Source organism: Dipodomys merriami, unplaced genomic scaffold (assembly GCF_024711535.1).
Source record: "Dipodomys merriami isolate MVZ:Mamm:240054 unplaced genomic scaffold, mDipMer1.0.p SCAF_1325, whole genome shotgun sequence".
Classification (NCBI taxonomy): Eukaryota; Metazoa; Chordata; class Mammalia; order Rodentia; family Heteromyidae; genus Dipodomys; species Dipodomys merriami.
In genome coordinates, this window is record NW_027202633.1 from 63,758 (window position 1) to 186,366 (window position 122,609).

A 122,609-nucleotide genomic window follows, 5' to 3' on the forward strand; every position below is an offset into this window, starting at 1 on the left:
AAATTACTCAAGCTGATTCAAAACTTTGGCAAAGTAGCAAGGTATAAAATTAACCCTCAAAAATCAATGGCTTTTCTGCATGCCAACAATGAGAAAAGCATGGGTGAAATCAGGAAAGCAACTCCATTTGTAATAACCCCACAAAAAATACCTAGGAATTAACTTAACCAAAGAAGTGAAGGACTTCTATGATGAAAACTTTAAAAACCTGAAAAAGGAAATCAAAAGAGAATTTAAAATGTGAAAAACCTCCCATGCTCCTGGATTGGAAGGATCAACATCATCATCGTGAAAATGGCAATACTTCCAAGGCTATTTTCAAATTCAATATGATACCTATCAATATTCCAACCTCATTCTTCAAAGAAATAGAAGAGGCAATCCAACAATTCATATGGAACAATGAAAGACCCCGAATAGTCAAAATGATCCTTAACAGAAAGAACAATGGTGGAGGAATATCAATACCAAATTTCATTCTATACTACAAAGCCATAGTAATCAAAACAGCTTTGTACTGGCACAATAACAGACGGCAGGCCAAATGGAATAGAATTGAAAACCCAGAAATGCACCTACAGACCTATAGCCTTCTAATCTTCCATAAGGGAACTAAATAAATAGAATAAAGACAGCCTCTTTAGTAAATGGTGCTGGCAAAATTGGTTACTCACTTATGGAAAACTAAAACTAGCTCCTTATATATCACCCTGCTCTACAATCAACTCCAAATGGATCAAAGACCTCAAAGTCAAAGCAGACACTCCTAAAACATTACAGGTTGGAATAGGAGAAACCCTAGGTCTCCTTAGCACAGGCCAAAATTTTCTTAGTAGACACCCAGAAATACAACAAATTAAAGAAATGTTGGACAAATGGGATTGCATGAAATGCCAGAGCTTCCGCATGGCAAAGGACATAGCTAGTAAGATCAATAGAAAGCACACAGATTTGGAGAAGATCTTCACTAGCCATACAACGGACAAGGTCTCATATCTAAAATATACCTGGAACTCAAAAAATTAAATCTCCCAACAACAAATCCTTAAAGAACGACTGCACAATATATAAATGGGCTAAAGACTTACAGAGAAACTTCTCTGAAGAGGAAAGAAGGATGGCCAATAGACACATGAAGAAATGTTCAACCTCCATAGCCATAAAAGAAATGCAAATCAAAACAACATTGAGATACAACCTCACTCCAGTTAGAATGGCTAAAATCAAGAACTCTAATAAAAACAGATGCTGGAGGGGATGTACACAGAAGGGAACCTTACTGCATTGTTGGTGGGAGTGTAAACTTGTTCAACCACTTTGGAAAGCAGTATGGAGGTTCCTCAAAAGGCACCACATAGAGCTTCCCTATGACCCAGCAATCCCACTTTTGGACATTTACCCAAATGTTCCCAAACAAGACCAAGCTAAAGCTACCAGCACGACTATGTTTATTGCAGCATTATTTACTATAGCTATGATATGGAGCCAACCCAGATGCCCCTCAGTAGATGAATGGACAAGAAAATGTGGTATATATACACAATGGAATTCTATGCCTCTATCAGAAAGAATGACATTGCCCCATTTGTTAAGAAATGGAAAGGCTTGGAAAAAATTATATTAAGTGAAGTAAGCCGGGCCCAAGGAAGCATATGTCCCATAGTTTCCTTTATTTGCAATATCTAATATATGTCTGAGTCAAGCAGAAAAGGTCAGATAAGTTGATGTTAGGGAAATGAATCTTAAGATATGTATTCACATGTTTTTTTTCTTTCATTCGATTGTTTCTAACACATTTATAAGATTATTTCTTTGTAGCTTTGTATGTCCCTTCCCCACAGTATAACCCCTGCTTTCACTCTATTTGATGTCGGTATAATTTAAATAGGGATACAGGCGGAACCATTGCAACAATGAGTGTACAAGTCATTATGTCGAAAACAAACTTTACAACTTTGGTGCGGGGAGGGGGAGGGGAGGATTGGGGGGAGGATGGGAAGGGATGGGAAGGGGGAAAAAAAAGAACTAACCAGCACTATGGTTTGGTTGTGTGCTCACTGTGTGGAGGGGGTGGCCTGGCCTTGTGCTCACACTCACTGCCTCTCCAGCGCGGGTGAAGCCTGGATTCTACTCCAACAAAGTGAGAAGGAACCTAGGAAGGAGACAGTTCACATCCTGACAGCTTCCTAAGCCAACCCACCCCCTGATGGGCCAGGTCAGTGATGAGAAGGAACGGCTGTCCACTGCCTAGCAAGGCAGTGGAAGTGGCTCTTCCCCGATCTCAGCGCCATGGCCAGCATATCATGGGTAGCTAAACCCAAAGGTGAAAAATTCCCCTCATTTGCAGGGAGTAGTTTTTGAGACAAGGAAAGATGGCCAGATGCAAAGTAATGAAGAAAAGATTTCTGCATTTCAATAACTCCCTTTCCATCTTCTCCTGCCCCTCCCCGAAAGGACTGAAACATTTCCAACTGGAATGGGGACCTGTCTCTACTCTGAGCCAAGGCAGAATTAAATAAGCCATTGTGCCATGTGCTCATGGGTAATTAGGCATGCAATTAGACATTTCCTGTCTGGGCTGGTGTTGAACCATGGTCTTCAGATCTCAGCCTCTCTGAGTGGTTAGGATAACAGGCAATAGCCAACATACCCAGCAGAAATATGTTATTTAAAACACTGTGGACAGCCGTTCCTTCTCATCACTGACCTGGCCCATCAGGGGGTGGGCCTCTGATTGCAGCCAGTGATCCCTGATTCAAGCTGTAGCCTAAAGTCTAACCTGAACTGAAGACTTACAGACACTCCCTCACTTACCAAAGCTACTTACCACTGTCCTCTCAGGTGATTCTCATATATAGTAAAGTTAGAGACCTCCTGCCTTGAATAGCAAATGGATGGATGTGGTATTGATTGTGAAAACTGCTCTGAAAACCTTACAGCCCCTATGTTCTCAGTTTTAGCTACACAGTCAAGTTACCTACTGGGGAGATTTTAAAAGCTTCCCACTGCCAAGACCCAATCCCAGGCTGTGTCATCAGAAGCCCTTGGGCTAGGCCGAAGGTAGCTATGTTATTTGAGGGCTGTCTGGTGGATTCCAGCATTTAGCCAGGTTGGGGAGGTTTGGTTTTATACTTGGGTATAATGTGGTTGCAGAAATTGTGTGTGTGTGTGTGTATGTGTGTGTGTGTGTGTGTGTGTGTGTGTGTGTGTGTGTGTGTGTGTGTGTGTGTGTGTGTTTCTGTTTGTCTGTGTCTCTGTGTTGGTCCCGGGTGCTATCACTGAGCCTCTTTGAGCTCAAGGCCAATGCTCTACCACTTGAGCCATAGTGCCACTTCTGGTTTTTGAGTGGTTAATTGGAGATAAGAGTCTTACAGGGAATTTTCTGTCCAGGCTGACTTTCAGACTTCAGTCTCCTGAGTAGCTACAGGCAGGAGCCAGTGGTGCTGGCTGGCTGTAGAATTTTAGGAAGGAGGTAAGTAGCTTTGGTAAGAACTAATAGTTCTTTGTGTTCCTTGCAGGTCAGTCTACTGCAAATATTTTTTTCTCCTTGTTGAACAAAGGGCAATCTCTGTTCCTTTGCCTCTTGTTGTTGTGGTTGTTGTTGTTGTTGTGTGTGTTGATCCCAGTGCTTGAACTCAGGGCCTGGGAGCTGTCCCTTTTGCTCAAGGCTAACACTCTACTTCTTGAGCTCCACTTCAGGGGGGTTTTGTTTTGTTTTGTTGTGGGATGGGTTTTTATTTTGGCAATGAACTATAGATAAATGTTTCATGGACTTTTCTAACTTTGAACTCGTATATTCAGATCTCAGCCTCTTGATTAGCAAGGATTATAGATGTGAATCATTGGTGCCTGGGTCTATAAAAACATAGATGATCCTCAATGGATAATGTGATTTTCTTGTCAGCCAGAGAATTCTCCTGTTCTATCAAGGTGGGCCTCTGATTGCAGCCAGTGATCCCTGATTCAAGCTGTAGCCTAAAGTCTAACCTGAACTGAAGACTTACAGACTCTCCCTCACTCCGACCCAGGCTCACTGAGGCCTCTGTCAACTGGAGGGAACTTTCTGGAACTTTCTAGAACATTCTGACATCATCGAGTCTGTGTGACCTGAAGCAAGCAATCTTGAAGCTCCCTTTTCTTTGAGATATGGAGAGCTCTAAACCAGACCAAGGCAGTTTGCTAAGAATGGACTTGCTTTTCAATACTGTAGTCTACAACCAGGCCCCAAATGAACATCCAGCAAATACTTGATGAAAGAACTAATAGAGTAATGCAAATATGAATATCATGCCATCATTTCCCCTGGTTCATCTTTTCCCTAAATGATTTACACATTAAATCTTGTGACCCAAGATTTGCTTGCAGTGAAAATTTTTGGATAATCTTATCCATTTCCAGCTTTAGTCAATGATGGAGATACTTGACATTTATTTTCCATAGCCGGGTTTTTTGTTTGTTTTCTGTTTTGTTTGTTTTTGTTTGTTTTTTGTTTGTTTGAACTCAGAGCATAGGCACTGTTCCTAAGCCTTTTTGCTCAAAACTAGTGCTCTACCACTTGAGCCACATCTCCACTTCTGTCTTTTTGCTGATTAATTGGAGGTAAGATTCTCACAGACTTTCCCTCCCAGGCTGACTTTGATGAACCATGCTCCTCAGATTTAAGCCTCCTGAGTCACCAGCAGCCAGCTTATACCTTCATTTTCTCTCACAAACATGTGCAGGACTATGATTAGCATAAGCAGGACAGTGGAGGAGCAATCCATTTTCAGTGGACCAAACGTGTCACCTCTGTGAACAGACAAACATGGGATTGTGCCTGGGATATCAAATAGGAGAGAGATGTTGTTCACACTGTCTAATTTCTCTCAAATTCACTTCTCTCAAAAGTCAGCTAGTAACAAAGGAGGCTTCTGAGGTGTGAATGGTTAGTGAGTAGAAAGTAGGGCTGGACTCATTATTTGCTATGAGCTTGATGCAAAGCATCTGGAAACTGTAAAGCAATAATAATAATAATTATAACGATAATAATTCAATATTTTTGTGTTTAATTCTAGGTTTTATCCCAAAGGAAACTCCTGCAAAGTCCCAGAAGGTACTAGAAGGGAGGCAGGGACTTTTCCTGCCAGCTGTGGTATGCACCCAGGGGCTCTGCTGACATCTCCTTGTCCATATAGACACTAGCTTGCTGTTGGCTGGCAGTGTGGCAGAGAGCCAATCGCTGCACTTACATAGAATCTTCTTTAAAAATTGACAGAGCAATGAAATTACCACCCGGCTAGATTTCTCTTTCCAAATACAAGACTGACTTTTAAGTACATTATACTGATGTAATTGAAAATCAGAAGCATGGGAAAAGAGGTGCTCTAATTTCTTCTTGACTGTTGGGTGGGGCCTAGATGATCTACTGACAGAGCAGGGAGGCATGGGAGATAGAAGGATGCTGGGGAGAATGGAAGGCCAACAACAAATCGGTATACCACATCCTTAAATGGAGCAGAATTCCTAAAGGAATAGTAGTTTACCACTCTGGAAATCTAAAGTCTGTGGGTTTTCTCCAGTGATGTGCATAGAACAATGTGGGTTTCAATTAATTCTGCTATTCCTGTTTCTGTCCCTGTGATAAGAAATTTTCTTTCTCTCCTTCCTTCTTTCCTTCTTTCCTTGCTTCCTTCATTCCTTGCTTCCTTCCTTCTTTCTTTCCTTCCTTCCTTCTTTTCTTTTCTTTGCTTTTTTTCTTTCTTTCTTTTTTTCCCCCATCCCAGGGCTTGAACTTTGGGCCTGAGTGCTGTCCCTGAGTTTTTGTGCTCAAGGTTAGCCCTCCACCATTTAAGCCAGAGCTCACTTCCAGCTTTCACTGTAATTAATTGGAGATAAGAGTCTCAGAGCATAGAGACCCGGAAGCACAACAAATCAAAGAAAGGTTGGACAAATGGGATTGCATAAGATTGCAGAGCTTCTGCAGGGCAAATGACATAGCTGGCAAGATCAATAGAAAACCCACCGATTGGGAGAAGATCTTTACTAGCCATACAACGGACAAGAGTCTCATATCTAAAATATACTTGGAACTCAAAAAATTAAACCACCCAACAACAAATCCTCAAAGAAACAACTGCCCAATAAATAAGTGGGCGAAAGACTTAAAGAGAAGCTTCTCTGAAGAAGAAAGAAGGATGGCCAATAGACACATGAAGAAATGTTCAACATCCCTAGCCATAAAAGAAATGCAAATCAAAACAACATTGAGATATCACCTCACTCCAGTTAGAACAGCAAAAATCAAGAACTCTAACAACAACAGATGCTGGAGGGGATGTGGACAGAAAGGAACCTTACTTCATTGTTGGTGGGAATGTAAACTTGTTCAACCACTTTGGAAAGCAGTATGGAGGTTCCTCAAAAGTCTTCACATAGATCACCCCTATGATCCAGCAATCCCACTTTTGGGCATTTACCCAAATGTTTACAAACAAGACCACACTAAAGCTACCAGCACAACTATGTTTATTGCAGCATTATTTACCATAGCTAAGATATGGAACCAACCCAGATGCCCCTCAGTTGATGAATGGATCAAGAAAATGTGGTATATATACACAATGGAATTCTATGCCTCCATCAGAAAGAATGACATTTCCCCATTTGTTAGGAAATGGAAAGGTTTGGAAAAAATTATATTAAGTGAAGTAAGCCAGGCCCAAAGAAGCATAGGTCCCATGGTTTCCCTTATTTGCAATATCTAGTATAGGTATGAGTCAAGCGGAAAAGGTCAGATAATGTGATGTTAGGAAAATGAACCCTTAAATATGTATTTTAATGTTTTCGTTTCTTTCATGCATGTATTTCTAATGCATTTATAAGATTATTTCTTTGTTGCTTTGTATGTCCCTCCCCCACAGTGTAACCCCCGTTTTCACTATATTTGATGTCAATATAACATGTGGAGTAGATGGGGACAAACAAGTCGTTTAAGGATTCAGGTGGACCTGTTGCAACAATGAGAAGTACAAAATGTCATGTCAAAACCAGCTTTACAATGTCGGTGTGGGGGGGGAGGGGGGTATAATTGGGTGGGGGGAGGGGGGAGGCGGGGAAGGGAAGTGAAGGGTAAACAAAGGAGGAGGCTGCAATGCTTGGTAAGAAATGTATGCATTATCCTGCCCATGTAATTGTAGCCCCTTTGTACAGTATGTTCTCAAATAAAATAAAATACAATTAAAAAAAAAAAAGAGTCTCAGAGCTTAGATTATAAAAAAGAACACAGTAAAAGACAGATTGCCCATGCAAGCCAATCCAAGATGGTACCCAATATTAGCACTTGTTCTTTGTTCATTTAACAGTGTCCTGTGGCAAACCTGGCAGCAGGGGGTGCTGTGCCCCTATGATTGATCTCTCCCTTTTTTAGGGCCTGATGTGAGGATGGACAGAAGAGATCAATCATAGTGATAGATGGTTGGTGATTCTAAGTGGTTCTGAAAGAATGTTAATTTTAGGTGCTGGATCTTGGTAAATGGAGTATTACAGAATGTGATCAAGTGACACTTGAGGGCTTTTGTGATATCATGTTCGAGATTTCCTCTGCCTGGCGTTTGCAGTGTAGAATTTTCTCTTGAGAGATTTCTTTAGTCTGATATCATTCCTGCAGATACCAACCAATGCTGCTTCAGATGAGTTTGGACTTCCTTGACATGTCTATCTTGAGTTGAAGAGTATCAACCTTGGTGCCCTGGTTTAATGAGTCAGATGACACTGGAATTCAAATGTGTGTGTTTTGATCAGGGAGCACATTATACCCATACAGTAACCATGACAGGATATAGCACTTCACTGCCAAATGCCTGTGCTTTAGAAGAACCATCCAGGCACAGATGAAGAATCTCCTCCTTACTGTCGGGGATTGAGGCTGGCATTCCAACCCCTCTAAGAAACTCCGAACCTGTCTTCTTCACATTAGGAAAAAAGCACTGGGGACAAATGCTGGCTTTGGTCCTTGCTCTGAGAAGTTCTGACAGGAGTGACTATGTGTCTTAATTTATTCCTCTGTAAATAAGATTCAGAGCTAGGCACTAGTGGCTCATATCTGTCATCCTACTTACTCAAGAGGCTTAGATCTGAGGATGCATGTTCAAAGCCAACCCTGGGCAAGAAAGTCTGCGAGACTCATCTCCAATGAACCACCAGAAAACCAGAAGTGGTGCTGTGGTTCAAAATAGTAGACCACTAGCCTTGAGCAAAAGAGCTCAGGGACAGCACCCAGGCCCTGAGTTCAAGCCCCTGACAAAAATATATTAAATATATAATAATAATTATTATAAATAAATATATAAATAATAAATACATAAGAACAAAATAAGTAAGGTTCCAGTACAGTAGCATAAGATTTAGGGTTGAAATCTACCTTTAACTTGGATTGGGTAAAACCTGCCTCTTCTTGGAACTCAGCTTCCTAATCAGAGGCAAATGTTGTATGTGTGCCTGTACTGGATCTTGAACTCAGGGCCTGCGCATTGCACTCTACCAATTGAGCCACAGTTCCACTTCCTGTTTCCTGGTGACTCATTGGGGATAAGAGTCTCATGGACTTTCCTGAACAGGCTGGCTTCAAACTACAGTCCTCAGATCTCAGGGTCTTCATTAGGAATCTGCAGCTAGGATTATCAGTGTGAGCCATCCCGGTGCCTAGCTTTGCCAGGTTCTGAGGTATCTTTTAGACAAATCAGAAGGGCCGTTAGCCACCTCGGATCATCTGAGGTAACAGCAAAAAGCCAGGAGAGCGAGGTGGAGCTACCCAAGTTTGGCAAGGGGGAAACCCCCAAATGGCTTCTTTACTCTGGAAGTTCTCAATATTCCACCATAAATGTTTCATAATTGTCTCATGGATTATTCAGTTGCAACTTAATAACCTTCAATTTTATGAGATTGTAGGGTTTTTTTTCCCATATGGGAGTAAAACGTTGCCAACCTGGGAGCCAGCTGGGAGGAGAAAATGCTGACATTGTCCATTTATTTTCATGATGCAATGGAATCCACAATAAACAACAAATAAAAAAACAAAAATAAGAGGAGTAAAAATAATCCTGATGTTGCTCTTTCTAAAATATTTCATTTCATAAAACTCTCCCTCTTTGCAGATGACATGATCTTGTATTTAAAGAATCCCATAGACTCCACTCCCAAATTACTCAAGCTGATTCAAAACTTTGGCAAAGTAGCAGGGTATAAAATGAACCCCCCAAAATCAATGGCTTTTCTGTATGCCAACAATGAGAAAAGTGTGGCTGAAATTAGGAAAGCAACTTCATTTGTAATAGCCCCACAAAAAATAAAATACCTAGGAATTAACTAAAGAAGTGAAGGACCTCTATGATGAAAACTTGAAAATCTTAAAAAAGGAAATCAACACAGAACTTAAAAAATGGCAAAACCTCCCATGCTCCTGGATTGGAAAGATTAACATCGTGAAAATGGCAATACTTCCCAAGGCTATCTACAAATTCAATGCAATACCAATCAAAATTCCAACCTCATTCTTCAAGGAAATAGAAGAGGCAATCCAAAAATTCATATGGAACAATAAACGACCCCAAATAGCAAAAACGCTCCTCAATGGAAAGAACACTGCTGGAGGAATATCAATACCAAACTTCAAACTCTACTATAAAGCCATAGTAATCAAAACAGCTTGGTATTGGCATAAGAACAGACCTCAGGACCAATGGAATAGAATTGAAAACCCAGAAATGAACCTACAGACATATAGCCATCTAATCTTCGATAAGGGAGCTAAACCAATAGAATGGAAGAAAGACAACCTCTTCAGTAAATGGTGCTGGCAAAATTGGTTAACTACATGTAGAAAACTAAGGCTAGATCCTTATATATCACCCTGCACCAGAATCAACTCCAAATGGATCAAAGACCTTGAACTCAAAGTAGACACTCTGAAAACATTACAGGATGGAATAGGAGAAACCCTAGGTCTCCTTGGCTCAGGCCGAAATTTTCTGAATAGAGACCCGGAAACACAACGAATCAAAGAAAGGTTGGACAAATGGGATTGCATGAAGTTGCAGAGCTTCTGCAGGGCAAACGACATAGCTAGCAAGATCAATAGAAAGCCCATGGATTGGGAGAAGATCTTTACTAGCCATACAACGGACAAGGGTCTCATATCTAAAATATACTTGAACTCAAAAAATTAAACCCCCCAACAACAAATCCTCAAAGAAACAACTGCCCAATAAATAAGTGGGCGAAAGACTTAAAGAGAAACTTCTCTGAAGAAGAAGGATGGCCAAAAACACATGAAGAAAATGTTCAACATTCCTAGCCATAAAAGAAATGCAACTCAAAACAACATTGAGATATCACCTCACTCCAGTTAGAACAGCAAAAAATCAAGAACTCTAACAACAACAGATGCTGGAGGGGATGTGGACAGAAAGGAACCCTACTTCATTGTTGGTGGGAATGTAAACTTGTTCAACCACTTTGGAAAGCAGTATGGAGGTTCCTCAAAAGACTTCACATAGAACTCCCCTATGACCCAGCAATCCCACTTTTGGACATTTACCCAAATGTTTACAAACAGGACCACACTAAAGCTACCAGCACAACTATGTTTATTGCAGCATTATTTACCATAGCTAAGATATGGAACCAACCCAGATGCCCCTCAGTAGATGAATGGATCAAGAAAATGTGGTATATATACACAATGGAATTCTATGCCTCCATCAGAAAGAATGACATTGCTCCATTTGTTAGGAAATGGAAAAACTTGGAAGAAATTATATTAAGTGAAGTAAGCCAGGCCCAAAGAAGCATAGGTCCCATGGTTTCCCTTATTTGTAATATCTAGTATATGTATGAGTCAAGCGGAAAAGGTCAGATAATGTGATGTCAGGAAAATGAACCCTTACATGTGTATTTTAAAGGTTTTTTCTTTCATGCATGTGTTTCTAACACATTTATAAGATTATCTCTTTGTTGCTCTGTATGTCCCTCCCCCACATTATAACCCCTGCTTTCACTATATTTGATGTCAGTATAACTTGTGGAGGAGATGGGGAAAAACCAGTTGTTTAAGGATTCAGGCGGACCAGTTGCAACAATGAGAAGTACAAGTTGTCATGTCCAAAACGAGCTTTACAACGTCGGTTTGGGGGGGGGAATGGGGGGGAAGGAGAAGGATTAGGATTGGGGGGAGGTGGGAGTCTGGGAAGGGATGTGAACGGTAAACAAAGGAGGAGGCTGCAATGCTTGGTAAGAAATGTACACATTATCCTGCCCATGTAATTGTAACTCCTCTGTACAGTATGTTCACAAATAAAATAAAATTAAATTAAAAAATATTTCATTTCAAACCTGTGTTTGCAATATTTATTTTCCCCTATCACTAAGGAGCTGAGCTAGCTTTTTGGTAGGTAACAGGATTCATTTCTCTTTTTATTCTGTATCCATTAATGAGTTACACAGAGTATTCATTTTGGAATGAAGGCTTCTGTGGTACCTGAGGAGTATTTTAATGTCATGAAAGAGTGACACTTGAATACTGGAGTCTGACTCGAGGCTGTCATTTAATTTATGCACATACTTCACAATCCCAATTAAGTGTTCTCAGCCTTGGATTCCTTATTATGAATGAAGCAACTTGGTAAGACATTACACAAAACATGCAACCAGCACAGCAACCCAGGTAAAGAAAGATCACCTCTCATCCTAGCTACTCAGGAGGCTGAGATTTAAGGATTGAAGTTCAAAGCCAGCCCGGGGAAGGAAAGTCTGTGAGATTCTTATCTCCAATAAACCACTAAAATAAAGTCAGAAATGGAGCTGTGTGGCTCAAGTAGCAGAATGCTAGCCTTGAGTAAAAAAACTCAGAGACGGTTGCCTAGGCCTTGAGTTCAAGCCCTAAGACTGGCACAGATAAAATAAAAAATAAAAAGCTGATCTCTGTGAAAGGATGAACAGAAAAATCCAAAGGAAAAGCTGGACATTTCAGACAGCTGCCCGTAATGTCTGCTCCTTTCCGTGAGTTTAAATGTTTTCTAGAAGCTAGAGAGAACAAAGCAAGACCACCCTTTCCTCTGGTGCTTGGTAATGTCATTTTATGAGCTGCTACTAAAGCCCTTTTATTGAACCATGAATCATGAGTGGAGGTGTGGTTCAAGTGGTAGAGTGTCAACCTTGATCAAAAAAAAAACAGCTAAGCAAGAGCACAAGGCCCTCAATTCAAGTCTTTGTACCATCACACAAACACACACACAAACACATAGTACATGATTTCTGTGTGGGTGGGGTGGGGTGGGCAGGAGCTTGAACTCAGGGCCTGAATGCTGCCCTGAGATATATTTGGCTCAAGGCCAGCTCTCTAGCACTTGAGTCACAGCTCTTCTTCCGGTTTTCTGGTGGTTAATTGGAGATCAGAGTGTCACAGACTTTCCTGCCCAGGCTGGCTTTGAACTGTGATCTTCGAATCTCAGCCTCCTGAGTACTTAGGATGACAGGAATAAGGCACCAGAACCCAGAAATGGGCTCTCTCTTGTGTTTTTTTTTTTTTTTGTAGAATCAAAGAAGAGTAGGAAGATGATAATAGAGACTGTGGCAGATGTATTCCAATACACCCATTTTCCTGATGCAAAACTGAGACCTGGTGAAGATGGTAGATGTGACCAAGATTTCCTAGTAGGATATGACAGGACCTGAGACTCAAGGCGAAGTTCTTTGGTTCCTGATCAGAAAGTACCAGAAATGTGCAACCAGTTTGGTGCACATCTGGTCTGAAGGGAACTAGTCTGCACAGGTGCAGGGCAGGCAGGGCTGGATAAGGCAGAACTGAAACTCGTGGGTTTGCTATATATAGGCAAAGGACCATGACTGTGGCAAACCGGGGCGGGGGATTGAGTGGAGGAAAGATGATGGGGGTGCTGAGTTGGGTGCTCCTCAGATGGACGGACCTGAATCATCCAATTAAAACTGAAGCTGATGCCCCACAGGCTGCACGCAACCCAACATTTGCATTGACTTGCAATAACATTTTATTAAAGAAAGAAAGACAGAAAGGAAGAGAGAAAGGAAGGGAGAAAGGAAGGAAAAGAAGGAAGGAAGGAAGAAAGAAAGAAAGAGAGAAAGAAAGAAAGAAGGGAAGAAAGAAAGAAAGAAAGAAAGAAGGGAAGAAAGAAAGAAAGAAAGAAAGAAAGAAGGAAAGAAAGAAAGAAAGAAAGAAAGAAAGAAAGAAAGAAAGAAAGAAAGAAAGAAAGAAAGAAAGAAAGAAAGAAAGAAAGAAAGAAAGTTTCAAATATAACAACCTTGTTACAGGCATCCTGACAGCTGTCTGTGGCTCTCCACTGCCCCCTAGTGGCCAGTGCTTTCAAGTGTCTAGAGCCTTGGTTTCTTCAGGGCTCTTTCACAAGCAGCCCAGCGGTTTCTTGTTAATGTCTTTAACAGTATTCAGGGGGACTAAAAAAAAAGTGATAGAGTCTACAACTTTGACCAGGGAGACACCACATATATTTCAAGGGCATGCTGCCACTAAGGACTATGAGATTGCTAATAAATACTGCTGAGCTGTAAGCTTAGCTTTTGTCCATGGCCTTATGGAACCCAAAGTATTTCTGAATCCATCTCACCCACTATCAGAGAAACATGCTCTCCCCAAGATATGTGCCTATGAGGATATCTCTAAGAACTGTACACATGTGTTCCAAAATTCTTCCAAATAGACACTTCCTTTGATCCAGAAGTGATATTGCCTCTAATTATTTAACTCAGGAAATCCGTGGAGAAAGAGTATAGCTCAAGAACATCCATCGTGGTGTTTTTGTTTTAAATAGGATAACAGACATGGAGGAATTCTTTCCCTTTCCAATAAAAGGAAACTCTCATTGTGTTATGATATTTCAGTCTGAGTGACTCAAATCCACCAAATAATGAAGTACTTAATCACATGAGAAAATATCCCAGTTATGCAGTGATTAGAAAAAAAAGTGATTTGCCTAACAACATTGTATATAATAGTACATGGGTTTCTGAACAAAGTTAGTGATTGGGGATTGGAAGGCTGTAGAAAGGGCAGGAGATGAGAGGCATGGAGGCTCATGTCTACTATGATCACTCAGGGTGGGTAGACGGATTCATCTGTCTTTGCCTGAGAGAGGATGGGCGCCATGTGTTTGAATGGTCTATGCTCTGCCTTGTCCCAGGTGAGCACATTCTCTGCACTCCTGAGCATGGTAGCTCCTTGGATCCATATGGAAGCTGAGAATTCCTCACTTAATCAGATCATTCAGCACAGGCTGGCTTCGCCAAGATCAAATTACACAATGTCTATGGGTGAATTGAACATGCAAATTAATTCTGTCTTGTGTTCAGGGGGAAATTAAAAAGAAGATCATCTGAGCTGAGAGGACACAAATGGAATCATCACTTCGGTTTACAGGGAAACAAGATGCCATCTCTGGAGAGCCCTAACTTCACCATTTGCTTTCAGTCTACTGATGCTTGATACTTCCCATCCCAGGATGAGGCTTTTGATCACAGGCCAAGCAGGTCATCTGATCACACCTCCTTTAAGAGTAAGTTCTCCCTAGAGGTTCCCAGGCCCTTCCCCACCAGTGTACAACCAGTGTGTGTATGTGTGTGTGTCTGTGTGTGTCTGTGTGTATGTGAGAGAGAGAGAGAGAAAGACAGAGAGAGAGACAGAGACAGAGAGAGAGACAGAGAGAGAGACAGAGAAAGAAAGAAAGAATATGCAAGTGTCCCTCTCTATCCTCACCCCCTCAAGTCTGTAGTCAGTGCACTGGTCCGGGTATATGCCAGACCTGAGGCACAGAAGAGCCTTGTTCCTATCCTGGCTTATAGGTTGCTGAGGTCCATGCTCCAGCGGAAGCAGGTGGTCCGGGGGAGGAGCATGTGTCTGGGGGAGGCTTGCTGCTTCTGTTCAGTCTGTGCTTTTACCTGATTGGACGAGGCTTATCCTGCCTAGGGAGCAAAGTCTGCTTTGGAGAGTCTACAGAGTGTTAATCTCATCAAGAAACCTGGATGACAGAATGCTTGAACAAGTATTTGCATTCTCCAGGGCCTGGTCAAGTTAACCTAGCATTAGTCACCACACATGGATTATAGAATTTCTCCAGTGATATTGTGTAAGGTCCTTCCTTCCTTCCTTCCTTCCTTCCTTCCTTCCTTCCTTCCTTCCTTCCTTCCTTCCTTCCTTCCTTCCTTGCTTCCTTGCTTCCTTCCTTCCTTCCTTCCTTCCTCCCTCCTTCCCTCCCTTCCTTCCATTCCTCCTTCCATCATTCCTTCCTTCCTTGCCACTTCTGGGGTTTGAACTCAGAGTTTAGGTGTTATCCCTGTGCTTTTTTGCTTAGCACTTTACCACTTGAGCAACAGCACCGCTTCCAGCTTTTTGTTTGGTCTTGTGGCTTGAACTTTAGACCTGGGCACTGTCCCTGAGCTCTTTTGCTCATGGCTAGTGATCTACAACTTGAGCCACAACTCCACTTCCAGCTATTTTGGTGATTCATTAGACTTTCCTGTGCAGGCTGACTTTGAACACCAATACTCAGATCTCAGCCTCCTGAGTAGCTAGGGTTACAGACATGAGCCACCAGCCCCAGATTTCCACATTTGATTCTTCCCTGAGAATATTTGTTTTGCTTTGGTTTTTGTTTTTCTTAAGGCTAATGTTCCATCACTTCAGCTACAGCTCCACACCCAGTTTTTTTTTTAATGATTCCATGGAAATAAGAGTCTCACAGCCTTTCTTGCCAAGGCTAGCTTCAAAGTCCAGCCTACTGGATGTAAAGAGTATCTCTCAGAACAAAATCAGTGAACCTGGTAGAGACGTTCTGAAAACGTGTCTTGGGCCATACAAGAGGCACCTGAGGAAAAAGAATCAGTTCAAAAAGTGTAGAGAGAAGAAAGATTCTCAGCCCCAAGATTCTGTGTGGTGGGATAAGGAGGCCAGCATAGCCAGAGCACGGGGAGATGAGGCTCTCAGGAGGAAGAGCACAGTGAAATCATGTCCTAAGGTTTGTCTTGAGGGTGTTGGAATGAGGTTCAAGTCATGTGATCAGACTTCATGGCCTGACCATCAGTAGTGACTTGTCTTAGAAATAAGACTCACATGTATCAACACTGCTTTTCAATTGCCTTCAATTCTCCAGGAGATCCTGTATACCATATTTCCCCTCCCCTTTACTCAGTTTCTTTTCTGGGTAGATCTTTCTAAAATAAATTCCTATCTGTAGAGGAAGTCTGAGTGCTAGTCATATGAAAAGCAAATAGACGCTCACGATTGACCACTGAAATATTTTTTTTCAGTTATAAGTGAATTCCTTAGAAATTTTATTATAAATAAATTCCTCATTCAGGGCACATCTGGCTATAGAAGAAATCCCAGGATAACAGCTCCATTAGGATGATGGTCTGCCTCTTAGCAGACCATCACTCAACTATTTAATGATCAGCCAAATAGATATTAGATAGTTGATTTAATTCTTTTTTCCAAAAGAGGCAATAAAGCTATTTCATTTTTTGCCATTTATTTTCCATTTAAATCTACAGGATGGAGGAGGTGGTAAAGATGAGAAAGTAAGTTTGCTGAAGATTCTTATAATTTGGATTGACTCAGCTGAGTGGAATGTAGAGATTTTTATTATTGTTAATTTGCTTTATTATTCTTTTAGAGGTGATGTACAGAGGGGTTACAATTACCTGAATCAGGTAATGAGAACATTGCCTATCTTTTTTTCTTTCTTTTTTTTTTAGGGGGTCCGGTTGTGGGGCTTGAACTCTGGGCCTGGGCACTGTCCTTCAGCTCTTCAGCTCAAGGCTAGCGCTCTACCACTTGAGCCACAGGGCAACTTCTGGCTTCTTTCTTTTTGCTTATGTGTTGCTGAGGAATCAAACCCAGGTCTTCATGCATACAATGCAAGCACTCTACCACTGAGCCACCTTCCCAGCCCCAGAACATTGCCTTTCATAGAGTGTCTTCTGTTCCCTTTTTCTCTCCCAGGCCCTCCCTCTCATCTCCATCTGTGAATTGTATAGTTCACTTTCATCCGTGTCCAGTGAGTTCTATGGCTGCACTTTTCACCCCTTTTCTCTTGAATTTTGTACCCTCCCCCAACACTTACGAAGTTGTACACTTGAATCCACCATACATAAGATAAAGAATATAGAATCATCCATAATTAAAAACAAAAAATCCTTTTTTTCCAAGTCTTAGAGTTTGTTTTATTATGTATATTATTTTATATAAATATGGAAAGGCACTTATGCATTGTGCCTTTGAGTTTCTCTCCTAAGAGTAGCGTCTTTTGTTCTCCCTGTATGTGCGTCTCTAGAATCCTGTATAATTTGTCATATTCCAGTACATTTTAGGTCTAACTTCAGCATATCAGAGAGAACATGCAACTGTGTGTTGACTTACCTTACTTAACATGATTTGCTCTAGATCCAAAAGACACCTGCACACCTATGTTCATTGCAGAGCTATTCACAGTGGCCAAAATATGGAAACAGCCCAGCTTCCCCACATTAAATGAGTAGATCAAAAAAAAAAACCCAATTGTACTTACACACAATGAAATTTTAAACAGGCCTTAGGAATTTCGAGATTTTTCTGTATGGCCCAGCCCTGGTAAAGAACCATCTGGATCTTGTGATAATGAACCTGTCCTCCATCTGTGGTAGCTTTTAGGCTAAAAAAGGACCAATGTTTACCATTTATAATCCATTGTAGTCAAATATTTTTGTTTGTTTTCTTGATCTCAAATTGAAAAGCCAAGTACTGATTATTTGGTGGTCCCATAAACAGATGGCCTTCCTTGTACTAGTGAATCTTTGGTGTTTGTTTGCTGTGATTTACCATGGCTCACAGGCCAAGACATCTCTCTCTGGCTTTGCTCCTTTAATAGGGACTATGCGTTGCTCTGAGCAGGACTTCTATAACTCTATATGAATCTGTTTCGAAGAGAAAGATCAAACATTTGCTTGTATATATTTGACACTCTGTAATATTTTATTATATAACTATATATACATATGTATGCATATAATTTATACATAGTAGATTAAATATGTCTGTATACATATATATGTATATATATGTGTGTGTATGTATGGTGTATGTGTGCTCGTAATAGGACTTAAACTCAAGGGCTATGTGCTTTCTTTTTTCTTTTTTGTTCAAGGCTGGCACTATTCCAATTGAGCCACAGCTCCACTTTTAGCTTTTTGGTTCTTAGTTGGAGATAAGAGCCTCATGGTCTATTCTACTTGGTCTAGCTTGGAACTATGATCCTCATCTTTCAGGCTCTTAAATAGCTAGGTTTAAAGGCATGAACAACTAGCAGCAGTCCTATTATATTTGAATTGAAATACAAATGTAAAGAACAAACACTTGTAGTATTTTCAAATCAGTATTTTTTCTTTTCTTTTTTTAAAATTTTATTTTTTATTGTGAAAATATCGTACCCACGGTATAACCCCTGCTTTCACTGTATTTGATGTTGGTATAATTGGTGGAAGGGAAGGGCAAAAACAAATCGTTTAACTAGGGATACAGGTGGACCCATTGCAACAATGAGATGTACAAGTATCTTTTCATTTACACTAAAACACACTGCTTTTCAAATTGATTTGTTCTGTTATTCCAACTCACTTACCAAGGAAGGAAAGGAAATGGAAAAGGAAACATTGAATACCAATGAACCTCTGAATATACCAAGGCTCAGGCCTGCTAGCTATTATTTCTTTGCTAGGAAATATAACAGGATATAGTCTACAGGTAAAGCAGGAGAACAAGCTCTCCACTGAGGCTGCAGAAAGGCTGATGAGGATGGGGCAAACAACTTTATCTAGGAAGTTTCACAAAGTGTTTGATGTGGTAGGCTGACTCTGGTGGATGTGTAGCCAATGTTAGAGGACATCCATTGTAAAAGGCCATATAGAGATGAGGAGGATAACTGAAGGTGAATATGTGGTTAGAGAGGCTTGCTTTCTTGAATATAGATGTTTATAGAGTAGGTTTTATACTGTTGAAAATGAGACAGTTAAGGAAGGGATGCTTATTTAATGTTTTAGTTCCAGGAATTGGAAATATTTAACATTATCTTTGAAAATTGATAGTGAGATAAGTGTATTTACAATTTCAATTCCAACATATAGTCTTTCCCAAAAAGTGGTTGTTCATTCTGAATCAGTTTAGAAATGAACCACCATAATATATTTGAACACACAAAAATAATGACCTAACAACTTGCCATGCATGGAATTAAAAAATATGTAACAAGGCTCATGTCTGAAATCCCAGCTGCTCAGGAGGCTGAGATCTGAGGATAGCTGTTTGAAGCCAGCCCAGACAGAAAAAAAATTGTGAAACTCATATTACCAATTAGCCTCCAAAAAAAAAGTAGGAGATTGATGTGTGGATCAAGTGGTAGAGTACAAGCCCTGAGTAATATGGTTCAGGGACAGCACCTGGGTCCTATTTCAACCCTCCATATTCATGCAAAACCATAAATTATGTGAGTAAAGCATGTGGTGTATATTAGAGTTCTCATTTCTTATGCCATTCATAGTATATATATCACAAAATTCAGTTTTGTACAGGTATTAATTATAGTTACTATAGTAGTATCAATTATTATAAACATATTATACATATATTACTTATAGATTACATAACATTAATGATATTATAATATATTATTCCTACATTATTAATAGTAATTATAGTAATATCAGTAAAATAGATATATGTTTTAGAAAAGGGAGTAAGTTTTCTTTGGTATAATGAGGAAGTAACAGTCACAAAAATTTTTCCTTTTAGATTATATTTGTAAATTATTTCTTTTGCATTCAAGATGCTGAATGTTAAAAGCATGTTTTCTTCATATGCACTGGTGTCATTGGCATGGAGTTGTTCTCCTAAAGCATTTACTCCAGGCAGCATAAACAGTGGAAGCTTGAATGATGGTCATTCAGGAATTTCTTTAGAAAATTAACCAATCTTGATTTGATTACTAACAAATTTGTACCCAATACCTTTTTCATTTATAAATTATTTTCCTTCTATAGCAATTTCATAGCCATTAGAGCTATAATTAGAAAAATAATGTAGATTCTTCTGTTCCTTATCTCTTAAAAGGTAATGTGACATTCACAGAACATCCTCAGATAAGCATGATGGAAAACTGGATTTGAATTCTAGGTCTGCAACTGGTCAGTCTCAAGTATTTGGGAAATTTGGTTGGCTTTGCCTGCCTAGTTCTTTAGATAGAAAAATAGATTAGATAGATAGATAGATAGATAGATAGATAGATAGATAGATAGATAGATAGATAGAGCTATAGATATAATGAAGTATTTAATAAAAAGCACAGAATCTTTTCTCAAGTATGTATATTTACATTTTGAAAAAGTAATATAAAAAGGGTAGACATTATTAAATGTATTTCTTTAAAAAAACGAGTGCATGTCAGGAATAACTTCCCTTCAGCTCATATAAGAAGATGAGTAATTGTATCTTTTGTATGTTTGCCATATGGTATTGCATGAATTTTCAAAAATTCATGTGCATTTTAAATAATGGTATTTATTTCATAGTCACAAACCAAATAATTGGAGTGGATGACCCAAATGTCTTATTTCAGTTGCCTGAATCAGATTCACAAGAGTCTAAATTTCCTAGTTATGAACATTTCTCCATGCAAACTTAACAACATAGAATGGAGTGTGAAGGTAGAGCCTTTATATATATTAGAGTAACATGCACCTACACTAGTCTGCACTCATGAAACACTGATATATTACAATTGTGTTCATATCAGAAATATACTTTAGCTTAAAGTAAAATGAGATGGGATGTATACTCTCAACCAAAGAGCAATGATCACCCACTGCAATTTTTCTCAGTGGGAAAACCCTCCCATGCATTTTACTGACTTAACTTGTATTTTGTGCTTTACAATTATTGGAGAGGTCACCTTATGTCTACATACAATGCTGTAGCAGCCTTAGCTGACTTTCAGTTGTACCTCCATTCTTACGATCATGGTCAGCTCTGTAGCTGTAATCACATATTTAGTGGACATTTGATCTTGTCAAACCCTGATTTAAAATCCAGCTTTCACGTCTCATTGTCACAGTGTTAAAGATATCCCTCCTGTAGATTTATTTTATCTCCTTGTATTCCAGACACTGCCTTAGATGTTAGATTTTAAAGTAGAATTTTTGTACATTTTTTTGTAAAAATACTGTACAGAGAGGTCACAGTTAAATGACCAGGGTAATGAGTACATTTCCTATGGAGCATTGTTGCCTCGTCTTTTGTTTTTTTCCCTACGATCCCTTCCCTCCCACCTCCACAGCTACTCCCTCCCTCCCCCTCACCAGTTTTAAAGTTCATTTTCAATGGAGTGTCTTATACATCTCATTGTTACAAAAGGTCAACCTATATCCCTATTTAAGCATACTTAATATCATCTTATATGGTCATATATCCATAGATTTTGACCTTTTCTGCTTCTCCTAGAAAGAAGTAGAAATTTGACTTTGCATTTGATCTGTTGAGGTATAGTGATGCCTGATGAACTGCATATATATATATATATATATATATATATATATATATATACATATATATACATATACATATATATAAATAATGTTAATAATGTGATATTTTGACATATATTTGTTTAATTTTACAATTGAGGAAGTAAATACATATCACTTACAAAACTTTTCATGCTGGAAGTGGCACAGTAGCTCAAGTGGTAGAGTGCTCGCCTTGAGCAGAAGAGGTGAGGGACAGCGCCCAGGCCCAGAGTTCAAGCCCCACGACCGACAAAAAAAAAAAAAAAAAGAAAAAAAAAACTTTTCATGCACTTTCGTATTGTTTTATTTTACAATTGAGGAAGCAAATGTACATCATTTACAAAATTGCTTTCATGTACTTTGGTATTGCTTTGTTGTGAACTTCCTAAATGCCAGGCATGGCAGCACATATTCAAACTCCCATCACTTCTGTGGCTGAGACAAGGCTGGAAAGTTCTAGGCCATCTGGGACTACAGAGCAAAAAGAGAAAAAGAACCTTCCAAAGGTTTTATTACATACTTTTTACACTTAGCCATTATGACCACCATAATGGAACTCCACTTCTTCAATAAGGACTCACAGGATGACTGCTGATGATTGGTATCTTGCCAGGTGCTCATATATGTTTGTGTATCTTCTTTGATAAAGTGTGTTTCCACAGTTTGTATTGAGGAGCTCAGAATATCAGTTCTGTCCACAACTCTGGAACAGCAGAGATGAAGGGATACCTGGCCAATGAACTGAGAAATTACAGAGAGGGAAAGGAAAGAGGGACACCAGGGGACCCAAAGGCTCACCACCAGTTTTTGGTGGTCCTGCTTAACAAACTTTTTATCCAACTTAATATAGGGGTGTGGCTAAAGTTATTTGCACAAATTAGGTCATCAATCTATCTTGTGTTACAACCACTAACATGAGGTATACTTTGTATAAATAGTGACAATTAACTCTCTTACTGTTAGGGAGCAGAAGGGAGGAATACATATTTTAGCCATAAAATATCTTGTCTTATCTCCAAGATCTTACTATTTTAGTGTCCTAACAGCTGTATCTTAAACACACTTAAGGTAGTAACTTATAGCACTATCTTGCCTTGATGATTTGACTTTTCCAGGGTACATATCTCAGCCTTCTGAGTCTTGTTTAAGATGGCTTTCTAATCTTTTATCTCTTTCCAGATCTCACTGCTCAGCTCTAGAATCCCTCACAAGTAATCTTACAGTTGTATATTTTTGGAAAGGATTTTTTTTTCTAGGATAGGCTTCACTTTTTAAACTCTTAAGATTCCCTTTCTCTCCCTGTTCCTGTATCTTCCCCTTTGTGTGTGTGTTTGTGTGTAGGTTGTGACTGTGTGTGTGGGGTGTAGTAATGAGATTTGACTCGAGCCTTGAAGTTTTGGTGTTTACACTCATGCCTGATGCTATACCATGTGAGCCAATGTTCCACTAGGCCTTTGACTGATCAATGGAACATCAATGTCTCATGGATTTGGCTACCCCAGCAACCTGTGAGCCATGATCCTCCAATCTCAGCCTCCTGGGCATTTAAGAATAGGGATGAGCCACTGGTATCCAGATGTATTGCCAAGTGGTTTTTGGTTTTGTATTGTTGTTGTTGTGTTCATCCAAAATCTGTAAGGAAAACAAATCATTTATCATCAGGACTATTCACATAAAATATGCAGTGTTGAAAGATTAATTATGTTTGTCATCCTGTATGATTTTTATCAGTTTACAGATACAGTATGTAATTTGAATTTTTGAATTCTATTGTTGGAAACAGTTGAGTCACATATATAATTTCATTGTTCTTGATTTGGTTTTATAATGTGTTGTTTCAGAACAGAGTGTATTAAAGCTTAATTTTGCACTACTGAAACAAGACTTTTATGATTATTCAATGTCTTGTAAATTATAAGTTAATCATTTCTTGGCATCATGTGTGTGCCCGGTAGTTTCCTGTAGTCTTTCCAAGTGTTTTAGGACACAATGCCAGACACTTTTCTGAAAACATTTGAATTTACTGTTCTGAAAAATATGTAAGATTGTACTTTATAATTCTCCTGGGATTTTCACTGTACTTCTCTGTACTCTCCAGTGATAAATTCATGTGACAGTTATGTTGATTTTCTCCCATGTTACATTCATCATTGCATCTTGGGAATTACTAGTATGCACTCCTGTTCTTCAGTCCATTCACGCCTTGGCCTGTATCCCTCTCACAGCAGAGAGCCATAGATTGGGAATATTTCCTTCGCTGTTTATCTTGGACATCTGTCTTTATTTTCTAGCAATATATTAATTGAATTCACTCTCTAAAGTCTAATAATGCCTTGAAAATACTGTATTTCCATGTTTTTTTCTTGTTATTTGGCTTCAGGGAAGAATTTAGGTCAAGCAGATTGCAAACAAGTCTCAATAAATGTTATTCATTAGATAATGTTAACTTGATGGTCTGACTGCCTGCTTCCTTTTCATTGTTTATTTTTCAATGTAGCCGTTTATTGTAGAAAATATTTCTGTGCCTATTTAATATTAATTCCTACTGTATGCAGTAATTAATTTTATTTCAACATCAACTCACAGTACCCTGTGAATTTCTTCAGGGTATTTTTTTAGGGTACTTCACATTCTTGGATATCTTTTAACCATCAATGCCTCCAATGATAAAGGCATATTGCTTAAATCACCATTTTGATCACAAAAGGAAACCATACTGCAATCTCACTATATGGCAAGCAATTTTCTGGTTTTAAATTATTTTAGATTAAAATTGATGTTGCAAGAATGAACATTCTGTGTATAATTTTATTATATTTTCCTAATTATTTAGTGTTAGTATATGTTCCAATATAGAAGTATAAAGTTAAAGAATTACTATTACTTTGTTTAGATTAAAATTTCTAAAATGTTCAGAGGAAAATTTCTATTTATTCACAATTTTAAGTCAATAGAGTGTCCATTATGACTAATGGAGAGAGTTTAAAATTTTTGTGTTCCTTAAAGGAGTTGCTGGGTAATCAAATCCAGTGATTCATGTGTCAGTCTACTGTGTGCCTATGAGCCTGACGTGGCCTGTTGTTTTATTCTCACTCAATTAGAATAAAGAAAAATTTCAGTAGGAAGAAATTACTTGGTTAGTTTATCCAATATCTCTCATACATACAGAAATAGAATTAACTCTACACTGGCTGAAAATGGTGTTCTTGCATTATTTTTATTAGTAGTTGCTGTTTTTTTATAGCCTCTCCCTTCCCCCTTGAACTCCTGCCTCTATCCTATCCCCTCTCACAAGCTCAACTTGACCCACTTCCATTCAGCCCCTCTTTTGCAACCCTGTCCTGCTACACCTGAAATCCCACCCTCAATTAACCTACACCGTAGTAGCCCTGCTATAAACTTTCAAAGCTCTGTTTGCAACCAGCCTCCTTCCTCAAATCCCTGGTCTGCTACTTGGAAATCCCTCTTCCACTCCATCTACTCTTTTCTCTGCCCCAAAGAAACATATCTCCTCACTCAATACCCAACTTGTTCTACCCAGAACTTCACTTCCATCCGGCTCCTCCCTTGAATCCCCACCCTTATTCTCTGGATGCCCTGCCCCTACCTAACCTAGTCCCTCCAAACCCACCCTTCCCTTTAAGCCTACCCTCAACCAGCCTTCTCCCTCAAGCTCCTTAGAGGCTCCAGGGAACATTTCTCCCCTTTGCCCTTCCCCCACACCATAACTAGCCTACTCCTACAGCCCAGACAACCCTTTCAAAGCCCTTCCCTGAACTACACTCCTCCCATGAAGCCCTGTCCTGCTACATCAAAATCCATCCGCCACCCTATATTTGCCCTTGAAGCCCTGCTTTGTTTTACTAGAAGCTACTGGCACAGACCACCTCATCCTTGGAAAGCCCGAGTACTTCACCAGATACCTCCCTACCTTTCCATCTATTCTCTGTAAGTCCTGCCATTCTCCCCCAATAATCCAACCCTCAGCTGAGCTCCTCATCCAACCCCTAGTTGGGGTTCTCTGTGGAATCCACACTCCACTCCACAGGATACCCTGCATATAATTATCCTAAACCCTTGTAGCCTTACCACCTTCTGAAAGCCCCACCTCCAACTAGCCTCATGGCTCCAAGCCCTGCCCTTCTCCACCAGAAAATCCCACCATCCTTGCTCATTCTGGAAGGCCACATTGTTCCACTGGAAACCATTCCACCAGTTGGCCTCCTTCTGGAAGGCTTACCAGGCTTGACTGGAAGCACCTGTCCATCCCTATCCCCTTCTTTGAAGGTTTGTCTTGCCCTACTGGAAACCCTGCCCACAATAGGCTTACTCCTTAGATATCCTGCCTCCTAACACTGAAGTCCCCACTCAATCTTACTCCATCTCTCCAAGTCTTGGCTGGCCTCACCGAAATCCCCACCCTAACTAGTCCTTTGGATCCTCAACGCCCTGTCCTGACAAGGCTCATTCGTCCATTGCTGCCCCCTCCTGCTCTGCCAGAAATCCTTCCATCTTACCACATGCCAGAAAGTATGGGGTTTTCCACCAGAAATGCTGTCCTTTACTAGCCCAGTCCTTCATAACACTTCTTCCCTCTCAGAGCCACGCCCCTCAATAAGCCTCTCCCCGTCAGCCCAGCCTTCCTCCACCAGAAAGCCTGCATTCCATCAGCCTCTTCCCTCAAATTTCCCACCCTGCTCTACGGGAAATCCCATTTTACATATCCCATGCAGGCCCACAGCGTTCCACCAGTAACCCCTCCTCTAAGTAAACTCTGTGAGAGCTTGAGGGTCCGGGAAGTCCTGCCCCATGCTGATTCCATCTTCATGCACGCCAGGCCACTTGGGGGAGAGGGGTCAAAGGGTGGCTTGGGGGACAGGCCACCAGATGTAGCAACAGCGGTTTCTGGGGAGGGGATGGAAAGAAGGAGATGCCACAAGAGACACATGAGAAGAGACATGGCTCCTGGACCAGAGCTGTGCCCAGCTCTCCTCAGGCTTGAGGAGAATCTGGGATGGCCCGAGGAGGCTGGATCAAGGAGATATCTGGGAAATCCCAGGCTGTCAGAGAAGGCTGGAGGAAGTCCGGTCAGGCAGGGAGACCTGGGGAAGCCCTAGACGGCTGAGAGGACTGCACAGAGTTGAGAGGCCTGTGAGGAGCAGGGAGGCCTGCAGAGAGCTGAGAGGCCTGTGAAATGCGGAGAGGACTACAGAGAGCCCAGAGGTTTGTGAAGAGGTGGAGAGGCCTGTGGAGAGGCAGAGAGGCTTGCAAAGTGGCCAATGGAGAGTGGAGAGGCAAGGCTTGCAAGGAGGAGGAAAAAGGAAAACAACTTGCCCCCTGGAGGTTGCAGTTGCTCCTAATTCTAGTAACCTAGGGCAGGGTTGCAGACACATTAGTAAAACACCTTTGACATCTTTAACTGTGCTTATGTGTATTTTCTCGCTCACAGGTCATTACATCTCCTCGCTTGCAGCCCCATTCTTCTCTTAGCTGGGAATGAAAACAACATCTTCCCTGGTAATCCTGCCGTTTTCCTCTGAACATGGCTATCTCTGAGCCTCCTTCCTAAAGCCTTGTCCTGTTCCACTGGAAACCCCGCCCTACAAACCCAATACTTCCTACCTCCTTCCAAATGTCTCAAAGCCCTACCCAGACTGGCCTCCACTCTCAAAACCCTGCCCTGCTCTACCACAGAGGCTGTGGCAAAGCAAGCTCCTTCCTGGAAAACTCAAGAGGGGTTGACTGGAAACCCCACACCACCTCAACCACGAAGGTCTTACCTAGTAACTGTTTTATTTCAAATGTGATTTTAAGTTGGTATACAATTCATATTACTCAACACGATAAAACAGTTTTACAAAAAGGGAACATCCAACTGTGATAGCTATTAGATGCCTTAGTCTAGTTTGGGGTTATGGTACTAGACAGATACATATTGTGTGAAGGAATTATCTTATATTGTAAAGATTTCTTTGCAGGTATTATTAATGTTTCATAAGTGATCATTTTATTTCTAGAAAATTTATGCACATTTGTGCCCATTAACTTTAAGAATATTAGTTATTTTGGTTGAGGAAAGAGTATTAGAGTGCAAAATCTGACTTTCACCTCATCTGTTTAATGAATAATTTCAGAGTTCCATTCCATACTATGTACTGGAGTTTTAATAACAGAAGTTCTCTAAATTCCAGAATGAACTTTCAGATTCTTCCTTCCACTAAGGTTCCCTTTGGGAAAAAATGAATTGGGATTATACAGCTAAAATGTTAGAAATAAAAAAGTATAATTATATAATTATATAGTTATATAATTATAACAGGTGAAGAACCACCCAATGTGTCTTTCATTTTCTAACAAAAGGAACTTAAGGATATTTAACTATAGACCTTCTGAAGGTTAAAATACAAAAATATAAGATATGCCCTGTGTATTTCTGAAAACAAAACCAAAACAAGGAAAGACAATAATGAAGCAGAAGGGAATTAGGAACGTTGTATGTGTGATATATAACTGGAGACTGTAAGAAATACAATGAATCAGGTAAAAATACCTTTGGTCAGAATGTCTGTTTCATTGTAAATCTTACTTTTGTTAACCTCTGACTGAATATTTGTTTCAGCAGTGATATGCCCAGGAGCTGTGTGGTTAGGCAGTTTCATCATTGCAAGATCATCAGAATGATGTTCTCCCACACACTTTACCATACCTCCTAGATATGCAATACTGTTGGTCCAACACTTTAAGCCAGTCCTGTGTTTTATCAAAGTATGTATGTTATTGGTTTATTTAGGCTTTATTTTTGTTTATTTAGATGTCCTCTGGTCCAGGAGGAGGCATCAATAACAGTTTGTTAGTGGTGAACACATGTATGTATCCTTGGCTGAAATCTGCTCTTGTTTTATCTAGGCTGCTCCTAGAAATAAATAATGACAATTATATCTAACATGGTATAGTGTCACTATTAACATCTATCACATGCTGACTATATGTTTTTTATATTTCTTTTTACCACTCTCTCTCTCTTTCTCCCTTCTTACTTCTTTCTTCCTTCCTTCCTTATCTCCTTTACTTCCTTCCTTCTTTTTTCTTTCTTTCTTTCTTCCTTCCTTCTTTCCTTCCTTATCTCCTTCACTTCTTTCCTTCTTTTTTCTTTCTTTTTTTCTTTCTTTCTTTCTTTCTTTCTTTCTTTCTTTCTTTCTTTCTTTCTTTCTTTCTTTCTCTCTCTCTCTCTTTCTTTCTTTCTTTCTTTCTTTCTTTCTTTCTTTCTTTCTTTCTTTCTTTCTTTCTTTCTTTCTTTCTTTCTTTCTTTCTTTCTTCCTTTCTCTTTTAATTTTAATTTAGATATGTTGTTTGTTAGACAGATATTCTACAAATAAGGACACATCAACAATCTTTTTTATTTACTGACTTTGCTCATACATTATCAGTTTTGTTGATGGCAAAACAGAGACTAGGCTAAGCTCATTCTTACCTTGGTCTGCCAATTAGCTGGGATCACAGAATGCATTTCAACCTGCCTGGCTTTAGGGAGATATGGAAATCTTATTACCTCCCTTCCCAGACTGATTCTGAATTGTGATCCTCTCAAATTTTACTTCTTCAGTTAACTATGTGACCTTCAATAGCCTGCCCTCTCTATAGGTGATCCAAATGAATGGTTAAAGGTAATAATAGTCTCTTTGTGCCAGTCTTGGGGGTTGAACTCTGGGTCTAGTCAATGTCTCTATGATCTTTTGGCTTGACACTTGATCCACAGTGACACTTCAGGTGTTTTTCTGTGATTAATTTTGGAGATAAGAGTCACACAGTCTTTCCTGCCCTTGCAGGCTTTGAACCATGATCCTGGGGTCTCTGCACCCTAAGTAACTCGGATAACAGGGGCAAACCACAGTTGCATGCCTGCAATTTGAGTTTAATCACTGGCATAAATATTAAATGTAGGGTAAGATTGAAAATATAATTACAATAGTCAAATATTTTAGAAAGTAATTTTGTTTCTCATTAGTAGCTCATCTTTACCAGAACTAAGGGATTATTTTTCTGTTTGTCATCTTGTATGTCATTTGGAAAATTAAACTTCATGTCTTCAAAGTGGGATAAAGGATTATGAATGGCCTTATGTACCAGCTCACATCTATGATCACTATCAGAAATCAGAGATCAAGAGTATCACACTTTGGACATAATCTGGACAAAAGCTTACAAGTCCCAATCTGCACAAATAAGTAAAGCATGGTGACTCATGCCATTAATCTCAGCAACACAAGAGACATAGGTAGGAGTATCATGGTCCATGCATTGTCCACACAACAAAGAGATTTTAAGATAACCTAAAAGCACAAAAGGCAAGAGGTACCAAAAGATTAGAGTTATAAACAATAAATACATGTAAAATTAAATGCATATTTAAAATCATTAATTTTAATTGGAAATTTGATTTCATACCTATTTCTCCACCATTTTTGTTATTTATGGGCCTGAATTCTAGGCCTAGGTGCTGTCCCTCAGCCCTTCAGCTCAAAGCACCTGCTCTACCACTCGAGCCACAGCGCCATTTTCTTTTTTTTTTTCTGCTAATGTGCTGCTAAGGAATCGAACCCAGGGCTTCATGAATGCAAGGCAAGTGCTCCACCACTGAACCACCTTACCAGACCCTATTTCTACACCTTTTATGTCTTCATTAGTTTGCCTTTCTGCTCTTGATTTCACTTCCACATATGATTACTCGATTCCTGGTGTTTATTTTATTGGACTATAAGTTAGTTTTCCTAATAAATTATATAATTTAATTTCTAATATGAATCTATCATATTTCACTCCTTACAATTATGTGCCCCAAGTTTACCCAATTGTCTATTGTATATTTATAGATTAATTCTGTCTTCCTCAGGTGAGAGAAAACACACATTCTTAGTTTCTTTTGGCTTAACTTAATCTAGTTTTCACCAGGTCTTACCATTTCTTAAAATGATGCAATATCATCCTTTCTAATAGATAAGTAAAATTCCATTTTGTATATATTCCACCTTATCCTGGTTTATTTTTCAACTGAGTGAAAATGTCTAAATGTCATTTCTTGTATTTGGTGTGATCCATCTCTCAATGTAGCATTTAAATTTGCATAACTTTTGTCTTTTTGTGTTTCCATGTGTTTAATGTTTTGCTTTTTATTCTTTATGCCATTTCTGGCATTTGCATTAAGGGACTTGCACTCTCCTTTGACATTTTGCACTCAAAGCTGGCATTCTACTACTTGAGCCAAAGTTCCGTTTCTGGATTATTGCTGGTAAATTGGAGATGAGAGTCTTATGAACTTTCTGTCCAGCCTTGCTTCACACATCAGTTCTCAGATATGCATTCAGAATATCTAGGATTATACACAAATGTCAGCCTCACCAGGGAGATTCTCTGTGTTTTACGTTATTCCTGTTATCTTACTGATATTAAGTAAATGGCAGCAACTTGTTATTATTTCCTTAATATTGTGCATGCAATCTATTCTATAACAAAAACTGCCTTTATTCATTCCTTGGCCTGATGGCTTACATTTTTATATATGTCATTATATAAACCATTAGTTCAATATGATACATAAATCTGCTTTTTTTCTGTCTGTTGTGGGTCTCTCTCATGGACTTTCCTGCTTGGACTGGCTTTGAATTGCGGTCCTCAAATCACAGCCTCCAATATTATAGGTGTAAGCCACCAGTGCCTGGCTTAGAAGGACTTCTTTTTTTTTTTTTTTTTTTTTTTTTACTCTCATTTTGCTTTCTTTTTTTTTTTTTAATTTAATTTTATTTTATTTGAGAACATACTGTACAGAGGGGTTACAATTACATGGGCAGGATAATGCATACATTTCTTACCAAGCATTGCATCCTCCTCCTTTGTTTACCCTTCACCTCCCTTCCCAGCCTCCCCCCTCCCCCCCACCCAATCATACCCCCCTCCCCCCCCACACCGACATTTTAAAGCTTGCTTTGACATGACATTTTATAGTTCTCCTTGTTGCAACAGGTCCACCTGAATCCTTAAACGACTTGTTTGTCCGCCTCTCCTCCACATGTGATACTGACATCAAATAAAGTGAAAGCGGGGGTTACACTGTGGGGGAGGGACATACAAAGCAACAAAGAAATAATCTTATAAATGCGTTAGAAACACATGCATGAAAGAAACGAAAACATTAAAATACATATTTAAGGGTTCATTTTCCTAACATCACATTATCTGACCTTTTCCGCTTGACTCATACCTATACTAGATATTGCAAATAAGGGAAACCATGGGACCTATGCTTCTTTGGGCCTGGCTTACTTCACTTAATATAATTTTTTCCAAACCTTTCCATTTCCTAACAAATGGGGAAATGTCATTCTTTCTGATGGAGGCATAGAATTCCATTGTGTATATATACCACATTTTCGTGATCCATTTATCTACTGAGGGGCTTCTGGGTTGGTTCCATATCTTAGCTATGGTAAATAATGCTGCAATAAACATAGTTGTGCTGGTAGCGTTAGTGTGGTCTTGTTTGTATACATTTGGGTAAATGCCCAAAAGTGGGATTGCTGGATCATAGGGGAGATCTATGTGAAGTCTTTTGAGGAACCTCCATACTGCTTTCCAAAGTGGTTGAACAAGATTACATTCCCACCAACAATGAAGTAAGGTTCCTTTCTATCCACATCCCCTCCAGCATCTGTTGTTGTTAGAGTTCTTGATTTTTGCTGTTCTAACTGGAGTGAGGTGATATCTCAATGTTTTGATTTGTATTTCTTTTATGGCTAGGGATGTTGAACATTTCTTCATGTGTCTATTGGCCATCCTTCCTTCTTCTTCAGAGAAGCTTCTCTTTAAGTCTTTCGCCCACTTATTTATTGGGCAGTTGTTTCTTTGAGGATTTGTTGTTGGGTGGTTTAATTTTTTGAGTTCCAAGTATATTTTAGATATGAGACCCTTGTCTGTTGTATGGCTAGTAAAGATCTTCTCCCAATCGGTGGGCTTTCTATTGATCTTGCTAGCTATGTCATTTGCCCTGCAGAAGCTCTGCAACCTTATGCAATCCCATTTGTCCAACCTTTCTTTGATTTGTTGTGTTTCCGGGTCTCTATTCAGAAAATTTCGGCCTGAGCCAAGTAGACCTAGGGTTTCTCCTATTCCATCCTGTAATGTTTTCAGAGTGTCTGCTTTGAGTTCAAGGTCTTTGATCCATTTGGAGTTGATTCTGGTGCAGGGTGATATATAAGGATCTAGCCTTAGTTTTCTGCATGTAGTTAACCAATTTTGCCAGCACCATTTACTGAAGAGGCTGTCTTTCTTCCATTCTATTGTTTTAGCTTCAGAAGGACTTCTTAAGAACTAAAAAGAACATGAAGGCCTATGAAGAGTGATTTTCTTTATTGAAATTCCAGGGTCTGAATGTCCCCAGACTTTTGCGTTCAGCTGTTTGTGAGTGTCCAGACCCCACACTGGTCACACATTAGTCAGACAGATGTGTGGAAAATGAGCCAAAGAAACTGGGCCTCCCTTTCCATAGCTCTTTTGAGATATAGTGGTCATTTTGCCTCTGTCATGAGAGTCTCATTAAGTCTGGTTCTTCAGATAAGCTGTATGTATATTTCATTTTCAACATGGTTTCTACTGAGTACCACTGCTGCATTGGTTCACTCCATGTCTCTCCATATTCTTTCCCAATCGACAGATCTCTTGGAACCATCTCTTCACTGTGATGGTAATTATGTACTGAAAGTGTGGATTCTTTCGCTGAAGTTGATTACGATGAGATTTGTTACTTTTTATTTGTTCTGAATATTTCAATTTGAGTTTCCCAAATGTTTGTTGATAGATTTCTAAAACCTTTGTTCAAAATAGCTTTCTTTTTTTAAAATTTTATTTTATTTTATTTGAGAACATACTGTACAGAGGGGTTAGAATTACATGGGCAGGATAATGCATACATTTCTTACCAAGCATTGCAGCCTCCTCCTTTGTTTACCCTTCACCTCCCTTCCCAGCCACCCCCCTCCCCCCCACACAATCATTCCCCCCTCCCTCCCCCACACCGACATTGTAAAGCTGGTTTTGACATGACATTTTGTACTTCTCATTGTTGCAACAGGTCCACCTGAATCCTTAAACGACTTGTTTGTCCCCATCTCCTCCACATGTTATACTGACATCAAATAAAGTGAAAGCGGGGGTTACATTGTGGGGGAGGGACATACAAAGCAACAAAGAAATAATCTTATAAATGCGATAGAAACACATGCATGAAAGAAACTAAAACATTAAAATACATATTTAAGGGTTCATTTTCCTAACATCACATTATCTGACCTTTTCCGCTTGACTCATACCCTATACTAGATATTGAAAATAAGGGAAACCATGGGACCTATGTTTCTTTGGGCCTGACTTAGTTCACTTAATATAATTTTTTCCAAACCCTTCCATTACCTAACAAATGGGGAAATGTCATTCTTTCTGATGGAGGCATAGAATTCCATTGTGTATATATACCACATTTTCGTGATCCATTCATCTACTGAGGGGCATCTGGGTTGGTTCCATATCTTAGCTATGGTAAATAATGCTGCAATAAACATAGTTGTGCTGGTAGCATTTTTCGCAGCCCCCAAGAAGGTGGATAACATGGCAGGAACTCCCAAATACCTCTCAGTCCTATCTCTTAAGGTTAACGGACTGAACTCTCCAATTAAGCGACATAGACTGTCTAGTTGGATTAAAAAACAAGACCCTTCTATCTGCTGCCTGCAGGAGTCACATCTTGCCCATAAAAACAAACACATTTTCAATGTTAAAGGCTGGAACAAATCTACCAAGCAAACGGCCTTCATAAACAGGCGGGAGTTGCAATCCTAATATCAGATAAAATAGACTTCAAATTAAAATTCGTGAGAAGAGATAAAGAAGGTCAAAATAGCTTCAAAGGACATGACCCTGTGCTCATTTCCAATCTGTATTGTATAAACTTTTTTGTCACAAGTCACAGTTTAATCTCCAGCTTTATGACTTGCTTACAAACAAATTATGAGAAAATTTTAAACAAATGCATAAGTAAAGTTGGCCAGGAACTAGTGGCTCACTCCTGTAATCCTAGCTACTGAGGAGGTGGAGATCTGAGGACCGCGGTTCAAAGCCAGCCCAGGCAGGAAAGGCCATGAGACATATATCTCCAATAAACCACCAGAAAATTGGAAGTGGCACAGTGGCTCAAGTGGTAGAGCACTAGCCTTTAGATGAAGAGTGGAGGGACAGTGCCCAGGCCCAGAGTTCAAGCCTCATGACAGACAAAAAAGAAAGAGGAGGAGGGCTGGGAAGGTAGCTCAGTGGTAGAGTGGTATCCTTGCATGCATGAGGCCCTGGTTTCAATTTCTCTGCACCACATAAGCAGAAAAAGCCAGAAGTGGCACTGTGCCTCAAGTGGTAGGGTGCTAGCCTTGAGTTGAAGAGCTGAGGGACAGCACCCAGGCCCAGAGTTCAGGCCCCATGAGCGCCAAAAAAAAAAAGTAGATAGTTGTCTCACCCCCAAGTTAAATCATTACTTACCTTCAATGATAATAAGCTTATCTTGTTTCATTTATAATATACCTCACCTACTCTTCTCCCTCCTTCCCAGTATTATTTTAGAGAAAGTATATGACCATTTTATTCATTAATACTTCAAAATATAGATGTAAAACAATATTACCAAGTGTTGTTTCTCCAGTTTTTTTTATTGCTCAGTTTTTAGATACTGTCATGTTACTCAGACTAAGTAGTGGAGTAGAAGGGTGCTTTAAGTATTTACAAGTACTCTGTTAGCAAATGGAATATTGTCCCAATTCTTTGCATTCACCAGGTAGCTGATTGACTAATTTTTACTTCATCCTACACAAAAAAGTAGAGGGCATATGGCTTCTTGAATAACACTAGTGACTATTAATAGATCAACGCTGTGTCATTTGTTTTTATCATCCCTTCAGAAAGCTATGGTGAAGGTTTTTGTTTTCCTTCTTATTCTAATGAATTGAACTTCACTAATATTTTACCTGACTAAGCCATTCTTTGTCCAGCATCCTTATGTTCATGTGACCCACGTCCCTGTCTCCCTTACTGTCTTTGTCATGTTGGGTCTTCTTTTTTTTTTTTGTCTTTGGTTGGTCGAGGGTCCTGAACTCTGGGCCTGCGCACTGTCCCTCAGCTCTTCAGCTCAAGGCTAGTGCTCTACCACTTGAGCCACACCCATTTCTGGCTTTTTCTCTGTATTGGTGATGAGGAATTGAACCCATGGCCTCATGCATACAAGGGAAGCACTCTACTACCACTTAGCCACCTTCCCAGCCTTCCTGTTGGGTCTTCTTGAACCCTCCAACAAATGCCTTGCACAGCATTAACTATTTGGTACATTTATTTTAAAACAGTAAGTTTCTTCAAAATTAACTCCATAACCCTGTCTGGAGGCCTGAATCCTATGTTTGAAAGCATAGTCTGTAAATCTACATTATAAAGGGAAATCTTTAACATTGTTTAAGCAACAGAAAGCTCACAAAAAATTCTCTATCCCTGCCTTTGTCTCTTCATCTGATAGTGCATATCTTTTAGAAGTCAGCTTCTTCAACTGTTGGGTCAAACCTTCCAGAAGGAAAACTTGCAGATATTACTTTTGGGCATAATCTAAACTTATCTGCCAGTTTTGTTTAAGTAGTAGGTTCTTCCCTCTCCTGATACTGGACAAGGGTTTAGTTCACTGCCACAAAGTGGTCTGCTGAATCTGCTCTTCTCATACTTGGGACAAGTATGTGATGTTATTTCATGGTACCATATGTCTGTGGAGTGTCATGAAGTAAATTTTCTAAATGTCCTTTTCCTGGCTTTCTAGAAGAATATCACTGAGAAAGATCATAAGCAGTCCCTGCAGCTCACATTCCATTCACTGTGCACATATTTTAGGTAAGTTTGATTCTCCTCGATTATTGAATAATTCTAACCTCTGTAGTTATTTTTCTTTAATTAGTCCTTCCTTCTGTGCTTTTGGAGTAGTGCTTCTTCTACCCAGAATTTAGAGAGTTTCTCGAGTTCCTACTAGGCATGAGAATGACTAAAATAGTGATAGACTGATACTCTTCTCAAGACCTAATCCAAGGCCCTTATAAGACAAGGTAGTATTGAACCCAGTGAAAACTTCTTCAGACCTTCAGTCTCTAATTAAATATCAAAGACAAAAACTAAAACCAAAAGAGTTTGGGGTCCTCAGTCTTCCATTACAACAACTGAAAATGCAGAGTAGTAATGTGTAGAAAGAAACATTCCAGGAAGAGAGTATATGGAGACTTACAGTCCCATCAGAAAAGCAGATGGGACTGCAGAGTTCCTTAATTGAGGCACAGACTCTTGAAAGAGGGAGGGAACTGAGCATCTGCTTACAAGTTGGACTATCTGGTCTGGATGACAGATTTAGGGCTATTTGTATAAAATGCTTTCAGAATCAGTTAACGAAGATGATGATAGGTCCTGGAGGTGTTGCATGAAGAACATTTGAAGATACAGGGATTGTTAGCCTGGATTGTTGAGTTACCAGTCATGATATCAGATATATTGAACACTGATATCAATGTAATTTATGTGCCTGTGCTTTTGGAAGGATATATGGACAGACAGTGGCATATTCCTAGTTGTAACTACCATTTGTCTTCCTGACCCAGACCCCTCTATTTCATAGAACTGATGCTGACACCTCTCTGTGTTCTTTATTTGAACCTGACCAGGAAAAGCCTCTTCCTACAAACAGGTGTGAGTTTGTGTCCTTTCAGTGATAAAGATCCAGGTGGCTTTATACTTATACCTGAGAAAAGTGACCTTGCTGGCATGAACATTGGTGAAGTCCTAGCTGTCATGAATACCCTCCTTTGTGTGGCTGCTCGAGAGGTACATCCTGTTTTCTTCTCCATTCTTTACCTCATGCTTCTTTAAGAGTATTTGATAAGACATTTATTGTAGGGGTTTTTTGGAGGGTGGGTGGGATTGATGGTACTGAGTTTGAAATCACTGCCTCATTCCTGCTAAGCAAGTGCTCTACCACCTGAGCTGTGCCTCCTAGCCCTTTTTACTCCTGTCATTTTGAGGATAGTGTCTCAGTTTTTGCATGGTCTGGACTGAGATCCTCCTGGTGCTGGTCTCCAAAGTAACTATAGTGGCAAGAGGTACACCCAAAGCTATCCTTTAAGGTAAGATGTAGTGAACTTTTTTCTGAGTGTTCCTTGAACTACAGCTGCGATTATAGCATGATCTACCATACCTGGCTACAGTCTTAACTTTTTTAGTATTGTTTTTGCCATCACATCAGTTTTCTCTCATATGTCTAGACTATTCTGCCCATCTCTGTGTCCTCCTTAAAATTCTCACTACAAGATCATTGATATGTGCTGTCTTTCCAGTTCACCACGGATCATTCTGATCTCCATTTTTATTTCTGCCATTTTCTATAATTTCTCTTTCTCTTGTAGCACATCTAAATCCTGCATATTCTTCAATCTCTAAAAACTTCTTCAAGCTCTTACCATTCTCAGTCAAAGCCACTGGGCGAACACTTCAGGGTTCTCACAAGTTGATAGAGACAGGAGCTCAACATGCTGGAACAAAACTGAAACCTGGCTCTTCAACTGGGCCATTCAACTCTGAAATCTCACTGACTGTCCAAGAGAGTTTCCCATAATCCCTTACCACTGGGACATCAAGTACTTGACCTTTCTTCCCTTTCTCTCATCTGTGATACAGAGGAAATTGCATATACAATTAAACTTTCTAGGCCAGAGATTATTGCAGCCACTGAATTATCTTCTTGTAAAAGCAAGCATTTATGGTTATAGGGAGGGAGATAGAGTTACATTAGGAGAAAAAAAAGTAAAAATGGTCTAAATTACAGCAAGTCTGAGCTTTTTGCTCATGTCTGTTAGTTCAACAATGCCTACCCAATGCCTGTTGTGTTGGAGGCCCCATGTTAGATACAGAGGATACAATGATAGAGGAACCCAAACAAATGTGTGATTACATAGTTTTGTACATAATTCAGGCTGTCAAAGGATGAGCACAGGTCTAGGGACAGGGAATGCAACTAGGGAAAAGCATTTTGGAAAAGAATTGCTGAGCTCAGGGAAGGACTTTGAATAGGCTTAAACAAGCAAAGAGGAAGTTAGAGACATTTCAAATGGAGGGAGGTACACCTACAATGGGCCTGTGATAAATGGGAAGGAACAGGTTACTAAAAAGGGGATGATAATGGGTAGATTCTGAACACGAGGTATTCATGGTTTTATTGGCCTTAAGGTGGTAAGACCTAGTTGCTCTCTCAATATAGAAATTGTGGCTAAATTGAGCTGCAGAGTTGAGGGATAGCGCCCAGGCCTAGAGTTCAAGCCCCACAACCAGACCCAAAAAAAAGAAAGAAAGAAATTGTGGCTAAAGATTTGTAACCAGTAACGAACAGGAAGTCATGATTGGGGACTGCCTCACATCAGTCATGGGCATCTTGAGCAAATCTACAAGGAAGGTAACCAGTACAGTAGGAAGGAGTATCAGGAAGAAATTCTGGCAGAGAAAGGGAAAGAACTAAAAAAAAAAAAAAAAGAAAGGGAAAGAACTTAAAGAGGGCCAGAGTTTGCAGAGCCTGAGTTTCAGTGGAGGGGCTTTGCTCTCCAAGTGGTAACTGGGGAGTGATCCAATAGAGACAGTAGAATGGGACTGAAGGAAAAGCAAAGCCACAGCATGAAGGGACCATTTCAAAATGTGGTTCACATACAAAAGAATAGATATGGAGGGACAATAAGTGAAAACAACTCTCTGTAGTATCATTCTTAAGTGTGTGTTCACAGGTTCCTTGTTTTCCCTTCTAGTTATCCCTGTACAATGTGTTGGTTATTGCTTGGTTTTTTTTTTTTCACCTTGATAGCATACAATCTTCTGTGAAATATTTGATTTGTTTAACAATGTTTTGGAGTTTCATTCATGTGTTGTCACTTGTATTCACTGGTGTACCACAATAGTCTCTTTATGGCATACCATAATTATCTGCTTAACTTGGCGAGGCATATGGGTTGATTCTAGTTTAGAGGAATTAATTACAGACAGTGCTAATATTAGCATATTTCATAGTTTTTTGTTTTGTTTTGTTTTATTGGTTGTGGGGCTTGAACTCTGGGCTTGGGTGCTGTCCCTCAGCTCTTCAACTCAAGGCTAGCACTCTAACATGTGAGCCACAGTGCCACTTCTGGTTTTCTGGTGGTTTATTGGAGATAAGAGTCTCACAGCCTTTCCTGCCTGGCCTGGCTTTGAACCACAATTCTCAGATCTCAGCCTCCTGAGTAGGTAGGGTAATAGGTGTAAGCCACCAGCATTTGGCACTTCATAGTTCTTCTTCTTCTTCTTTTTCTTTTTTTGGTGGTCGTGGGGCTTGAACTCTGGGCTTGGGCACTGTCCCTGTGATCTTCAGCTCAAGGGGAGCACTACCACTTGAGCCACAGTGCCACTTCTGGTTTTCTGATGATTTATTGGAGATAAGAGTCTAACGACTTTTCTGCCCAGGCTGGCTTTGAATTGCGATCTTCAGATCTCATCCTCCTCAGTATCTAGGATTATAGGCCTGAGCCACTGATGCCCGGCTACTTATAATTCTTCTTCTTCTTCTTCTTTATTTTTTTTGTATGTCGTTCATAGGGCCTGAACTCTGGGTCTGGGTGCTGACACTCAGCTCTTCAGCTGTAGACTAGCACTCTACCACTTGAGTCTCAGCCCTACTTCCAGATTTTTCTGCTTATGTGGTGCTGAGGAATCGAACTGAGGGCCTCAAGCATGCAAGGCAAGCACTCTACCACTGAGCCACCTTCCCAGTTCCAACTTCATAATTCTTATGTGACAGACCCTCTGGAGGTTAGATGCCCCTTCAGAGAAAGTCCAAAGAACAAAGATGACAAAGAGTTACAAAAAGATCATGAATTATTTTCAAGTAGGTTTTTAAAATAAAATAAAAAAGTGAGAAAATCCCATCTTCCCTTCCAATATATAGGCACAATTTTTTTTTCAGGTACACAAAAAATCAGACACAAATTGAATGGACATTTCTAAAGTTTGGGCTCATTAGTATACAGGTTCATCTTCAACAGACATCTCTAAGCATTTTCAATGGTAGGAAGATTACAAGCTACTTGGCTACTTCTTTCATTTAGAAATTCTAAATTCTGTAGTCATTTAGTCAATTCTCCTAACTTAAAATATTATGTTTTCTAAAAACATCCTTCTTATAGAGAGATTCCACACAGTGGTCCAATTTCAATCCTTTGTAAATTACGCTTTTAAAAATTAAAGGTTGGGCTGGGAATGTGGCTTTGTGCTAGAGTGCTTGCCTAGCATCCAGGAAGCCTGCGATTTGATTCCTCATTACCACATATATAGAAAAAGCCAGAAATGGTGGTGTGGCTCAAGTGGTAGAGTGCTAGCCATGAGCAAAAGAAGCTGTGGGACAGTGCCCAGGTCCTGAGTTCAAGCCCCAAGACTGGCAAAAGTAAAAATTTTTAAAAAAATTAAAGGTTTCACCAGGTGCTAGATTACAGCTAATCAGATAGCTGAGATCCAAGCCAGTATGGGCAGGAAAGAATATAATAATTTTTTTTTTTGGATCCGGTCATGGGGCCTGAACTCTGGGCCTGGGTGCTGTCCCTCAGCTCTTCAACTGAAGACTAGCGCTCTACCACTTGAGCCACAGTGCCACTCCCGGCTTTTTTCTTTTTGCTTATGTGGTGCTGAGGAATCGAACTCAGGGACTCATGCATGCAAGGCAAACGCTCTACCACTGAGCCACCTTCCCAGCCCAGAATATAATAATTTTTTTTATCTCCAATTAACCACATCTTTTCCCCCCACTCCCCAGAAACGCCAGAAGTGGAGATGTGGTTCAAGTAGTAGCCTCAAGCAAAAAAGCTGAGGGACAGCACTCAGGTCTTTAGCTCATGCTCCAGAACTGCCATCAAAAGAACAAATAAATGCTTCTGTTCTTTTTAGTGATATATATTTACCATTTAAAAACAATATGTAGCTCCTAGTTCTTCAAGTACCTTGACACTGGTCTTTAGCCTGAAATTAGACATACTTTTCCAAAAATGAAGAGCTAACATTTAGTGAGATCACTGCCCCCAGTCACACAATATCAGTGATATCACAAGCAATACTGTTTTTGTTGTTGTTATTGTTGTTTAAACCTAATAAAGAGGTCACATGACTATAGCATAACAATTTTTGATGTTCGAATTTATATTTTCATTTTCAAATGAATTGCTCGAAAATGTGATTTTCCTATTGTCCTTTAATGTTGGATTATCTTTATTTTTTCCATATTTTATTATCAATTTATGGTACATGGTAGATTTATTTTGACATGTCCATATACTCATACAATGTGGGGGCTGGGAAGGTGGCTCAGTGGTAGATTGCTTGCGTTGCATGCATGAGGCCCTGGATTTGATTCCTCAGCACCACATAAGCAGAAAAAGCCAGATGTGGCGTTGTGGCACAAGAAGTAGAGAGCTAGCCTTGAGCTGAAGAGCTGAGGAACAGCGCCCAGGCCCAGAGTGCAGGCCCTATGACTGACAAAAACAAAACAAAATAAAACTCATGCAATGTACCTTGATCAAACTCACACCTTCTTTTCAACTCTCCCTCAACTCTGCTAGCGAGAGATTTGATTGAAGACTCAGGAGAAGGGCCCAGAGACAGAAGATTCATTACGAGAAAGAGATGAACAATAGGGTGGGCGTCTTGGGGTGCAGAAGATGTCTTGTGGAGCAAAAAGAGTATTTATAGGTTCCACAAAACTGCAGAGCAATAGGGAAGTTTTCCTAACACCATTTTTCTTGGTTCAATTCTGGATTGAAAGCTCTTTCATAACTTTGCCCCATACACATAGTATTTTTTTGTTTTTGCTTTGCCAGTGACCACTGCTTCTATAGAGATATTTCCTGCCCAAGTTCGGGGAACACCTTATTTGGACATTTCCTGTTTGTCTGTTTCTTTGTAGTGTGAGCTGATGATGCTCAGTGAGGCACCAGGGGAAGTTGTCTCTGTGCTTTTTTCTGTTCTGATCTGTGCAAAGTAGCCTGTTCTCCTGGTGCTATCTGCAACTGAAGAGCAAAGATCTGGAGCCAAAGATCTTACTGTGGACATTATAGAAAAAATGTGAGTATCAATACACAATCCATGAAAACAGATAATTATAACTCATGCATCAAGGATGTATATGGCTAATTTCAGTTCAGATCTATAGTTATTTCTGCTTTTGTTTTTGTTATTTGGAAGGTTTTGTTTTGTTGAGACCATATCTCACTATGTAGCTGATGAATGTCCTGAACTTGTGACTCTCTTGCCTCAGCCTCTCAAGTGCTGAAATTACATGCCTGTGTCACCACCTTGTTCAGCTTATTTTTGTCTTTTTTTGTGCCATTTCTGGGTCTTGAACCTAGGGCCTGATTGCTGAACTTTATTACCTAAGGCTAGTGCTCTACTTGAGCCACAGCACCCCTTCCAGGTCTTTTGCTGGTTAATTGGAGATGAGAGTCAAGTTGGCATAGAACCCCAGTCCTCATATCTCAGTCTCCTGAGTATCTAGGATTACATGCATTAGTCACCAGTGCCTAGCCTTCTTATCTTTTTTTTTTTTTGTGGGGGGAGGGAGGTGCCAGTACTTGAACTTAGGGCCTAGGCACTTTCCCTTAGCTTTTTTGCTCAAGATGAGGACTCTGACACTTGACACAGTTCCACTTCTGGCTTTTTGCTTGTTAGCTAGAGATAGAGTCTCATGGACTTTCCTGCCTGGGCTGCCTTCAAACTTTGATCCTCAGATCTTAGCCTGCTGAGTAGCTAGGATTACAGTTATGAGCCATTAGCACTAGTGTTTTTATTTAGAATTTGGTCCTTCTACTGCCTAGTCATTCTCTTTGCAATCATACAGCACTCTTAAATGATATTATTCCATGTCAGGGGAGTCTTCCATCTCTGTTAATCATCACCCAGAAAAGAAAGTATTGAGTCTTTAAAATCTATGACTTTTATAAGTCACTGAAAATATTGATACTTGTTTCCTGTAAATCGACCGAAAATTGTATGAAATCCAACAGATGGTGAGAAATTGACTGTTCACTTCTGCCAAATTTGGTCTCAGCAATTATGACAAAATGCTTAGAGTTCTGGATCAGGCCACTTAGGCCTTGGCTTTAGATCAGAACCCTTGATTCATGGACACATTGTAAACTAAAGGAAAGGGAAGGGTAAGAGCTGACTCATTTGGTCATTTTTTCTTATTTTTCCCTTTTCCTTCCCCCCTCCCTTTTCTTTTCCCCTTTTCCTTTTCCCTTACCCTCTCCCTTTCTCTTTCACTCCTTCACAGTACTGGTATTTGAATTCAGGGCTTTGTGTTTGCTAAGCATGTATAAGTCAGCCACACCCCTTTTTTTACTTAACTTATTTTTCAAATAGAGTATTACATTTATGTCTGTGCCAGCTTGGACGGCAATTTTCCTATTTGTACTTCCCAAATATCTGGAACTACAAATATATAATCATATGTTCAGATTTTTATTGGTTGAAATGTGGTTGCTCAAGATGAGTTCTCTGAAACTTCTTGTCTAGGCTGACCTTAAACTGGAGTCCTCCCAAGTAGCTAGGACTACAGGCAGCACCACTTCTTTTTAGATAAGTTTTCACTGTGTAGCCCATACTGGCCTTGAACTTGCTGTCTACCCAGACTGCGCTTGAATTCTCAGTTCTTCCTCAGCCTTCTGTGTGCTGGGATCAGATATAACTTAGAGTGATATCTCCACTTCATTGAAAAGCAACACAAAAAATCACCTTAAACTTAACTATCACTCATACCAACTACTGAAGTTTTCACTGCTTTTCCCTTTCAGAGGTAATTAGATTGACATTGTTCATTAGGATGATGCTTAATGTTCTTGTGATCTGCTGTTCCCTTCTCCCTGTTTTGGTAGTCAGCTTCTATAGCCCTCCCTAGCTTTGCCCTTGGTAATAATGTAGTAAATGATGTTTTTACCATATAAAATATTAACTACTTTATGTTTTGATAGATATGTGACAGTTTCTGGTAAGCATGAGAGTGATTTTGGAATCCCTTTTGTCACAGTATAGTGGAAAAAACATAGTAGAAAAACTGTGTAAGGCTGGGAAGGTGGCTCAGTGGTAGAGCACTTGCCTTGCATGCATGAGGCCATGGGTTCGATTACTCAGCACCACATAAGCAAAAAGAAAAAAATAGCCAGAAGTGGCGCTGTGTCTCAAGTGGTAGAGTGTTAGCCTTGAGCTGAAGAGCTGAGGGACAGAGCCCAGGCCCAGAGTTCAGGCCCCACGACCAGACTCCCCCCCCCAAAAAAAAAAAAGAAAAACTGTGTAATTCAGTGTTTTCCATGGCAGCTCATGAACTGGTAAGGAGAAGTGGCTATTTTCAATAACCAGGAGGGGGCTGGTGGAAATACCAGCATGTGCAGTGAATACTGAGTACTTCCTTCATCTTCCTTTAGGTCATCTTTCTCCTAGACTTCTGTTCTTTGGACATTTCACAATGTACTCTCTTGAGAGAGTTCAGTACCTTAACAGAGCTGTTGAAGAAGCTCTACAATGACCCTGAAGGAGGACTGAGCAAGGTAACTTCAGTTGGCCCTGAACCTATTTTGCTTCCTCTCTTCAGAGAGATATGACTCTACCATATAAAACCTACTGGACTACAGATATATACAAATAAGTTGCCTCTAGAAGCTTTATTGGTATTTTTGCCAACAGGGATAGTAAATATCATCTTGATTTGTCATTAGCACAAGAAAGGAGGCCAAAAAGCTGTATATCCAATCATTTTATCCAATCATTTATCCAATCATTTTAGGTTATATTAAGTTACATAAAATCTATGTAAATAAAGGCTGAAACTTTTGTCTAGCCAGGTGCTTGTAGCTCATACCTGTAATACTAACTACTCAGGAGTTGAGATCTGAGGATTTCAATTTGAAGCCAGTGCAGGCAGGAAAGCCTATGAGATTCTTATTTCCAAATAACCAGTTGGGGGGGAGGGGGGCTAATGAGGAGGGGTAGGCTTGAGCTGTGGCTGAAGTGGTGGAGTGCTAGTCTTGAATGAAAAAGCTCAGGGAGAGCACCAAGACCCTGAGTTCAAGCCCCATGACAGGCACACACACACAAAAAATGAAGTCTAAAAAAGAAAATGTACATGGAAAGACAAATAAGAAGGTTTAGTATTTAAAAGAATTATCTCCCACACTTAATTTTTATTATATAAGATTTGTTCACAGTCTTTTTGAGTTTCATAACTGCCTGATGGTAATAGAAAGGGCATGTACATTTAGCAGATCTTTTTTATTTTCTCATTTTGTTTTTTGGTGTAAGACTGGAACTCAAACTTAGTACCTGTTGCTTTGGCTCATTGGGTAGTGCACTACCAACCAACTAATCCATGCCTCCAAACCTGATGTTTTTGTTGGTTGTGGGGCTTAAACTGAGCCTGGGCACTGTTCCTGAGCTTTTCAGCTCAAAGCCAGTGCTCTACCACTTGAGCCACAGCATCCAATCTTAATCGGTTTTTTTTTGCCAGTATTGGGGCTTGAATTCTGAGCCAGGGCACTATCCCTTAGCTCCTTTTTCTCAAGACTAGCATTCTACCACTTGACCTATTTCTGGCTTCTAATTACAGATAAGACTTTCCTGACAAAGCTGACTTCAAACTGCAATCCTCAGATCTCAGTCTCCTGGGTAACTAGGATTAGAATCATGAGCTAAAAAGAAAACTTTATTTTTTAGAGGAAAAAAAGAGTGGTCTTAGACATGCCAAGGTCCTAAGTAAAAATGTGAGCTCTTTAAACTTTTAATTCAGTGTTTTTCTCCAGTGGAATTCATACTAATACTTATTTTTAAAAATAGTTGTGTCACTGCTAAAAGATAAAAGCATGAGTCCCTAAAGTATAATCCTAATGCACTTCTGCTGAGTGATAGATGTCTATTGATCTCTGCGTAGACAGGAAAATCAGATTAGCCTGTATAAAATTTCATCAGGGCTGTCAAAGCCTGTGATCTACAGCACTGATAGTTTATTTTGACAGTTGGTTGTGTAGTAATATCTGGAATTTTCTCTTACTCATTTGTCTGCCTAGCTGGATGTTGAGACCTGGCAGCAGGAACAGCCTGTGGTATTACATATATGGTCCAAGAAATCTGCCCATAACTATGAAAATAACTGCCATGAAGTATCTGTCTTTGTTAGCCCAAGGGCAACCTATTTTGAAGTGGAATTTGATGAGAGGTGTGAAACCGAAAAGCGCTAAGACTCACATGTTTTTTCTTCCAAGCAATAGTGGATCAAAAACAAGAGAAAGAATATAATAGAGATTATGCCTTCACAGGTATGATTATCTGGAATTTACAGACTCTAGAGGTGGGAAGACACACTGACACAAAGTTGGTACTTATAAGTGGCCTAAGGTAAGTCATATTCCCCAAACAAGGTAAATAAGTACTTCTGTAGCAATTCTTGTCCTTTTTCCAACTTTAGAGCAATAATGGTATGGTGTGTAGAAAGAGAAGGACTAGCTAGGCTCTGGTGGCTCATGGTCATATTGTTCAAAATCCTAGCTACTCAGCAGGTTGATATTTGAGGAATAGGATTTAAAGCTAGCCTAGGTAGACAAATCTAAGAGAGCCCTATCTCAACCAGCAAAAAGCCAGAGTGGAGACATGGCTTGAATGGTACAATGACAGCCATGAGCAAAATAGCTGAAAAATACTCAAAGCTCTAAGTACAAACCTTAATACTGGCACATTTCTAGAATGTAACCACACCCATATTTCTAAGGGTTGCTTTGATACTCTACTTGTAGAAAGGAACAGTTACACTAGAGATTATGTAGCCCACAAAAGCTAAAAATTTAACTATCTGGCTCTTCATAGGAAATTTGCTAATACCAATGTTGTCCAGAATAAATTAAAGAGCTGTTAATCTCTGAGTTCAGAAGGGCCAGTGGATCCAAGAGAAAGACTTAAACCATGGTGAAAGCTAGGAGCCCGGCTGACAGATCTGTTTAATATCTGGGCTGCAGCCTGCTTCAGACTGTTTACTTCTCTCTCCTATCAAGGGTCTTGGTTGAGAACAAAGAACTGAGTCAGTGATCACTGGTTGAGCAGATAGTCACTTGAGTTTTAGAAAGCTGAGCAGCAGTTTTCTACTAATTCTGCTTTCTAAATGTAGTTGTGAGTTTTGTGTTTTGGTATCATCTGTGTACATTTCTCTCTTAATCATTTTGAACTTATAGAAATGGAGACCGCTTTTAAGATTTTTTTGAGTCACAAAGAATATACTTAACTGCTGAGTTGTTGCCTCCTTCCATCTTGTTGACCACATGACTTTTTTTTCTCTCTAGAACGTGACGTTTAAGGATGGTGCTCTTTCATTCTGACAGCAGTAATAATGAATGGGGCTACAAATTCACCGTCACTGCCTATGGCCTGCCTGATGTTGCCGTGTCTTGTGGGTTAGACTTGCAACTCCTTGTTTCTCGACTAATGGTCCGCCTTGACTCCCAGTGCATGGCACTCAACTCTGTGCATCGTAAGTTCACAGTCTTGTCCCTTCCTTTTTCATTACAACTGTGTTGAAGAGCAAGGTAGGAACTCTTTCTCATAGGTGGTCTCCACATCACGAAAGAGCAAGGTATTAATAATGTTTCTTTTTAGTTTTCTTTAAACCAAATCAAAACAGTTTACCCACTGGGCACCATTGGGAAGTTTCTTGACTCAGGCTTTGGCCCTATCACAAAGTACGCTGTGGATGCCCTCTGTGGAGGACAATTGGGGAATTGCTGTTTATAGCAGCAGCATAGTCATTTTTAGAGATTTAAGTATACTCCAAGTAGATGGTAGAAATATAGTCATTTAATTGTTGTTTAAGTGAAATTTATGTGAACATAAATAGGTATGTGAATATATGTATTATCGTAAAATACATTAATCAACTTCGTATCATTTGTTCCAAGGGATAGATTCATAGAATAAATCTTTTGGAGTATTTTATATCTATATAATTTTTTAAACATTTTTCTGATTGTAAAATCAAATATCATTCATCCTAAATGGTCATTTTCTGTTAGGATTTTAAAAAGAGTTAGCTAAGGAAGAACAGCAGCATGTACGTGGTATTCAGGTAAGGAGTAGGTTTATTCATCATTCCAGCTGACACCAGACCATCTTGGTCCTCAACGTGGTGGGGAAAGGCCTGGGAAAGAGAGCTTGAAGAGCTGAGAAAGAGAGAGAAAAGAGCTAGAAAAGAGCTAGAAAAGAGCTAGAATAGAGACCATCTGGGAAAGGTGGGAAAGAGAGAGCGAGGAAAGAGAAGAGACCTGGGAAAGAGAAGAGAAGGAAAGAGATGAGAAAGAGCTATAAAAGAGCAGAGAAAGGTCATCTGGGCCTGAGCTAGACCTTATCTAAGTTATGGGCGGAGAAATTTGTGGCCACATCAAATTCAGATGTCACCTCAGCAGATGCAGATGTGACCTCTTCCATTTGTGCCAGTTGCCTAGATAACGCAAGTACTGGGTACAAAATTTGCTGCGAGGAGGGTGGAGTCTGCTTGCCATCTAGGAGCAGACCTTACACTTTCCAAAGCCTGTGTGTCTAATTTCCCTTAGTTTCTTTTTTAAAAAATTTTATTGTGAAAATACTGTACAGAGGAGTTAAAATTACATTGGCAAGGCAATTAGTACATTTCTTATCAAGCATTGCTGCTACCTCCTTTGTTTCCCCTTCCCATCCTTCTACCTTCCCTACCCTGCCAAAGTTGGAAAGTTCGTTTTTCAACATAAGGATTTGTCCAACTCATTGTTGTAATAGGTCCACCTATATCAGTATTTAAACGGTTTGTTTTTGCCCTTCCACTCCACAAATTATAACAACATCAAATACAATGAAAGCAGGGATTATACCGTGGGGGACAGACATACAAAGCAACAAAGAAATCATCTTATAAATATGTTAAATACAATTGCAAGAAAGAAAAAAAAACATTTGACTACTTATCTTGGGGTTCATTTCATCTAGCATCAACTTATCTGACCTTTTCTTCTTGTCTCAGACATAAACTAGTAGTTCATAAACTGACAAATAAATGTAAGGAAGCCAACAAAAAAAATCAGTTCCTCTCATCTGATGATGCCTCTACAACAATGAGGAAAGAGTTCATCCTGCTAAGGAACTATGATAGGATATCAAAAAGAGAATTCATTCTTCTAGGTCTTCCCTATTTTTTCAATGTAACTTAAATGATGTAAAACACAATATACCGCTCATCAGTTTTGCACATTTTTATATGGACTTCACCTCAGTCTACAACATTCCTTCATTATTCTGTTCCTGATATTTTTACACTACCAAGACATAAGAACATTTTCATACAATTTTTATTATAAAAAAACTGTACAGAGGTGTCACATTTATGGGAGCAAATAATGAGTACATTTCTTAACAAGCATTGTTCCCTCTTCCCACCATCCCTTCCCTCCCACCTCCACAAATACGCTCCCCTCCCCCCTCCCCCTGACTAAATTGTAAAGTTCATTTTTCAACAGAGTGTCTTGTGCATCTCATTGTTACAATGAGTTAACCTGTATCCCTATTTAACCATTTTGTATTTCCCTTCCCCTCACCAAATTAGAGAAACATATACACAGGATGTAGGTGTACCAACTTCAAATACAATGAAAACAGGGGTTATAGCGTGGGGGAGGAACATATACAGAAAGAAAAAAAAATCACATTGCACATCATAAGTACGTTAGAAACAATAACAAGAAAGAAAAAACATACTTGTGTCCCTGTCTTAGGGTTCATTTCCCTTAATATCATCTTATCTGCTCATATGCACATAGCTTTTGACTTATTCTGCTTATCTCAGACATATATTAGTTATTGAAAATAAGGGAAACCACGGGACCTATGTTTCTTTGGACTTGGCTTACTTCACTTAATAAATTTTTTTCCAAGACTTTCCAATTCCTAACAAATTGGGTGATACTATTCTTTCTGATGGAGGCATAGCATTCCATTGTTTATATACACCCACATTTTCTTGATCCATTCATCTACTGAGGGGCATCAGGGTTGGCTCTATATCAGCTATTGTAAATAATGCTGCAGTAAACATAGCTGTGCTGGTAGTTTTAGTATGGTCTTGTTTGTGATCATTCGGGTAAATGCCCATAAGTGGGATTGCTGGGTCATAGGAAAGCTTCATATGGAGTCTTTTGAAGAGCCTCCATACTGCTTTCCAAAGTGGTTGAACAAGTTTACACACCCACCAAGAATGCACTAGAGTTCCCTGTGGCCAGATACTCTCCAGCATCTGTTGTTGCAAAAATATGGAACATTTCACTAATTTGCATGTCAACCTTGCTCAGGGGCCATGCTAATCTTCTCTGTATTGTTCCAATTTTAGCGTATTTGCTGCCTAATTGAGCACAGAACATTTTTTATATATAAAGTGTAATTGATTTTCTTAAACTAGACAATTCAAAAAAAAGTAAGTTCAAAAGAATTCTTGTGAAATTTTAGAAGCATGTATTTCTTTTTTTTTTTTTGTTAGCAATACAACAAACTGTTAGTACCATGCATTTCTTACATAAGCACACATTTAAGAATAAAGTCAAGACTGGCATGTCAAAAACAAAATAATTCCAGATATTTGTTGTTCAAGAGATGTGTAGGAGGAGGAATTCAATTGTTCTATACAAGGCACCTGTCATAATGAACACTGCAGCAAGTGTTAAGGTTGTTAAAAGTTTTAAATTTTAAATGTATTTAATTTTGGGAATTTGCATATATATGCCAAAATTAGGACTGTTTGGCAGGTGATAAACTTTTCTATAAAGTATTTAAGGTTTATGGTAGCAGACATATGGTACTAATTATGTACATTTCAGAGTTTATAGAAACATTACCAATAAGAAGTTGCAAAGTCTTTGCGTAAAGAAGCAGAGTGAAGAGTTAAGACTTTGTTAACTAGATAGTTTCTGTTTAATTTTTAGGGCTTCCTTACTTTACATGTTAGTGAGGAACAAATGATGATATAAGCCATATACAAATGATGAGATGAGCCATAAAAAGTAATCTTAGTGGGTAATTTTAAAGACTACTCATAGCCTATAAAACTCTTTTTAAGGGGCTGGGAAGGTGGCTCAGTGGTAAAGCGCTTGCCTTGCATGCTTGAGACCCTGGGTTCGATTCCTCAACACCCATAAACAAAAAACAAGCTGGAAGTGGTGATGTGGCTCAAGTGGTAGAGTGCTAGCCGTGAGCTGAAGAGCTGAGGGGCAGCGCCCAGGCTCAGACTCCAGGGCCACGACCAGACCCAAAATAAAAACCAAAACAAAATCCTCTTTTTAAACATCATAATCTTAGCCAGTTTTAAATGTACAGGAATATGAGAAAGTAGTAAAATCTAATATGTAGAACACTGGTAATTGTTTGTTTTTTTATTTGATTAATCATTAATATTTAATTGTCCATTTTCTTTATTTGTTGCATTGTTTTCCTTTTTGTAATATAATACAACTTTTTATAAGTCGTCCTCAGGAGGTACTTTGAGAAGCTTACTGGGATGGCCAAAGCATTTTTTATAGGTGCATGTGAGTTTACAAAGAAGAAAATTAAGAACAAATTATTTATTAAAAAAATTATCAAGTACAGTCTGAATTAGGAGGGATGATAAAGGTCCACACCCAAAATCTTAGCCTTCGTCTGAAGCGGCGGTATTACAGAGTTGAGACCACAAAAGTGAGAGACTGTTTTTGTGTTTTTTGTTTTTGTCAGTCTTGAGGCTTGAACTCTGGGCCAGAGCGCTGTCCCTGCACTCTTCAGCTCAAGGCTGGCACGCTATCCCTTGAGCCACAGCACCACTTCTGGTTTTCTAGTGGTTTATTAGAGATAAGATTCTCACGGACTTTCCTGCCTGGGCTGGCTTTCAACCGGGATCCTCAGAACTCAGCCTCCTGCATAGCTACGGTTACAGTCCTGAGCCACCGGCACCCAGCAGTGTTTTGTTGATTTTTATTTTGTTGGTCATGGGGCTTGAACTCTGGGTCCTGGGTGCTGTCCCTCAGCTCAAGGCTAGCGGTACCATTTGAGCCTTCGTCTTTTTCTACTTCTGTAGTGCTGAGGAATCAAACCCAGGGCCCCATGCATGCAAGGCAAGCACTCTCCCATTGAGCCACCTTCCCAGCTCCAGAAAGACTGTGCTTTAAAAAATCATCTAAACAATATTTGCTTTCTGCTTTGGGTTATATAATGAAATATATGAATATCTTTTTATATTTTTGTGAATTGTCATACTTCTAAATTTATGCTAACTTGAGCCACTTTATCCTTTTCAAAGTCATGAAATATCTCTGAGACTGTTCTTCTGGGAAGATTATATTTGCACTTATAATTTCTTCTGAGTCATTTTTATTTTTTTATTGTGAAAAAACTGTACAGAGGGATTACAATTACATGGGCAAGATAATGAGTATATTTCTTATCAAGCATTGTAGCCTCCTCCTATATTTCCCCTTCCCATCCATTCCAAGCCTCCCCCCCACCCAATCCTCCCCCCACCCCCTACCAAAGTTGTAAAGTTCGTTTTCGACATGACAACTTGTACTTCTCATTGTTGCAACGGGTCCACCTGTATCCTTATTTAAACGACTTGTTTTTCCCCTTCCCTTCCACAAATTATAACAACATCAAATACAGTGAAAGCAGGGGTTATAATGTGGGAGAGAGACATACAAAGCAACAAGGAAATAATCATATAAATGCGTTAGAAACAAATGAATGAAAGAAAAAAAAACATTTAAATACGTATCTTAGGGTTCATTTTCCTAACATCACCTTTTCTGACCTTTTCTGCTTGACTCATACATATACTAACTATTGCAAATGAGGGAAACCATGGGACCTATGTTTCTTTGGGCTTGGCTTACTTCACTTAATATAATTTTTTCGAAGTCTTTCCAGGCCCATATCAAGCATTGAAATAGAAACAGCAATAAGAGACCTTCCATCTAAGAAAAGTCCAGGACCAGATGGTTTTGCAGCGGAATTCTACAAGGCCATCAAAGCAGAGCTCACACCAATACTCCTCCAACTCTTCAATGAAATTGAAAGAGAAAGTTCACTACTGAACACATTCTATGAAGCCATCATAATCCTCATCCTAAAACCAGGCAGGGAATCATCATTTTTATTTTTTATCAAAATCATTTTATATGTTATATTGATGGGTTATCATACATCAGATACCTTCAAATGTACATGAAGAGTCTAAAGATAGCAGTATGAATATTCTCATACAGCTCTTGTTTATCTGTTATGTACTTTCAGTGTTATTGTACTTCTCTCTTTCACCCTTTTTCATTCATAGTCTTTCTCTTTCAGGCTCCATGTCTGCTACTTAGAATTTCAGCTGGTCTATTATCCTTCAGGATCCACTGGTTTTGTGGGAACATGATAGGGACCAACAGTTTCCCTTGCAGTTTTTAACAATTATAAGATTGGCGTGATATTATTCTTTGCCATTCTAAATGGCAAAACAACAGATCTAGGAATTCCTTTTCACTTTTCTTCTGTTATAAATTTTATCTCATAGGAATCATTGGGATAGGTAAGATATTTTGACTTGAGACCTAAAAGTTCTTTTTCTTTTACAAAAAACCTTTGTCTTTGATTATCAGTAAGTAACTACATGTAATGAAAACAAAACTATCCTATTGTAAGCAGACCGAAGTTGTTCACGGGGATGAAAAACAAGGTAATGGGGCAAGTGAGAACAAAGGATACCCATCATAGAGCACAGCTCCTCAGAGCAGTTTAACATGTACACTTTGTGAGAATGACAATGTGCTGGGAACTATTGATTAAATCACTGAACACTGATTTATATATATGTACATGTATTTGCATATGTATATTTATTTATATATGCATATATGTATGTATATGCCCTTATATATGTACACATGTATGTTACTATACACACAAATTCACACATACATATACACATGTATACATGCACACATGGAGAAAGACACATATTTACAGCCAACACAAGTTTCACTAGTTGTTGACTATGCCTTAGATGGAATGCTTGGAACAAAATATGTTGAAAATGTATTTGTCTCCATGAGTTCTTTTACCACTCCTCTTATCTCTTACAACTGGTAGGTTTTGACAGATTCGACTTGCAAAATGCAGTACAAGTCACTTAGGAATCTCAGTAAGTAAAGAATATATGGTGTCTCCCAGCTCCCTACAGAATGCTTGCTCTTATAGACACTCTTAACAACCAAAGTAGCAGGAAAATATCCTTGTAAAGAATAAAGTTATACATCTCATTGTTGCAATAGGTCCACCTATATCCCTAGTTAAATGATTTTTTTCCCTTCCCCTCCACAAATTATACCTACATCAATACAGTGAAAGCAGGGGTTATACCGTGGGGGAGGAACATACAAAGCAACATAGAAATCATCTTATAAAAATGTTAAAAACAATTTCATGAAAGGCAAAAAAACATTTGAATACTTATCTTGGGCTTCATTCCCCTAACATCAAGTTATCTGACCTTTTCTGCTTGACTCAGACATATACTAGTTATTGCAAATAAGGAAAACCATGAGACCTATGTTTCTTTGGGCCTGGCTTACTTCACTTAATATAATTTTTTCCAAGTCTTACCATTTCCTAACAAATGGGGCAATGTCATCTTTTCTGATGGAGGCATAGAATTCCATTGTGTATATATACATTTTCTTGATCCATTAATCTATTGAGTGGCGTCTGGGTTGGTTCCATATCTTAGCTGTAGTAAATAGGGGTGCAATAAACATAGTCGTGCTGGTAGCTTTAGTATGGTCTTGTTTGTGATCATGTGGGTAAATGCTCAAAGTCAGATTTCTGGGTCATAGGGGAGCTCTATGTGGAGTCTTTTGAGGAACCTCCATACTGCTTTCCAAAGTGGTTGAACAAGTTTACACTCCCACCAACAATGTAGAAAGCTTCACTTCTGTCCACATCCCCTCCAGCATCTGTTGTTATTAGAGTTCTTTATTATAACCATTCTAACTGGGGTGAGGTGGAATTTCAATGTTGTTTTCTCGAAAAACGAACTTTACAACTTTGGTGGGTGGGGGGATGACCGGGTGTAGGGGGAAGATGGGAAAAGATGGGAAGAGGAAAGAAAGAGTAGCCAACAATGCTTGATAAGAAATGTACTCGTTATGTTGCCCATGTAATTGTAACTCCTCTGTACAGTGTTCTCACAATAAAAAAAATAAAGTTATAAGGCGCTAAATAGCATCCTTCCTTGAGCTCTTTTCCAAAAGACAGCATCAATTCCTAAGCAGATGAGTGAGTCCTCAGAAGACTGGACCTCAGACCAACATTTAACCAACCCATGTGAAAAGTCCTATGAGAGAAATGCTGACTGAGGTCTGGCTGATTTCCTGGCCAAGAAAATAAGAAAAGAAGAAAGTATTTTTAATGTATTAAAATTTGAGAATAATTTGTAAACTGTCAATAATTGTGTAGAAAACAACTATACCAACTGACAAAAAATGATGTGCTCTTGGACTTGGTGAGTGATTTTACATGTGTCTACACAAGTAGAATCAGCATAAATCAAGCCAGTATTTCTTCATTTAAGATATGAGGAAAAGATACAGGTTGACCCATTGTAACAATGAGATGTACAAGACACTATCAAAGAGGGGGTGGAGGGATGAGTTGGGGAGGTGTGAAGAGAAGGGATGGTAGGGGCAAAACAAAGGGGAGGGTGCTCAATAAGATATATACTCATGCTGGGCGCAGGTGGCTCAGGCCTCTAATCCTAGCTACTCAGGATGCTGAGATCTGAGGATCTCGATTTAAAGCCAGACCGGGAAGGAATTCCAAGAAATTCTGGCTTTTTTCTTTTTGCTTATGTGGTGCTGAGGAATCGAACCCAGGGCCTCATGCATGCAAGGCAAGCACTCTACCACTGAGCCACCTTCCCAGCCCCTGAGAAATTCTTATCTCCAATAAACCACCCAAAGACAGGAAGTGGCACTGTAGGTCAAGTGGTAGAGTGCTAGCCTTGAGCTGAAGAGCTGAGGACAGCGTTCAGGCCCAGAGTTCAAGCCTCATGAACGACAATAGAGAAAAAAAATGAAATGTACTCATTACCTTACTTATGTAACTGTATCCCCTCCATACAGTATTTTTACAATAAAAATATATATTAAAAAGATACAATGAAAACTTCTGTACTTATAGGAAGTTGTATTTGTCACTTAATATCAGTAAGGTATTGGTTTTAGGACCACAGGCATATTAAACTTTGGATACTCTAATTCTCTACGTGAACACAGTATATTATTTACATTAGAATCTGCCCACAAACTAGTGCAGAGTAATTGCTATGAAAATTTTTACTACATTCTATGTTTGTAATGAAAAATAAAAGTATATGCACTATCAACAGATACAATTTTTTCAGATAATTTTTGTCCACATTTTGTGGATGGAATTGGGAGAGCAATTTTGAAAAGCACAAATTTCATCACCAAGACCGGTCTGCAAAACAAGGAGCTAATACAGCATCACTGAATAGTATGGAACGCCAAGGAGAAGTACTTGAATTGAGACAGTATCAGAAAGTGTAAGCACACAAGGACTTTTTAGAAATGCAGCTGCTAGATTTCTCATGGAGAGCTTTCATAACACTTTGTGAAACACAAGTCAGAACCTTACTGAAGTGTAGATAGTTTTCCCTCAAATTTCTCTCATGCTCGGTCATTATCAATCAACATATAGCTAATCATGAATAATCCTCTAATAACAAAATATTGATGGAGTATTTATATTCAGAAAACCTGGGAAGGCTAACTTTTTTCAATTAGGACAGTTGTATTCTATGATCCAGCAGAGAGGAAACTAGGTAAGCATCCATTTACAGTCTTCTGAATAATTCTGCTTCTGACAACATCAGTTATTTATCCATACCTGTGCCGGAGTGAGAGGCTTTTAAAAGACTTTAATGATTTTAAATTTAAATTTAAATGTGGAATGAAATTAGTTCCAATAGTGCATTACATTAAGATATTTAGAAACAACTGAGAAACCTAGAGATCTATAAGATTTTTTTGGAAGTGAATGGATATTGGAATTTGGTTCTTTATATTTTAAGCAATTTGCAAAAAGAATTGGCAAATAAAATTTACATTTGCAGCAGACTTGACACTTATTAAATTTTGTATTGAAAAGAGCGCAGCCTCAACAATATATTAATGCTATCCTCTTATTTATCTTTAAAGGTTTATGCTTCTGGTCTCTTAATATTAAAACAAAACTTTTTTTTTAATCTTTAGCTAGTAGTCCAAAAGGGTTTTGCTTCATCATGTCAGTGTTGAATAGAATGTATTTATGTATGTACGTATGTTGAATAGAGTGTATGTACATTTCAATGTACAATACATCTGGATCATTGTCAAACTTTCCACTTTTCTTCCTTCCCTTACGCCAACCCAACCTGTTTTCTACTTATATTCTCACATATATACTGAAGTATGCCCTGACAGGGACTCGAGCTGGTACAGCTTCTTTCCTGGCTTTGTCTTTGTTTTAGGGATTTTAGAGAAAAAAAACCCTCTAAACAAGGTTAACTCGACCTTGGCTCCAACCAGCCCATTTCTTGCAATGGAAAGAATGCCTCTATGCTCCTCTCCCCTTAACAACCTTACCCACCTTGATTGTTCAGTTAAGGACTGACCCATAAAACAGATAGGTTGTAATCTGGCTCCAGCTGGTGACACCACATGCTTTATGATAAACCCTGCCTTTTGCACATGCTTACAGTAAACTCCACCTATTAGCCAACTGTGTGTGGTCTGGTATGGCCGTACAATCCTTTGTGTGTGTTACGATCCCATTGGTCACCTGCACGTGACAAGGCTTGACCTCATGGATTTTGTCTTTAAAAACCAAAGAATGGGGGCCGCTCCAGGTTGTAGTATCAGCTTCCGAGCCTGTGCTGAGGCCCTGGCTGGTCAGTGTAGGAACCTCAATAAAGTTGATTCCTTATAAACATCTTTGTTGCAGTGGAATCTGTCACTCCAGAAGATTAGGTTGGCTTGCCAGCCCTGAGTAGGGGGTCTTCCTACTACATTTAATGAGGGCTTGTCCAGGATAGAGCTCTTAGCCACTCCAACCTGAGGGGGATTGAAGTCCCTGGCTGGTAGGACAGTGTGTGAGCACTTGGCTGTTGGAGAGAAGTTCCGAGAAAAGCCTCAAGGTAAGCGGGGTCGACCTAGGTAGAGAAGGCGCCAGAGTGAGGCCAAAAGTAGGGTGAGGCTGGACGCAGCAGAGTCCCCTATGGCTGAGGAGGTCCAGGGACGCCTCAACCCCTCAATTCTACCTGTCCTAGCAGTCCTAGTTGGACGGGAGATTGCTTAAATATTTGTCAATTATGAAACTGCCACTGACCACCTGCAAGTGGCCCCAGTTAGATCTCAGCCTCAGGCCTTGCTCAGGGGGTCTGAGCATAGGGGAGAACCTGTCAGTCTTAGGGACCACTGCTAAGGACATTTTTTCCTTGCCTGAAGATGACTGGGAATTCTTCTCCACCTTGGAATGCCCCTAGGTCAACTTTTGCAAGAATCTAAAAGAAAAATCCTCCAGAGGTGAGTGGAGGGGGGTGGGGTTAGAGTCCTCTTTTTAGTGAATGGTGGTGAGATGTTGTCCCATTCACTGAGAATTGATTTTGTTTTTGTGGCCACTTGTCTGTCTTGTTTACTTCAGTGTGTTTTCTGTTCTATGTTTTCTGAGGTAGGGAAGTTCTGGGTGAGCATGGCAGGCTCATTCAGCAGACTCTGCATTCAGCTTGCTGAGTGAGAACAGGGCAGAATTCTGGTAGGGATGTACTGGGGACCCGTTAGTCCCCAACTCAGCCTTTGGTTGTTGTCTACTTTTGTTTTAAAATTGGGACCAGTTTTAAGTGTGGATCCTTCGTTTTTGTGTTTATTTGTGTTTTTGTTATTATTTGAAGAAGAATGGCCAATAGACACATGGAGAAATGCTCTAGCCATAAAAGAAATGCAAATCAAAATAACATTGAGATACCACCTCACCCCAGTTAGAATGGCTATAATCAAGAACTCTAATAACAACTGATGCTGGAGGAGATGTGGCCAAAAGGGAACCCTACTGTATTGTTGGTGGGAGTATAAACTTGTTCAATCACTTTGGAAAATTGTATGGAGTTTCCTCAAAAGACTGCACATAGATCTCCCCTATGACCCAGAAATCCCACTTTTGGGCATTTTCCCAAATGAACACAAACAACACCATACTAAATCTACCAGCACTACTGTTTATTACAGCATTATTTACCATGGCTAAGATATGGAACCAACCCAGATGCCCCTCAGTAGATAAATGGATCAAGAAAATGTGATACACACACACACAATACACATATATGTATATATATATATATATATATATATATATATATATATATACATATATAATGGAATTCTATACCTCCATCAGAAAGAATGGCATTGCCCCATTTTTTAGGAAATGGAAAGACAAAAAAATATAATAAGTGAAGTATGCCAGACCCAAAGAAACATAGGCCTTACGGTTTCCCTAGTTATTTGCAATAACTAGTATATGTCTGGGACACGTAGAAAAGGTCAAAAGCTATATACATATTACCAGTTAAGATGACATTAAGCAAAATGAACCCCAAGATAGGGACATAAGTAATGTTTTTCTTTCTTTCTATTTTTTTTCTAATATCTTTATAAGGTACCTTGTGATGTTTTTTGTTGCTTTGTATGTCCATTCCCCACTGTAGAACCCCTGTTTTCACTGTGTTTAATGCTGGTATAATTTCAGAATGGGAAGGGAAAAAACAAAATGTTTAAATAGGAATATAGGTTGACCCATTGCAACAATTAGATGTAGAAGACACTATGTTGAAATATGAACTTTACAATTTCAGCAGGGGGGTTGTGGGGTGAGATGGAGGGGAGTTGGACGAGGAGTCGTGAGTGTAGTTGTTGAAGTAGGAGGGAAAGATGGTAGGGGGAAAAAAGGAGGAGGCAACAATTATTGATAAGAAATGTACTCATTACCTTGCTCATGTAACTGTAACCCCTTTGTACAGTATTTTCACAATAAAACTTATTAAAATAATAAAAAAAGAACGGCTTTTGCAGAACTCTGCCAGGTGTTTCAATAAATCATCATTCCTCAGTTGACTGGGGACTGATGATAAACTGACTCTGGGCTCTTCTCCTTGTGATTCTCTCTTCTATTCATCTTTTCTCTCTTTTCCTCTGCTGAAGTAGCACGTGACATTCTATGTTTCATCTTTTGATTTCTGTCCTTATAAAATGATAAACATTGGATTATGCTACACCCCAATGTGCAGTATAAATCCTGGCTGTAGCTCATAAATTTGTAGTGGAGACAGACACACCAGCCAATTACACTAATGCAATGTGAGGTTTTTGTTTATTCTTGCCAAATTTTGATGTTTCTGTTTATTAAATCTTTTTCAGGTATTTAGTTGATTCTGGTATAGGTCTATTGGATTAGAAAGATATGGACCTTGCAGTTCTGAATGGTACACAGGTAGTCACAGGCCTGTGAGGGTGTTGTTCAATGTGCCTTTACACAGGGAGCTGTGTGCTAACATTCATGGACTAGGAGAGAGTGCACTTCATGTGAGAAGCATCTTGTGGACAGAAGACTCACAGCACAAGAGTGAAAGTCACTCTGGAGAGTCCATGTGCAGGTAAATTATTAGAGAACCATGGAGAAACAAGAAACCACAGCTTAGGGCTGGGAATTTGCTTTCCCAGACCCTATTCTGTGATTAATAAATGTGTCAAAGCAATTCTCACACAAGTAAGTGAAATATTTGCATAAAATTTCCAGCCAGAAGAAAGCCACAAATAACATCAAACCAAATGTGCACAAAAAATGTCCAGACAAATTGCAAGTCAAAAACTTCTTCAGCAGGTTGCAGGGCTCACATCTATAATCCTAGCTACTCAAGGGACTGAGATCTGTGGATCTTAGTTCAAAATCAACACAAGCAGGATAGTTGGTAAGACTCTTATCTCCAATAAACTACTCAGAAAAAAAAGCAGAAGTGGCACTTTGGCTTAAGTGGTAGAGTGCTAATCTTGAACAAAAAGAGCTCGGGAACAGTACCCAGACCCAGAGCTCAAGCCCCATGCCTTACAAAAAACAGAAAAGAAAAAATCCCCACAACTATTCCATTGAATTTCTCATTGAGGTGAGACACTGGAACAATGAAATACTTCGAGATTTAAACAAAGGCATGCACCTTCCAGGAGAAATGGGGATTGAACACCTACTTACCAAATGTGAGACTTGCCAGATACCATTACGAAAAATTGTGTCAAGACTTGTAAATAAATGGGCAAATACAGAATGTAAGCAAGCAGGGGAGCACAGGGGAACATGAAGATCCTGAAGCTTGCACAAAGTGAGGAATTTATACTTGTTTGCTTCCTGTCACTCTGGTGTCAGCAAGTGACAGAGGTCAGTCCATGCTGACAGAGTTGTGACTCCAGGCTTAGATCCTTCTCCAGAAAACTTTTCTTTTTGTGGGGCTTGAACTCTGGGCCTGAACACTGTCCTTCAGCTCTTCAGCTCAAGGCACAAAAACATGTACAAGAGAAGAAAGTTAGGAAGTTAGGAAGTTGGAAAGAGGGAAGGAAAACTCTCAAAAGAAGATCAATCACCTAAACAAAGGAGGAGGCTGCAATGCTTGGTAAAAAATGTATGCATTATCCTGCCCATGTAATTGTAGCCCCTCTGTACAGTATGTTCTCAAATAAAATAAAATTAAATTAAAAAAAAAAGAAGATCAATCATACAGTACCTTAGAATGCTCATACAAAATAATTGCGGCAGAAGTGGGGAAGATCGCGACGGGGCAGTAGGGAAACGCCACAGCTCTCTCCAACCAAAAAGAGAGTTCAAGTTCCAACGCTTAATCTCCCCAAGAGACCGACAACAACAAAAAGATGAACACTCAGAGAAAAACCAGAGGTGGAGAATAACAAAAAAAGAAAGAGAGGAAAAGAAGAATTTCAGAACAGAGAAAAGCAAAGACCCCTCCCCAAACCTTTACTGGCCGCGCGGCAGTGTGCCAAGCCGCCGGCCAGCCTGCCCGGCGGGGGCTGCCGGAGCCCGAGACACACAGGGGGCCACTTTCAGATCACCAGGTACCGGTTTGCAGAACAGCGGATCGCCAGGAACAGAGAGTCTCCGGGAGTCTCCACGAGGATCCCACCCCCACCCCTCACTCTCCACCGGAGCAGAGAGGCTCCATCCCACCAAAGCCGCTCGGCACCAGCAGCGCCACAAAGGGACCTGTCGGCAGACCACCTGCCCGATCGCGATCGCAACGACCTGGCGGGGCCGCCCGGGCCCCAGAGGCACCGCGAAGAAGCTGCCTGAGCATGGACACTTTTGACCCGACAGCTTCAACAGAGGCAGAGACAGAAAAGAATCACACAGAGCCACCACCACCCAACCCAGCCCGCAACCACCCCAACTGAACTCGGATTGCAACAAGAACTCACACAGAAACAACCAGCTCCAGGGTGAGTATCCCACAGGGGAAGTGTATCCCTCAAGGGAGACCAGAGCTGGAGCGAATCCCCAGACCCTGACCTAGACTCCCTACCCCAACACCCAGACCACAGGACCCACTAAAACTGGGAACTATTTGAGAGCTCCACCAGCCCATGGAGCACACTCAGCTGGCCAGGCTAGAGCAAGAGTGCCCTGGAAGGGAGCTTAAATGCCCAAGCCAGGAACAGGGCCCCTGGGTCAAGACTACCAACAGTAGAAGAAATTTGAACTGTGTCCCCCAGGCTGTATAACCTAGGTGGTATACACATCAGCACAGGCCTAACAAGTGCGCTCCAGGCTGCATAACCTAGGTGGTCTACACATCAGCACAGGCCTAATGAGCGTGCTCCAGGCTGGGGCCGGAACCAGGCCCCGGGATCCGGTGCCTGAACAACACGACCAACTCCTCCCAACTGAAGTAAAAAGCTGAGCATATGCCTCAACAGAGGGGAGAAAACCAGGAAACAACACTCCCCGGGAAGCACGCCTGTGACAACAAAAGACCTTGAGGCCCAGGACAAGAGAAGCCCAAACCCCACCAAAACTCCACCCATATATCCTAGACTGGGAATTGGGCAACACAGGCTGCCAGCACCTGATAGTAAGCAGGAGGTCAGACTGTTAAGGTGGCTCAGCAATAGAGTGATAGTCTTGGATGTATGAGGCCCTGGATCTGATTCCTCAGCATCACAAAAGCAAAAAGGGTCAGAAGTGGTGCTGTGGCTCAAATGGGAGGGTGCCAGCCTTGAGCTGAAGAGCTGAGGGACAGCACCCAAACCTAGAGTTCAAGCCCACAACCAGCCCAAAACAAACAAACAAAAATGCATCAGGAGCCCATAGCAGACTCCAGTATTTGGGAGAGTGCATCTAGAGCATCTGTTCTTCACAAGAGCACCCGTAGGAGCAAACACAAGCAGTCTAGGCTGCTCAACCCTTCCAAAGGCGGGAACTGCCAGCAATCTACAGCGGAGAGCTGAGAATCCTAAGTAAGTCAGAATAGCAGCTGGAAATAGGCTCCCAACAGAACCCAGATCAGGCACAGACTCTCTCTACCAATACAGAATCAGCAACCAAGCAAAGACAGACACACCAAAACAAAATTGAAGAGCAGTCTCCTGAACCTCCATGCGAAAATCACAGAGAAATATCACAAGGTTTACCACCACCCAGGACAGCAAGCTAACCTCAAAAGCCAGCAGCCACGCAGGGGAGAGCCCCAGTGGGAGCAAAGCATGAATGGAAGACAAAAGCTACATCCAAGGGTTGCTGGAGGCAATGACTCAAGAAATAAAGCGAGAAATTGATCAGAAATTGAAAGAGCACATGGATGAACTAACAAAAGAGATACAGGGTATCAAACAAGAGATGCATGCAAAAATAGAAGCTGCACAAACCTCAGTAAGAAGTGAGATAAACGCCAAATTAGAGGTAATGCATACCTCATTGATAGGTGAGATCAGTACTCTGAGAACCAACATTGAATCCATAAAGGGATCCATTTCCTCCATGCAAACCACAATAGAATGAACAGAGTGAATGAAATGGAAGGTAGAGTGTCAGATACAGAAGACAGAATACACCAAATGGACCAAAGAGTGACAGATATGGCAAAATCACTCAAATTAAACCAAAGGGAAATTCAAGAGCAAGCAGATAATGCTAAAAAATTTAACCTTCGCATAATCAGAGTGGACAAAGGTGAGGAATCCCAGAGCAAGGGAATGCAACACCTATTTAACAAGATAATCAATGAAAATTTTCCCCACCTCAAAAACGACCATCTTAACTACATCACAAAAACTTATCGAACACCCAACAAGCAAGACCCCAGGAGAAACACTTCTAGACACATTATAGTAAAAATGATAGATCTGAATAATAAGGAAACAATCCTGCATGCAGCAAAAATGAAGAAGGAGCTATACTACAACGGGAAAAAAAATTAGAATCACTGCAGATCTCTCCACACAATGAATGCAAGAAAAGCCTGGGAAAGCACCATACGAGCCCTGAGAGCCAATAACTGCCAACCCAGACTAATATACCCGGCAAAGCTAGCATTCACATTCGATGGAGAACTGAAAATTTTAATAGCAAAGAAAAACTAAATGAATACATAAACATTAAGCCAGCATTACAAAGAATTCTAAGAGGGGGGACACAACCTGAAGAAAGCAACCAGGAACTGGGGCCTGCCCCAAACAGGCGTTACTCAAAGTCTAACGGAGCAAGCACAGGAGGAAAGGAAAGAAGAAAAACTTAGGAAAACGGAATGGCAGGGACAACAATGCATCTCTCTATACTTTCTCTTAATATAAATGGGCTGAATTCGCCAATTAAAAGAAAACGAACTGAGGACTGGATCAGAAAACAAGACCCATCCATCTGTTGCCTTCAGGAGACCCACCTCTCAGCCAAACATACAAACTCAGAGTGAAAGTGTGGAAAAGGATCTACCAATCAAATGCCCCCAGTAAGAAAGCAGGTGTAGCTATCCTGATATCTGACAAAATAAACTTTTCATTAAAATCAGTACAGAAAGACAAGGACGGACACTACATATTAATAAAGGGAACAATCCAAGAGGAGGATATAACCATCATCAACTTATATGCCCCAAATATTGGTGCACCCAGATATGTCAAAAAAATGCTCTCAAACTTACAGAATAAAATAGATCCCAATACGATAATACTAGGAGACTTTAACACACCACTCTCACCAAAGGACAGGTCTACCAACCAGAGGATTGGCAAAGAAGCTACCGAATTAAGAGAGGCCATACTCCAAGTGGAATTAACTGACATCTACCGAGTATTTCACCCTAAAACAACACAGTAAACATTCTTTTCAGCAGCTCACGGAACTTTCTCCAAAATAGACCATATCATAGTTCATGCAAGGAACTTAAGCAAATACAAAGGGATCGACATAATCCCCTGTATCCTATCTGACCACAGTGGAATCAAGCTAGCTCTCAATAACAAAGCATACCACAGAAATTTCTCTAATACATGGAAATTGAACAGCACACTCCTTAACAATGCCTGGATAACAGAAGAGATCAGAGAAGAAATAAAGTATTTCCTACAACTCAATGAAAATGAAAACACCTCACAAAGAAACTTGTGGGACACAGCAAAAGCAGTCCTGAGGGGCAAATTTATTGCCCTCAGTGCCCAGATCAAGAGAATGGAGACAGACCAAGTAAATAATCTCATGTTGCAATTAAAACAGCTAGAAAAACAAGAAAAAATGGGACCTAAAGCTACTAGACGAAGCCAGATAACCAAATTAAAAGCAGAGATTAACCAATTAGAAAATCAGAAAACCATAACCAAAATAAACCAAACAAAAAGCTGGTTCTTTCAAAAAATAAACAAAATTGATGGCCCATTGGCTAGATTAATTTAAAAAAGAAGAGAGGAAACCCATATAAATAGGATTAGGGATGCCACAGGAAACATCACAACACGTACCCAAGATATCCAAACAATTCTAACAGACTACTTTCAAAAGCTATACTCTCTAAAGGAAGAAAATCAGGCGGAAATGGATGCATTTTTAGAGAAATAGAAGTTGCCCAAACTGAGCAAAGAAGAAGTTAACCAATTAAATAAGCCAATATCCTATAATGAGATACAGGAAGCTATCAAAAGTCTTCCAACAAAAACAAGCCCAGGACCAGATGGATTCACAGCAGAATTCTATAAGACTTTTAAAGAAGAACTAATACCCATATTCCTCAAGCTCTTCAGAGAAACAGAGAAGGAGGGAGCTATCCCAAACTCATTCTACGAAGCCAATATCACACTCATCCCCAAACCAGGCAAAGACCCAACCAAAAAGGAGAATTACAGGCCAATCTCCTTGATGAACACAGATGCAAAGATCCTTAACAAGATTCTAGCTAACAGAATCCAGAAACACATAAAAAAATTAATTCACTATGACCAGGTAGGCTTCATCCCAGAGACACAGGGATGGTTTAACATACGTAAGTCAAGAAATGTAATCCAACATATCAACAGAGCCAAGGTCAAGAATCACATGATTATCGCCACAGATGCAGAAAAGGCCTTTGACAAAATTCAACATTCATTCATGCTAAAAGCTCTGGAGAAAATAGGAATAGAAGGAACATTTCTAAAAACAATAAAAGCCATTTATGACAGACCAATTGCCAATATTATACTTAATGGGGAAAAGCTACAACCAATTCTCCTAAAATCAGGAACAAGGCAAGGATGTCCACTGTCTCCACTCCTCTTCAATATAGTCCTAGAACCCTTAGCCAGGGCAATAAGGCAAGAAAAAGACATTAAAGGGATCCGCATAGGGAAAGAGGAAGTTAAACTATCACTTTTTGCAGACAACATGATACTATACCTCCACGATCTCAAAAACTCCATCCCCAAACTCTTAGAAATCAGAAATCACTTCGGCAAAATAGCAGGATACAAAATAAACCCACAAAAATCAGTTGCCTTCTTATACACTGATAATGTACAGGAAGAGAGGGAAATAAAGGGAGCAACCCCATTCACAATAACCTCCCAAAAAATAAAATATTTAGGAATTAACCTAACCAAAGATGTAAAAGAACTATTTAATGAGAACTATAAAAAGTTAAAGAAAGAAATTGCAGAAGACACTAGGAAATGGAAAGACCTCCCATGCTCCTGGATAGGCCGACTTAATATAGTAAAGATGGTAATACTTCCAAAACTAATATACAAATTCAATGCAATTCATATTAAAATCCCAATGACGTACATCACTGAAATACAGAAAACAGTCCAAAAATTCATATGGAACAACAAAAGACCTAGAATAGCCAAAACAATTCTAGGGGATAAAGACAATATGGGAGGGCTATCCATGCCGAACTTCAAACTCTACTACAGAGCTATAATAACAAAGACAGCATGGTACTGGCACAAAAACAGACCCGAAGACCAATGGAACAGAATCGAAGATCCAGAAATAAATCCACAGGCCTACAGCCAGCTGATATTCGACAAAGGAGCCAAAGACATACAATGGAAGAAACACAGCCTCTTCAACTGCTGGTGCTGGGAAAACTGGGCAGCCACATGCAGAAATCTAAAAGTGGACCCCAACCTATCACCATGCACCAACATCAACGCAAAATGTATTAAAGACGTTAACATTAAACCTGAATCTCTGAAAGTACTGCAGGACAGAGTAGGAGAGACACTTGAACTAATAGGCACAGGAAGGAACTTCCTGAACAGAGTCGCAGGGTCACAACAAGTTGGAGAGAGACTCGACAAATGGGACTACCTTAAAATAAAAAGCTTCTGCACAGATAAAGCTGTCGCAACCAAGCTAGAAAGACAACCAACTAATTGGGAAAAAATATTTACCAGCAATATATCAGACAAGGGGTTAACATCCTGTATATACAGGGAACTCAAGAAACGAATCCCTCCCAAACCCAACAAACCAATTACTAAATGGGCAAGGGAACTAAAGAGGGACTTCTCAATTGAAGAAATAAAAATGGCAAAGAAACACATGAGGAAATGTTCATCATCCTGGTGGTGAAGGAAATGCAAATAAAGACAACCCTGAGATACCACCTTACCCCAGTCAGAATGTCCCACATCCACAAATCAGCCAACGACAAATGCTGGAGGGGATGTGGAGAACGAGGAACGCTATTGCACTGCTGGTGGGAATGTACACTTATACAACCACTTTGGAAAGCAGTCTGGAGGGTCCTTAGAAAGCTAAAGATTGACCTCCCTTATGACCCAGTCATACCACTTCTAGGCATCTACCCTGAACAACAGGAACCAATATACAAGGACACGTGCACCTCCATGTTTATTGCAGCATTGTTCGCAATAGCTAGGATATGGAAACAACCTAGATGCCCCATCACAGATGAATGGATCCAAAAATTGTGGTATCTATACACAATGGAATAATATGCAGCCATTAGAAATGACAAAATAATGGCATTTGCAGGGAAATGGATGGAGCTAGAAGGAATCATGTTGAGTGAGGTAAGCCAAAAATGAAGAGACAAACAGTACATGGTCTCCCTGATAAGTGGATGCTAAATCCAAAATGTTAGGTGATATGACAAAACTAACAGGACTTAAGAAACAAAGAACTCCCACTCATCTGGTTGAACCACTACCAAATATCCCCATGCTGCTGATCACATATATGGTATATAACATGTGAGCACCGTTATATATTACAGACTGTGATAGACAATTTGCTCCAGGAAAGTTAGAATGAACTTGTGACTTTAAATGAGCATCATTATTCCACAATACTGTGAATTTCCGGAAATTATGTAATCACTTAATCACAATCAAAAAAAAAAAAAAAAAAGAACCTCGGGGAAGGGAGGGAGGGAGGGGATAGTAGGGGGAAAACAATGGAGGGGGTAACAATGTTCAAGAGGAAGTGTACTAATTACCTCACTCATGTAACTGTAACCCTCTGTATAGTATCTTTACAATAAAAAAAATAAAAAAAAAGAAAAAAAATAATTGCAAAAATAGCAGGATACATCACCAAGAGCCGTAAAAAAGTCCTCTCAGTTAATAATTTATTATTCTGTAATTGCACAGATTGTGTTTTCAAATAATCCGCTTTTCAAATATAATGCAGCCACAGAGGGCCATGACTTCATTTTTTAAAGACTAAAACGTCTCATTCCTGTATAATGTCCCATTCATAAATGAGTGGAATCAAAGTCTCTAGTGCCCCTGACGATGAGGCCCTCCCTTGCCAACAACTGGGAAAAATAAATACTACAAAATTCAGTAGGAAGCCACCTTGTTTGGCCAGCTTCACTCTTCCTAGCTCTAAATTTCCCAGGATTTTCCATTTCATGAATCTCGTATTTTCTCCCATAAGCCCAGCCAAGATGGTTACACCTTCTCAATTCTCTTTGCTCACATCCTTATAAAAACAAGTCATTTAAGGATACAGGTGGACCCGTTGCAACAATGAGAAGTACAAGTTTTCATGTTGAAAACGAACTTTATAATTTTGGTGGGAGGGAGGATTGGGTGGGGGGCAGAGGGAGACTGGGAAGGGATGTGAAGGGTAAACAAAGGAGGAGGCTGCAAGGCTTGATAAGAAATGTACTCATTATCTTGCCCATGTAATTGTAACTCCTCTGTACAGTGTGTTCACAATAAAAAAAAAAAAAAGATTTTTAGCATACGTTTCCCTGAAGTATCTACATCATAGGAAATCTATGTGTGTGTTTGTGTGTGTGTGTGTGTGTGTGTGTGTGTGAGAGAGAGAGAGAGAGAGAGAGAGAGAGAGAGAGAGAGAGAGAGAGAGAAGAGAGAGAGAGAGAGAGAGAGAGAGAGAGAGAGAGAGAGAGAGAGAGAGAGAGAGAGAGAGAGAGAGAGAGAGCACCATTCCAGCATTAAAAATCAGTCATAGATCCTGGGTGCCAAAGGCTCATACCTGTACTCCTAGCTAATCAGGAGGCTGAGATGTGAGGGCCACAGTAAGAAGCCAGCCCAGGCAAGCAAGTCCATGAGGCTCTCCAATAAACTACTCAGAGAAGGCCAGAAGTGGCACTATGGATTAGGTGGTAGAATGCTAGCCTTGAACACAAAGAAACTCAGGGACAGTGCCCAGGCCCTGAGTTCAAACCCCACAACTTGCAAAATATGTCATACAAAAGTCAAACAAATTCAGTAGTCATACAAATTCACTGAACACTATGTTGAAAATGAACTATACAATTTGTTGGTGAGATGGGAGAGAAAAACAGAGAAAGTAAGGGAAGGGGAGATATTGTCCAAAAAATGTATCCATTATCTGACTTATACATCTGTAACTTTTCTGTACATCACCATTATAATGATAATTTTAAAAAGGCATAGACCTAAAGATATAGAACTTATGTCTCAGTTAAATAGAATCAATAACTTCTGGCATCAATGAGAACATATAAAATCCATATTACAGTTTCACAAACTGTTTTTTTAATGGGGGAGAGCCAGACTCCTTGTAGAAATGACTAGGTCTAGGGCTGGGACAACACACACACACACACACACACACACACACACGATCTTAGCAAAATAATAGAAAACTCCAGGAAGTCAGTGGGACACAGAACCCAATATGCAGACTTGCTACTGACCAATAGACAGAATTTTCTAGTGATAAATAAAAAAGACAGCAATGTCAGGTTATAACCCACAGCATATCCAATACATAGGTAAAAATACAGAGAAATAAGTAATGGAATAGGTAAGTAATGAGGGAGAAAAACATATCTACATATAGAAGAGTCCCTCCTAGCTCTGCACCTTGAGTAGTGGGATTACAGTTATGCCCCACCACGCCAACTCCCTGGGTTCATGATACAATGGATTCTGAAAATAAGTATTGCTGTGACTTTTTTACCCAACACACAAACTCAATCAAATTGTAACAAGAATATTTGATAAATTCTAATTGAGGGCAGTGCTATAAAACCCATGACAAATATGCCTCTGAACTGTCAAAGTTACCAAAAGCAAGGAAAGTCTAGGAGACTGTCAAATAAAGAAAGCACGATGCTGAACATAATGTAGTCACCTAGATGGGTGCTGGAGTGGAAAAGAATCAAAGAAAATGTGAAGAATGGAACTTAGTTAATTAATAAAATAGGTTTTCAGCATTCTGGTTCTTCAGCCAAAGACACAGAAGCATTTTCTAACTAAAAACATTTCAAGATACTGTGATATAAATGACCAAGATGGCATGTGTGTGTGTTTTGTACTAACATCGTTAGGTGAGACAGCCCAAGAGTGCACTGTTAACTTGGAGGGAGATTCAGACACTCACCCTCTTCCAGAAAGCTTCAAAAATTATTTCTCAAGTGATTTGCCTTTGCACTTCTGTGCTTTATTACCTTTTAGTGCAAAGTACCTTTCAAAGTTTGAACATTACATTTCTTAAGAGTTTCTGCACATTGAGATATTTATTTCACCCAAAGTGAGCAAGCTAATTACTCCCTGTTCCAGCAATGCTATGGCTAGTGCAGAAACATTAATGCAGGCAACAATGTGCAGGAGACAGCAGGAAAGATTAACTGACAATCTTCAGTTGGAACAACAAACATGTTTGCATATACATCTATAAATATGCATATATAATGACATGTATGTGAAAACACAGGAATATATAACCAAACCACAATCATGGTGATGCATTCACTCACATGGTATGTATGTGAGCATAATAATAATTTATACACACAAACGCATATAAATACTGACACACAACCATGTATGAACCATGAATGAGCCACACATATACAAATTCATACTCACACACAATGTATACATAGTCCTATGGGTCATGTGTGCATCACTTGTGTCATGTAGGTCTGAAACAGACAAGCCTTGAGGATACTTTGTCAATGTACTAAGCTTGAGTTACTGTATGATTTCACTCACATATGGTAACTAGCATTGAAAAATTCTTAGAAAGTGAAATGGTAACTGTCAAGGGCTGGGGAAAGGGCAGGAGGTATCATTATTTAGTGAATTTTGATTTTCTGTTTAGGGGTAGAGGAGAAGATGGGAAGGGAGGAGAGAGGGAGAAGAAGAAAAAGAAGGGAACAGTAAAGAAAGGGAGCGGAAGGAAGAGAAAGAAAAGGTCAGGGCAGCACAGGGCAGGGGAGGGAAGGGAAGCAGAAAGCCAACATCTGGGAAGTCCACTGGCGCTGATCCCTAGCCTTTCTTCATGGAACATACCAAGTTCCAGACTCCAGAGGAAAGTAAGCTTCCTCATGGCCACATTCTTTGGACATTCAATTAAAAACATGGTGAGCTATGCTACAAGCAAATGACTACTAGGAAGACATAGTTCCCTGGAGAATTGGACAAAGCTCTCCCAAGATCCAGGATCCCAGATTATAGCCAATGCTGAGCCTGCAGTAGGCCTGCTTTGTTAGCTCTTCCTTGCTGGCAGCAGCCTTGCTAAAAGGCTCCACTATTTCTCTGAAGCTCACTTCATACCAGAGAGAGGTGTGATCTATAGATTTGGTCGGCAGAAGGGTAATGCTTGATGCATCCTGTAGAGGTGGGACCTCGATGGACTGTTAACCATCAGTTCACCTGCACACACCTTGCCAATCACAGGTGGCATAAGTACAAAAATATCTACAAGCAAAGGTAATGTTGAAGGGGATAATGCTGTATAACCTGATGAGTATCCCTGCTAGTAATTAATCAGAAATTTATGTTGTAATTAAGGCCCAAACTGACTTGAATAAGCAATCATTACATTATTACATGAAAAATCATTACATTAGACACAATGAAAAACCGCTTCCAGATCATTTGCCTAATTGAGAAATGATTTGCTCTGTGTGTCTATTCCCTATGGATGGCCAATTATCATCCAGTGTGGTGGCTGGTTACACTGAACACAATCCAGGAGTGCCAGGTTTGTGTCTCTGGTGCCGCCTTCATTCCACCTGCCTCATTCAGTCCAGCAGAGGCCTGTAGTGTTCACTGGGTTCCAAGGCAGGCAACATGGAGGGAAATGGTTTCCATTTTGCATAGACCAGGCCTTTCCACTCAGTGAGCAGACAGATGGAAAAGGCCTGCCACTGATTAGGCAGAGAGGAATGGCTATCCCCTAGAGGAAAGAGCATGGTTCTCTTTAGAGATAACAAATAATAAAGAAGGCCAGAAAGAATATGCCTGGGATTAGGAGTAGACAAGAAGGAGCTTTAGGCAGAGTAGCGTGGGTCCCTACAGATCTGAGCCACTCAATTATAATAGGGGCAGAAGAGCAGAGAGAAGTTGGGGCAGGCCTCTTGCCCGCGGTGGAGCACACACTGGGAGAAGATCCCCCAAAACCCAAGGACAGAAGGACACTAGACAGTTTAGGAGGTATCCCTTGCCCTATGGGGTCCCACTGGAACCAACCTCAGCTACCCATGTTCGTCTTAACCTCACCTTTAGCTTGCTCCTTTTGCTCCTTCTGTCTGCTTGGAGGCTCTAGCAGAGCTCTTCAGGGATGTGTCTAACACAACGTGGGCAGCTATTGCTCCTCCCATGCCCCTCCCTGCCTGATCCCATCCATCTTTTCTCCAGCTCCTCCAGGTAACCTATCAGGATCAGGGAGGACAGCAACAAATCCATTTCATTGTTACATGCATGATGCACCACGTGAACTGAGGCAATAGATTTGTATTTTACCCTAGTTAAGTAAATCAAGTGATTTTCAGCTTTTCAATTCCAGACAACTTGAGTAGGTATGTGAGGTTAGGAGATTGTGGGAGAAGCCAGCCTGTAAAGACACAGAATCCACCAAAGCCAGCACCAGGAAATTTTGTACACAAACTTGCAAGAACCTGTGCTAATGTCCAATAAAAATGGCAAAGGAGGGCTTGACCTTTACACAGCATGGTTTCCTGGCAGACAGTTGGCACTGTGCTTCCAAAAGTTCTACATATATATGTATAAAGCGTATATAAAGTATATAAATAAATCTGTATAAAATGTGTATATATTATATATATGTAAAATATATAGTACATCTGAAACATTTTAATATATATTTTATAATATATAACTAGTATAATAAAATATATGTTATATAATATATAAATATATTTTCTACTATTTATTTTTCTAAATTTTTTATTGTAAAAATGCACAGAAGGGTTACAGTTACATGAGTAGGGTACAGAAGGGTTACAGTTACATGAGTAGGGTAATGAGCACTTTTCATAGTAAGCATTGTTACCTCCTCCTTTATTTTCCCCCTACTATTACTTCCCTCCCCGCCTTCCCAACTCATCCAGCCCCCCCACCCTGATCTTGTAATGTTCATTTTCAGTATAGTGTCCTATACATCTCATTGTCACAATGGGTCAGCCTACATCCCCATTTTAAGCGGTTCTGCAATATCCCTTCCCCTCCCCAAATTACAAAAATGTTTATACAAGGTGCAGAACACCAGCATAAAATCCAGTGGAAACAGGGTTTATACCATCGGGGAAGGACGTACAATAGAAACAAAAGAATCACATAGTGCATTGTAAGTACATTAATAACACTTGCAAGAAAGGAAAACAAACCTCTTGACCCTGTCTTAGGGTTCATTTTGCTTAACATTATCTCATGTGGTCTTATGTATATAGCCTTTGATTTTCTCTGCTTGTCCTAGATATGTACTAGTCACTGCAAATAAGGGAAACCTTGGGATGTATATTTCTTTGGGCCTAGCTTACTTCAGTTAATACAATTTTTTTCAAGTCTTTCCATTTCCTAATGAAAGAGGCAATGTTATTCTTTCTGGCTGAGACATAGAATAACATTTTATATAATTATATCTATATATATGTATGTATGTATCTATCTATATCTATCTATGTATGTATCTATCTATCAGATAGATAGATACATACATAGATAGATATAGATCTATCTATATAGATAGATAGATACATACATAGATAGATATAGATAGATAGATCTATATCTATATATAGATAGATATATAGATAGAGATATATCACATTTTTATTGTGAAAATGCCATACAGAGGTGTTACAATTACTTGGGCAAGATAATGAGCACATTTCTTATCAAGCATTGTTGCCTCCTCCTTTGTTTACCCTTCCCATCCCTTCCCATACCCCACCAAACCCCATACCAGATCCTGCCCCCACCCCCGACCAAAATTTTAAAATTCGTTTTTCGACATAATGACTTGTACATCTCATTGTTGCAATGGGTCTACCTGTATCCCTAGTTAAACGATTTATTTTTCCCCTTACCCTCTACAAATTAAACCAACATCAAATACAGTGAAAGCAGGGGTTATACCGTGAGGGAGGTACATACAAAGCAACAAAGAAATCATCTTATAAATATGTTAGAAACAATCACATTAAAAAAACTTTTGAATACTTATTTTGGGGTTCATTTCCCTAATATCAACTTGTCTGACCTTTTCTTATTGACACAGACATATACTAGATATTGCAAATAAGGGAAACAATGGGACCTATGTTTCTTTGGGCCTGGCTTACTTCACTTAATATAATTTTTCCCAAGTCTTTCTATTTCCTAACAAATGGGACAATATCATTCTTTTTTTCTTGATCAATTCATCTACTGAAGGGCATCTGTGTTGGTTCCATATCTATGGTGATTAATGCTGCAATAAACATGGCTGTGCTGGTAGCTTTGGTATGACCTTGTCTTTGATCGTTTGGGTTAATGCCCAAAAGTGGGATTACTGGGTCATAAGGGAGCTGTATGTGGAGTCTTTTGAGGAACCTCCATACTACTTTCCAGAGTGGTTGAACAAGTTTACTCTCCCACCATCAATGCAGTAGGGTTCCCTGTTATTACAAGATTTCTTGATTATAGTCATTCTAGCTGGGGTGGATGGAATCTTAGCGTTGTCTTGATTGGCATTTCTTTAATGGCTAGAAAGGTTGAGTATTTCTTGATGTCTATTGGCCATTCGTATTTCCTCTTCAGAGAAGTCTCTCTTTATGTCTGTAGCCCATTTGTTAATCAGACAGTTGTTTCTTTGAGGATTTGTTGTTGGGGGATTTAGTTTTTTGAGTTCTATGTATATTTCATATATGAGACCCTTGTCCTTTGTATAGCTAGTGAAAATATTCTCCCAGTCCTTGGGCTTTCTGTTGATCTTGCTAGCTATGTCCTTTGCCTTGCAGAAGCTCTGCAGTTTCATACTATCCCATTTGTCCAAACTTTTTTTGATTTGTTGTGCTTCTGGATCTTTATTAAGAAAATTCTGGCCTGTGCCAAGGAACCCTACAGTTTCTCCTATTCCTTCCAGTAATGTTTTCAGGGAGTCTGCTTTTATTTTGAGATATTTGATCCATTTTGGAGTTGATTCTGGTGCGGGTGATATATATGGATCTAGTTTTAGTTTTCTATAAGTGTTTAACCAATTTTGCAAGCACCATTTACTGAGAAGGTTATCTTTTTTCCAATATAGTTCTTTAGCTCAATTACTGAAAATTAGGTGGCTATAGGTCTGTGGGATCATTTCTGGGTCTTCAGTCCTATTCCATTGGTCCTCAGGTCGGTTCTTGTGCCAGTACAAGCTGTTTGGATTTCTATGGTAGAGTAGAATTTGAGTAGAGTAGAGTTTGAGTAGAGGAGAGTTTTCTATGGTAGTTGAGTTTGAATTTTGGTATTGATCTGCCTCCAGCACTGCTCTTTCTACTCAGGATTTTTTTTTTTTTTTGCTATTCGGGGTCTTTTATTCTTTTTTTATATTTTTATTTTTTTATTGTGAAAATAGTGTACAGAGGGATTACCATTACATGGGCAAGATAGTGAGTACATTTCTTATCAAGCGTTGTAGCCTCCTCCTTTCTTTACCATTCCTATCCCTTCCCAGCCTCCCCCGCTCCCCCACCCAAACCTCCCCCCCCCACCAAAGTTGTAAAGTTCGTTTTCGACATGAGAATGTGTACTTCTCATTGTTGCAACGGGTCCACCTGTATCCTTATTTAAATGACTTGTTTTTCCCCTTCCCCTCCACAAATTATACTGACATCGGGGTCTTTTATTGTTCCATATGAATTTTTGGATTGCCTGTTCTATTTCATTGGAGAATGAGGTTGGAATATTCATAGGTATCTCATTTAATTTATACTTAGCCTTTGACAGTATTGTCATTTTCACGATGTTAATCCTCCCAATCCAGGAGCATGGGAGGTTTTTCCCTTTGCTTAGTTCTGCTTTAATTTCCTTTCTCAGGTTTTAAAGATTTTGTCATAGAGTTCCTGTGAAGGTGACTCTTTTGTTAAGTTCACTCCTAGTATTTTATTTTTTGTGGAACTATTACAAAAGGGGGTGCTTTCCTAATTTCAGCCGTGCTCTTCTCTTACTGCTGTAGCTAGGCATTCTAATACTAGTTTAAAGAGGAGTGGGGAGAGTGGACACCCTTGTCTCATTCCTGAATTTAGAGGAAATGGCTTTAACTTTTCACCATTAAGTATAATGCTGGCTGCAGGTTTGTCAGATATAGCCTTTATTATATTGATGAATGTTCCATGGATTCCTAGTTTTCCAAAGCCTTCATCATAAAGGGGTGTTGGATCTTGTCAAATGTTTCTTTTTTTGCATCTATTGAGATAACTATGTTGTTCTCATCCTTGCTCTTGTTAATGTGATGAATTATATTGTTTTGCATATATTGAACCAGCTTTGCATCCCTGAAATGAATCCTGTTTGATCATGGTGTATGATTCTTTTCATGACTTGTTGAAGTCGATTGGCCAACATTTTGTTGAGAAGTTTTCTGTCAATAATCATCAAAAAATAGGTCTATAGTTCTCTTTTTTGATGAGTCTCTGCCTGGTTTGGGGATGAGGGTTATGCTGGTTTCATAAAAAGAGTGTGATAGTGAATTTTTGCTCTGCATTTCATTAAAGAGATGGAGAAGTATTGGTGTCAGTTTTGCTTTGAAGGCCTTGTAGAATTGAGCTGTAAAACCATCCAGTCCTGGACTTTTCTTGTGTGAGAGGTCTCTTATTGCTGCTCTATTTCGATGCTTCATATGGGTCTGTTGTTTTAAATCATCTTGGTTAAGTTTGGGCATGTCAATATTTGCTAGAAACTAGTCCGTATCTTTTAGATTCTCAAACTTATTAGTATAAAGGTTTGAGAAGTATCCTTTTATATATTATGAATCTTGGTTGTTTCTGTAGTTATATTTCCATTGTACTCTCTTGAGTTTGTTTATGTGGGTGTGTTCTCTTTTTTCCATTCCGTAGGATTTGTTAAGGGTCTGTCAATTTTATTTTTTGAAGAGCCATCTCTTTGTTTTGTTAATTCTTTCTATAGTTTTTTTTTTTTTGGACTCTAATTTATTTAGTTCGGATTTAATTTTATTTGCTTCCATCTACTGGATTGGGGTTTGGCTTGTTGTTCTTTTTTCAAAAAGCTTTAGTTGCCTCATTAAATTGTTGGTTTCAGATCTTTCCAATTTGATAATGTGCAAACTCAGAGCTATAAACTTGCCTGTGAGTACTGCCTTTTCTGTGTCCTAGAGGAGCTGGTAATTTGTGTGAACATTTTTGTTGAATATCATGAACATTTGATTTTCCTTTCTAATATCTTCCATGACCCACTGGTGGTTCAAAATTGTGTTGTTCAGCCTCTATGTGTTACAGTATTTACTTTGGTGGCTTTTGGTATTGAATTATAATTTTTTTCCCTTCTGGTCTGAGAGAATGCAGGGTATAATTTCAATGTTTCTGAATTTGGACAGATTTTCTTTGTGGCCTAGAATATGGTCTAATTTGGAGAATGTTCCATGTGCTACTGAGAAGAAGGTGTAATCTGATGGGGCTGGGTCAAATATTCGGTAGATGTTAGTTAAGACTAGTTGATCTATGCAAATTTTAAGATCCGAAGTTTCTCTGGTGACTTTTTGCTGGGTGGATCTATTTAGTGGGGATAGTAGTGTATTAAAGTCTCCCACAATTAATGTCTTTGGATTTGAGAGAAAGTAGCATTTCTTGTATAAATTCTGGTGCTCCATTATTTGGTGAGTAGATGTTTTAAATCATAATATCTACCTGAAGGAGAGTTCCCTTAATTAGAATGCAGTGACCTTCTTTGTCAGTTCTCATTGATTTTAATTTAAAGTCTATTTTATCTGACATTAATATAGTAACTCCCATCTCTTTATGGGGGCCATTTGCTTGATATATTTTATTCCAGCCTTTCACTTTCAGAATGTTTATTTTTGTGGGTAAGTTGTGTCTTTTGAAGAAAGCAGATAGAAGGATCTTGCTTTTTGATCCAACTGGACAATCTATGATGCTTAACTGGAGAGTTAAAACCATTAAAATTGTGAGTTAGGACTGAGAGGTGTTTATCTGTCCCTGCCTTCTTATAAATTTTTTGGGGGAGAAGCTGTGTCTTGGCTGTTCTTGTTGTGATTACGTACGTGTTTTGTACTATTTATAATGTGTGTATATCATACATAATGTATGTAATACATACTATATCTATAAACATATATAAGAAATATATATATATATATATATGAGGAATTTTGCTGAGTGGCTTCATTCAAATGGAAAAACCGTTAGTGCATTTCATGTGTGCAGCAGCTTGATGAGAGCTGATTTCATTTTACAAATCATTGAGAAGCCAAGGAACCTCCTCTATGCACACAGAATAATAAACAGTAGGGCCAGTTTTCAAGCCCAGAGGCTGGATCCTCAACTATTATACCATCTTGTCAACCAATGCCAATCTAAGCAAAGGAGTGGAAAGAAGGGTGCAGCTGTAAGGGATGCAGCTGGTGCTTAATGCAGGTATAAATCAAGGTGTAGACTAAATATGATGCCCTTTTCCACTGTGTTTCTCCTCCCACCAACTCCTACTTCTCAGGAATTAGGTAGTGATTCTTGCATTCAAACCTGCTCTGGAACTGGAGCAAGTGTCAGGCTTGACCACATGCCCAGGAAAAGAATAAAGACTGGACTTTTTTCCCACACCGCCATCCCCACCCCCTTGCCCTCTGGCTATTACCTTTCATACAGGTAATTTCTGTATGAAAGGTAATTCCTGTATGGATAATTCTCAGCAGCAACGCTAGAGGACAGTCAAGTTCCTTCTGGCAAACCACCAATGGGCATGTATAGCTTTGAAGCCTCTGCCTCGCAAAGAGGTTATGTTTTAGCTTCATGACAAAAATCAGCATGTTAACATTTTGAAGTGTTTGACATTGAGGAAGCACTTACTCCTGTTTAACCCGACGCTTCCCAAAATTATTTGAACACAACACACTCATTTTGTGATTCTTCCTGAATTGGACAGGATTATTCAGGACAGCCTAAGTGGAATGCCTGAGGAACCCATACTTCCTGCTTCCTGGTGGCCATCCAATGGAATTCCTGGAATTCTGAAGCAGAGAAGCCTCCATTGTGTAATGGACAAACCCTACAGACCTAGCCCACCTCAAGAAAGCAGGTGATCTCCTTTGGTTGACCCTATATCTAGTAACTGGCTCCAAGATGGGCCTCCCCTCCTTCCACCCCACTCTTCCTTTCTTTTTTTATATTTTAAAAGTGCCAAAATACACAGATTATCAATTCAGAACCCACCCATATCCTCCCATATCTAAAGAAGTTAAAATGCTCCATATTATATAAATGCTTCACAAGTAGTATTTTTATTGTTTAGGAAACCCTGAGAAAAAGAAATGCATGTACAGTTTCCTGACAGATCAAATCACTCTCTTAAATAATTGTGATCCAAAGTGAGTTGAATTCATGGATATAGAACTTGTACATGAAGTAGCTAAATGTTTTATCAGAATATTAAAGTCAGATTTATTTTCTATGTATTTGAAACTTATAATGGGACTGTAAGCTGAGTACATCTGACAAATTATACACACCAGGAAAATAAACAGTCTCACAAGAACTACATGACACTGCAAGAGCTGACACCTGAGATTTGCAGAATCAAAGTCTGCAACTTAAATGGCAAGAAATCTTAAAGTTAATTAATTTTCAAAGGTGAGTCTTAAGGTGAGTTTTAGAAGAGAGATTGGAAATGCTTAGCTATGTCCGAGTTCAATATTGAAAGAAGCAAATTCAAAGAGGCACCACCTCTTTCTCATGAGTCATTCAAAAGAAAAGACATATTCAGTTTACAAAATGCAAAAAAAATCTATTAAAATGATATAGAATTGTTTGTAATGTCCAGCACACTTGACGATGTAAAGAAAATTATTTTAATTCTATAAAGACAGGAGTTCTTATATTAAGCCTAGTGATAAACTCCTGAACTATTAAAGGACTATGATAACTAAATCCAGAGACATTTAAAATGGGCATAATCATATTGCTATTGCTTTCATCAAGAGGAAAGTAAGTCATCTTGAAAACATACATGTGAATTTCTGAAAATTATTTTCCTTTCACATTTTTACACACTGCCAAACTTTCCATAATCTGTGTGTGTGTGTGTGTGTGTGTGTGTGTGTGTGTGTGTGTGTGTGTACAGAGACTCGAATGCAAAAACACAAGGCCTAAGGTTATCTATTGACTTTTTCCCTCAAGATTGGCACTCTACCCACTTGAGCCACATCTCCACTTCTGGCTTTTTGCTGGTTAACTGTAGAAAAGATTCTCAGATTTTCCTTTCCAGGCTGACTGAATCTAAATCCTCTGACCATAGCCTCCTTCATAGTTAAGATTAAAGACATGAGCCACTCGTGCCTTGCCATAATCTTTTTATACACAGACACTGAGACATTTGAAATTGTTGAGTAAGAAACTTTACCACAAGGCACTACTTTTCTTGTAACTTTTAAAACTGCAAATGTATCTTGCTGGATTGATTTTTGTTTGAACCTGACATTTTTTACACATTTCACATTGCTTTTGTCAGGGTGAAATAGGAAATAGGCTTGATTAGATACATAAAAAAGTCTTAAAAATCTTATGATCTTTCCTGCCCACCCTGGCTTTGAACCATGATCCTCAGTTCTCAGCCTTCTGAGTAGCTAGGATTACAGGCATGAGCCACTAGCACCCAGCTGAAAATTACTGCTTTAAAAAATGGTAAAACTATTCTTGACAAATATAATGAACAAATGTGGCCCCATTGGGAAGAAGCCCCTTTGCCTCCAACCATTGTCCCATTCGTTGTAAGTGGATCCAACTACAGTATTGAAACCCACCTATGTAGACTAGACTGAAGTGCACAATAATTGCTGTTACTCTAATCAACCATTTTGGGATGCCACAGTCACTGTGCTCTGCCCAGTGCCTTTCCGATCCCTTCACTCTATATCCTGGGTTTAGGCCCCAGGTTCATTCTTCTCAAAAAGTCATGGGCTCTTGTTAAATTAGTCATTACAAGGGATTTCATGCTTTGCTGGCTTTATACTTCATGCCTGGAAAATACACCAATGGTGTATTTGTGGGTGGTCACATGAATCAAAATTGGTACTGTTTCTGTGAGAGGTAATAGCAAAATCAACAGTTACCAGAACTTTTCTGCACCCCTCTTCCGGTACCTGATGGAGAACCAAGGCTTCCTCTAACCATCTGGTACTCTTTGGTCTTCAAGATGCTTAAGCAGCCCTCCAGTGCTCCTCCTCTGCTTTCCCAATAGATGTAACAACCATTCTTAGGACTGGAAATGTCTAATGATGAGTATGCCACCAGCTACCCCAAGTGGTATATCCCAAAGCTAAAGGTTTTAAGTCTTGATGTAACTTATTTTCATGTATGGAAACAGAACAATGAAAACTGCTGAATTTTTTGGAAGACAAGCGAATTGATTCTCATGGAATGAGAGTTATATGAGAGAGAGAGAGAGAGAGAGAGAGAGAGAGAGAGAGAGAGAGAGAGAGAGAGAGAGAGAGAGAGAGAGAGAGAGAGAGAGAGAGAGAGAGAGAGAGAGAGAGCTCGGCTAGATGAGGAAGCAAAGGCAAGAAAGGGCAAGGCTCTGATTTCAAAAACTGGTATTTGTGGGGGTGCAAAGAGCTATTTTTGGAGCTGCAAGAATTGTATGCATTGGGTATCATTTCAAATCCAATTCATAATTTAAAAGTTATATTTTATCCAGTATTATGAGCTGTTTTACCTTGTGGGATCAACTTGCAACAAGAAAGTGTGATCTCTCATCTTCTATTTATTTGACTGTCTGCCTAGATGTCATCTACATATTTTGCAACCACTTAAACTAAGAACATGAACTCATGTTCTTTAGGATTTGTTTGCTTGCTCACAGCTGACACTCTTCCAACTGAATCAGGCCTCCATTCTGTACTATGATTAGTTAACTACAGATGGAGTTTTGTGGACTTGTTTTTAGGAGTTTCTTCAAACCATGATTCTCCAGTTCTCATCCTTCTGAGGTAAGATTATAGGAATGGGACAATGGTGGAAAGCAAAGGGGCTTCTTTCTGATGAGGCCACAGTTGTTTACTTGTCAATAATATTTGCTATGCTTAAAAACCCCAGTAATTTCCAGCTGGATGCCAGTGGCTCATGCCTGTAATCCTAGCTACTCAGAAGGCTGAGAACTGAGGATCACGGTTCAAAGCCAGTCTGTGCAGGAAAGTCCGTGAGACTCTTATCTCCATTAAACCACCAGAAAACAGGTGCTGTGGCTCAAGGGACAGAATGCTAATTTTGAGCTGAAGAACTGAGGGACAATGTCAACCTAGAGTTCAAGCCCTATGACAAACAAACATTAATTTTCAAATGCAAGATTATAGTGATGGAGAACTAGTCTTGAAAAGAAAATTCAGGACAGCACCTTGGACCTCAGTTCAAACCTCAGGACATACCAACAGGGACACACAGGCATAACTTAAAAGTCATAAACACTATGCAACCCATCTCAGGACACAAGGCTCTTTTACATAGCTGCTCACTGTTCCTCTCATATACAAGCATCCAAAGAAATTATTTTCTTTTATTCTACAGTCTTGGCGGTTTCTTTGAATAATCAATTCAAGGTTGGAAACCATACAACATAGAAGATAAACAGATGGATACACACCTGTAATACTTTCATTCAGGTGTTGGTAGGAAGCTTGGAGGTATGACTCAACTGTGGCTGGCACAGCAAGACCTATGGCAGAACAACACTGAAACATCAAAAATGAATGACTGAATGAATGAATACATTTATTGTCATAGTCTGAAACCTTATGGCCCTCACAATTGTCCTGATCATGATAAGCATCAAAGAAAGTGTTTTTGTTATGGCACACAATGAAACTAGTATACTGATAGCAAAGAGCCTAGCATGGCTGACCTGAGACTGAGCAATCTGAAATAAGCCAGTACTCTTACCCCTGCAGGAACATTCTGGTGACAAACCAAACCAGTCATTGTTCAAAGTAGCTTGGCCTATAGCTTCTGTAAGCACACTTACCTTGCTGGGCCATTTCCTTCACAGCCTGCAATTGCTGAGAAACTGTCACAAATCTCTAATTTTCTTAGGTTGTTCACTTCCCTGAACATGCCCTTTGCAGAATTACTTCTTCCTAGAAATTTATTCCATACCACTATCTCTCTCCCCATCTAAATTTGCTTACAAATACCATGTACAAGTCTACATTGGGTGATTAGACTCTAGAGGGGGATGCCTCTGTGTAAGAATATTTTACCTTCAATAGCTATATACACAACAACACATCCACATGTGTCTTTCCTCATGGCTATTTCTACTTCCTGTGCAAACCACATGTTTGGGACCAGCCTAGGCAGAAATGTTTGCAAGACCTCAGCTGAGAAATGAGCACATTTGGAGGAATTACTCTAGTGGAGGAACACTAGGAGCACAAGGCCCTGAGTTCTGTCTCCAATATCACACACACAAAAAGGCAGAGGTTTGTTTGTTTGTTTTTTTTTAGAAAATCGAGGAAATACAGGCTTAAATGACAATATTAAAGAAATGCTATTAACTTAATAGAAAAGATGAAGAATAGTAAACTTATAAAGAAAACGTCCTTATTTCTTGGAGACTTATACTGAAGTGTTAGGAGTGAATTCTTTAATTAAATTTAATTAAATTCTTTAATAGCAACAGTAAAGTGGATAAGAAAGAAAACAATAAAATTTGCACAATTTTTAAATGTGCCTGCTGATAGGTAAATATTCCTTATATAATTTTTCTCTACTTCTGCTAGGCTAAATTTTTTTATAATATGTATGCAAACATCTCTAAACATCCAGGAAAGCCAGAGAACACACCAAGAATATTCTTGGTGCAGAGGCACAACACCAAGAATGAGTCTCCACATCTGCAGAACTCGTGTCAAGAAGCAACCGATTGCACAGTGCCAGGGGCAGACACCTCAGCTGGAGCTGCCACCCACATCTGCCATGGTAGCCATCATTAGGAACACTGCCCACTGTCACTGCTGATATCTTTGCCAGGCAAGAGTCTAAATGATCCCTTCCTGAACTCTGATTCAAAGGAAAACTGAAAAGCCTTTACCTGACATTTCAGTTGTGTAGAAAACGAAACAGGCACAGATTTGTTGATGTTAAAATTAAAGTGTATCTTTATCATCAAACACTTTCCAGAGAGCAAAATGCCAAACCATGATTTAAAAGAATGACCATAAAACATATTTAACTGGTACTGGTATAAGCAATGAAAACATAGATCTAGAAATATAAAACAAAGAATTTAAAAATCCATGTTTGAGAGTAGATTCCTTATATAAGTGCTGAGCTTCTTTGAGAGTGTTATACAACTTGATATATAGCATTATTGGTCAAGAATTAAATTTTACTATTTGAAACAGAACATAAGGACTAACACGTGGATACTATTTTATAGCTTATCAAATACTTCTTAAGGTATTAATATTAATCCTTTAATCCCTTTACACAAGTTTAAACAAGAGGTGTGAAGCTTCAACAGTTTTTTGTAAAAGATATAAGAAGATAGCTAAGTGACTAGATATGCTAATCATTAACATTAATAAAATGGCTTTTATCTTAAATAGGTACTGCTTTAAAATGTTGATCTTCTCTAAGAATAGGGGACTTGAAAAGCCAAAAAGAATGGCAAATGTAAGACATATATGTACAACAAACACAGACAATTTAGTGACATTGAGCCCTCTGTGGTCTAGTTCTTGCTACTAATAGCCAGGACACAGTCTGCTATAGAACCCACACTCCAAAATGTTACCCCAGTAGTTAAACACTGAGCTGAAGAACAAAATGGCTTCTGACATGGAGCCTCATCATTTTGACCTAGTAAACTCAGACTTCATTCAGAGAAGCTTCCTAGCAATAAGCCACTAAGGACAAGAGAGTCTTGAGCTGAACTAAATAGAAAAGAATGGGAAAAGAAAGAAAAGGGAACAAGAGTGAGATATACCTAAAATGATCATGTGTTCCTGTTCTCTGAGTCCAACCAACTTGTGCCATTGTCCCAGAATAATTATTAATAGGGTCCAATTTTCAGTATTTAAGTAATTCTGATTGGGACAATGAATACCGTGGAGAAAGCCTAGAAACAATGAGAGTCTGAAGATGTGTGCATGTGTGTGCGTGTGTGTGTGTGTGTGAGTGTGTGTGTGTGTGTGTGTGTGTGCACACGCGCGTGCGTGTGTGCGTGCTTGTGTGTGTGTGTGTGTGTGTGTGTGTGTGTGTGTGTATGTAAAGGCTAACCTTAGCCAAACAGGGCCCAGAAGCCACAGGGAAGAAATTTACTTCATCCCGTGTGTATAAGGGCTCATTGACAATTCATAAGCTCAATAATCACAGGAGTAGGAAATAGTATTTTATAGCTTGTCTTTAAGCAATAAGACAGAAAATGTGAGGAGAACAGGAAAGAATTCAGGTGTCAAAAGGTGTTCTGTCACAGGACTACCAAAGGCAACAGTATCAGATGTAGAGTGAAGGATTGACTCCCACCCTATTGTCCCAGGTCCATACAGATGCCAGACAAATTCCCAGGTATGTTTGTTTGATGTGCCTGAACCCAGCTGTGAACATCCCACGTGAGCTCATTTGAAAGGCACAATTCACTAGACTAGGCCCTTTCATTCATCTCTGCCTCCTTGCTCAGATGAAAAGCCCAGCTCCTACCCACAACCTCCAAACTGTAGGAAGGTCTGTGCCCCTTGGTGTTCCTCAATAAACAGTCCTCACCTATTGACAATTGAGTCAAGCCTATCCCCTTTCAGTCCTCCTCCCTTTTCCCAATATTGAAGGTCTTAATAAGAGCCCATAGAGGGTCCAATGAGAAGGAAGTTGTACAAACAAGTGACTGGGAGTCACCTCTTTGTAAACCAAGTCTGCTGCACTCCTGATTAACTGTACTACTGAGTACTTACATGTTAAGACTTGACATTGAGAGAAGAAAGACAAAAAGCCAACATAACAAAACACTCAGAAAGTGCTCAGAATTGTATGAACATGATCCTGCCCTTAGGAAACTTACAAAATTCACTCCAAAGATTCCCTCAGTGGGTTTATAAGGCACATCTCTAATAACAAGAGGTCTTTGAAGGTAGTTGTTCTTCATAATTACGGGACTGTATCCATTTTGAAGGCTATGGATTATTTTGCTTTTGAGACCTCAATTTATATGCAACATTGATCAGTGACTGACAACAATTTGAACAGAGAAGAATGAGATCATTAGGAAAAATGAATGTAATACTTTCAGCTTATCACCAGAAGTATGTTGTTAGATCACAGAAAGTTTGTTTATTCACCCATTTATTTATCGAAGACCACTCTAAAGTCCCAGTAAAATCAAAGGAAATGCATAACAGAATTACCTATTTTGTAATTTCTAAGAAAGGAGAGAATTCAAAATTTCAGAAATCCTAGAAACAGGAGACCTGAATGAAATAATTTAGAGTCTGTGGTAAGCTGAAATGCTGAAGATTCTGAGCTTCTAAAACCTGCCAGGAAATATGCATATCCAGATTGTCATAGATAAGCATTTATTCAAAAAGAATATGGATGGTCTCTCTAAGATATAGCTCTTATTCCTTCAGTAGACATTAATATCCTTTGTTGAAAAGCAGAAACTTTTAACTCCACCCAAGGAAAAGCTAAGCAAAAAAAAAATCAGACCAATATTAAACACCTACACACAGGTGAAAATGAAATACTACCCATTTGTTCATTCCCCCTTAAAAATGTCTGCTGACACCTGGACACTGATGGTTCATGCATATAATCCTAGTTACTCAGGTGGCTGAAACGTGAGGATCATGGTTCAAAGCTAGCATTGACAAAAAAGTCCATGAGAATCTTATCTTCAATTAACCACCAATAATCCAGAAGTGGTGGTATGGCTCAAGTGGTAGAGTACTAGCCTAGAACAAAAAAGTTCAGGGACAGTACTCAGGTCCTGAGTTCTACCCCAAGACTGCCACACACAAAAAAGTTTGCTGACATCTTACATGAACCTAACCAGAGAACAAAATGAATAACATCTCTATTCATTAAGAAAGAGGCACGGTGGGGGAAAATGCCCCCAGAAACAGACAATAAACACATAAAATGAAGAAGTTTTCAAAGCCAAGGATGGGATGGTGCATGTCTGTCTCCCCAAATCCCAGCTACTCAGAAGGTGGAGATCAAGATGATCAAAGTTGGAGGCCATCTTGCACAAAAAATTGAAACATCATCTCAATAAACTGGGGATGATTGTGCATGTATCCCATCTCAAACTCCAGGAAGCTGTGGACAGGAGGATGTTGGTTCTGCCTAGTTAAGACAAAAAACATGAGGTCCTATATAAAATATAACTGAAGCTAAAAAGAGTAGAGATGTGTCTCAAGTGGCTGTGTGAGCATGTGCCCAGCAAACTAGTCTTGAGTTCAAACGTAAACAAGATAAACAAGCAAACAAATATGCAGATGGGAAACACATAAAATATTAAATGATTACCTGCTGTAGCATTTGGGAGAAAAACTATCTTCACACTCAGAAGACAAACGTGAAGTAAACACAGATTACAAGGCAAGAGTTTCTATAAGGTCAAAAACAAGAAAGAAAGGAAGGAAGGAAGAAGATAGGGAGAGAGAGAAAGAGAGAGAGGAAGGAAGGAAGGAAAGAAAGAGAGGTAGCGAGGGAAGGGGAAAGAGGGAGGGAGGCAGGAAGGAAGGTAGACAAGACTGGGAGCTGGTCACCTCAGCTGTGGAATAAAAAGGTTGACTCTACCATAGCATGGGGTGTGTTTCTGAATGGTTGCTTGAAGTCCTAGGGATTGAACTCAGAGCTCTATGATTGCTGGAAGGCCACTCTAACACTTGACTCATGCCTCCCTATAATCTTAATATGCTTCCCAATTAATGGGATGACAGGCATAATACAAAATTATGAGGTGATCACTGCACACAGCTGAATGTTCTGCCAGCTTCATCATGGGGTGGCCACAAAGTCTATAACACATGGGCCTTTAGGGAACATTTCAGACTCAAACTTCAAAGATATACCGCTTGGTATCACAATAGCTGAATATCACCAGCATTAAACAAATTAATCATTACTTCTTTTCTATCAGAGAAGTAAAAGGACACAGGGAAAATCCTGTTCCTTTTTATGACACTGGAAGTACCTTGGTATATGCCAGTTATTGGCAAAGTAGCTGAGCCTCACATTTCCTGCCCAAGTCCTGCAGGGGAGAGGTGAGGTGAGCCACAGACTCTCATGCCTTTAACTTGTCAAGATGAACAGGTGGTACCTGGGTCTTGGACTCCAACTAAGAATGGAGTCCTCGGCAGACTTCAAGAACACACTCATCTCCCCCTTCTGGAGTGGCTGGATGTGAGAACCTGGACACTGAGCAAATATTCTTTTGTAGCAGCAACAAGATGGAACTTTTTGACACTCATTATGAGAGGCAAAGAGAAAAAAAAAACTCTAGGTTTTCTTAAAATCAGGAGAAGACACAATTTTTTCTGGCCCCTTCTTGTGTAATTTTACTTCCCCACACTGACAAGAAGGTCCACAGAGCCAAGCATTTCCCATGCTATTTCCCAAATACTGCATGTTCTGATGAAACTGTTTCTATAAACATCACTGGAGCCATCTGCAAGCAGTGAAAAGCATCTTCAATGACCCACAAAGTGACAAGTGACAGAGCTGGAGACATAGCACAACTCAGTCCTGACTGTCCTAAAAACTTAGGGTAAGCCATAAAGGGGCCTATCCAATAGCATTCCACCAAGGACTCAGAGAAACCTGGTATTTCCTAAGTGACAGAGCCATTCCAACTCCTGTCCTGGGACTACTTAGAAACCCTACTCTAAGGGCCACAGAGCTGTAACTCCTGTGATAACCTCACCCCCACAAGTTATGTGCTCTTAGTAAGGCTAAGAATATTTCTTATTGGAAGGGTGATGACAACAGATCAGCTAAGACTATGGGAGAGTTGTCAAGTCAATGGGCAACCTGGTGAACCAGAGAGAGACAGTGGCTGTGATGAAAATAAAAAGAAAATACACTTTTAATGCCCTTCTTTTAAAAGTGTTAGTAGGTATGCTAAAGGTAAGATAGACACACATGCTTAGAGACATTTAAAACATTGTACATTAAGGTGTTGGTAGTGTTCCATTTTTTCTGCTGAGATATGGAATTAGTTTTTTTTTGGGTTTTTTTTTTGCATTTTCTTTTTTTTTTTTAATTTAATTTATTTTTATTTGAGAACATACTGTACAGAGGGGCTACAATTACATGGGCAGGATAATGCATACATTTCTTACCAAGCATTGCAGCCTCCTCCTTTGTTTACCCTTCACATCACTTCCCAGCCTCCCCCCTCCCCCCACCCAATTATACCCCCCTCCCCCCCACACACCGACATTGTAAAGTTGGTTTTGACATGACATTTTGTACTTCTCATTGTTGCAACAGGTCCACCTGAATCCTTAAACGACTTGTTTGTCCCCATCTCCTCCACATGTTATACTGACATCAAATAAAGTGAAAGCGGGGGTTACACTGTGGGGGAGGGACATACAAAGCAACAAAGAAATAATCTTATAAATGCGTTAGAAACACATGCATGAAAGAAACGAAAACATTAAAATACATATTTAAGGGTTCATTTTCCTAACATCACATTATCTGACCTTTTCCGCTTGACTCATACCTATACTAGATATTGCAAATAAGGGAAACCATGGGACCTATGCTTCTTTGGGCCTGGCTTACTTCACTTAATATAATTTTTCCCAAACCTTTCCATTTCCTAACAAATGGGGAAATGTCATTCTTTCTGATGGAGGCATAGAATTCCATTGTGTATATATACCACATTTTCTTGATCCATTCATCTACTGAGGGGCATCTGGGTTGGTTCCATATCTTAGCTATGGTAAATAATGCTGCAATAAACATAGTTGTGCTGGTAGCTTTAGTGTGGTCCTGTTTGTATAAATTTGGGTAAATGCCCAAAAGTGCGATTGCTGGATCATAGGGGTGATCTATGTGAAGACTTTTGAGGAACCTCCATACTGCTTTCCAAAGTGGTTGAACAAGTTTACATTCCCACCAACAATGAAGTAAGGTTCCTTTCTGTCCACATCCCCTCCAGCATCTGTTGTTGTTAGAGTTCTTGATTTTTGCTGTTCTAACTGGAGTGAGGTGATATCTGAATGTTGTTTTGATTTGCATTTCTTTTATGGCTAGGGATGTTGAACATTTCTTCATGTGTCTATTGGCCATCCTTCTTTCTTCTTCAGAGAAGCTTCTCTTTAAGTCTTTCGCCCACTTATTTATTGGGCAGTTGTTTCTTTGAGGATTTGTTGTTGGGTGGTTTAATTTTTTGAGTTCCAAGTATATTTTAGATATGAGACCCTTGTCCATTGTATGGCTAGTAAAGATCTTCTCCCAATCGGTGGGCTTTCTATTGATCTTACTAGCTATGTCATTTGCCCTGCAGAAGCTCTGCAACCTTATGCAATCCCATTTGTCCAACCTTTCTTTGATTTGTTGTGCTTCCGAGTCTCTCTTCAGAAAATTTCGGCCTGAGCCAAGGAGACCTAGGGTTTCTCCTATTCCATCCTGTAATGTTTTCAGAGTGTCTGCTTTGAGTTCAAGGTCTTTGATCCATTTGGAGTTGATTCTGGTGCAGGGTGATATATAAGGATCTAGCTTTAGTTTTCGACATGTAGTTAACCAATTTTGCCAGCACCATTTACTGAAGAGGCTGTCTTTCTTCCATTCTATTTTTTTAGCTCCCTTATCGAAGATTAGATGGCTATAGGTCTGTAGGTTCATTTCTGGGTTTTCAATTCTATTCCATTGGTCCTGAGGTCTGTTCTTATGCCAATACCAAGCTGTTTTGATTACTATGGCTTTATAGTAGAGTTTGAAATTTGGTATTGATATTCCTCCAGCAGTGTTCTTTCCATTGAGGAGCGTTTTGCTATTCGGGGTCTTTTATTGTTCCATATGAATTTTGGGATTGCCTCTTCTATTTCCTTGAAGAATGGGGTGGAATTTTGATAGGTATCGCGTTGAATTTGTGGATAGCCTTGGGAAGTATTGCCATTTTCACGATGTTAATCTTGCCAATCCAGGAGCATGAGAGGTTTTGCCATTTTTTAAGTTCTGTGTTGATTTCCTTTTTCAAGATTTTAAAGTTTTCATCATAGAGGTCCTTCACTTCTTTGGTTAAGTTAATTCCTAGGTATTTTATTTTTTGTGGGGCTATTACAAATGGAGTTGCTTTCCTAATTTCAGCCACACTTTTCTCATTGTTGGCATATAGAAAAGCCATTGATTTTGGGGGGTTAATTTTATAACCTGCTACTTTGCCAAAGTTTTGAATCAGCTTGAGTAATTTGGGAGTGGAGTCTATGGGATTCTTTAAATACAAGATCATGTCATCTGCAAAGAGGGAGAGTTTTATTTCTTCTTTCCCTATTTGGATCCCCTTTATGTCTGCATCTTGTCTTATTGCTGTAGCTAGGCATTCTAATACTAGATTGAAAAGAAGTGGAGACAGTGGGCATCCTTGTCTTGTTCCTTAGTTAAGAGGAAATGGCTAGTTTTTCACCATTGAGTATAATGCTGGCTGTAGGTTTGTCATATACAGCCTTTATTGTATTGAGGAATGTTCCATGGATTCCTAATTTTTCCAGAACCTTCATCATAAAGGGTTGTTGGATCTTGTCAAATGCTTTTTCTGCATCTATTGAGATAACCATGTGGTTCTTATTCTTGCTCCTGTTGATGTGATGAATAATATTAATTGATTTGCGTATATTGAACCAGCTTTGCATCCCTGAAATGAATCCTGTTTGATCATGGTGTATGATTTTTTGGATGAATTGTTGAAGTTGATTGGCCAAAATTTTGTTGAGAAGTTTTGCATCAATGTTCATCAAAGAAATGGGTCTATAGTTCTCTTTCTTGGATGAGTCCCTGCCTGGTTTTGGGATGAGGGTTATGATGGCTTCATAGAATGTGTTCGGTAGTGAGCTTTCTCTTTCAATTTCATTGAAGAGTTGGAGGAGTATTGGTGTGAGCTCTGCTTTGAAGGCCTTGTAAAATTCCGCTGTAAAACCATCTGGTCCTGGACTTTCTTAGCTGGGAGGTCTCTTATTGCTGTTTCTATTTCAATGCTTGATATGGGCCTGTTAAGCTGGTTTAACTCATCTTGATTTAGTTTTGGCATGTCAATATTTGCTAGGAAAAGGTCCATTTCTGTCAAGTTCTCAAACTTATTAGCATAAAGTTTTGAGAAGTATTCCCTTATAATGTTCTGAATCTTGGTTGTTTCCATGGTGATGTTTCCATTCTCATCTCTGAGTTTATTAATTTGGGTGTGTTCTCTCCTTTTTCTGATAAGGTTTGCTAAAGGTCTGTCAATTTTGTTAAGTTTTTCCAAGAACCAACTCTTTGTTTTGTTGATTCTTTCTATAGTTTTTTTGGATTCTAATTCATTTAATTCTGATTTAATTTTGATTATTTCTTTCCGTCTACTGGATTGGGGTTTATCTTGCTGCTCTTTTTCAAGGAGGTTTAGATGTGTCATTAAATTGTTAGTTTCAGATCTCTCCAATTTGTTGATGTAGGAGCTCAGAGCTATAAACTTGCCTCTGAGTACTGCCTTTGCTGTGTCCCAGAGGAGCTGGTAATTTGTGTGTTCATTTTTGTTGAATAGCATGAACATTTGAATTTCCTTTCTAATCTCTTCCATGACCCACTCATGATTCAGCAGTGTGCTGTTCAGCCTCCATGTGATACCGGACTTTCTTTGGTGGCTTTTGGTGTTGAGTTCTAATTTTATTCCCTTGTGGTCAGAGAGAATGCAAGGTATAACTTCAATGTTTCTGAATTTAGACAAGTTTGCTTTGTGGCCTAAAATGTGGTCTATTTTAGAAAACGTTCCATGTGCTGCTGAGAAGAACGTGTATTCTGATGCTGCTGGGTGAAATGTTCGGTAAATGTCTGTTAAGTCTAGTTGATCTATGCAGCTGTTTAGATCTGCGGTTTCTCTGTTGAGTTTTTGCCGAGTTGATCTATCTAGTGGGGAGAGTGGTGTGTTAAAATCCCCAACAATTAATGTCTTTGGATCTATATGGGATTTGAGGGAAAGTAGTGTTTCTTTGATAAATTTGGGTGCTCCATTGTTTGGCGAATAGATATTTAGAATTGTAATATCCTCCTGAAGGAGAGATCCTTTAATTAGTATGTAGCGACCTTCTTTATCTCTTCTCACGAATTTTAATTTGAAGTCTATTTTATCTGATATTAGGATTGCAACTCCCGCCTGTTTATGAGGGCCGTTTGCTTGGTAGATTTTGTTCCAGCCTTTAACATTGAAAATGTGTTTGTTTTTACGGGCAAGATGTGACTCCTGCAGGCAGCAGATAGAAGGGTCTTGTTTTTTAATCCAACTAGACAGTCTATGTCGCTTAATTGGAGAGTTCAGTCCGTTAACATTAAGAGATAGGACTGAGAGGTATTTGGGAGTTCCTGCCATGTTATCCACCTTCTTGGGGGCTGTGAAAACTGGGTTCTTCCTAAGGTTCTTGGATTCTCATTTTTGGTGCAGTTTCTTGGCCTTTGTTGGGGTCTTGTTGGTTTTCTATGTGTAGGACATCTTTAAGAATCTTTTGTAGGGCTGGTTTGGTGGAGATGTATTGTTTCAATTTTTCTTTGCTATGGAAGGTTTTTATTTGGCCTTCAGTTATGAAGGAGAGTTTAGCTGGGTACAGTGTTCTTGGTTGATAGTTGTTTGTTTTTAGGGCATGGCATACCTCATTCCAGGCTCTTCTTGCTTTGATTGTCTCTGCTGAGAAATCTGAGGTAATTCTAATTGGTTTCCCTTTATAGGTGATTACCCTTTTCTCCTTGACAGCTTTAAGGATCTTTTCCTTGGTCTGGGTTGATCCTGTGTGGATTATAATGTGACGGTGGGATGTCCTATTCTGGTCTGGTCTATTTCGGGTTCTAAAAGCTTCTTGTATCTGAATAGTCCTATCTTTTTGTATGTTTGGGAAGTTCTTTGCTAGGATCCTGTTAAACAAATTTCCTAGACCATTAACTTCTGTTTCTAGGTGCTCCTCTACACCCATTATCCTTAGATTGGGCCTTCTGATGGTGTCTTCCAGGTGTTGGATAGACCTATCATATTTCTTGGACTTGTCTTGGATGGTTGTATGTTCTTTCTCTGTAATATCTAGGCTGTCTTCAATCCCTGAGATTCGATCTTCTGCATGGTCTAACCTGCTGTCAAGACTCTCTACTTTGTTTTTTATCTCTTTTCCTTCTAATTGGTCAGCTTTGATGGCTTCAAGTTCTTTGTTGAAGCTCTGTTTTAGGTCTTGTATGAATTTCTTTACTTCCTTAATTTGGTGTTCAGTGTTTGCTCTCAAATCACTTAGTTGATTGGTTATGGTTTCTTTGGACTCCCATTCCTTCTGTTGGGTTCCATTCAGCATTCCCTTTGTGGTCTCCCTGACTTCCTTCAGCTCTTTGTTAATGGATTCCATGAATGCCTTTAGTGATCTTTGTGTATTCTCTACCTGGTCTCTCAATTCCTGAATTACTCTTTGATTAGCTTCCTCCCATCTGTGGGATTCCTGCAGTTCTCTTTGAGTGTTCTCTGCCTGCTCATGCCATTCCTCCCTTTCTCTTTGAGTATTCTCAAGTTGTTCACGCAAATCCTGTATCAGTTTTTGAGTAGCTTCCTCACGCTTGTGATATTCCTGTATAAACTTCTGGGATGTCTCCTCTCTCTCCCTATCACGCTCATACAGAGTCCTTTGTACATTGTCAAACTTCTCATTTATCATGTTTGCTATTAGTGTTTGTAGAGCTATTTGGGAACTCTCCTCTGGATTATTCTTTATCTGTTCTAATCCCTGATTATCAAGATTGGGAATTGAGATACCCGAATTTGCCATTTTTCTTGTGTTTTCCGGCTTACTCGGCCCATTTGAGATGAAGATTGCACCAGTTTTGTGCTAGAACACTATCTTAAGGCAACCATCAACCAAAGTTTGCGTTTGTACAGTCAATAGTCTACAGATACAATCTAGTTCAACAGATTCATCTATTCAACATCAAACAACTATATGTTAAAGGACTTCGAACCACAGAAAAGAATTTGGAAAACCAGAAATTATTAGGATTAAGGAGAGATGTGGGTAAAAAATAGGAATAGATTGGTGTGGGGAGGCACAGGGAGAGTTAACTATGTCCTAATCACAATGCAGGAAATGGGTTGGGTAGGATGCAAGTAGAGAGAGAGAGAAAAAGAAGAGACGGAAAGGGGAATGAAGAGAGACCAGAAAAAAAATAGAAACGTAAAAATTAATGTTATTATAGAGGTTAAAAGACCGTCTATTTAGAGAGGAATGTGAATATGTTCAGAGAAAGGGAGGGACATAGAGGAGATGTGAAAAACTTTAAGGAAGGGAAAGGGAGAAGAAAAGATCAGAAGTTCAGTAGAGCTAGACAAAAAACAAAAAGATAATTAAGAAAGAAAGAAAAAGAGAAAGAAGACAAGAAAAGAAAGGAAAACGCTCATTCACATATTCCTAAAATAAAAATTATAAGATGAGAAAAAAGAAGTTACTGGAAAACAATTATTTTTTCAGAAGAGGCAAAAATTAAAGATTAATAAAAGTTTTAGAAGGGAAAAGAATTTATATATATATATATATATATATATATATATATATATATATAAGATAACAAAAAACAAAAAACAAGCAAAAAAAAGAAAAGAAGAAGAAGAAAAAAAAAAGAAAAAAAAGTCTTTTGATTTTTTTTTTGTGGGGGGAGGAGTGGGAAGAATCCTGTATCTCTCTTTTGTCTGTAACCAGTCTCTTGTTGGAGTCTCTGGTCAGCTTGAGGTCCTGTGGCTTGATTGGTTTCTTAATTCGGTTGGTTGGAAGAGGCAGAATAATGCTCTGCTTTACCCAAGATTTTGAGATCCCCCTCCCAGGTTAGTTTTCTGGGAGGGTGATCTGCTTTGATAATCACAAAAGAGGGGGATGTGGTGATGAGGCTAGGTTCTGGGTAGAGTTGAGGCCTTTCAACAAACAGTAGCTTTTTCCTGGGGCTATTTTGTGATAAAGCTCACAGCGCCCAGCCTGGAGCCATTCTCAGGGTTTCTGTTTTTCAATTGATTGTTGAGACTGCTAGAGGGAGGGGCAGCCTCTGGCTCTGGTTACCCAGTGAGGCAAGGCACTCCAATGGCTGGCGCCTGAGCTGGGTGACTTTTCCCTCGATGGAGCTGAGTCTGGCAGGTCACTTCGCCGTTAAGTTCTTGTGACCTGCTAAATGACTCGTTTTATTCCAAGGCCTGAGCTGGAGCTAGCAGCTCCTCCGAGCTTTGTCGGTATCCAAGATGGAGATCACCGGTGCTGGGGGGGGAGGGGTGGCCTTCCTTCCTCTGCTCCCTGAGAAGGAGTGAGGACGTCGGGCTTGTACTCACGCCGAGTCTTGGATCCTGGTCGTCTCTGGTCTGCAAACAGCAGGATGAAGATGTCCGCTCCTTGTTGGTTCTTGTTGGTGTTGAGTAGAATCCGCTCGTCCGCTGCGTCTGGCTCCTTCGTCCCGGACTCTCTGTGTCTCAGGTATGACCCCGCTGAGGTGGTCGCCGCCGCGACCCTGCCGCCGCAGCGGCAGCTGATGTGTTTCCTTGGCTTCCCCTCTCTTGTCTAACTCTCTGTCCTGTGATGGCACACTTGGTGTGATTCTCTGGCTTATTCCTGTTCACTGGAACTCTAAAACTGCTTTCTATGCGAGAGCTTGTTCAGATTCCAGCTTCTCCTCCGCCATCTTCCCGGAACCCCTGGAATTAGTTTTTCATCATGCTTTATCTCTATTACACACATTTTCTACAATGCACAAATTGTATTTATTCTGAGGAATGTACTACTGATTTACTTATATGAATACAAAAAAGACTCATATCTATGCAAACACTCTCAAGAGTTTGTGCCCTATTTGTAAAGTCTTTGTAGCAGTTTTGATTAAACCCATCACACCCACAGCTAGCTCTGTTTTAGAGCCCCATGGGAACAGTGATCCTTCAGAACTAGAGAAGACAATGAGCCATTGTTCCTCCTTTCCGGCCAATACTGTGGCTCCAAAACTGCTATATATCCCTTTATGAGTAAGCAAAGAAAACAGGCTTCATAAATAATTTGATGTTTCAGCACTTTCTTCCACAACAAGCATGCAGGCTTCACACAAAAGACAGATTTACTAACTAACTCAAAGAGCTCGGCTAACTGAACAAGGAGCTTTTGATGCTGGAACTCAAATTGCACTAGTATAATAGGATCTGATTGGAGCTAACAGGAACCATTTAGTATTAGACAGGCAATTTGGCACCAAGGAACCAAATAGAATAGTGCACAGCTTGCCAGGGCCTCAGACTCTTCCCAGAGACCACCAAAGAATATCTCATCCCCCAATATTCAGAATCAATATCACCTTCCTGTGAAGACCTAAATATTTCTCATCTATTTTTGGTATGAACTCAAGCTAACCAATCCTTCTTCCATGTGCCCTCTTAACTCACTTATGAATCACCTACAGTAATTGAGCACTATGTCTACTACTGTGAGTACACAGAGCAGTTCTGTACTGGGCGCCATTAGGTACTCACTGAGTACTCACTCTGAAGTCCTCAATGCTCCAGGGTAACAAGGAAGCTGGACTTGTAGGCTCCAGGCACCACATCAACAAGTATGCACAAATGAGCACTAAAGGGCTGATGAGTTTGTCAGGCACCCTAATGCAGCAGCTGTGTGCATGCTATGCTCAGGCTTTAGTTCCCTAGTAAATCAAATGCCCAGAGGGGTGACTGGTCTGGAGCTTCTTGGAGATAAGTTTACCCCCAAGTGAGATAGGGTTCTCAGCCGTCAATCAGGATGCCGGGTTAGTATACCAACACACAAGAGACAAGGAACATTCAAGCCGAGCCCATACTCTCTGCAGCCAAGGGTGCCATCCAGTAAAGCCAGAGGCAGGTAGCAGAGGCTCTGACACAAAGCCAGATTGGAAGCACTATCTACCACATAGACAGACCTCCTTAGGACAAGCTTAGAGAAGGATTCTGTTTCTCACACTCTCTTCTCTTCCTCCTGCCTTCCTTGCCCAGATGAGGGAATCACAGCATCACCTTCTCAGCAAGACTTCCAAGTGGATCTCATAGACACAAAGCAAGACCATCAGGAAAGAAAACCATCCCAATTTCTCAGAGGAGGAAATGCAGGCTGAGGCCTGGACATGTTTAAAGGAGACACATCTGGTACCTGATGTTGTCCCTGCCTTCAATGCCAATATTCATTGCCCTGCACTGCACTGTAGAAGCTATAGGAGTCTTCTACAATTACAAGGAACATCTGGGATTCTGGCACATGACCTGAGCCACTCCTGCTTGACCTACAGCTTCATGTCTCCCCTATTCTCCATCCATCCATTCAAAGCAAGACCTGGGAACTGGGAGAGGTTAGCTCTGTCTTCTATTCTGCCTAGGCTTTAAGAGCTACTGAAATATCAAATCCCCCATGAGGGCTGGGTGCTTCATAGATAAAGTCACAAGAGAGCCAGGCCTCCAGAAAGGACATATCTAGGTGGGCCAGGGGTATGCATATCAGGAGCAATGCAGATCTCTCCTGAGACCTTCCTAGAGCTAGTTACTCACAGAAGACCAGGGACCTACACTTTGGGGTCACCCAATGCCTTTTAATGGTCCCTAAACACTTCCTTACAACTCTATACATCCACCATCTCATTTGCACTCCAAAACTCCACACGCAACCTCATTAAGAGTCAGTAATTGGTGAGAAATATTGATACTTCAAATTATTATTATTATTATTATATTATTATTATTATTATTCAAGTTATTAATACTATAACCAATCATAGGGTCCTAAAATAACTCTATTTTCTCTATATAAACTATACTATTAGTGCCATTAAAAAACAATTGCAAATAGACTTGTACTATATGTGGGCAAAAAAAGCAATTAAGTGAAACTCTTGAAAACTAAATGTATAACCAACAGCATATTATCAACATTTACATAATTCACATTAAAATAATGACATCCTAAAATATATTACTTTTTTTGAGGGGGGTCCCGTCGTGGGGCCTGAACTCTGGGCCTAGGCACTGTCCCTCAGCTCTTCAGCTCAAGGCTGGTGCTCTACCACTTGAGCCACAGCGCCACTTCTGGCTTTTTTCTTTTTGCTTATATGGTGCTGAGGAATCAAACCCATGGCCTCAGGCATGCAAGGCAAGTGCTCTACCACTGAGCCACCTTCCCAGCCCCAAAATATATTCATTTTAAGGGATAGACTTATCAATAAAATATTATATACCAGGCTGGGAAGATGGCTCAGTGGTAGAGCGCTTGCCTTGCAGGCCCTGGGTTAGATTCCTCAGGATCCCATAAGCAAAAATAAAAAAGCTGGAAGTGGTGCTGTGGCTCAAGTGGTAGAGCACAAGCTTTGAGCTGAAGAGCTGAGGGACAGTGCTCAGGCCCAGGTTCAGGCCCCTCGATGGGACCCCCCCAAATATATATATATATATTACATTCCTTTTAATACTCTGCTACAGTATCTCAGGGAAATAAAATGTAGGTCTATTCATCAACTAAATACACAATCCTTTCCCAGTAGCTTTTATTAATAAAGGAACTACAATTCAGTCATAAATAGGCAAATTATTACATGATTTGAGGATTAGGATGAAAAATTTGATACATAGCAAAGGTATATGATGCAGTAAAACCAGCTGGTTTATATTTTGGTCATGTGTGAACTGCCCATAGAGTAAAAGGAAGAACTTTTAGTGATGGAAGTTAAAATAAACTCTATTTTGGAACTTATTTTTCAAGAGGAAAAAGGGAAAGTATTTCAACAGAATTAAAGAGTACCAGACCCAATGAAAGGCTCCTTAAATCATGGAGGCTCTATGTTTGCTGTGTAGAAACCTCACGCCTACCATAACAAAGACCTGATACCTGCAAACTTTCCCATAATCCCTCTTCCTAGAAATGATTCAAGAATTCATAGTACTTTTCCAACTCTCTCTTTTCCAGCTCTCTCTTTCCCAACTCTCTGTCTTTCCCAGCTCTCTCTTTCCCAGCTCTCTCTCTTTTCCAGCTCTCTTTCCCAGCGATCTTTCTCAGTTCTCTTTCCCAGCTCTTTCCCAGGTCTTTCCCGGCCTTTCCCAGCCGCGTGGAGGGCCAAGATGGCCTGGTGCCAGCCAGAACAATGACTAAACCTACCCCTTACCTGAATACCAAGTGCGTGGTGCTCTTCTTACTCAGCTACCTCTTTTTAAAAATCTAACATAAATGGTGTCGTGACTCGGATAAAGGGCTTAAAGTCAGGATAGGTGGGATTCCTCTCTGTTTTTTTCCTCTTTTTTTCTTTTTTTGCTAGTTTTTCCCTTTTTGCTCTGAGGAATACCCACAGTTCTGATGGCCTTTTGCGAATTGGTCTGTCTGCTGTGGACACATCACACCGATACCATTGCTGGCCTTCACATCCACGTCCACACCACTTCTCTACTCTGGTGAGTGAAACTACTCTCTACAATTCTCAGTTGCTCAGTCTCTGTCCAGACATGGCACCATGCCAGAGAGCTCCTACAGCCTTTAGCTGAAAAAGGCCACTCACCTCTGAAGCCTAGGATGCTTGGTTTTGGGACTTGGCCTTTTTTCTCTAGAGGGCTCTTGGGGAAGTGGGGAAGCCACACATGGTGGGTTAAGGGTTTGGCCCGATCTGACCCTTCAACTTCCACCAAGCTTACTACTCCATCCATCTATTCTAAGGTATCTTGCTAACAAGTTGCTCTTTTTCAGGCCCTGGTAAGTGAGGCCCAACCATCTGATGTGCTTTGTTACCAAAGATGTCTACACACTGTTGTTAATGCTTGATAGGAAATGTACTCGGTATCTTGCCCACGTAATTGTAACCCCTCTGTACAGTATTTTCACAATTAAAAAAAATTCAGGTTTTGAGTTTTGCCTTTTTTGTTTTATGTTGTGTATTCTACTACTAACTACGTGGTTTTAAAATACTGGGCCTATCTGTGCTAAAATTTTCATCACATCTAACAAGTTTAGTCATTGCAGAATATTTGTTGGTCAATTCTTGATAAGGACCAGGTAAGCTCTATTCTCTATTCTATTTGATCTCCTTGTTGATTTATTGGAAATAATAAAGGGCCTTTGTGGCAAAGATTGCAGTTCAAAGGCAGCCTGGGCTGAAAAATCCCTAAGACTCCATCTCCCAACTAACCTGAAAAGAGCCAGGTTGGAAGCATGGCTCAAGACTCTTATCTCTAACCAGCCAAACACTGGAAATGGTACTTTAACTCAATGTGATAGAGCACTAGCCTTGAGTAGAAGTGCTCAGGGATAGTGCCCAGGCCTTGAGTTCAAACCTCCTTGAATACCAACTGGGACAACCATCCCAGCAACGAGCACCTAGACTCAGCCAGTCTGGGGAACAAGGGACCATGGATAGGTGTAAGAGGAGATGTTGTCAAACAGCTACTTTGTGCCTGCCCTTTCAAAATTAACCACAGTTGGGAGGTCAATAGAAGTAAGAAGCCTGCCCATCCAATGTCTATACCTGTCTACCTATTAACTGAACAGGAATTTATATTCTTGTCTTTGTCACTTGACTTATCCTCTACCTAGTTGCCAGATATCATAAGTAGCTAGAGACATTTCAACCAACATTTTCAGTCCTTCCTCTTGCCATTTATTTGCTCTCTAGTATTTTTTTCCAGCCCTTCAATGCCTCATGAGACCTCTCCAGAGTTCATCTAAGGACTCACACCACCAAGGGACAGCAGCTGCTCACTGCCTTCTCTGGGAGGGGACCAAATTTCAGACTTTTATCCCTAATGTCAATGCCCCTGTTCAGCAGGAAGTAGCCAGAGAGAATCCGTGCCCCATTTCATGATTATTAAAAGACTGGAATGTAAGGTCTGCTCCTGGATGGAGAGCAAAGTCTCCACTGAGTACCTGCATTACCTAGGTGCCTGGAACGCCTGGAAGAGGTCACATCTGCATCCACTGAGGTCACATCTGAATTTGATGTGGCCACACCTTTCTCCACCCATACCCCAGATAAGGCCTAACCCAGGCCCAGATGCTCTCTTTCCCAACTCTCTCTCTTTCCCAGCTCTCTCTTTCCCAGTTCTCTTTCCCAGCTCTTTCCCAACTCTTTCCCAGGCCTTTCCCAGGCCTTTCCCAGCCTTGTGGAAGGCCAAGGTGGCCTGGTGCCATCTTGAATAAACATACCCCTTACATGAATACCAAAAAAAAAAGAATTCATAGTAGTTCTTAAAATCTAAAAACATATGGACAGGTTTCTCAGCAGAGGAAGCAGGAAAACCCAGACAGCCCTTCCAATATTCCCATGTGGTGTTTCAAAAATCACTAATGATGAAGGAAATGGTGGCCTTGAATTTCATGAAGGCCATTCAGTGGGCATGAGGGGTTTATTTAGATTCATTCTCTTAATTTGTGTACTTTTGGCATTATTGGCATCTGACTCAGTGTTTCATTCTTGATAATCAAGTGCTCTACCACTGTAGCCATGCCACATCCCTTTGTGTGATGCTTTATGCCAAGACCAGACATTCTGGGATCCTCTTACTTGCATGTCATGCCACACTTGGATGACAGATGCATGCCACCATCCTCAGCTTTTCAATTTTTCTCCCCATGCTATCCTGAAAGGTCAATGCTCCTGATTTTAGCCCTTCCCTGTAGCTGGGATGAAATTTTTATTAAAAACAAAATTAAGAGCCTAAATTTGGTTTTTAAAAAGTTCAATACATGTGTTACAATTTTCTCCCAAAACATAAAATCCTGTGCTTCTAACTTTAAAATACTTAGCCAGCTAAGGGGTATTATGCATTTTGAATGTCTAACAACCACCCCACATTAGGCTGGCTACACACATTCCCATCACATCTATGTTCATGATTTGCCCAATAGTGACTGCTCTGACCCTGCGCCCCTTCACTTTCTCACAGTCCATCTCTAAGCAACTCTCAATAAAATCTGCATGTCAAGTACCCCATTTCCCAAACCCTATCTGCATCATGACATATAGAATCCACCTCACCTGAGAACCTGAAATCGTTCTCACCAAATACCTGGCAAACTCATCTATGAAACCATGAGCCTGGTTTGGTCATTCACTTACATAACAACGTGACAGCTTCCTGGCTTTGTGGAGGGAAGCTACACTGAATCATTGTGAAATAGCAGTCAAAACCGTGAAATCAACAACAGATACATGCTTTGTATCTGGTGAAAGACTGTGCTCAGGGAAGACTCAAAACAGTCCCTCCAAACAGACAATTCAATGTGACAAGTGTAGTGACCATTGGATTCACAATCCTGTGTGCACATACTGAGTTGGAATCTCCTTCTCTACAGGCTTGATAGGCAAATAGTCACTACACCCCCTAATATGGTGACACCTTCTCTGAAACCATTTGAGGTCTGAGCGACATGGGAAGGATTGGACATGAATCAATGGAAGCCACTGCACAGCCCAAAGTTCCTCAGGGGTCTGGAAAGGGACCTCTCCTGATGGTGAAGGATATCAAGGCCTTTCTTTCAGGAGCCAAGGCAAGATAACCCTAACTTCCCTGCAGGTGCAGACACTTACTTTGAGATACTCTTGCTGAATGACACCACCACACAAGCGGAAGAGTGAGGTCTCCAGAGAACGCACTTAGGGAAGAACAGTTGCAAATCGCACCATAGGTTGGATCTGACAGGAGCCTGCTGTTCACTGGCACCAATGTGACAGGATAGCATCCCATTTTCCAGGCCATATGGTAGCACAGGAGGGGGCTCTGCCTTGGAATGCTCTGTCCCCCATACGTTATTGGTTCAACAGATGTGAAATCCACGAATAGAATTCCTCAGAACCTTCTTGAAGGCCCTTGGTACCTTTCTCATCCAATCGCTGCCTCCAACAGTGACTGGAAGTAGCCTCAGCTTCTGAAGGACCCCCCAGCTTCTGTCTGACTGGTGGCTTCCAGTCAAGCACACAGGCACTGGCCCTCTTCTTGAATTAGATGGGCCTCACTTGTCTCATCTGAGGGCAAGCCACAGAATTATGGCTTAAGTCTGAAGAAGGTCTAGTCACTGCCACCTTTGAGCTGCTGCAGTTATGAGCTGCCATGTGTTGAGGCCACCAGAGACCATGTATACACGACAGTCTCTGAGGACTCCACACACAGATGCCCAGTCATTCTAGCATTTCAGGTGCCCTGCCAAACACTTAAGGGAATGGCTACAGGAAAAGCAGACCAACTCAACAGAACCAGCTTAGACTAACTTGTGATATTTCAAGATCATGATGCTTCCTTTGCTCTAGACACAAGATAATTATGCCAAATGCAAAAACAGAGCAACTGCTATCCTGTCACAACTAAAAGTGTGGTGTTCCCACTATCTGTTTCACTGGTGCTGTCCTGGGACTGGTTGCTCTGCCACAAATTGGGTGTCTCATGCAGTCCCTGACATCTGCTCAGGAGGTGGGAAAATACAACCACCTACAAAAAAGGGAAACAAATCACACTACTTTGGCTGAATTTGAACCATGATCCCTCACATCTCAGCTTTCTGAGCAGCTAAGATTATAGCTATGAACCCCAGCTCACAAGAAAACACCGAGTGTTTATTCTTAATAGCGAAGTGTATGCCCTTAGAGCAAGGCATGCAGGCTGGTGGTGAGGGCCTGGCTTTGAATCCTGGCTTGTTTGATCTCATTGTTAGAATATGGTGGTAATGGGATTACCTTCCTTAGCTGGGTACTGAGGGGGAACTGTGGGAAACTTAACATATTAAGGACATTTGGGACAATGACCAATGTCAATGGTCAATAGACAATGGCCAATAGACAATGGCCAGGGCATGTGGCCATGATCAGTTTGAAGGGCAAACATTCTGCAAACAATTCTTATTGCAAACACATTGCCTTCAAAGCCATTGCATGATTTATTAAAAAGGGAGTAAGGGATGCAAGTCTGGTTCTGGAAACAGATGTAACCCAAATTGCTGCCAATTCCTCAGTGAGACCTGGGAACGCATGATCAATAGGCAGAAAGTGGACCACAATATGTGGGTATGGACAAAGTCTGTTGACATATCACATGCTGATTTACAGCATACAGACCTAAAAGTAGATCTTCAGACAAAGAGAAGAAAGTTAACTTTACAGAATTTCATACGAACACAGACAATTAGAGGTAATTTTAAGTCAGTAAGCAGGAAGAATTAAACCTTGTCAACAAATGTGAAGTAGCTCCAGTGATCAGAGGTTGCAAAGAGTAAGCAAGGCACAGGTGAGCTTCCTTAGACACACAAAGAGAGTCTCTGGGCATTGTCCTATAGAATTAACAGGGGAGAATAATCGCACTTCCTGCAAACCTTCACCTGAGTCTGGCAGCTGGGCATCAGGCCTTTGCCCTGACATGGAGAAAGGGGAGTCCCTCTTATTTCCCCCAGAGGGAATACATGCAGGCATATGCACACTCATGGCACGTAAGACTTCAGATGGGGTCATGAGAATCAATGCCTCCAACTAACTTGCCTACTTGGTTCCTACAGCTGTAGAGCTCCATCTTCCTCACACCAACATTTTGTCCTTGTGACTGCCCAGAGACAAGAAAGTTTCCAAACAACTGGAAAGGGTTGCCTTCCTGGAGGGCTCTGATTGGAGAAGAGGCTTGGTCATGAGGACTTCCCATTGGTGGGTTCCAGTGCTGATGTTCTGTGACCTTCCCAAAAATCTTACACCTTCCCTCCCCTACCTTTCAGAATGACAGCACAAAAGCCATTATAAACACCTGTCTCTACTTTACCCTAACCCACTTTCTTATTTCAAAGGGTAGGGGTTGGGGGCATAAGTTTGCATCAGGAAGCTAAGCTAACAAACAACAAAATAACTTGAGTTTAAAAAGATCTAAACCCCAGGAATACCTCCCTGAGAAGGAGGAGAAATGCTTTTATGGACTTCTTCAGAACTGTGGTATTCAAAATGGAATGCTACAGACAAACCAATGGGGTTAAGAAGTAAGATGTAGGCTGAGCATCTCTAATCTGAGGATCTTGTGTTGTGATGCTGTCTCAAGTGAGAAGATTCCACATTGGGCTTCCTGTGACTGTGGCCATCAAAATAGGAGCACGCTGCTATGGGCTCATGCCTGTAATGCTAGCTGAGATATAAGGATGTCTACAGTTCAGAGCCAGTGTAGGTAGAAAAGTCTCTGAGATTCTGATCCCCAATTAACCACAAAAATGTAGACATGGAGCTGTGTGTCAAGTAGTAGAGCACTAGCCTTGAGCAAAAAGCTCAAGGTAAGTGCTCAGTTCCTTAGATCAAGCCTCAGGTACAACACAAAACGAAATGAAAACAAAAAACATCAAGGCACACTAAAAGTATATAAAGTTATCTTCAGTCTAGGTATATAAGTAATGAATGCATTTTATGTTTAGAATTAATCCCAGCACGAAGTTACCTTATCACATATATGCAAATGTTCCAATATCTGAAATTCAAAATATCTCCTTTCTCAAGTATTTTGTAGGAAGGACAGTCAATCTGTTTTAAATTTTCTATTATTAAACCATTCTTTAAATTTTTCCACATTCTATATGTCATATAATTCTTAACATTACTTAAATAGAAATAAGCAAACATCTAACTGCAGACGACATGTGCCTATTGTGCTTTCCATGCTACCAAATTCCTTAATCCTTGTCCACAGTACTAAGAAATGGGTACTACTGAAGAAGAGATTAAAAACATTTCTCTATTTCAGGTGGTGTACAGTCTGAGTATTCAAAGGTAAGTCAGGATATGTCGTATTTCTTAAAGCTATACCCTTAAAAAGCAGACATCAGAATACAACACAGGAGGTACTTCCTAAGTACCCATTGGATGAGTAAGTGATGGGCACTCAAGACTGCTAGATTCTCTTTCCATAGAAGGGATTATTATGTTATATTAAAAGATAAGAAGTGAAGAACAGAACACATGGGAGAACTTTTGCAGCCATGCTCCTTTTTAACCTCATCTCCATATACAGTACTGAAGATCCCTTCAGATGTTAAAAGGGAAGGCAGAGGAAAAGAGAACAATCACCTGGAGATTACAGAGTTTCATCCAGTCAGGACTTAATCTGTTTTATGTCCCAAGTTCTATCTGGAGGCTGATGAATATCAGTCCCAGATGAATGTCAATCAAAATGTAGCTCTCAATTACAACTCCCCAAAGAACTTTCAAAATTATGCCAATTGTATTATTCTATACTCTGTAGAAACTAACCCAAATGTCACCTTTCCCAGGTCAGAAAGTATGTGCCCAATGGCCAAGTTCACCAAACTCCATGCTAGACAGGCCTTGTTAATATTGCTCTTAGAAACATGTACATCCTGAATTACCAGAAAGAAACAAGAAAAATGATTCAGAAACCAGCCTGTTGGCATAAACTGCATCACATCAACACCTAAGTAGTTTCTTTATGTGGCTCCATTCTCTGCCCTTCCCAGGGCTTTACCCAGGGACTCTGAGCTAAATTTTTAATATATACATACACATACATATGTATGTACTTATGCATATATGCATATATATGTATGTACATGCATTTAAACACATATATAAATACAAATACACACAAATTATCATAACAAATAACACTGACTGCCTCCCCATAAAAGAAGTAAGGTTTCCTGAAGCTGAATTCCAGGTCTAATAAACAGAACAAGAAAACTTCTAGATGTAAAGTGAAGGCTCTCAACCTGTAGAGATATTTTTCTATGAAACCAATCAAAATAAGAATCATACCCTTCCAGTCTTCAAAGACAGTTCTTTTTACAGGAATTATGCATAGAGATGCAAAACATAAAGTTGTCTTTTGTCTTAGCTCATGAAGGTAAACTCCCTCTAGAATAAACTACTGAGCCTAGATCATACATTGTATGTTGAAGAATTTAAATACTCAATGCATATTATTGAAATTAATTCATAGTCATGCCTAAGAAATTAATTTACCTCTGCCCTGTTTTCCTTATGTATAATGTACCATGAAATCAAAGAAATAATAGTACAAGTTAAAAAAAATACCTATTCCAATGTGGGCAATATGAAAAAAAAATTACTAAGGAAAATAGAGATACTCAAAAGTAACAATCAGTATGGAAATAAATCAATAGTCAAACTTGTGAGTAGCTGTCAATTGCTTAAAACATTACACCCAGACCTAAACCATTTTATCTTTTCAGAAGGTTCACCATCTCTATAGTAAAATAACCATTTACTCCAATATCCCCCAGCATTTTTTGGGGACATGAAGGTTAACAATACATTTTAGAGCTAATTGTCTCTCTGGAGCATTTTTCTCATCAGAGGACTTTTCCATTTTCTACTCAGCACAACCCGCTCTGTGCCCTGCTTGTCAAAGGCAGACTCCAATCCCACAGGCATGCCCATGCCTGGAAAGTCCATCACTAATCCCCAATGGCTGAGCTCACACTCAACACTCTCCATTTCATCTGCAGTTTCTATTGTAACCAAAGGAAAAAGCCAAAGAGCAAGACACAAACAGACCAGAACAGCAGCCACAGACAGTGCTGAAGTCTGAAATGGGACTTAATATTTATGAAAAAAAAACATTCCTTAGGTTGAATCAATAGCTCCAAGTTCCCAGCTGCACCTGGGCATGGGCAACCCCTCCTCCTACACAGCATGCCCTCTTCATTCATTGGTTCAGCATCTTGCATCATGGTTGAATCAGTCTTACCCAAGGAAAGGAAGAAAAGGAATGACATCTGCTCTGTTCTCTGCAATTTATCAGCTCTAGTTTTCTCATCCAAGAAACACATATGTCCAGTCCCTTCCTCACACACAGTCTTTGTTCTAGCACTGCAGAACTGCAATTCTGGGGGAAGAGAGAGTCATACAGTGTTATCTTAGCTCTTGCTTGTTTATGAAGTGTTCTAAACCCAAGGAAGAAACATTTAGATTGGAGACATGTAAAAAAAAGATTTCTGTTCTAACTAATTTGTTTCAAATTTTAAGGATACAGTGAATTTGGAAGCCTGCTAGCAGAGACATGGTTTTTTGCAGTTTGCTCTCTACCTTTTGAGTCCCCCTGTATCCTGGTTAGAAAGACCAGAGAATTCATATAATCCATTCTATCGCTTGTGTCAAAATAGCCCATTTTTTAATTAGTTTTTTTTTATTGTGAAAATACTGTACAGAGGGGTTACAATAACATGGACAAGATAATAAGTACATTTCTTATCAAGCATTGTAACCTCCTCCTCTGTTTAACCTTCCCATTCCTTCTCATCTTCCCCGCCCCCTCCACCAAATCCCCCTGCCCCCCCAACAAAGTTGTAAAGTTCGTTTTCGACAAAACACTTGTACATCTCATTGTTGCAATGGGTCCACCTGTATCCCTATTTAAACGATTTGTTTTTCCCCTTCCCCTCCACAAATTATACTGACATCAAATACAGTGAAAGCAGGGGTTATACTTTGGGGAAGGGACATACATAGCAACAAAGAAATAATCTTATAAATGTTAGAAACAATCGCATGAAAGAAAAAAAAAACATTTGAATATATATTTTAGGTTTCATTTCCCTAACATCACCTTATCTGACGTTTACTGCTTAACTCAGACATATACTAGATATTGCAAATAAGGGAAGCCATGGGACCTATTTTTCTCTGGGCCTGGATTACTTCACTTAATATAATTTTTTCCAAGCCTTTCCATTTCCTAACAAATGGGGGCAATGCCATTCTTTCTGATGGAGGCATAGAATTCCATTGTGTGTGTGTGTGTGTGTGTGTGTATATATACCACATTTTCTTGATCCATTCATCTACTGAGGGGCATCGGGCTTGGTTCCATATCTTAGCTATAGTAAATAATATTGCAATAAACATAGTCATGCTGGTAACTTTAGTGTGGTCTTGTTTGTATACATTTGGGTAAATGCCCAAAAGTGGGATTGCTGGGTCATAGGGGAGCTCTATGTGGAGTCTTTTGAGGAACCTCCATACTACTTGCCAAAGTGGTTGAACAAGTTTACATTCCCACCAACAATGCAGTAAGATTCCCTTCTGTCCACATCCCCTCCAGCATCTGTTGTTATTAGAGTTCGTGATTTTAGCCATTCTAACTGGAGTGAGGTGGTATCTAAGTGTTGCTTTGATTTGCATTTCTTTTATGGAGAGGAATGTTGAGCATTTCTTCATGTGTCTATTGGCCATCCTTCTTTCCTCTTCAGAGAAGTTTCTCTTTAAGTCTTTAGCCCACTTATTTCTTGTGCAGTTGTTTCTTTGATGATTTGTTGTTGGGGGATTTAATTTTTTGAGTTCCAAGTATATTTTAGATATGAGACCCTTGTCCATTGTATGGCTAGTTTATCTTCTCCCAATCCATGGGCTTAAAAATAGCCCATCTTGAAGGCCAAATCACCTTCAAGACTTTGCAGGGAAAAGGAATGATATCCCTTATCCATTCTCTTGTTGAGAGTTAACATAATGTGGCAAATTCCTCCCATCCTTAGCCTCATTTTCCTTAGTCCAGAATTTCTGTTTAGCAGACCACTGTTAGGCTCACTTCCAGCTTCATGAAAGATACTCTCCTTACAAGCCATCTAAGTCAATGTTAACACCTCCTTCTTTAGGACAATAGTCTAGATTATTGGGATTGGAATTCAAATTCAGGAACGCTATTTCCAAAATGGAACATCTGGTTTACTCACGCTCCTGAGACCTACACCAAGTATTAGCATTGAACCTTAGCTCAGTCCCCTGCAATAGCTGATCATATACCTCATCCTACCAATGGCTGGTCACTTTTGGTGGGAGGATCATTCAAGCCCAGGAGTTGAAGGACATCCTGGGTAACACACACAGGAAGATTCAGTCTCAAAGAAACAGGTGCAGAACTTCTCTAACAGAGGCTCTGCTTTTAATCCCAAGTACTAAAAAAACAATACTAACCTAATGCATAATAACTTTTTACTAATAATCAATCTCTTTTAATGCACAAATTATAAGTATTCTTTTTAAGCATCAAACTTTAATCTGCAAGTTTATAAAGATTCCAGATTACTGTAGAAGAAAGGCATGCTTAGGTTCCTCGCTCAGTGAAGTAAGCTTAGAAGTAGGAAGCAATTTCAAGTCATTTCTTACCTTAATACAAGGACATCAAAGACATGTTACTAACACTCATTAACTTTGCTATGCCTGTCATCCACCTTGAAAGCTTTTGTGTTGCTGCTGAAGATTTTCCACTATTCACTCATTTGCTTCAATGGGGACTTCTTTTCACATAACAGGATTATTTCCTCCATGCAGTCCTGGAAAGGTATGAAAACAGGAAGCTCCATTATTACTCGACCTCGCTGTTTTCTTTTTTTTTTGTGCTTGTATGAGAACTTGAACTCAGGGCCTGGGTACTATCCTCTAGTTTTTTTCTGTCAAGATTGGTGTTCAATCCCTTGAGCTAAGGCTATATTACCACAGTTTTGATGGCTAAATGGAGATAATTGTGTGCTTTCAAATTCAGTCTTCAGATAGCAGCCTTCTGAGTAGGATTAGAGAGGTGAGACTATAGTGCCCAGCCCCCAGAAGCATTTCTTCCTTAGAAGTGGTGCTGTGGTTGAAGAGGTAAAGCACCAGCCTCGAGAACACAAAGGGCCAGGGCCAGTGGCCAGGCTCTGAGTTCAAGCCCCACCACTGAGAAAAAAAACACTTAAATGAAATGAAACTATTATTTTAGATATGAGACCCTTGTCCATTGTATGGCTAGTGAAGATCTTCTCCCAATCCCTGGGCTTTCTATTGATTTTGCTAGCTATGTCCTTTGCCATGGAGAAACTCTGCAATTTCATGAAAGCATATTTGAACAAACTTTCTTTGATTTATTGTGTTTCTGGATATCTATTAAGAAAATTTTGGCATACACTAAGGAAACCCAGGGTTTCTCCTATTCTGTCCTGTAATGTTTTCAGGGTGTCTGCTTTGACTCTGAGGTCTTTGGTCCATTTGGAGTTGATTCTGGTGCTGGGTGATATATAAGGATTTAGCTTTAGTTTTCCACAAGTAGTTAACCAGCTTTGCCAGCACTATTTACTGAAGAGGTTGTCTTTCTTCAATTCTATTTTTGAGTTCCCTTATCGAAGATTAGATGGGTTCATTTCTGGGTTTTCAATTCTATTCCATTGGTCCTGAGGTCTGTTTTTGCGCCAGTAACCACCTGTTTTGATTACTATGGCTTTGTAGTAGAGTTTGAAATTTGGTACTGATATTCCTCCAACATTGTTTTTTCTGATAAGGATCATTTTTGTTGCTGCTTAGTGGATAGTGAAGTTAAATAATTACTTGAAATTTAATTATCTTATATTTATAAGGTTATACAAAGTGAAACCTCATTTTAAACTGAGAAATGCATTCTTGCTAAAGTAGCCATTGCATAATCATTTCTCTTCTACTGGAGTTATTGTTTGGCTTTTTATTTTTATTTTTGTTGTCCATGAAGCTTGAACTTTGGGCCTGGCCCCTGTACCTGTGCTTCTTTGAGCTCAAGGCTAGCTCTCTATCACTTGAGCCATAAGGCCACTTCCAGTTATTTTTGAGTAGCTTATTGAAGAGTCTCAAGAACCACTATCCTCAATTCTCAAGTTCCTGAGTAGTTAGTATTACAGGCATGAGCCAAGCCACTAGCACCTGCCTTGGGCTAACTTTCTAAATGAAATTGTGTAAGAAAAAAATTGTCTGTTAGTAAGGATCAGTAAAAAATTCCCTCTGACTTTGGAAACATTTTTTCTTGGTTTGTGTATTTTTCTTGCTGGTGGCAATCAAATTCAGAATTTCATGCAAACTACGCATACTATCACTAGCCATACCTGGAGTTATTCTGTGTTCTATTTATTTTAATTTTGGGGGCTGATTCTGGGACTTGAACTCTGGGTCTGGGCACTGTCCCTAAGCATTTTTGCTTAAGGTTACTACTATGCCACTAAAGCTACAGCTGTGTTTCCAACTTTTTGGTTGTTAATTGGAGATAAGACACATAGATTTTTCTCCCTTGGGTCAGCTTTGAACAGAGATTCTTAAACTTCAGCCTCTTGACTGGCTAGGATTATAGACTTGAGCCACTAGCATACACTTATGTCTTTAAAATATATCCATTAGTAACAATAATAAATGACTTATTATTACTACAGGATCACACCTACAATGCTACCTACTTGAGAGGCTGAGATCTGTAGATCATCGTGTAAATACATCATGGTTATACAATTCAAAGTTCATTAATTTTTGTATGTGCTGGCCCTAAGGATTGAGGGCTTCAATTCAAAGCTTGAGCACTATTTTTGAGCTATAGTACCACTTCCAGGTTTTTCATAGTAGTTTTTCAAAGTAGTTCTTAGGACTACTGGACTTTTCTGCCCAGGCTGGCTTTGAACTGCCATGTGTATCCTCCTGAGTAGGATTTAACCAGAAAAGCCACACTGAAGGTGTATACATGCTCAAATGGTAAATGCTAACCTTGGCTGGAAAAAGTTAAGAGGATTCAAGCCCCAGTATTGGCACATATACACTTATATGCATGCATGTGCATACACACACACACACACACAGACTCCTATACTCAGTTCCCCAGGATGAAAAAAAGGTAAAAATAACAAATTATAAGATGGATGATTATTTTAAGTAGCTTCAATAGTTACTAACATGGCTATATTGTGGCTTAGGTGGTAGAATGCTTTCCTCCCATACACCAGTTCAATTCCCCACGTTGTTCAAACCAAACCACACAAACAAAAACACACAAAGAAGCATATCATACAAAAGATATATAATACTATGTAACAAACATTAATCATTAAAAAATAACTGAAAAACAGCAAAATACAGCCATGTCAAAATCATGCATGGGGGGCTGAGAAGGTGGCTCAGTGGTAGAGTGCTTGTCTTGCATGCTTGAGGCCCTGGGTTCGATTCCCCAACATCACATAAGCAAAAAGAAAAAAGCCAGAAGTGGCGCTGTGGCTCAAGTGGCAGAGCACTAGCCTTGAGCTGAAGAGCTGAGGGACAGTGCCCAGGCCCAGAGTTTAGGCCCCATGACCGGACCTCCAAAAAAAAATCATTCATGGGAATACTCAATATCTAAAGAATGTATTGTTTTCTATCAAATCAATCTATAAATTGAATGGAATTTTATGAGAAGTCTTATCAGGACTTTTTATAGTTTCAGGCTGCATAGCTTAGAAAAAATGAGACCTGGAAAATGACATCTAGGAACTCTGATAGAAATAATACATTTAGAATAATACATGCACTATCTTCTTTGCTTCTAACTCAGGATGCATTCATCATCTTAAGGATGAGCATCTGTTCTATGGCAAAAATATATGCATTCTTTCCTGTAAGAAATTCACTAAAGGGGCTGTGAAGGTGGCTCAGTGTTAGAGTACTTGCCTTGCATGCATGAGGCCCTGGGTTCGATTCCTCAGCACCACATAAGAAAAAAGAAAAAAGCCAGAAGTGGCGCTGGGGCTCAAGTGGTAGAACACTAGCCTTGAGCTGAAGAGCTGAGGGACAGTGCCCAGGCCCAGAGTTCAGGCCCCATGACTGGACCCTCCCCCCCCAAAAAAGAAATACACTAAAGACTGAATCACCAAATAACCAAGAACTCAGATGGTATAACCCCAGAGTGATTAAGAGCAAAGATAAACACCTATATATATGGCTTTATGACAGGACTTGCTTTTATTATATAAATGCCACTGATGTCAAAGAGCTCTTTGCGCCTACTGTTAAGAGCACTCACACTCTGAGTGTGCCTCTGTCTTCCTGTTTATCTGCTTATCTGTTTGTTTGCTTGCTAACTCAATAAAGTATTGCCAAGTTTTCTTACCATGGTGACTACTCTGCAAATTTTTATTCTGTGACCAAGGACCCTAAGTCAAGAGTTTCTACTGATAGAGGGAAACTTCCCCAAACCTCACCTGGACCCAGTGACTGTTGTTCCTCAAAGTTATGAGGTGAGTTGCTGAGTGGTAGAGTGCTTGCCTTAAATGCAAGAGACTCGGTGTTTGGTCCCCGCTAACAGAGGAGGGGAAGGATTTGTAAAGATCAAAAGACACAAAGAATATGAAAGAACAATTTTGGGGACACACCATAACTCAAAATGAGGATTTGTTATACTAAAGCCTAGTAATCAAGACAATCTGGTATTACAGCTGAAGAAAAAGAATTACACAGGGTAGAGAATTGAGTACAAGCCCATGTAGAATCCTGAGATTTGACATTAGACTATTCAACAAATAGCTATTTGGATGAGCTATCTATTTATATGGAATAAGATACAAAATAGACCTTAACTTAAAGCCGTAGCAAACAATTCCTAAAAACAAAGAGGCAAAGGTAGAAAGCAACACTTAAAAGCTTTAAGAATGAAATAAGAGTACATTTTAAGAATGGAGATTTTCCCCAAGGAAATGAATACAAAGGTCGGAAAATATCAATAAGTTTACATTACAGCAACACCTTTGGTTGAGTAAGTAATATCAAGAAAAATATAAACATCCTCTCTTAAGGCTGAAGACATTTAAATAGTATGTATTCAACAAAGGAACATTTCAATCAAGAAGATGACAGATAGGATACATGATATTGAATAAAATATCTGAGCATGCAATTCACAAGAAAAGGCATATGTGATGTGGCAAGATTTATGAAAAATATTCTATCAGGAACAATAAAGAGATATCACACTTGTCAGACTAGGGAAAAGTTAAAAATATACTGGACAATACCAAATGATTGGATAAGGATTATATAAGAATATATGTGGATATTGATACCAACTTTATCATTATGCAAACTGCATATAGAGGAGTAAAAGTTATCAAACACCACTGACTAAAATTCATGAAGAAAATTTTCATACATAATATGAAGTACATCACAATTAATATGCACTGTCATAAGTATTTGTGATGATTTTTAGTACACTGGAAAATTTTTCAAGGAAGAAAAAAGGGGGTAAGAAGCCTTAATAAGGACCCTCATTTGTGAAATAACTTCAAGTACCCCACTACTTACTAGTTCGTAATGTTTTCTTTTTTGTTTTGCAATTCAGTTCCCACAGGGCAAGGGCAGGAGAGGAACAGCTTCCTTTGAATTGGGGTCATCTGCAAATGGTACCTGCATCTAGGACAACACAAATCATGAAGCTAGAGGTTTGCAAGATTAAGAAAAACAGGCTACTGGGCATGACCTGTTTGTGGAAGGGGAAGCACTGGATGGGGTGAGCAACAGTATCCCCTGCTCAGGGCTCATAATCCCAGTATATAGGCTATAGTTGGGAAGGGTGGTGGACATACTCCAAGCTCCAATGTGCCATCTCTTCTGCCCGCTAGAGCCCACCCTTAGTCCAACTGGCACCACATAGACACAATCATGTGTCCACATTCCATGAATGGGTTCCCATAGAATGGCAGGGTAGGAGCAATCTTTACATGAAAATGGATATATCTCAGATGGCACTGTCTCTGAGGCTGACAAATCATGAATAAAGAGTTCCTTTACATGAACAAGAAGAGGTCCTCACTATGAAGTCACTGTACCAGGTAAACGACTAGTTAGGGAGGTAGCAACATACCCAGATCCAAGTTAATAACCCCAGGCTACAAAGGAATTACAGGGGTATGGACACAGGACCAGGCCCAATATGCCCACAATCAGGCCTATCTGGCATCATGTATGTGCCCTCTTATGAAAGTGTGTACTGGCGCATAGGCCTATCAGAAGGGACCAGCAAGACAGTAGTCCACATGGTGAAGAGCAAGCTACCAGGCACGACCTCTCTTTAGCAGGAGTAAGCACATTTAGGAAGGTAGGCAGCACCCCAAGTCCCAGGCATATAAGCCCAGCTCCACAGGCCTGTGAAAGGGATGTTTTACAGTCTCCAACCCCATCCTTTTTCTCTTGGGTCCAAAAACACCTAGGACCTATCTAATTTAAAAATAGGTTAAGTGCTTTCATGGGAACATGTGTATACACATGCACAAAATCCCTGACCCATTATTTCATTTTCACAGGACAGAGGAGGGAATGGAATCACTTTGAATTGAAGGCCTCCCAAGGCTACACTGAAATTAGCCAGCTAAGGAAAAAGGACAAGCTATGGCTTCCCTTCTTCTGGATCCAATATATTGCACAACAAGGCCACTATGGCACCACATTTGTGCCCTCCTGTGAATGTGTATACACACATGCACAACACATATCACAACTGGATTCCCACAGTTCCAACCGGGAGTGGAACCACTTACTGAGAAGGACATAGGCACATATAGCTGCACATGGGCTGACTCATACCAGGAAGCCAGAGGTCCCAAAGTGAAGAAAAACTGGCCGCCTTGTATGGCTTCCCTGTAACAGGATAAGCCCTGGTTAGAAAGTGCAGCACCATGCCAAACTCCAGCCCGGTAATCCCAAGCAGCACAGGCCATACTCTGCAAGGGAGACATGAAAGACCTACTCTCTATGCTTTTCTTCCCTTGGGCTGGCATCAGCACCCAAGTGGGAAAATCTTGCCACAGGTCCTTGTGTTCCACAAACTGGTGTATACACAAGCACAATGATATACTCACTCAACCCCACACAAATATTCAGTTACCACAAAGGGAGAGTGGTCCTATTTGCATAGAAACTAGGGCATCTGGAATGGCACTGTCACCTCGGTCTTCAGAGAAGGACCTGCAAGATGTTAGTCCAAGAGGGAAAGAACAGGGTTTTGGGTATGCTCTCCCTGTAGGAGGAGGAGCACTGGTTGTGGAAGGTGGACGCATGCCCACTTCGAATCCCACAACCCTGGGCTATACAGGACACAGCTAAATAGCAAAACAGGACAGCTCGTAGTCAAGGAATCTCCAAGTCTTCTTTCACTTTGGTACTATAATATATAGTATACAACCAGTCAAATCTGACACTATGTCCATGCCTTAGTGAGAATGTGTGTACATACATGCACAACTGCTCACCAGTGATTTGGTTCCCACAGTGTGGCAGGAGATGTCTAACATAAAATGAAATGGGGGCATGTGGGATGGCATCTGTTGTGGCCTGGCACAGATCAGGAATTTAGATTTCCTTAAGGTAAACAAGAGGCTCTCAATCATTTATTCACTTTAGCAGGTGAAGCACTAGTTAGGGAATATGTTGGAAGCATCCCCTGCTCCAGACCAATAATCCTAGGATACACAGGCATATGCTGGGTAGGTATGTGGGGCCACTGGAGCACCGTGTATGTACATTACTTCAAATGTCTGCAAACCCTCTCACACTTGACTCTTTTGGCATAGAGGATGAGTAGAATGAACTTACTTCAAATCACATCTATCCAGGATGGCACCCCCAACTGGGCCCACAGGACCACGAAGAGGTCATGAAGCTGTAGTTGAAGGAGCCCTTGGGTATGACTGCCCTGTTAAGAGGTGAAACACTGGTTGAGAAGGGTATCAGCATCTGCAGCTCCAAGCCCATAACCTCAGCCTACACAAGTCATAGCCTGGGAGGCATGAAAAACCATGCCTCGACTGAACATTAGATGCTACATGAATGAGAAAATTTCCATCCATCATAAGCACAGCCATGTAATGTATATTATCTAACTATTTGAAGTAGGTGGAACATGGGTTTTTCTTGTAATTTTCAAAAATATAAAAATTAAGATCTTTTTTGTTTTTGGTTTGTTTCTTTTTATCTTTTGATTTGTTTTGTTTTTGTGCCTGTCTTGGCACTTCAAATCAAGATCAAAATGCTGTTCCAAAACCTCTCTGTGCTGAAGGTTAGCCCTGTACAACTTGAGCCACAGCACTATTTCCAGCCTTCTCTGAGTAGTTTGTTGGAGATAAGAGTCTCATGAACTTTTCTGCCATGGCTGGCTTCAAACCACAATCCTCATTTCACAGCCTCCTGAGTAATTAGAATTACAGGCCTCATGGATAGTTTTTTTAAACAGTTGTACAATGTATCAATTGGTTTTTACAATGCCTCTTAGACTTTGTCATAGTGTCCATCGACTCTTCTAGTCTATAAAAACCCCACCCATCCCCTTTCTTTCCTAGTTCCATTTTCACATATGTGCATTGAATCTTATGTTGTATTTTCCAAGCCATCTACTCCCTATTACTTTGCCTCTTTCCATTTCTCCTTTAACACCTACCCAAGGACAAGATATGCTTCATCTTTTTACTGTTCACATGTGATACTGTTATGTCAGAGAGGTTAGAACATAAAATTGAGTCATTATGTCGAAAATGAACTTTAAAACTTTGGTGCAGAGGGGTGGTCGCCTGGGAGGATTGGGGGGGCGGGGGAGGATGGGAAGGGATGGGAAGGGGACAAAAAGAAGGAGGCTACAATGCTTGATAAGAAATGTACTCATTATCTTGCCCATGTAATTGTAACCCCTCTGTACAATACTTTCACAAAAAAATTAATTCAACATAAAATTTTACTGCTTTCTGTACTATATAGTCTGAACTCATATATAATTAATGGACATGTGTTTTACTTTTTTCAAATTTCATGGTCATATTTTAGATCTAATATACATATGAAAGGACTTACACTCCATTTCTCTTTCTGAGTCTTTCAACATCCCTTGCACATGAGCATGCGTGTGCGTGTATGTGTATGTGTGTGTGTGTGTGTGTGTGTGCGCGCGCACACACACACACACACACATGCTAGTTCAGGTTGACAAACTCAGAGCCTTATTCACTTTTTGCTTTTTTCCTCAAGGCTAGTACTTTACCACTTAAACTACAAATTACTCCCTGCGTTTTGATGGGTACTTAGAGATAATTTTCCTTAGTAACTGGTATTATTATGTATGAACCACCCAGTTCAACATATTATCACACTCTAAAGTCATTTTCAACTTCCCAATTTTTAAAGGAAATTATTGATAGGGCTTAAAACTCCAAATAAACCAGTAATCTACTGTAACTTTTGCATTCCCTTTTTCAAGCCAATTAGATTATAAGTAGCCTATTATCTTTGAATGCATAGTCTTTGATATCACAAAAATTATGTTCCTAAATACACCTTTTTCCTATCATACCTTTTC

At 39.9% G+C, this 122,609-nt stretch overlaps 1 long non-coding RNA gene and 1 other non-coding gene across 2 annotated transcripts; both read right to left on the minus strand.

The window, feature by feature from the left end:
* Positions 1–23,192: 23,192 nt before the first annotated feature.
* On the minus strand, positions 23,193–120,920 carry LOC138825031 (uncharacterized). The gene is made up of 4 exons (XR_011371305.1): positions 120,860–120,920; positions 118,574–118,681; positions 113,651–113,817; positions 23,193–23,241 (listed from the first exon to the last, which is right to left on the minus strand). It is a non-coding gene; the product is annotated as an uncharacterized lncRNA (long non-coding RNA).
* LOC138825032 (U6 spliceosomal RNA) lies at positions 51,069–51,175 on the minus strand. Its single transcript, XR_011371306.1, has one exon. It is a non-coding gene; the product is annotated as a U6 spliceosomal RNA (small nuclear RNA).
* Positions 120,921–122,609: the final 1,689 nt, after the last annotated feature.